We start from the raw sequence: 118577 nt of genomic DNA on the forward strand, positions 1-118577 counted from the left end.
TCTCCAGGGTCATGTGATCAAAATTTGGCCACGTGGCAAACCTTTCTCATATTTATGACGGTTGCAATGTCTCAAGGTCACGTGTCGCGACCTTCTGACCAGCGCAGTCAAACGGGGAAACCAGATTTACTTAACAAGCGTGTTACTGGCTTAACAACTGCAGCGATTCACTTAACAACATTGGCACCAAAGGTCGTAAAATGGGGCACAATTCACTTAACATAGGTTTCGCTTAGCACCATAAATTTTGGGTTCAGTCGTTGGGGGTAAATCGAGGGCTATCTGTAAACTTAACCAGCATTCGAGAGGCTGGGGGGGGGGGGGAAACGCTGAAACAAAACGTTTTATTATTTTGTTTTATGAATTATGAATTAACTGTGAGTTGTTTTTATGAGGGTTTTTTTTTGTTAATGCTTTTGCTTTGAACTTCAGGCGTGACTTTCTTCCAAGGAAGGCAGGTAAGAGATGGGAACATTTTCCCTTCTGCGCTCCCGTTTTATACAAGTGCCGCGATGTTATTTAAGAATGGATGCCGGGTCAAAATGGAGCCCTGATCTCCAGGCTTACCTCAGAGCTCCGAGTTTTCTCTCAGGGTGCAATTGGGGACCCAGGGTTGATTCCCAGCAAATAGCCCTAGATAAATGCTGCTCTCGAAAACTAGGAACCCCATTTTTTCAGAGGCCAGACAGAAAATAATGATGGGCCTCAGAGGAGATGACTCAAAATCCATTTATTTCTAAGGTTTCCAGCTGCTTCTGGGGAAACGGCAGTTTGATGGTCTCGGGCAGACGCTATCTTCGTAATCCAAAGGGCAAAAATAATAAGAGGCATCCATTTAAGATGTATCAGCAAAGGGTGAAGATTTTATAGAAGGAAGGAAAGCCGGGGGGGGGGGGGGAAGGAGGGGGTTGAAATGGGGAGAGGAGGGGAAGGAAGGACAGCAGAAAAGGATTCTAGAAGAGGGAGGGAGGGAGAAGGGAAAGAAAGGAAAGAAGGCAGGGAGGAAGGGAGAGATGGAGGAAGGGAGGAAGGAGAAGGAAGAAAATGGGAAAAAGAGTAAAAAAAGAAGGAATGAGAAAGGGAGGAAGGAAAAATTAGGGGAAAGAGGGAGGGAGGGAGGAAAATAAAAAGGCAGAAAGAAAGAAAGAAAGAAAGAAAGAAAGAAAGAAAGAGGAAGAAAATGGAGAAAAAGAAAAAGAAAAAAGGAAGGACAGAGAAAGAAGGGAAAGAGGGGAAAGAGGGAGGGAGGGAGAAAGCCAGAAAGACAAAAAGGCAAAACAACAGAAAGAAAAAGAAAGAAAGAAAGAAAGAGGAGAAAGGAGAAAGAAGAAAATTGAGAAAGAAGGAAGGAAAAAGGGAGAAAGAAAGAAAAGGGAAAAGGGAGGAAGGAAAGAAGGAAGAAAGAGAACAACAGATAAAGAAAGAAAGAAAGAAAGAAAGAAAGAAAGAAAGAAAGAAAGAAAGAAAGAAAGAAAAGGAAAGAAAGAGGGGTGGGAGAGGAGGGAGAGAGGAAGAAAAGAAAGGGAAAAAGAAGGAAGGAAGGATGAGGGAGGAAGAAAGAAAATGGAAAAAGAAGAAGGGAGGGTGAAAGGAAGCAAGAAGAGGGTGAGAAAGTAAATGGAGGAAAGCGGGAAGGAAGGAAGGAAGGAAGGAAGGAAGGAAGGAAGGAAGGAAGGAAGGAAGGAAGGACTACAAGAATGGGAGGGAGGGAGGAAATGAAAGGGAAAATAATTTTCTCCTGTAAAGATTCTAGAGACACTTAACTTAAGCAAATATTTGCATTCATTTCCCTTTTACCGTCTAAGGAAACTAACAATAAAATTTGTTTTTAGTATGCCTGGAACCTCAAAAACCCACAAGTGTCTTTGTTTTAATATGAACATTAAACCGATCCGTTTATATGCCTACCCCTCCAAAATGTCTTTCTCTTGGTCAACTTAACAGACAAAAAGAGCACAACAACACAAAAGCCCCCAAAACAATTGGAAAAACAACAAAAGATGCCGAGTGGGGAAAAACTCACCCCCACAAACCGTTTTTCCCCCCCAAGACAAACTCTGCAGCCTGAAGCCCAGATAACTTTAACCTCCAACCCCCTAATGCTTCACGTGGCTGGGACCTATGGGTCTCCAAGTCCCCAAACCCTGGAAATTAGCTTCTCGAGCCCACTCCAAGTGAACGAAACAGTGAGGGGTGTGTGTGTGTGTGTGTGTGTGTGTGTGTGTGTGTGTGTGTGTATAAAAGGATGTATGTATGTATGTATGTATGTATGTATGTATGTATGTACAATATGTACAGTACAGTGCTGGGTTTCAAAAAAGTTTAGAACCTCTTTTGTAGGTGTGGCCTGCTTTGTGGGAGTGGCTTGCTGGCCATGTGACTGGGTGGGAGTGGCTTGCCAGCCATGTGACCGGGTGGGAGTGGCTTGCCAGCCATGTGACCGGGTGGGAGTGGCTTGTTGGCCATGTGACCGGGTGGGCGTGGCCAATTTGTAAAATGTGGTGAAACTCACTTAACACCGCTCTTGCTTAGCAACCAAAATGTTGGCTCAGAAACTCTGGCATTTGAAGCACGCAAGTCTTAAAGCTGTCCATTTATAAGACCCTCGCATCCCTAACCCTTTAGGAAAAAAACCCCAGGGGTGTTCAAACTTGACAGCTTTAAGACTTGTGGACTTCAACTCCCAGAATTCCTCCTCTTGCTCTTCATCTTGATGATGTGCAGAGGGGCGGGGAGAGGGAGCTGGAACCGGTTCTAAACGGCACAGTAGATTTGTGGAACCTCTTTTATAGAAGAGGTTAGAACTGGCAGGAGCCCACCCTTGGTACAGTATGTATGTATGTATGTATGTATGTATGTATGTATGTATGTATGTATGTATGTATCAATGGTGGATTTCAAAAAATTTGGAACCTCTTCTGTAGGTGTGGCCTGCTTCATGGGAGTGGCTTGCCGGCCATGTGACTGAGTGGGAGTGGCTTGCCAGCCATGTGACCAGGTGGGAGTGGCTTGCCAGCCATGTGACCGGGTGGGAGTGGCTTGCCAGCCATGTGACCAGGTGGGAGTGGTTTGGCAGTCATGTGGCCGGATGGGAGTGGCCAAGACGATGTCACTGAATTCTTTGCCCCAGTAGATGATCTACAAAAAGAAGATATAAAAAAGGAAATTTATTATTTTGTGCACTTACTACTTAAATAAGATTAAAATAAGTACACAAAACAATAAAAGAGCTACTTACAGACGGTAAGTAGCTACTACTTACTACTTGTATTTCAAAGGGAATACAATCCATATTTAATTTTACACATGTTAACAGCTGCTGGAATTGTGTTTGCACAACAGTGGAAAAAACAAAGATATGAAAATGAATAGATATTAGAATGTGCAGGAATGAATAAATTTACAATTAAAATCAAGAAGGCTTCGAATACTTTTTCACGTGGGATTTGTTTTATCAATTGCTAACTAACAGAAACAACAATTACAAATCTAAAAGTATGAAATAAAACACCAATTATGGAAGGAAAGGTCACTAAAATGTATAAGAAAATATTATTAATACTTGATCATTATTAATGTGTAGATAACTGTGGGACATTACACACCCACAAACACAAACTATGATAGTGCCAGGAAAACACCAAAAAATAATAATTTCCCCCCAAAAGACTGCAGATGAAACCAGTTTTTTTCCCTAACCTTAAGAACAGGAAAGACAAAGCCACTGGAATAAAAACCATCAAGGCATTGCGGGAAATTATAAATTACAGTGCCAGGAAACTCACAGAACCAGCAACCACCTCACAATTACCTAAACAACCAGGTATCACACAGAAACACACAAAATCTGGCAAAGCTGCCTTGCACCAACCTGGCCTGCCCATAGAAAAGCAGCCACTTTGAGACACATAAACCATGCACCAACCTGTACACTTAAAAGCAACATATTGCATCACAAATAAAACATTTGCAAAAAGGAATAACATTTCTTGTAATAAACATTCTCTAAATAATAAATAAATAAAAATTCCCTAAAAATAATTTTTAAAAAAGATACTCTACACACAATAAATTAAAATAAAACCATTAAAAATATTCTATACATAATAAATTAAAATAAAACCATTAAAATATTCTATACACAATAAATTAAAATAAAACCATTAAAAATATTCTATACACAATAAATAAAATTTGAGATTGTGGAGATGTAATTCTGAGGCCGGTCATTGTGGAAGGTCCTGATGAGGAGTTCGTGATGACCACGAGGCAGGAGGCATATAAATTTAATAAATGAAGAAATAAATGCCCTGTGGTCTCGATGGTTTGCTTACAGATGTTTTATTGTCATTGGTGTGAGATACCTAGCTGGGTCATGAAATGTCTGCCAGAAAACCACCAAGCTCAGGGAACACCAAGGACCCCGTTGTCATCTCCCTCCTCCCCCCCCACCCCTCTTCCTCCTCTCAATATATCCCATTCTTTCTAGCACTGATGATGTTACCTAGTTTGGTAATGAAATGTCTGTAAGAAAACCACCAAGATCAGAAAGCAGCAAGGATCCCACTATCCTCCACCTCCTCTTTCTCCTCCTCTTTCTCCTTTTTGTCCTTCTATCTTTCTCCTCCTTCCCCCCCCACCTCACTCACTTCTAGCGCTAATGATATTATCTAGTTTGGTAATGAAATGTCTGTAAGAAAACCACTAAGCTCAGAAAGCAGCAAGGATCCCACTATCCTCCATCTCCTCTTTCTCCTTTTTGTCCTTCTATCTTTCTCCTCCTCCCCCCCCCCCCACCTCACTCCCTTCTAGCACTAATGATATTATCTAGTTTGGTAATGAAATGTCGGTAAGAAAACCACTAAGCTCAGAAAGCAGCAAGGATCCCACTATCCTCCATCTCCTCTTTCTCCTTTTTGTCCTTCTATCTTTCTCCTCCTCCCCCCCCCCCACCTCACTCCCTTCTAGCACTAATGATATTATCTAGTTTGGTAATGAAATGTCGGTAAGAAAACCACCAAGCTCAGAAAGCAGCAAGGATCCCACTATCCTCCACCACCTCTTTCTCCCTCCCTTTCTCCTTTTTGTCCTTCTATCTTTCTCCTCCTCCCCCCCCCCCAACCTCACTCCCTTCTAGCACTGATGATGTTACCTAGTTTGGTAATGAAATGTCTGTAAGAAAACCACTAAGCTCAGAAAGCAGCAAGGATCCCACTATCCTCCACCTCATCTTTCTCCTTTTTGTCCTATCTTTCTCCTCCTTCCCCCCCCCAACCCCACTCCCTTCTAGCATTGATGATGTTACCTAGTTTGGTAATGAAACGTCTGCAAGAAAACCACCAAGCTCAGAGAGCACCCAGGACCCCTCATTACAACCTCATTACAAACTACTGTCCATCTCCCCGTGCTCAGAAAAGGAAGCCCGGCTAAGTCCTTTGCTAGCAGGCAGGTTCTAGGATGCTTGCTGCCACCAAAGCACCTTCCCGGAGTTGCTTTTCTGAGCACGGGGAGACGGATAGTAGCTTGTGCGATGTGGCAGGCACCTAGGAGATCTTAGGAAACCGGCTGCGCTGCGTAAGCTCCCGCCACCGTCCCCACCCCGCGCCCATGCTTTCTGGCGGCCAGGCATCTTAGGCAAGTCCGGGGACCTTGCAAAGGCCTTGCGAGGTCCCTGAACCTGTCAAAGACGCCGGCCGCGCCGCGTAAGCTCCTGCCGCTGTCCCCACCCCTGCGCCCGTGCTTTCTGGCGGCCCTGTGGCCCTGCGCTATAAGCGAGCCTGGGAATCTTGCAAGGCCGCAAAAGGTCACCGGACTCGCTTATAGTGCAGGGCCGCGGCAGGCCGCTCCCACCCCGCGTTTAGTTGCAGCTTACTTACCTCCTCGGAGTCGGCAGGCAACAATAGCGATCCAAGGAGGAAAAAAGGTAAGTGGGTTTAGATAGGGTTCTTAGAGGTGGGCGGGGCAATTGGTGAGCCAGCCAATCAGTGAGCGGTGGGTGGGGCTAGGATAGTGCAGACGGGCAGGGGGAGCGAGCGATGGAGCGGCTTCCGGACGGGCAGGGGTGAGCGAGTGAGCAACAGGGCCAGGGCAGGTGTTCCAGAATTTATTTCCGGGTCCACCGGTGAAACCCCTTCTAACTGGTTCGGTAGATTTGACAGACCGGTTCTACCGAACCGGTGCGAACCGGTAGGAACCCACCTCTGGTATGTATGTACGTACGTATGTTCCAGCATAACTCTGGAGCGCCTTGAGCAATTTCAACCAAACTTGGTACACAGATGACTTACCCTCTAGAAACCAATACTTTGAGGGGTGGGATACCCCTGGTGTGTGTGTGTGTGTGTGTGTGTGTGTGTGTGTGTGTAAAATAGCTGGTTGTAAACAGGGAAGATCAGAGGGATTTGTCCAAAGATTGTTGGGGGGGAAATCTTAATTTGGGGACATTTGTGTGAAAGATTGAGTGTCTCTCTCTCTCACACACACACACACAAACACACACAGCCTGTCCGTCTCCCTGGCTTGGTTAATGCTACCTTTTCACTGGAGGTTCTCAGGTAGGTCCTGAAGCGGTTCCCATGGCAACCTGCAAACCTCAGCAACAGGTTGCTAGCTGCCATCACATGTGCCAGAGAATTAATCAGTCCCTTTGCAAAAAAAAACAAAAAAGAAGCAACCAACAGGTCAGGGCGAAGTCCGGAGGCTCCTAACGTACAACAGCTTTACTCACACATGCAACTCCCTCCCCTCTCCTACTTCGGTTGCTAATTACACACACACACACACGCATGCACAGCAGCCGCTTCCCAAGGTAGAAAAACAGCTCCCGAATAATTAAACGTTCAACCCTGACCTTTCCTCGTCCGCTGGCTCTCACCTGCCTTTCAAAAGGTCTATGTCCCCCCTCTTTGCCACAGGATCGGGCCACCTCCTCACCCTTCGACAGCCATTCGACAAACAAACGTGGCCACTACTAGCCAAAGGCCACAGTGATGCAAAAATGGAGAATTAAAAGCAAAGATAAAAACAGATCACTCATTTCTTAATTGGGGGGGGGGATTTAAAAGAGAGAGGGGGGGAGATGCTCGCCAGCATTAGGCAGAAACTTAAATCTCCCAACTGAAGAGAAATCTCGATGCACCGAATGAAGGCTCGGCACTGTGGCTCCTGCAGGCCCTTTTCCAGAGAAATAAAGTAAGGTTCTAGTCCTCAGGGTGCTGATTTAAAGGAAGGCTGGAAATTGCCTGTTCTTGTTTCGAAATTGGCTGCTCTTGTGTTGTGCTCGAGTTCAGAGGTCTCAGAATGTGGCCACTTTATGTTTTTTGGACATCGACTCCCAGAATTCCCCATGCTGGCTGGGGAATTCTGGGAGTTGAAGTCCGCCGGGCTTAAAGTTGCCAAGGTTGGAGGACCCTGCTCTAGTTGAGGTAACTTTGTTTGGGGATGACTAACCGTTCTGATTTCAATTTCACAACGAGACAAAACAGTTGGATGGGAGATCTGTGGCTCCTTGGCTAACCCACTTCTCAAATATGGCTAGTCCTTGACTTATGACCATTCACTTAGTGACTGTTCGAAGTAACAAAGGCCCTGGAAAAAAATGGGTCTAGGTTTATTGGGGTTTGGATGTTGGATTTCTTTAAGCCACTGGGAGTCACCACGAATGAATTGGGCAGCCATATAAATTTTCTCAATCAATAAGAAACAGGTGGACAGAATATTAAAGTTGGACGGGACCTTGGAGGTCTTCTAGTCCAACCCCTTGCTCAGGCAGGAGATCCTATACCAGTGATGGCGAACCTTTTTTGGCTCGAGTGCCACAAGTGGGGGGAGCGCAGGGGGGTCGAGTGCGGGCGTGCCGCACCCATAATGCAACGCGTGACCCCCCCAGTGCGCATGCATGGACAACGCACGACCCCCCCTTTTTACATGTTTTTTTTTGCCCTCCACAGGCTCCAGGGGCTTTATAGGAGCCTGGGGAGGGCGAAAAGAGCCTCCCCCGACCCCCCGGAGGCCCTCCGGAGGCTTCAGGGACTGTCCGGAGGCTTCCATGAAGCCTTTGGAGCACTTAAAACCACCCTCCGAGCAAACTGGAAGTGACTTCCGGTTTGCTCGGAGGGTCGTTTTAAGCACTCCAAAGGCATCAGGGAAGCCTCCAGACGGTCCCTAAAGCCTTCGGAACGCTTAAAACGACCCTCCGAGCAAACCGGAAGTCACTTCCGGTTTGCTCGGAGGGTGGTTTTAAGCGTTCTAATCTCTTCTTGAAAGCCTCCAGTGATAAAACACCCATGATTTCTGAAGGCAAATTGTTCTACTGATTAATTGTTCTCACTGTCAGGAAATTTCTCCTTATTTCTAGGTTGCGTCTCTCCTTGATTAGTTTCCACCCATTGCTTCTTGTCCTGCCATAAGGTGCTTTGGAGAACAGGTTGACCCCCTCCTCTCTCTGGCAACCCCTCAAATATTGGAAGATTGCCAAGATGTCATCCCTACTTCTTCTTTTCATACCCAATTCCTGCAACCATTCATTGAATGTTCTAGCTTACAGCCCCTGCCCTGATCATCTTAGTGGCTCTGCTCCGCACACTATCTAGAGTCTCAACATCTAATAAAAGACACAAACAAATACATAGATAAACTAACATCTAATAAACGCACAAATAAAGTAACATCTAATAAATACATGAATAAATAAATCTATCTTCTATCTATCCAGTGGTGAAATTCAATTTCTTTTACCGGTTGTGTGGGCGTGGGTTGGTGGGCATGGCTTGGCTTGGTGGGTATGGAAGGGGAAGGATACTGCAAAATCCCCATTGCCACCCCACTCTGGGGCCAGCCAGAGGTGATATTTGCCAGTTCTCCAAACTACTCAAAATTTCCGCTACCGGTTCTCCAGAACCTGCTGAATTTCACCATGTGTCTGTCTGTCTGTCTGTCTGTCTGTCTGTCTGTCTGTCTGTCTGTCTCTCTATTCTATTCTATTCTATTCTATTCTATTCTTTTCTTTCTTTCTTTCTATATCTGTATCTGTTTCTCTATCTCTATCTCAATCTCTATCGCTATCTCTATCTATCTATCATCTATTTATCTCTATCGCTATCTCTATCTCTATCTCTATCTCTATCTCTCTATCTCTCTATCTCTATATCTATCTATCTATCTATCTATCTATCTATCTATCTATCTATCTATCTATCTATCTATCTCTATCTCTATCGCTATCTCTATCTCTCTCTGTATCTGTATCTATATATCTATATCTATATCTATATCTATATCTATATCTATCTCTATCTCTATCTCTATCTATATCTCTATCTCTATCTCTATCTCTATCTCTATCTCTATCTCTATCTCTATCTCTATCTATATCTATATCTATATCTATATCTATATCTATATCATCTATATCTATATCTATATCTCTCTATCTCTCTATCATCTATCTATCATCTATCTATCTATCTATCTATCTATCTATCTATCTATCTATATATATATCTATATATATATATATATATATATGGCTGTGTATGTTCCAGCATAATTCTGGAACGCTTCGAGCATTTTCAACCAAACCTGGTACACAGATGATTTATTCTCTGGAGAAAAATACCGTGGGGATAAGACACCCCTAATACCCCTCGGGGGTGTGTGTGTTCTGTTAAGATGTTGTTGTGCCTTCAAATGGCTTCTACTGTACCACTGTAAAATGGCTTCTACTGTACAGTGCAGTGGAGTTGCCATGGTAACGGCTTCACAGTACTCCCCAAGGGGGCTCCCTCTGGTAAGGGGGAAAACCCAACACCAGAAATTACGTTTGGTCCTTAACAACACGTTACGTTTCCCCCCTATAAATCAATACCCGGGCAATGCTGGGTTAACAGCTAGTATCTAATAAATACATGAATAAATAAACTAATCATCGACTGTAATAAATATAAACATACATACATACATACATACATACATACATACATACATAGCTTACTAACTAACTAACTAGCAAAATAACTAGCGAAATAACAAATAATAAATAACTAGAAAGATTGCAGAGAGTAAAACCAGAGAAAGGAATGAGGTATAAACAGTTCAGCTGTAACCCTATCTTGGTCCCACCGAGGTCTTTTAGCCTGGAAGATGAAAAGGCTCACAAAACAGATAATTTGGGGCTCTTTATAAAATCCCGCATAACCTAGAAACGTTGGAGACAGAGGCCGGGGGCTCTGCCTCCCCTCGTCCCCCGCCTCTATTATTTAATCGGAGCGGTTTTTAATCCTCCCCTTGAATGATTATCGTCTACGTTAGCAGCCTCTTTCAGCTCCAAATGAGACGGATGTGGCATCGGGCTTAGACACGGAAAAGCCAAGTCAAAACAAAGAGGGGGAAAAAGAAACGGGATTGGAGAAAGGAAAGGGAAAAAAACGGAAAGATCAGCTTCTTGAAGGCTGGCATAAATATATAATGACAGGCAGTCCCTGACTTACGACCACAATTGAAGACCAACATTTCTGTTGCTAAGCAAGGCGGTTGTTTGCCGAGTTTCGCCCCACGTTACGATCGCTCTTGCCACGGTGGTTAAGGGAATCACTGCAGTGGTTCAGTGAGCAACACGGTTGTTAAGTGAGTCAGGCTTCCTTCCCCCTGGACTTTGATGGTTAGAAGGTCACAAAAGGGGCCCAAGAAGAATCCCCAAATGTTTCTATGCTCTCTTGTCAATCCTTCCTTGTACCAAGAGGTTCCTTCATGGATACAGGAAATCCTCACTGGACAGATCATTGGGTTACTTACAACCTAGATTCAAAGTTATGACGGTTGCCCTGCCTGCAGTCAACAGACTGCACTTCGGACACTCGGCAATCTGGCCTCGATTTGGTTTGTCAGACGCTCCCTAAGGAGGTTATAAATGACAATGCCCAGGACCCTGGGACGTTGTTTATAAAAGGTATATACACGGAGACCAAACCCTACTCCATTCTAGCACTGATGATGTTACTTAGTTGGGTAATGAAACATCTACAAAAAAACCACCAAGCTCAGAGGGCACCAAAGACCCCACAGTCGTCGTCTTCTTCTTCTTCTTCTTCTTCTTCTTCTTCTTCTTCTTCTTCTTCTTCTTCTTCTTCTTCTTCTTCTTCTTCCTCCTCCTCCTCCTCCTCCTCCTCCTCCTCCTCCTTCTCTTCCTCCTCCTCTTCCTCTTCCTCCTCCTTCTCTTCCTCCTCTTCCTCTTCCTTTTTACTACCTGTTTCTTTACTACCTGTTCTGTGGGCATGGCTTAGTGCGGGTGGCAGGGGAAGGATACTACAAAAACCCCATTCCCTCCCCACTCTCAAAATTCCCATTACCGGTTCTTCAGAACTTGTCAGAACTGGCTGAATAACAGCTCTACTTCTAGCACTGATGATGTTACCTAGTTGGGTCATGAAATGTCTGCAAGAAAGCCACCAAGCTCAAAGTGCACCAAGGCCCCACAATCCTCTCCCCTCTCCTCCTCTTCCTCCTCATTCTCCTCCTCTTCCTCCTCCTTCTCTTCCTCTTCCTCCTCTTCCCCCCTTCTTTTTCTTCCTCTTCCTCCTTCTTCCTCTTCTTCCTCCTCTTCTTCCTCCTCTTTTTCTCCCTCCTCTTCTTCCTCCTCTACTTTTTCTTCCTCTTCCTCCTCCTTCTCCTCCTTCTCTCCCTCCTTCTCTTCCTCCTTCTCCACCACCTCCTCTTCCACCTCTTCCCCTTCCCTTCCTTTCCCTTTTTGTCTCTCTCTCTCTCTCCTCCTCCTTTTCCTTTTTCTCCTTCGCTTCCTCCTCCTCCTCCTCTTCCTCCTCCTCCTTCTCTTCCTTTTCCTCCTCTTCCTCCTCCTCCTCTTCCCCCTCCTCCTCCTTCTCTTCCTCCTCCTCTTCCTCCTCCTCCTTCTCTTCCTCCTCCTCCTTCTCTGCTTCCCTTCCACCCCTTTCCCTTCCCTTCCTTCCCCTTTTGTCTCTCTCCTTCTCCTTCTCCTTTTCCTTTTTCTCCTTCGCTTCCTCCTCCTCCTCCTCTTCCTCCTCCTCCTTCTCTTCTTCCTCTTCTTCCTCCTCCTGTCCCTCTCCCTCCCTCTTCCTCTTCTTCCTCCTCCTCCTCCTCTCCCCAAACCCCACTCCTTTCTAGCACTGATGATGTTCCCTTGTTGGGTCATGAAACGTCTGCAAGAAAACCAGCCAGCCCAGAGAGCACCAAGGATCCCACCCTGAGAAACAAATGTTCTCTTCTATTGGCAAATCAAGAGGTTGAGAAATGGGCAGGGATGCCCACAGAAGCCCAGCTGTGGCTGCCCACCGCATGCCCCATGCCCACCCTGGGGCCTCAGAGAGCCTGGGCACCATCAGCGAGCACTCCTGCCCGGCTGTGGCCGCCTTCCGTGGTTACTATAGAGACACTAATGTGGCCATTAGCAGTGTTTACCAGGCAGAGCCGGGCGGACAGATGGTGGCCTCCACTCCACCTGAAGCTGATTTGATGTTTTCCAGCCCAGGCTGGGATTTGAGGCTTGGCGAGGATTAGAAAGGAGGGTTAAAATTTGCACGTCTGTGGTGAATCTGAAATTGGAGCTGCACCTCCAGGTTAGAGGGATTAAGTGGCCCAGTCACCGTCAAGGTCTCACATGGAGACAGGCACTGGAGAAAGCCTTCCTCCTCAGCTCCTCGCTGGCTTTGGAGTCCCTGGGGCTAGAGGAAGGAAGGCAGGAAGGAAGGACGGAAAGAAAGAAAGAAAAAAGAAAGAAAGAAAGAAAGAAGAAAGAAAGAAAGAGGAAAAGGAAAAGGAGGAAGGAAATGGAGAAAGAGAAGAAGGACAAAAAGAGAAGGGGAGGGAAGAAAGGAGAAAGAACGGACAGAAGGAAATAGAAGAAAATAGGAAAGGGAGGAAGGGAAGGAATAAGAAAGAAAGAAAGAAAGAAAGAAAGAAAGAAAGAAAGAAAGAAAGAGAGGAAGGGAGGCAGGCAAGCAGGAAGGAAGGGAGAATGGAAGGGAGAAAAGCAGAGGGAGAAATGAAAAGGAGAAGGAAGGAAAGAAGACAGCAAGCGGGGAAGGGAAAGGAAGGAAGGAAGAAAGAAAAGAAACAGAGTGAAGGAAAGAGAGAAAGAGAAAGAGAGAATAAGGGAGAGAGAAAGAGAGAAAAAAGGAGAGAAAGACAGAGAGAAAAAAGAAAAAAGTATGAGAGAAGAGAGTGAAAGAAAAAGAAAGAAAGAATGAATGAAACAGAAAGAAAGAAAAAGGAAAAAGAGGAAGGAAGGAAAGAAAGAAAAAGAAAAAGAAAAAGAAAAAAGAAGGAAGGAAGGAAAGAAAGAAAGAAAGAAAGAAAAGAAACAGAGTGAAAGAAAGAGAGAAAGAGGGAATAAGAGAGAGAGAAAGAAAAAGGAGAGAAAGGCAAAGAGAGGGAAAAAGAAAAAAGAAAGAGAATGAGAGAAGAGAGTGGAAGAAAAAGTAAGAAGAAAAAAGAAAAAGAAAAAAGAAAGTAGGAAGGAAGGAAGGAAGGAAGGAAGGAAGGACAGAAGGAAAGAGAGAGAAAGAGAGAAAGAAAGAAGAAAGAAAGAAGACAGAGAAGAAACTGTCCCCCTTTGCTTTCTAATGTCCCTCCATCTCCTTTCTGGGCAGCTCTCAGCATCACCCAAAGGCTTAAGTGACAGTGACCCCAAATAGGTGTCTCAGCCTTGTGTTCGAAGTCAAAGGGGCAGAAGGCAGAAACCGTTTCTCTTTTCCTTGGAAAGTTGACCGTTTCTTCCCAGGGCTCCCTCCGTTTCTGCTCTTTGGACCAGAAAGTTACAATGCCTCACGATAAGACTGGGCCTTTTCTCCACCTCTGGGAGACACAGATCCCTCTGCCTTGGGGTAGAAGAAGAAGAAGCTGACTCGACTAAGTGAGGCAGTTGTTAAATGAGTCACCCCCAATTTTATAACCTTTTTTGGGCCACAGTTGTTAAGCGAATCACATGATTGCCCGGCTTTTGACATCCAAAGCACCTGAAGGCAGGGCAAGAAGCAACAGGTGGAAACTTATCAAGGAGAGAAGCAACCTGGAATTAAGGAGAAACTTCCTAACAGTGAAGACAATTAACTGGTGGAACAGAAGTTGCCTCCAGAAGTTGTGAATTCTCCATCACTGGAGGTTTTTAAGAAGAGATTAGACAACCATTTGTCTGAAGTGGTGTAGGGTTTTCTGCTTGAGCAGGGGGTTGGACTAGAAGACCTCCAAGGTCCCTTCCAACTCTGTTCTTCTGTTATCCCGCTGAAGCCAAACGTTGGGCTTTGCAGATAAACTGTCATCATCTCTAACTTGTAACCCTCTGGATATGCTGACCTTCATCTTCCATCTTTCTTAAACAACTTAATGAGAGGAGCAAAATTATTACAACTGAAAGGTCATAAATGTGGCAAAATTCACTGAACAACTGTCTTGTTTAGCAACAGAATTCTTGGGCTCAATTGCGGTCATAAGCCAAGGACCAACTGCATTGGCTCTCAAACCTGCCTCCAAATCACCATCTCTGTCTTATTTCCTGGTGACGATATTGTAGGAGAAAGCACTGGCAGAGGCAAGAGAGGGCGGAGTCAAGAGAGAAATTAGCCTAGAGTCCTTATATTCCCATCAGAGGTCTAAGTTTAACCCCTCTGGAATTCTGTTAACTCTTATCCAGCACCAGTTTAGAGCTGACGGTGGACTAGATTCTTCCGTACAGGTAGTCCTCAACTTACGACTGAGCCCACAATTTCTGTTGCTAAGCGAGAGAGTTGTTAAGTGAGTTTTGCCCCATTTAACTAACATTCGCGCCACAGCGAAGTGTTCAGTGAATCATCGCAATTGTTAAGTTAGGAACATGGTGTTGTGGCCCGAAAGAACCGGCGGGATGAAAGAACTGTTGCGGCCCGCCAGTGGAGCTGGCAGCAGATTCGGAGAGTGAGGAGGTTGGGGAGGAAGATGGGCCAGTCCTGGAGTCTGGGGAAGGCTCTGATGAGGGCTCTGTGTTGGAGGCAGAGAGAGGGCCAGGCCATCTGACAGTTATCAGCTGCCTTCGGAGTCAGAGATCACTGGGGCAGAAGAACAGCTGGAGCCTGTTCCCAGTGTGCGCATGCACAGAGTTGCCAGGAGAAAGGAACAGCTAAGGAAGAAGGGTTTACTTGGGAGTAAGGCCACAGGTGGACGATGAATGGCCCCTCCCAGAGGAAATAAAAGAGGAGCAACAGGGGAATGGAGTTTGCAGGAGACAATTAGTTCATTCCTGAATTCTTGCCAAGTATGAAAGATCTCGGCCTGGCCTCTCTCCAAGCCTGATCAAGGTCAGGAATTGTGAACTATCTTGAAAGACGGTGAGAGAGAAAAGACTTGACTAGTTATTTGCGGGATTGCATCCTACCCCATACATCCCTGCGACCAATCCGCTCTCACAGAGAGGGACTCCTCCGGGTGCCGTCCGCCAAACAATGCCGGCGGGCGACGCCCAGGAGTAGGGCCTTCTCTGTGATGGGCCCGACCCTCTGGAATGACCTCCCCCCCGACATCAGAATCATCACTGATCTCCGCTCCTTCCGTAAGAAACTCAAGACCCACCTGTTCCAATTGGCTGGTCTGGCCCAATCACAATCATGATCTAATCCCTTGACTCTCCTGGCTGGTTATTTTAAATTTTGGGGTATTTTAATTTGGTTTTAATCACTAATTAATTTTTCCACAATTGTACAGTCTTGTGTTTAATTTGTATTTATGAGGTTTTGTAATTGTTGTATATAATGTTTTTTATTCTGTCTGTACACCGCCCCGAGTCCCCTTGGGGAGAGGGAGCGGTTGACAAATCCAATAAATGAAATGAATGAATGAATGGAGAGGAATTCATTGTCAATGAAATGAAAGGGGTTTATCAGGACGAGGACGAGGCTTCGTGCTTCTGGGGAAGCCTCGGTCAGAATACATCGTGGTTGAGTAAACCTGACTTCCCCATTGACTTTGCTCGTCAGAAGGATGGCAAGAGAGGATCGTGTGACACCCAGGGACCCTGCAACCGTCATAAACAGGAGCCAGTTGCTAAGCATCCAAATTTTGATCATGTAACTGGTGATGTAACAGGCGTAAGTGTGAAAAATGGCCACGAGCCACTTTTCTTTCAGTTGTTAATTCGAACGGTCACTATATATGAATGTTCATAACCCGAGGACAACAGGAAGGTATGAGCAATAAAACAGCTTACCTAGAACTTAACATGTGGCTCTGAACCTTTTGCACCTCACAAATGTCATCATGGCTCACCCTTGCAGGTGACAAAAATAGCCACAATTTGATGAGCTGATCAACTATTTCAATGTATTGCAATTGTCAACCAATGTTCCCCTCTAAATCAGCGGCTTAGACGCTGAGCTTGTCAATCAGAAAGGTCGGCAGTTCAGCGGTTCGAATCCCTAGTGCAGGGGTGTCCAAACTTGGCAACTTTAAGACTTGTGGACTTCAACTCCCAGAATTCCCCAGCCAGCTGCTGGCTGGGGAATTCTGGGAGTTGAAGTCCACAAGTCTTAAAGTTGCCAAGTTTGGACACCCCTGCCCTAGTGCCTCGTAATGGAGGGAGCTCCCGTGCCTTGTCCCAGCTTCTGCCAACCTAGCAGTTCGACAGGACGTAAAAAATGCAAGTAGAAAAATAGGAACCACCTTTGGTGGGAAGGGAACAGTGTTCCGTGCGCCTTTGGTGTTGAGTCGTGCCGGCCACATGACCATGGAGACGTCTTCAGACAGCGCTGGCTCTTTGGCTTTGAAACGGAGAGGAGCACCACCCCCTAGAGTCGGGAACGATTAGCACACATCCCTAAGCGAGGACCGGGATATTAAATTATAATATAAATATTAAAGAGTAACTATTGTTTAGTTGTCACATCAGATAAATCAACATTTTTCGTCTTTGACAACTTTAAGATATGTGGAACTTCAACTCCTTGAATTCCCCAGCCAGCATGCTTTGAGAAATGTGGCTGGGGAATTCTGGGAGTTGAAGTCCACAAATGCTGGCTGGGGAATTCTGGGAGTTGAAGTCCACACCTTTTATACAGTTGCTATGGTTGAGAAACAGAATTAAACCATAAACGTGGAATGGTTTGTCTCCAGATGTTGTGAATTCTCCATCACTGGAGGTTTTTAAGAAGAGATTGGACATTCATTTGTCCAGAATGGTGTTGGGTCTCCTGTTTGAGCAGGGGGTTGGACTAGAAGACCTCCAAGGTCCCTTCCAACTCTAGACCCAGAGGTAGGTGGAGTGATGGGTGACCAGCATGTTGGAAGGATTAAAAGGAGCACAAGGGGATTGACCTCCCTCTTTATCCCACATCCTGTAGGTGTCTGTGACCCATCCTTCAGGATCAGAGAGGGAACAGACTGAACTCTTGTTAGGATCAGCTGGGGATCAAACAGCTCTTGTCCTGTTCAGGGACAGGGCACCGCAGGTGTAAATGTCGGAGGCAGGTGGTGTCCAAAAGTGGCTTGCGAAATAAAAGCAGGCAAAATGAGTCCATTTATTGCCATTCAGTTAGCGACTGTTCAAAGAGAATAGAATAGAACGGAATGGAATAAAGTATAGAATAGAATGTAGAGTAGAAGAGAGCAGAAGAGGAGAGGAGAAGAGAAGAGAAAAGGAGAGGAGAGGACAGGACAGGAGAAGAGAAGAGAAAGTAGAGTAGAAGAGAGGAGAAGAGAAAATAGAAGAGAAGAGAGAGTAGAGTAGAAGAGAGAAAGTAGAGAAGAGAACAGAAGAGAAGAGAAAATAGAAGAGGAGTAGAATAGAGTAGAGTAAGTAGAGTAGAGTAGAAGAGAAGGTAGAGTAGAAGAGAGCAGAAGAGAACAGAAGAGAAGAGAAAGTAGAAGAGAAGAGAGAGTAGAGTAGAGTAAGTAGAGTAGAGTAGAAGAGAAGAGAAGATAGAGTAGAAGAGAGCTGAACAAAAGAAGACAAAATAGAGTAGAGTAGAGTAGAGTAGAGTAGAGTAGAGTAGAGTAGAGTAGAGTAGAGTAGAGTAGAGTAGAGTTAGACAAAGTGTGGCTGGATACACAAGGAATTTGTCTCCGGTGCATAAGCTCTCAGTGTACATAAAAAATATGTGACAAACCATGACCATAGCCGTCATAAAAATACATTCAACATGAATCATAAGATACAACACTTAGTAATAGTCATAGGTTACAATGGCTCGGAACAAATCATCGCACTTATGACCATTGCAGCATGCCCATAGTCAAAATTTGGAGACTTCACAATGGCACATACAGGTAGTCCTCGACTTACGGCCATAATTGAGCCCCAAATCTCTGTTGCTAAACAAAACAGTTGTTAAGAGAATTTGGCCCACTTTTGCGACCCTTCTTGCCCCGGCTGTTAAGGGAATCCCCACAGTTACGTTACCATTGGAAGTTACAACAGTACCAAAAAAAAGTGACTTATGACCGTTTTTCACGCTGATGATGGTTGCAGCCTCCCCGAGCTCACGGGATCAAAATTCAGACGCTTGGCAGCTGACTCATATTTATGACGGTCACATGACTCCCCTTTAGAGACCTCCTGACAAGCAAAGTCACTGGGGGAAAGCCAGATTCACTGAACGACCGTGTTAATCATGCAGATTCACTTAACAACAGGGGCAAGAAAGGTGTTGACATGTTTCACTTAGCCACAGAGGTTTTGGGTTCAATGGCGGTCGTAATGCGAGGACTACCTGCCTGCAGCAGGTGGGTTCTTTCAGAATGGCATTTGGGGAGGGGGCATAGGTAATTCCTCCGTCCAGACGTTCAGACCGTGAGATTCCATCACACAGGGGGGGGGGGTTGTCACAGTGTGGCTCCTGACCGCAACGTAACACAACTAACAATAACTAAAACATCTTTTCTAGGAAAAAGGCCCTTGGGGTTATTAGCCTCCCATCTTTTGGGATTCAAGAAGAGGAATTCGGGGGTTCTGGGGCTTTTGGAGGACCCCAGCAGAATAAGAGTCACCCTCTTCTTCCGATATTTGAGGGGCTGCCCCAAAGAAAGAGGGAGTCAAACTATTCTCCAAGGCACCCGATGGCAGAACAAGAAGCAATGGGTAGAAACTAATCAAGGAGAGAAGCAACCTGGAATTCAGGAGAAACTTCCTGACAGTGAGGACAATTAACCAGTGGAACTGCTTGCCTCCAGAAGCTGTGGGTGCCCCCAACACTGGAAGATTTTAAGAAGAGACTGTAGAACTTTTTGTCTGGGTCTCCTGCCTGAGTAGGGGGTTGGACAAGAAGACCTCCAAGGTCCCTTCCAACTCTGTTATCCTATCCTATCCCTATCCCATGCCATTCTTTTTTATTCCGTTCTATTCCATTTTACATTCTCTTCTCTTCCCTTCCTTTCACTTCCCTCTTCTCTTCCCTTCTGTCTTCCCTTTTCTCTTCTCTTCTCCTTTCCTTTCTTCTCTTCTCTTCTCCAGTACATTCTATTCTACTCTACTCTACACTACATTATATTATAATATATTCTTTGTACCTTGTTCCTTGTTCTCTTCTGTTATATTCTCTGTTCCTTGTTCTATTCCTTTTCTGTTCTATGTTGTTCTGTTCTATCCTCATTCCATATATTCTGTTCTGTTCTATTATACTCTACTCTTATAATATAATATATTCTTTGTCCCTTGTTCTTGTTCTGTTCTGTTCTTTGTACCTTGTTCTATTCCTATTCTGTTCTGTTCTATTCTATTCTATCCTTATTCCATATATTCTACTCTATTCTATTCTATTCTATTCTATTCTATTCTATTCTATTCTATCCTTATTCCATATATTCTACTCCACTCTACCATATTATATTCTTTGTTCCTTGTTCTATTCTATTCTATTCTATTCTATTCTATTCTATTCTAATCTATTCTATTCCTGTCTTTCTTGTGGGGTCTCTATTGTTACCTGATTGACAGAAGAAGGGGAGCTGGGCCCTTGATGTCAACTAATGGCAGTAGAAGGATGGAGGAAAGGCAGAGGCAACCGCTGTGAATAATGCAAAAGGTCAGGGGAGCCATTCTCTTATTTCAGCGGCCTTGAAGCCCCCACCCCACCCAAAATCTTCCCCAGACCTGTTGCTAGCTACTTTTCTCTCCAGCCCCACCCCGATGGGAGGAGACTCTTATTCTGAAAGCCAGGCTCCATCTATGATGTAATTGTCCCTTTGCCATATACCAGGGAGAGGGTGAGCAGCCGGCAGCTCATTGGACCGCAGGAAACGGGGGGGGGGAGGAGGCAAAAAGGCCCAACTCCCTCACAGTCAGCCCCCCCCCAAACCCCTCCCAGCTGCCTTTCTCATAGACTATAAAAAGAGGATCTCCCAGCTCAGGCTGCTTTCTGGAGATCCCCCTGGCAGAGGCTGACTTTTGAGGGACAGGTGAGAAAGTGGCTTTCTTTTTAATCCCAGCAGGGGGAGAGGAGGAGGCTGGAAGGAGGGAAGGAAGGACCGGAAGAAAGGAAATACAAGGAAAAGAAAGGAAGGTGTGAAAAGGGGAAGGAGGGAAGGAAAGAAGAAAGGAAATGCAAGGAAAAAGAAGTAAGGTATGGAAGGAGGAAAGAAGGAAGGAGGAACAGAGGGAGGGAAGGAAGGAAAAGGAAGGAAGGTGTGAAAGGAGGAAGGAAGGAAATACAAGGAAAAGGAAGGGAGGTGTGAAAAGGGAAAGGAGGGAGGAAAGGAAGGAAGGAAACACAAGAAAAAGGAAGGAAAGGGTGTGAAAGAGAAAAGGAAGGGGTGAATGGTGGGAGGACGAAAGGAAGGAAATACAAGGAAAAAGAAGGTATGAAAGGAGGAAAGGAGGAACAGAGGGAGGGAAGGAAGGAAATACAAGGAAAAGGAAGGTAGGTGTGAAAGGGGAAAGGGAGGGAAGAAAGGAAGGAAAGAAACAAAAAGGAAGGAAGATATGTGAAAGGGAGAAGGAAGGTATGAAAGCAGGAAGGAAGGAAAGAAATACAAGGAAAAAGAAGGAAGGGGGCAAGTGGGGAAGGAAGAAAATACAAGGAAAAAGAAGGAAGGTATTAAAAGGGGAAAGAAGGAAGGAGGAACAGAGGGAAGGAAGAAAATACAAGAAAAAGAAAGGAACGTGTGAAAGGGGAAAGGAGGGAGGGAAGGAAGGAAGGAAACAAGAAAAAGGAAGGTGTGTGAAAGGAAGAAGGAAGGTGTGAAAGGAGGAAGAAAGGAAGGGGGAAAGAAGGAAGGAAAGAAATACAAAAAAGAAGGAAGATATGAAAGGGAGAAAGAAGGAAGGAGGAACAGAGGGAAGGAAGAAAATACAAGAAAAAGAAAGGAACGTGTGAAAGGGGAAAGGAGGGAGGGAAGGAAGGAAGGAAACAAGAAAAAGGAAGGTGTGTGAAAGGAAGAAGGAAGGTGTGAAAGGAGGAAGAAAGGAAGGGGGAAAGAAGGAAGGAAAGAAATACAAAAAAGAAGGAAGATATGAAAGGGAGAAAGAAGGAAGGAGGAACAGAAGGAAGGAAGGTGTGAAAGGGAAAAGGAAGGAAGGAAGGAAGGATAATTTCTCAGCCCAATCTAAGCAGGTTCTTTAGTACAAGGCTAGGAAATAATAGGGAGATATTTGGGAGGTGTGTGCGTGTGTGAATTTGTGTTTGTGTTGCTGGTTTTTTTTTTGATAACCAGAGACCCCCAAACCCAACACCATCTGCTGATGAAGCAAAAGAAACCTGTTTCACTTGAAAGCCAGCTCTCCCCCCCCCCCAAAAAAAAAAAAAAAAAGATTGGTGGGATGGCCAGAACAACTGAACAGAATTGTTCCTTCCCAGCCAGGGAAAACAGACCTGGAGCCCCACAAGATTTCTTTTCCTTTCAGACACAAATCATGTGGCTGATTCTGGGACAAGCGGAGCTATCGTCCTAGGACTAGCCCCCTCCCCTTCCGCCCTTGCCCCCTCCTCCTGGGGCTAACCTGACCCCCTTGGCCTGTCCCACTTGGCTCCCAGAGTCCCAAGAGAAAAGCTCTGAATGAAAGGTCTTTAATGTCACGGAATTAACCTGGCTGAGGGTTTCTCGTGTCACCTTTTCGCTTTCCACCTGCCAAGAAATAGCACCAAATTGGGGGGGGGGGGTTGGGTTGCAGCTGCCCCAGGGCATTCCTGGCCCCCCCTCTACCTACCCAAAGAAATCCATTTGTCCAGGGTGCAACAAGGACTGCTATCTTGGGCAGGGGGTTGGACTTGAAGACCTCCAAGGTCCCTTCCAGCCCTGGGATGTTATGATTCTGTGCTGGGTCTTTAAAGCGAATCTCTCTCTCTCTCTCTTTCCCTCTCCCTCTCTCTCTCTCTCACATACATACTTTCTCTCTTTCACTGTCTCCACCCCTCTCTCTATTTCTCCCTTTCTCTCTCTTTTCTCTCTCCCTCTCTCTCTCTCTCACACACACACACTTTCTGTCTTTCACTTTATCCACCCCTCTCTCTATTTCTCTCTCTCTCTTTCTCCCTCTCTCTTCTCTCTCCCTTTTCCCTTCCCTCTCTCTCTCACATACACACACTTTCTCTCTTTCTCCACCCCTCTCTCTATTTCTCCCTCTCGTTTTCTTCCTCTTCCTCTTTCTCTCTCTCTTCTCTCTCTCCCTCTCTCTCTCTCTCTCTCTCACACACACACACACACACACACACTTTCTGTCTTTCACTTTATCCACCCCTCTCTCTCTTTCTTTCTCTCTCTCTCTCTTTCTCCCTCTCTTTTCTCTCTCCCTCTTCCCTTCCCTCTCTCTCTCACATACACACACTTTCTTTCTTTCGCTTTCTCCACCCCTCTCTCTATTTCTCCCTCTCGTTTTTCTCCCTCTTTCTCTTTCTCTCTCTCTTCTCTCTCTCCCTTTCCATTTTCCTTTCTCTCACATACACACACTTTCTCTCTTTCGCTTTTTCCACCATCCCTCTTTTCTCCCTCCCTTTTCTTCTCTCTCACATACACACTTTCTGTCTTTCACTTCCTCCACCCCTCTCTCTCTTTCTCCCCCCCCCTCTCTTTTAAATCTCTGTTTCATTTTTTTAAAATGAATCCATCCAGGCAGAAAAAGAAAACCTTTGTTTGGTTTGAGGAAAATTGGGCTGTTGAAGTGTCTGTGTGTACACCTCTCAGTACACACAGATGTATATACAGGTAGTCCTCAACTTACGACCACAATTGAGCCCAAAGTTTATGTTGTTCAGTGAGAAATGTGTTACAATGAGTTTTACCCCCAACTGATCCCATTTGTTCAGCAAACCACTGCGGTTTTTAAAAATTAGTTACAAGGTTGTTAAGTGAATGGCTCAGTGGCTAAGACGCTGAGCTTGTCGATCAGAAAGGTCAGCAGTTTGGCGGTTCGAATCCCTAGCGCCGCGTAACGGAGTGAGCTCCCGTTCCTTGTCCCAGCTTCTGCCAACCTAGCAGTTCGAAAGCACATAATAAAATGCGAGTAGAAAAATAGGAACCACCGTTGGTGGGAAGGTAATAGCGTTCCGTGCTCCTTCGGCATTGAGTCATGACCACGGAGACGTCTTCGGACAGCGCTGGCTCTTCGGCTTTGAAACAGAGGAGCACCGCCCCCTAGAGTTGGGAACAACTAGCACATATGTGCGAGGGAAACCTTTTACCTCTTACCTTTACCTGTTAAGTGAATCCAATTTTCCCCGTTGATTATGCTCCGTCGGAAGGTCGCAAAAGGGGAATCACCTGGCCTTGGGACGCTACAAATTGTCATAAATACGAGACAGTTGCCAAGCATCTAGATTTTGATCATGTGACCATGGGGATGCTGCAGCAGTCGTTAAGTGTGAAAAACAGTCATCGGTCACTTTTTTGTCCACTTGGAACGAAGTGTCGTGAGTTGAGGACTAACTGTATTGTAGCTATATTTGTAATTGTCTCAGAGTCAAACTTTGCTTGTGCCCAACCCTAAACTGCTCAGGTTTTAACTCGAGAGCTTTCCGGATCCTTGCCAACTGCCCATTATTTTACAAACCAGGATTAATTCAACTGAGGAAAGGAATAATCTTTCCTTCCAATCCAGTATTGTCCTATCTCCTACTCCACTTATTAGTCTTCTCTTAAAATACCACCCCCAATTCCGAGAAAGCGGAAGCTAACAGAAAACCAATACCTATATATAAAAAAATCAGAATGAAATGGCTAAAGCCACTCCCCACCCCCCCGAAGGACTAATAAAATAAATACCCAGGTAAAGGTAAAGGTTCCCCTCGCACATATGTGCTAGTCGTTCCCTGCTCTAGGGGGCACTGCTCATCTCCGTTTCAAAGCCGAAGAGCCAGCGCTGTCCAAAGACGTCTCCGTGGTCATGTGGCCGGCATGATTCAACGCCGAAGGCGCACAGAACGCTGTTCCCTTCCTACCAAAGGTGGTTCTTATTTTTCTACTTGCATTTTTTACGTGCTTTCAAACTGCTAGGTTGGCAGAAGTTGGGACAAGTAACGGGAGCTCACTCCATTACGCGGCGCTAGGGATTCGAACTGCCAAACTTTCTGATAGACAAGCTCAGCGTCTTAGCCACTGAGCCACCGCGGCCCTAAATACCCAGTTATGAGACCCAAATCGCAAGATTTAATCCTAATTTGGAAGAAACCATCAGCCTACAAAGCACCTTCTAAGTAGAAAAAAGTCCTGCTTTTCCGGCACAAAGAAGAGAGACGAAAATTATACGGTTGTGTCTTGTGCTCCTACCTAGAGAAACTTGCATAGGAATAGATACAGGTAGTCCTTGACTTATGACCACAATTGGGAGCCATTTCTGTTGCTAAGCAAGGCGGTTGTTAAATGAGTTGCGACTGATTTTACGATCTTTTTTGCAACGGTTGCTAAGCGAAGCAGTGCAGGGAACCAGGAGGTTGCTAAGTGACTCGAACCTTCTCCCCATTGACGTGGCTTGTCAGAAAGCCAGCCGAGAAAGTCACAAGTGGCCATTGTAGGATGTCATAATTCGGCAGCTGTCAGTTGCCAAGGGCCCAAATGTTGATCACGTGATGGTGGGGATACTGCAACGGTGGTAAGTGCGAGGACGGAATGGTCATCACTTGCTTTTTGCAGTGCCGTTGTAACTTTGAACGATTGCTAAATAAATGGTGATAAGTCAAGGAGTATCTATACTCATTGTTTTAAAATAATATGCAGAGTTCAGCTAGTGCTTGACTTACAACAGCTCATTTGGCGACAGTTTGAAGTTACGACGGCACCAAAAAGGGGGACGATTTCACACTTCTGACCGTTGCAGCATCCCCGTGGCCAGGTGATTTACATTAGGATGCTTGGAAACTGACTCATATTTATGACGGTTGTAGTGTGACGTGACCCCCTTTTGCGACCTTCTGGCGAGCAACGTGAATGGGGGAGCCAGACGCACTTAGCAACCGTGTTACTCATTCAACAATGGCCATGATTCGCTTAACTCAGGGGTGTCCAAACTTGGCAACTTTAAGACTTGTGGACTTCAACTCCCAGAATTCCCCAGCCAGCAGACCTGGCTGGGGAATTCTGGGAGTTGAAGTCCACAAGTCTTAAAGTTGCCAAGTTTGGACACCCCTGGCTTAACTGATGCGGCAAGAAAAGTCATCAAAATGGGGCAAAACTCACTTAAACAAATTTCTCACTCAGCGACATAAAGTCTGGGCTCAATTGTGGTCATAAGTCAAGGACTGCATATATCTGTTCCCCCTACACTGCTTGTATAGTGCCTTTCTCGACTCTTCCTCTTGGCAGGAACTTCTGTTGTAAAGTGTGGTGGGTTTTTTTTTTTTTTTTGCTGCTAAGCTAAATTAAACTAAATCTTAAATGTTGTCTTTGGAATTTAATTAACCAATTAAATGTAATCAACCACCTGAAAGAAAGGAGGGGTCATCAAAGCATTTCCCCAGACCAGAGTCCTCTCTACATAACCCCCAGGGACAGCCAAGAGCTGTTTTTATGGCCTTTAAAGTATTTTTTTTTAAATCACTTCCCACCCAAAGTGTTCCAGGAATCAGGCTAAATAAAACTATCCACCTACGTTTCAGAGTATTTACGTCTCCACTGAGCAGTGAGGGTCATAAAGGAAGTCCCCTGGCCATTGCAATGATTTGCATGGTTACTATGCAAAACTATTTGGGCTTATTGCAAAATGCAAATCTGCCAGTAACTAATCTATATATCTTAATCAGCATAGACTTTTTGGGTGCCAACGATAAGATGATTTAAGCAAAGATATTGGGTAGAAAGAATTCAGAACGTCCTAATGGGACGTTTCAGCACCCTGGACAGCAGCCAATGAGCAATCTCTATGAAGCAGAGTAATTGCCCGATCTTTTCCATGGAATACGAAGCCCATCATCCCCAGAGAAGACAAACCTCCGGCTGGGATCACCGGGGGAAGGGATTAAGGACTTTATTTCTGTGTTTTAGGAGAAGCTCCTGGCATGGTTAGGCTAGTCCCCGACAAACAAACTCTTGTTTTGTATCAAGTGTGGGTAGTCCTCAACTTATGACCACAATTGAGCTGCAACTTTCTATTGTCAAGTGAGACAGTCTTAAGTGAGTTTGGCCCTATTAGACAACCTTTCTTGCCACCGTTGTTACAGGGATTCAGTGTTACTCAGTTGTTAAGTAAATCCGGCTTGCTCCGTTGACTTTGCTTTGTCAGAATGTCACAAAAGAGGATCGCACGACTCTGGGACAGACACACTACAACCGTTGTAAGTATGAGACAGTTGCCAGATGCCTGAATTTTGATCACGTGACCACGGGGATGCTGCAACGGTCGTAAGTGCGGGAAACGATCCTAAGTCGTGTTTTTTCAGCGCCGTTGTAACTTTGAAAGGTCACTAAATGAGTGTTAGGGAGAGTACAGACTACCCATATTTTCTTTGGGGAGTAAAAATCTAAAAGCAATTTCTTGTCATCAAATTGGAACTTAGATTTGGAGGGTGAGGAATGGAAAATATTTTATTTATTGGTAAAATGTATTAGCCATCCATCTTACAATTTTGCAAAGCACTCAGTTCTTCTGAAATCTGGCGTCCCAGGTTGATATACATCCAAAAATCTTCTGCACAGCTTAGTATTTGCACAAATGTGCAGTCTGTTAAATGATAATAGTCATACAAGGAGTAGTCCTTGACTTACGACCACAATGGAGCCTGAAATTTGTCTTTGCTAAGCGAAACACTTGTTAAATGAGTTTGACCCCATTTAACAACCTTTCCTTGTTAAGCAAATCACGGCAGCTGTTAAGTTAATAACACCGTTGTTAAGTGAATCTGGATTTTCTCATTGACTTTGCTGGTCAGAAGGTCACAGGAAGCCGGGACACCGCAGCCATCATAAATGTGAGTCAGTTCCCATGCATTGGGAGTTTTGATCGTGTAACCTTGGGGATGCGGCAAAGGTCGTAACTCTGAAAAACGGTGACAAATAACTTTTTTCGGTGCTGTTGTAATTTTGAACGGTCACTAAATGAACTGTTGTAAGTCGAGGACTACCTGCAGAGGCGTTGTTTATTTCTTGGTTGTAATTGATTGATCTCGCATCTTTCGTTCCAGCTCTCCAATTGGTGTACAGGTAGTCCTCAATGTACGACCACAACTGAGCCCAAAATTTGTGTTGCTGAGTGAGACAAAGAAGTGAGTTTTGTTCTATTTTACCACATTTTTTTGCCACCGTTGTTAAGTGAACCATTGCAGTTGTTAAATTTGTACAGGTAGTAGTCCTTGCCTTACGACCACAACCGAGCCCCAAATTTCTGTTGTAAAGTCAGGCATTGGTTAAGTGAGCTTTGCCCCACTTTACGACTTTTCCTGCCATGGTTGTTAAGTGAATCACTGAACTTGATCTATAGCTATACGGTTGTTAAGCAAATCTGAATTTCCCCCTTGACTTTGCTTGCTGGAAGGTTGCAAAAGTGGAGCACATGACCTGGGGACATTGCAACCGTCATAAATACGAGTTAGTAGCCAAGCGTCTCAATTTTGATCCCATAACCATGGGGCTATTGTAATGGTTGTAAGTGTGAAAAATGCTCCTAAGTCACTTTTTTGGGGTGCCGTTGTAACTTTGAATGGTCACTAAATGAACATAATGAATGTAACTCGAGGACTACCTGTAATGTGATTGTGAGCCTTGATTTACAACTGTAATTGAACTTTAAATGTGGGCTGGGGGCTAAGCAGTCAATGCCGTCACGTGACCATGGTGGGCAGGGGCGATGTCAGCACTTCAGAGACAGGTCATAAGTCCCTTTTGGGGGGGGCAGATCTATCCTAATAAGTGACCAGTCACAAGTCAAGGACAGTCTGCAAAACCAAATTTCTTGGCTTCCTCTTGTCTGGTTGTATTGCTGCAGATCAAGAGGGAGAAACTCTTCCTGGTGTGGCCAGAGGAGAGAAAGAAATTAGGATAGGATAGGATAGGATAGGATAGGATAGGATAGGATAGGATAGGATAGGATAGGATAGGATAGGATAGGATAGGATAGGATGGGCTAAGGCTAGGGCTAGGGCTAGGGCTAGGTTTTTGGCTGGGCTAGAATAGAATAGAATAGAATAGAATAGAATAGAATAGAATAGAATAGAATAGAATAGAATAGAATAAGGAATAAGGAATAAGGAATAAGGAATAAGGAATAAGGAATGGAGTGGAATAGACTAGACTAGACTAGACTAGAATAGAATAGAATAGAATAAAGAATGTAATAGAATATTTACAGATGGTATTTAGATCCTAAAAAATTATCATGCATGTACCCAAATGTTCAACCAAAATGTTGGAGATGCAGGTGTCTAGATGCTACCTTTTTTCATGTATGGTGGACTTGCAACAAGGTTAAAGCTTTTTGGATAAAAATATGGTGGGTTATGCAGAATGTATTTAAGAAAAGAATACAATTCACTCCACAAATGTTTTTATTGGGTATAGTTAAGGATTTTACCAAAGGGGAAACAAAATTGGCCTTGTATATGGTTACAGCAGCTAGGTTGTTGATTGCGCAACATTGGAAAAAAGATTTTTTGCCAACAATTGATCAATGGATTCAGAAGGTGGCGGGGTTCGCTGAAATGGCAAAAATTTCAGCTTTCTTAAAAGCTCAGAAACAGGAGGATTACACACAGGAATGGGCAAAATGGATTGATTATATACAGAATAAATACCAGACTAGGAGTTATTATCTAGCCTTTAGGTAAGAATGTTTAGACCGATAGATGATCAGAGTAAATAGTATATGGGATGTTTGGAATTATTAGAGTGGTATACAGCGGAAGTCAGGGGGGTGGGTTTGTGCGGGAGGTGGGGGAGGGTTAGGGTGGAGGGTGGGGCAATATATATGTATGAATAAATTAGAAGATGGGACTAATGAAACATTGTTAGGCTAGGAGAAATTTATATTAAGAGTTATAGATGTTAAATTAGCTTAGAAAATGATCAATGTGTTATTATTAATTTAAGACTAATCTCTATAGTTTTTGTTGGGAGGAGAGGGGTTATGAGTAATCTATTTTAAGATGGGGGGTGGGGAGGGGGTAAAGTGTTTGGTATAATATTTGAATGTGAATTTTTGCGGGGGGGTATAGCATTTGTATGAGATTTATATTGTATGGAGGGGGGGGTGAAAAGGGGGAAAATTTGTTTGTACAAAACTCTTTTAATAAAAAAAAAAAAGAATGTAATAGAATAGAATAAGGAATAAAGAATGGAATGGAATAGAATAGAATAAAATGAATAGAATAGAATAAGGAATAAAGAATGGAATAGAATAGATAGAATAGAATAGAATAGAATAGAATAGGGAATAAAGAATAGAATGAGATGGAATAGAATAGAATAGGGAATAAAGAATAGAATGAGGTGGAATAGAATAGAATAAGGAATAAAGAATGGAATAGAATAGAATAGAATAGAATAGAATAAGGAATAAGGAATAAGGAATAAGGAATGGAGTGGAATAGACTAGACTAGACTAGAATAGAATAGAATAGAATAAAGAATAAAGAATGGAATAGAATAGAATAAAGAATAAAGAATAGAATAGAATAGAATAAGGAATAAAGAATGGAATGGAATAGAATAGAATAGAATAGAATGAATAGAATAGAATAGAATAAGGAATAAAGAATGGAATAGAATAAAATAGATAGAATAGAATAGGGAATAAAGAATAGAATGAGATGGAATAGAATAGAATAGAACAGGGAATAAAGAATGGAATAGCAAAGAATAGCATAGAATAGCATAGCATAGAATAGAATAGAATAGAATAACAGGGTTGGAAGAGGGACCTTGTAGGTCATCTAGTCCAACCCCCTGCTCAGGCAGGAACCCCTATACCAGTGATGGCTAACCTTTTTGGTGCCGAGTGCCCAAAGAGCACATGCACGCACCCTCACCCCAAAATGCAATGGGCCCCACCCCCCGCACATGCCCCCCCCCTGCATGCACCTCCCCCTCACCCAGTTTTGCTTCCAACTTGGTGCAGGAGGCCTTCCAGGCCCAAAATGGGGCGCGGGGGGACGCACGCACATAAACCCTCAAAATGCAATGAGAGCACCCCCAACACCTGCGCGGCAGAGATCCGAAGACCAGCTGGGGCGACAGCTGGCGTGCCCACAGAGAGGGCTCTGCATTCCACCTGTGTGCCATAGGTTTGCCATCACGACCCTAATACCGTTTCAGACAGATACATAAGAGAAAATGAATCAGGGCCTTTCCTACCCACCACCCACAAGGCTTAAAGTTGCCAAGGACACCCCCCCCCATTCTAAACCATCCGTAGCTGGGTTCTGGTCATAGATGAGCTGCAGCTGGATCCAAACCTCGAAGGCCATCAGATAAATCCAGGATTACCTTGTTTGCCAGATCTTTGTGTTCCCCGATTGGGCGGCCTTGCCCTTGTCCCTTTGAGGGAGATCCGTGTGACTTCTTTAATCCCCCAAAGGGCCTTGGCTATGAGACCTTGACGGAGGTATGATCTCACAACTCTTAACCCCCCCCTGCATCTCCCATCTCTTTGGTCCTTTGGTCAAGCAGAGATACAAGGTAGAAAAATGTGGATTAGACAGCGTCACCACCTGATGGATTCGCAACTGGCTGACCAACCGCACTCAATGTGGAGTCCTCAATGGAACTGCACCTACAGGGAGGGAAGTATGCAGTGGAGGACCCCAAGGCCCAGGACTCTTCAACATCTTCATCAATGATTTGGATGAGGGAATAAATGGGGAACTCATCAAATTTGCAGATAACACCAAGCTGGCAGGAATAGCCAACACTCCAGAAGACAGGCTTAACATACAGAAGGATCTTGACAAACTTGAACATTGGGCACTATCTAATAAAATGAAATTCAATGGTGAAAAGAGGAAGGTTCTACATTTAGGCAACAAAAATGGAATGCACAGGTACAGGATAGGTTAGTGATGGCAAACCTTTTCCATACTGAGTGGCCAAAGCATACAAATGTGCACACGAATGCATGTGCCCCATCCCCTGTGCATACGTGTGCAGCCCCCCATGTGCACCCCATGCATACCCGGCAGAGACCTGAAGACCAGCTGGCTGGTGGGAGGTGCGTGAGGATGGATGGATGGATGGATGGATGGATGGATGGAATAGATGATAGCTATACTGAAGAGAGAAAGAGAAATACGGTGGATAGATGGGAAAGATAGATGGATCAAAATAGAGAGAGAGAGATGATAGAGAGATAAACAGATGGATGTAGGGATGGATGGATGAAATAGAGAGATGATGATTATGATGATAGATAGATAAATAAATAGAGAGAGACATGGATAGATAGATAGGGAGGGAAGGTGGGAGAGAGAGAGATGGATGGATGGATGGATGGATGGATGGATGGATGGATGGAACATGGATGGATGGATGGACAGATGGACGGATGGACAGATGGATGATAGGTAGGTGAGTGGATGGATGGGTGGATGGATGGGTGGGTGGGTGGGTGGGTGGATGGATGGATGGAATAGATGATAGCTATACTGGAGAGAAAGAGAAATACGGTAGATAGATGCAAAAGATAGATGGATCAAAATAGAGAGAGAGAGAGAGAGATAATAGATAAATGGATGGAGGTAGAGATGGATAGATGAAATAGAGAGATGATGATTATGATGATAGATAAATAAATAGAAAGAGAGAGAGAGAGATGGATAGATAGTTAGGGAGGGAGGGAGGGTGGGAGAGAGAGAGAGAGAGATGGATGGATGGATGGATGATAGATAGGTGGATAGATGGATGGATGGATGGAATAGATGATAGCTATACTGAAGAGAGAAAGAAATACGGTGAATAAATGGAAAAGATAGATGGATCAAAATAGAGAGATAGAGAGATGATAGACAGATAAATGGATGGAGGGGTGGAGGGATGAAATAGAGATAGATGATGATGATAGATAAATAGAAAAAGATAGATAGATAGATAGATAGATAGATAGATAGATAGATAGATAGATAGATAGATGATAGATAGATAGATAGATAGATATCAAAATGGATAGATGAACGTGGGTAGATGAAGAAAGAGAGAGAGAGAGAGAGAGAGAGAGAGAGAGAGAGAGAGAGAGAGAGAGAGAGAGAGAGAGAGAAAGGACATTTTGTACTTCAACTTTTTTTTAAAAAAAACCCTCTTTTTCATATTTGGACAAAAGGCGAGGGAAGGGAGCGAGAATTCAGACTTTCAAGCTGCTTCAATGAAAGTCAGATGAATTCTTAGTGGCAAAACCCTAATTCGAGGCTTACGATGGAGTGCAGGCTCCCATTATGCCGTGATTGGCCAGGCGCATGCTTGTGCAACCAGGGAAGGAGAAAAACCTTGTTAGAGACCCCCTCCCTCGGTTGTCAGAGCCGGTCACTCAGCTGGGCGTCCTTAGAGGGTGGAAATGCCTTGTTTCCAACAGGAATGAAATTCAGGGGGAGGGCAGGGAAAGAGGGGGCACCCTTCCTTCAGCCCTGCGGCCCTTTCATCCCACGAAGCAACAAATATTCAAGAGGCAGGAGCCACTGCAGCTCATTCTCCAGTCTTTTCTGATGGTTTAGGATCCAAAACTTAGAGCTGAAGGGAACCTCAAGGGTCATCTAGTCCAACCCCTTTCCATTGCAGGGAATGAACCCCTGCCCCCAACTGCATCTAGAATAGAATAACAGAGTTGGAAGAGACCTTGGAGGTCTTCTAGTCCAACCCCCTTCAGACAAATGGTTCTCTAACATCTTCTTAAAATCTTCCACTGTTGGGGCATTCACAACTTCTGGAGGCAAATTGTTCCATTGATTGACTGTTCTAACTGTCAGGAAATTTCTCCTTAGTTCCAAGTTGCTTCTCTCCTTGATTAGTTTCCACCCATTGCTTCTTGTCCTGCCCTCAGGTACTTTGGAGAATAGCTTTGCTCCCTCTTCTTTGTGACAACCCTTGAGATATCATATCTCCCTTAGTCCTTCTTTTCATTAAACTAGACATACCCAGTTCCTGCAACCGTTCCTCATATGTTTTAGCCTCCAGTCCCCTAATCCTCTTTGTTGCTCTTCTCTGCACTCTTTCTAGAGTCTCCACATCTTTTCTACATCGTGGTGACCAAAACTGAATGCCGTATTCCAAGTGTGGCCTTACCAAGGCATTATAAAGTGGTATTAACACTTCACGTGATCTTGATTCTATCCCTCTGTTGATGCAGCCTAGAACTGTGTTGGCTTTTGGCAGCTGCTGCACACGGCTGGCTCCTATTTAAATGGTTGTCCACAAGGACTCCAAGATCCTTCTCACAGTTATTACTATTGAGCCAGGTACCACATATAGCAGTGATGGCTAAACCTTTTGCCATCACGTGCCCAAAAGCGGGAGGTCGTGCCCACACCCATGATTTTATGCGTGCGACCCCGTGCACATGCGGGCACGACCTCCGCCCTCCCCCCACTTTTGGTGTGGGATGGACCAGTTTTTCGCCCTCCCCAGGCTCCATAGGCTTTCTAGGAACCTGGGGAGGGCGAAAATGCCATCAGGGACATAAACTGTACCTATGCATTTGGGTATTTTCTTGCCTAAATGTAGAACCTTTCTTTTGTCAACCACTGAATTTCTAGTCCAACCCCCTTCCATTGGAGGAAATGAAACCTCCACCCCCACCCGCCACGTCAGTGGCCCTGCGAATAGAACTCTTGGTTGTGGGGGTGATTTTATGACTAGCTGGTTGATTTGCCTCTTTGGGCTGGGACATTGAAAAGGGATGTTGAGGACTTAGCTGTTTCTTCATGGCATTGGCTTGGTAGGTCCCTGCCCCACCAAGGGGATCCAAGAAAGGGTGCAATTCCAGTGGTAGAGGACCTCATCTGGCTGAACTTTTTTTTCCATCGGCCACCAAAACCAGGCCCAGAAACAAGAAGTGTAAACTTTCAGCTATCCGGATTTCGTTGAAACGTAAGGAAAGATGGTATCTTACGGAGAATAAGATGTACAAAATAACAGAAGAGTCTACCTGGGGAAAAAGGTGGGGGGGTTTGAGGGTTTTTGCTCTCGGGGTGTGTGTGTGGAGTTTGCACATCAGAGAGGGTTGGACTAGATGACTGCTGGAGGTCCCTTCCAATGCCAGACTTGTAGGAGTCGGCCCCTCGGTGCCCTTCCAATCAGGATTACATTGAAAGAAGAAGGCAGAAGCTTTCATTGACCGCTATTCAAGCCCATCCCTGTGGGGGGGGAAAGTGGGGGGAGAAGCAACTTTCTGTCCCCTCCGAGAGAAATATCACCACTTTTTCAGACAAAACACCCAGCAATTCTTCTTTTGCCGACGGGCTCCCTTTATTATTATTTCTTTTCAATGATTCTCGCCTCTTCTTTGTCTCCCCTGCCCCTTCGCTAAAGCCCCCGTTCTTTTCTTCTTCTCCTCCTCCTCCTCCTCCTCCACCTTCTCTCTCTCTCTGTCTTTTTTAAAATATATATAGATATCTCCTAAAAAGTCAAAAATTGTAGCCCGGAAAGGCTCAAATTGCTCTTCCACAAAAGAGACCATCAAGAGCCTGTCAATAACCTGTCAAAAGGCCAGAGGAAACCCCCACCCCGCTCCCCGGTTCCTTCCCCACCGCCTCCCACGCCAGCTTTTTGGCAAAGTGGCTTTCGCGAAGCGCCAGGGCACTTTCGTGCAATTAAGCTCCACGCGCAACCTCGCCTCTCTGCTCAAATCTTCTCTCTGTTCTTTGTCGAATGGAGGGCAGGGGGGGGCTCTCAGGGAGGGGAAGGCCAGCCTGGTGCTCCCCCCACTCTGCCCTGCCCTGCCCTGTCAGCTCAGGGATTCCGACCCTAAAGGAAGGGTAGGCAAGTGGCAAAGGTAGGTGTCCCTTCGCTGCCAGAAGCACCTGGATAAGGTGGAGGGAAGAGCGGGGCTGCCTGCCCCCCCTTTCCCCCACCTCTCTTTCATTCAGGGCGCAAGGGGGTGTCTAAGGCATGGAGCTTCTCTCCTGAATGAACCACCCCCCCTCATTCAGTTGTGCAATGTGTCTTTGTTTCCGTGTAGACATGTACAATCTCTTTGATCTCCGCGGGTCAATGACCTACCTATCGATCCGTCAATTTGTCTATCTTACTCGCGTCTTTGTTTATCTGTCTGCTGATTCATCCATACGTTGACTTAGCTATGTACTATCTACCCATTTAGCTGCTAATAGACCCATCCATCCATCTGGTCTGACCCAGCTCCCCAAACACGGCAAGCCCTCTGTCGTTAAAATGTTTTCTTTGTTAGATGCGCCAGCTGCCCCGGCAAAAGTCTCTCTCTCACACACACACAGCAGGCGAACAAGTCTGTCTGGCAGGGAGAGGAATAGTTATCTGCCACAACTATTCTTTTCCGCCCGCTGCATTTTATCCCCAGAGCTAGGGTGGAGCTTCGCTAGAAGTGGTTGCTCTTCCATCCTAAGGACCGGCCCATAGATTTCCACGGCTCTCCTCTCCTCTGCCTTCTGCGCATCAGGCACTGGACCCAGCTGTTTCTCCTCTTCCTCATCAGCCACCTCCATACCTGGGGGCTGTGGACTCTCCATCTGAGGGCTGAGGGACAGCCCAGGCTCTGCCTCTGTCTCTGACAGCTCCATTCCCTCTTCCCCCTCAGAGCTCTCAGGTTGCCTTGATGCTTACCCAGACTCCCACCCCTCCTCTGATTCAGCTGTTGAAGGGGCCAGCGGCCACCAGGCCACCACAACATCCATCCGTTCCATCCATCCATCCCTTTACCTTCCTATGCAGTTATTGACCCATCAATTTGCCTACTTCATGTTCAGCTATCAGATTCTGAAGGATGTCCTGTGAAGAAGATGTGGAGACTCTAGAAAGAGTGCAGAGAAGAGCAACAAAGAGGATTAGGGGACTGGAGACTAAAACATATGAGGAACAGTTGCAGGAACTGGGTATGTCTAGTTTAATGAAAAGAAGGACCAGGGGAGATATGATAGCAGTCTTCCAATATCTCAGAGGTTGCCACAAAGAAGAGGGAGTCAAACTATTCTCCAAGGCCTCTGAGGGTAGAACAAGAAGCAATGGGTGGAAACTAATCAAGGAGAGAAAGAACTTAGAACTGGGGAGAAACTTCCTGACAGTGAGAACAATTAATCAGTGGAACAGAAGTTGCCTCCAGAAGTTGTGAATGCTCCAATACTGGAAGTCTTTAAGAAGATGTTGGATAGCCATTTGTCTGAAACGGTATAAGGTTTCCTGCCTAGGCAGGGGGTTGGACTAAAAGACCTCTAAGGTCCCTTCCAACTCTACTATTGTATTGTATTGTATTATTGTATTGTAAGAATCAACTAACTCAGCTCAAGGGATCTGCTTCCTTGTTGGAAGGGTTCCTCTTGATGCTTAGATGCATGGATGGATGGATGGATGGATGGATGGATGGATGGATGGATGGACGGACGGACGGACGGACATCAGTTGTAGGATTTCAGAATCTCCTTCCAACCTGAATCTCATAATCCCCTTTCCTTTGTAGGAAGCAACAGCCTTACCTGGGAGCTCCAAAGGACACCCAACAGATGAAGACCTGGCCTGCTTCTGATTGGAAGACTAGTGATTTTGTTGTTGTGGTGTTGAAAAGCGACAACAAATCACAGCCTACCATCCAGCAGGGGCCCACCTCTCAGTAGTCCACATCTACTACAATGTCCTCTTCCTCCTCCTCTTCCTCCTCCTCCTCATTGTGTTTTTCCATGCCTCCACATTGCAAGGTCAAGAGGAATCACTGGGGCATGTTTAGACCAGTCCCTTCCCTTTTCCCATACCGAATGGACCGTATACAGGTAGCCCTTGACGTACGACCACAATGGGGACCAGAATTTCGGTTGCAGTTGTTAAGTGAGTCACGCCCGATTTTACAATCTTTTTTAAAATTATTATTAATAAGGAAATCACTGAAGTTGTAAAGGGAGTCATACAGTCGTTCAGCGAATCTCGCTTCCCTCTCTGACTTTGCTTATTAAAAGCCAGCTAGGAAGGTCACCAATGGCGATCCCACCGTCCAGGATTCTGCACAGTGGTGGCCAATGTTGATCATGTGGGGATGCTCCGATGGTTTTAAATTTGAGGGACATCCCTTTTTTCAGCACAGGTGTAACTTCGGGCATTCGCTAAATGAATGGTTGTTAAGTCAAGAGCTACCTGGGTCCGTGTGTCCTTTATTATACAGGAAAGTTCTTTGATTGATTCTAATTTTGATCAATTTTTTTCTAGAGTGATTTTTATATCCCTGTTTTTTATTGTATCGTAAGTTGCCTGGAGTTGCCCCAAAGAGAGATAGATAGATGATAGAGAGATAGAGATGGTAGATTGATAAATGATAGATAATGATAGAGATGAGAAAGAGAGATAGAAGATGGATGATAGACAGATAAGAGAAAGAGAGAGAGAGGGGATAGAGAGAGATGAGAAAGATGGTAGATAGATGATAGAAAGATAAGAGAGATGATAGATAATGATAGAGATGAGAAAGAGAGATAGAAGATAGATGATAGATGATAGACAGATAAGAGAGAGAGGGGGGATAGAGAGAGATGAGAAAGATGGTAGATGGTAAATAGATGATAGAAAGATAAGAGAGAGATGATAGATAGATAGATAATAGATAGATAGATAGATAGATAGATAGATAGATAGATAGATAGATAGATAGAAGATAATGAGAGAGAGAGATGGTAGATTGAGAGATTAGATATATATATATATGATGATAATAATAGATTGATAGGCAGATAAATGGATAGATATAGATAGATGATTGAGATGAGAAAGAAATAGATAGATAGATAGATAGATAGATAGATAGATAGATAGATAGGATAGGGATAGATAAGAAAGATCGTAGATAGATGATATATAGAAAGATGATAGATGATAGAAAGATAAGAGAGAGAGAGAGATGATAGGTAGGTAGGTAGGTAGGTAGGTAGGTAGGTAGGTAGGTAGGTAGGGAGAGAGAGAGAGAGAGAGAGAGAGAGAGAGAAATTCAGGAAGGTGTCCTTTAAATTTTTTATTTCTCCAAAAACTCAATCTTGACCTTTCTTTGGGTCCTTTTACTTTTTACCATCCAAACCAGTGGTGGGATACGACCAGTACGCCCCGGTATGGGCGTAACGGTGCCTGCTGGGAGCACCAGGTACCGTTCCGTTCCGGTGCTCTGGAGAGCCCATCTGCCCGCCCGCACTCCTTACCAGCATTTGAGCTGATCGGGGCTTACTCGCACGCAGTGTATGGTGCCTGCGCCACGCTCCGCCGAGCACCTGGAGTGTCGCGGAGCCATTGCGGAGCGTCGCAGGTGGTAAGTACACACCCGTGCACCCAGCCCCGTTGCACCGTACCGGTTGCAACAGGATCGGGAACCCAGCACTGATCCAAACAGTACCACTTCAAGCACAGTCTGATTGCAGAAATCCTTTTTAATACCCAATTTCATCCAGCTTCATCACTTATAAATTCTTTTTAGATCTTTTTATTAGAATATGCACTTGGGTAAGATCTGTTCGGATTTTGCTCTTCAGTTTCTCCTTTTTATGTTTTTTTATCTTTTTATCTCCTTACTAATCTCTTTCAGGTTTTCCTGTTGTTGTTTTTTCCAGGTTTGTTCTTTGGCGTTTTCCAAGAAAAAAAGCATCACTGAAGATTGGATTTCATATTGAAAAACATTTCACTCCCCTCCCCGCCCCCAAAACAATAAAATAAACTACACACCTTTCAGAATCTGTACTGACTCCGTTACCCCGTTTTCCCCGAAAATAAGACCTCTTTGGATAAAAAGCCCAATCGGGCTTTTGAGCGCATGCGCTAAAATAAGCCCTCCCCGAAAATATTTAAGCGCATGCGTAGTCCCCGCCATTTCCTGGGGGCAAGGGAGGAATATGCCCCATATGGACCTGCCATCCATGCAGAACGGCTTCGCGGAGGCCGTTCCCGCAAACCCTAGCTCCACGCCGCTTCTCTTAGTGGCGGCCGCAAAAAGAGCACCAGGCCCAGCGACGGTAGGGCTGGCAAGAGTGTGGCAGAAACAGAGTTAAAACGTCCGGCCCTCCCTGGATCAGCTGATCTGCGGGCTGCAGGCCAACTTTGGGGGGGGCTCCTGCACCTCAAAAATAATAAGACCTCCCCGAAAATAAGGCCAAGTGCTTTTTGGGGGGGGGGTGTCAAAAGAAAATAAGACCCTGTCTTATTTCGGGGAAACAGTACTGTGGCACCAAATGTAACCTTTGGTCCTAATGGAAACAACACAGCTGGCCGTCCACCTACCACAAAGATACAGATAGTCCTTGACTTACGACGAGCAAACATTCAAAGTTACAGCAGACCTCCCCAAGGTAGTTACAACAGAGATTCGAAGTTATGACAGCCTTACACACACACACACACACACACACGAGAGAGAGAGAGAGAGACTCTTGTGTTTTGGGGGGCTCAGCAACCTGCTTGCATTTATGGCCCCCTTTGTGCCGTCCCAAGTTTACACGATCACAAATGACAACCTCTTGTGTCAAGTTGTGACCTCTTGGCCAAATACCCATTGCAAGCAGTGTATTCCCTTAACAACCGCAGTGTTGCCTTTACAGCTGTCCCGTTCACTTAATAAGTCGTAAAATCGTAAAACATTCAGCGTTACAACAGACCTCCCCAAGGTTACTTACAACACAGATATGACGTTATGACAGACAGACAGACTGACAGACAGACACAGACGCACACACGCAATTGTATTTTGGGGGCGGCTCAGCCTGCATTTGTGGCCCCCTTTCTGCCATCCCAAGTTCATACAATCATGATTGACAACCAGTGTTTGATTGTGACCTCCTCTTTTCAGGGAAACAGGGTAGTATTTTCCCAGTCCGGACTTCAGAATAAATTTAAAACAGATATGATCCTTTCTGATCCGTGGCAATCTTTTGGATACGTGAATGAATGAGGCTATTTTTTTAAAAATTAATCAGCCTGCAGGAAATAAAGCATGACGTCTGCGAGTGATAAGATGAAATAAACCACAGTTTTGTCAACTTTGCTAATGTTTTTCTGTTTGTTTGTTTGTTTGTTTGTTTGTTTGTTTGTTTGGATTTATATGCCGCCCTTCTCCAAAAGGACTCAGGGCGGCATACAACATTAAAAAAATATACATCCCAAAAGTTAAAAAAAAATTAAATCCATATCCAAAAACAAACCAAATTAAAAGACAATACATTTAAAATAAGTTAAAATTAACATATTAAAATAGTTATTTCAGTTCAGCTGCATCATCAGATCCTAAACGAAACTTCGGTTGCATGACTTAAGCCAAGACTTTAAACTACAATTGCATTCCGAAATCCTAACCCGATCCTTGGTTGTGTGAATGAAGCCCCGTTTTAAAATAGCCGCTTCAAATACAGGTAGTCCTCGACTTACGACCACAACGGAGCCCAAAGTGCCTGTTGTGGAGTGAGAACAGTTGCTAAAAGCGAGTTTTACACCCACCCCCCATTTTACTGCCTTTCTGGCCACAGTCGTTAAGTGAATAACTGCGGTCGTTCAGTGAATCTGGCTTCCCCGTTGACTTTGCTGGTCATAAGGACGCAAAGGCGGATCGAGTGACGCTGCAACCATCATATATACAGGTCAGTTGCCAAAAGGGGATGCTGACATGGTTGTAAGTGTGAAAAACGGTCACAAAATGAACTGTCGTAAGTTGAGGACTACCTATAGAATATCAGATATGGTATGCAACGTCTCCGTATGGGCAGGCTGGTAGTAGACAATGGGAGATGTAACCCATCTGGAAGTGGGGAGGGTCGGGGGCAACGGGGAGGGCGAGAGATTCAATGAACTAAAAACCACAAACTCCCATTAATTTAATTTAGGGATTCCATTTATTTGCAGTATTTCTGTCTTCTCTTTCAGAGAAATGTTGCCAAGGTGATAGATTGCAGAAAAATAAAGGAAAAACAGAGGGAGGAAAAACACGCCATCAAAAGCAATAACAAAACCGCATTTTATTTTTTTAAAAAAACAACAACAACTACTACTACTACTAACTGATTGGAAAGGTCAATCTAAAGAGCAGAGTAGATGAGAAACGTCTGGCATTAAAAGAGGTTCCTTCGAATTCTTCTTTTAACCACGGTTTCTCTGAATTTTGTTTCTTTTTATTAGGCGGCCTTCTCCCAAACTGGCGTCCGAGGGACGGGTTTGGGACTTCATCATCCTTTCAAACAGGGACTACAACACCCATCATCCTTAGTCAGGCTGGCAAAGAACGAGGGAGGTTGGAATCCCAAAGCTTCTGTCAGGCAACGGCTGGGAAGCAGCTCACAGGAGACAGTTCTACTTTGAAGAAATGTTTAAAGTAATTTAGTTTGGGGTATATTTGGGTATATATATGTGGGACACGGTGGCTCAGTGGCTAAGACGCTGAGCTTTTCGATCAGAAAGGTCGGCAGTTTGGCGGCTCGAATCCCTAGCACCACTATACAGAGTGAGCTCCCGTTACTTGTCCCTGCTTCTGCCAACCTAGCAGTTCAAAAGCATGTAAAAATGCAAGTAGAAAAATAGGAACCACCTTTGGTGGGAAGGTAACAGCGCTCTGTGCGCCTTCGGTGTTGAGTCATGCTGGTCACATGATCACGGAGACGTCTCCGGACAGCGCTGGCTCTTCGGCTTTGAAACAGAGATGAGCACCGCCCCCTAGAGTCAGGACGGCTAGCACATAGGTGCGAGGGGAACACCTTTACCTTTATATATAATTCAGTGGCCAAGGCTCAAATCGTCAATTTCCCATCATCCAAAGGGAGGGAGGGAGTGAAAAGCCAGATCTTTGTTCTCCACATACACAGTTGGTACCTGTGAAAGGGATCTTGGAGTCCTAGTGGACAACCATTTAAATATGAGCCAGCCGTGTGCAGCAGCTGCCAAAAAAGCCAACACAGTTCTAGGCTGCATCAACAGAGGGAGAGAATCAAGATCACGTGAAGTATTAATACCACTTTATAAGGCCTTGGTAAGGCCACACTTGGAATACGGCATTCAGTTTTGGTCGCCATGATGTAGAAAAGATGTGGAGACTCTGGAAAGAGTGCAGAGAAGAGCAACAAAGAGGATTAGGGGAATGGAGACTAAAACATATGAAGAATGGTTGCAGGAACTGGGTAGGTCTAGTTTAATAGAAAGAAGGACTAGGGGAGACATGATAGCAATCTTCCAATATCTCAGGGGTTGCCACAAAGAAGAGGGAGTCAAACTATTCTCCAAGGCACCTGAGGGTAGAACAAGAAGCAATGGGTGAAAACTAATCAAGGAGAGAAGCAACTTGGAACTGAGGAGAAATTTCCTGACAGTTAGAACAATTAATCAGTGGAACATCTTGCCTCCAGAAGTTGTGAATGCCCCAACACTGGAAGTCTTTAAGAAGACGTTGGATAGCCATTTGTCTGAAATGGTATAGGGTTTCCTGCCTAGGCAGGGGGTTGGACTAGAAGACCTCCAAGGTCCCTTTCAACTCTGCTATTGTATTGTATAGTATAGTTATTAAGTGAGTCACACAAATTGTTAAGCAAATCTGGCTTCCCTCCCCCCTCCCATTGACTTTGCTCGTCAGAAGGTTGTAAAAGGGGATTGCGTGACCCCGGCGGGAGGCTGCGACCGTCATAATTATGAACCAGTTGCCGAGCATCCGAATTTTGATTCACGTGTGCATGGGGAGGCTACAACGGTTGTGTGAAAAAACTTTCACAAATGGCTTTTTTCCCCCCAGTGCTGTTGTAACTTCAAGCGGTCACTAAATGAATGGTTGTAAGTCGAGGAGAACCTGTGTCTGGATGGTCTCCATCAGACTGTGAAGCCGTGAAGCCGGAACAAACTGGCTTAAGACCAGAAATACTAACGTGGCCATTAAATTGTTTGCTCAAAATGTTTTCTCTGCTCATCACGCCATCCGTCTGTTCTGCCTCACGCTAATTTCTATTTGCACATGCAGATGTGGGCTTTCCTAATTACACATCATCTGTAGTCACAACAACCTAATTAACATGTCAACGAGGGACCGGGCAACCATACTTTCCTACACTGGGCCCCCGGAATCATGGTTAAATACTGAGTTGTTGTTTATTGTGTGCTGTGTTGTTAAAAAAAAAAGTTGCAACAACAACAACGCTGTGGACAAATCCCTTAACTCCTATATTGCTGTGCCTAGATTAAGGAGGTGGTGTGAATTGTGCCATCCTTTCCCCCCATAAGTCAAAAGTCCTTGTGCCCAATTAAGCTGGGACTTTGTTGAGATGTTTTTCCTCCTGATCCTTCAACCAAATGTTTAAAGATGAGAACTCTTAAGGATGCCAGTTCTCCACGTGGTATCTCCCCAATATCTGGATCCCAAATCTGGCTAACAAGAAAAAGTGGAACACCACAAAACAGCATCGCTTGAACTAAGACAATCCAAAGGTGTTAAAACGGTGTTTCACAACCCTAGCTGGTTTAAGATGGGTAGACTGCAATTCCAGGCATTGCTCAGCCACCATGCTTGAAGATGGGTGGACTTCAATCCCCAGAATTGTCCAACAAGCACAATTTAAGATGAGTGGACTTCGACTCCCAGAAATCTCCGACCAGTATGCTTGAAGATCAATGGACTTCAATTCTCAGAATTCCCTAGACATCGTTTGTTTATTTATTTAAGATTTGTTTGTCGTGCATCTCGTCTTTGAACGTGCTTGAAGATGGGTGGACTGAAACTTCCAGAATTACCCAATCAGCATGCTTGAAATCGATGGACTTCAATTCCCAGAATTCCCTAGACAGCATTTATTTATTTATTTATTTATGATTTGTGTGTCGTGCATCTCATCTTCTAATATGCTCCCAGAATTCCCCAACCAGCATGCTTTAAGACGGATGGACTTCAATTCCCAGAATTCCCTAGACATCATTTATTTATTTACTTACTTATTTACTTACTTACTTAAGATTTGTGTGTTGCGTATCTCATATTCGAACATGCTTGAAGATGGGTGGACTGCAATTCCCAGAATTCCCCCAACCAGCATGCTTTAAGATGGATAGACTTCAATTCCCAGAATTCCCTAGACATCGTTTATTTATTTACTTACTTACTTAAGATTTGTGTGTTGCATATCTCGTCTTTGAACATGCTTTAAGATGGATGGACTTCAATTCCCAGAATTCCCCCAACCAACAGCTTAGCTAGAGACAGGTCTATCCACAGGACAGCCTCAAAAGGGTCACGATGGAGACCTTAGGGCAGTGATGGTGAACCTTTTCGGCACCAATGATCTTTTTTTTGGCTCTTTTTTGGCTGTTTCCCAGCGCTCCAGCGCCCGTAAAGGCCGGCTGGCCAATGCGCCAGAAAGCAGAAGAGCAGCTGGCAACAACGTGCATGCCTAGAGAGGGCTCTCCGTGCCACCTCTGGCATGCTTGCCATAGGTTCGCCATCACAGCCTTAGGGGGATATAAATTTCTTCTTTAAAAACTCCAGTAATGGTATATCCACAATTTCTGAAGGCATCCCATTTCTCTAATTGTTCTGTCAAGAAATTTCTCATTTCTAGGTTGGATCTGTCTGATAAGTTTCCATCTCACAGTTACTTCTAAGATGGAATGGAATAATATGGGATAATAGGAATCTTAATATATGTAACTGACTTTATAATGGAGCATGTTAAGAGTTCTGTAAGAGGAAACTTTAGTGAACAGGATAAGGGTTTGCAAGAGGAAGCTTAATAAAAAAGAAATCACACATAGCCAAACCGCAGACTTGAAGACAGGAAACTTAGGCAGGAAACGTAGTCATAAGATGTCAAAAGTATGTATAATAGTGATTGCAAAAGAATCCTTTGGGATTCAGTCGTTGCTTCTTTGTGTAGCGACTGAATCTTGCGCAATAAACCTTTTCTGTTTGATCCTGGAATTCCGTGTCAGTTCCTATATTCCATAATACTTCCAGTTGAGCTACTGAAGCTCTGCAACAGCCGCTCAAAACTGCCTGGAAAGACACACCCTTGTCTTTGCCGTTTTGACTTTTTTGACCTTTTGTGGCCCTCTCTTGTGTGGAGGCCTAGCCCCGTCGCACGGAGGAGCCCTCCCCCCCCAGCCCCCACCCCACCCAGTTCCCATCCTGTGCCAATAAATCCTTAGATTATGGCTTAAAATTGTTCTCCAACGATTGCTTTAAGCACCACCGCCGAAGTCCATTTGCGACGGAGAATTGGGTAGTTATTCAGAATAGCCGGGAAATTGCAGCCTTCTTTGTTGGCAGCAGACAATGGCTGGCATTTGATGGAAAAAAAGATTAGGCCTCTTGCCACGTTTGAGAGAAGGTCATGTCAAAAGGGGGTAATTTCCAATTTTTAGCATCCAATTCTCTCTTTTCTTCTCTTTCTTTCCCATTAGATCTTAATCGATGCCCTCTCTCGGTCTCCACACAGAGACGGTATTTTCCATATTATATACATTTCGAACCCTTTGAGGTTTGATGCGCGCAGACAACCCCCCCCCCTCTTCTTCCCCCCAAAAACACAATGTGCAGCAGTGTTTTCCAACGGTCGCCATTTTCAGAGGCGTGGACTTCAACTCCCAGAATTCCCCCAGTCGCTCTCATGGGAGCAAATGAACTGTACTGAATTAAGGCAGTTATTCATTTCTGTCTGTCAGAGAAATGTGAATTCTGGGAGTGGAAGCCCGCGTATCTTAATGTGGCTGGGGATGAAAAACATTTCCAGGGGAATTCTGGGAGTTGAGGTCCATATATTCTGTCATTGCTGAGGCTGAGAAGCACTGGCGAGGTAATTCTGGAAGGTCAACCCCCCTCCCTTTAAGGCATGCTGGCTGGGGAGTTCTGGGAGTTGAAGTCCACCCCCCTTAAAGCATGCTGGCTGGGCAGTTCTGAGAGTCACACCCATCTTAAAGCATTCCGGCTAGGGAACTCTGGGAGTTGCACTCATCCTAAAGCAGGGGTGTCCAAACTTGGGAACTTTAAGACTTGTGGACTTCAACTCCCAGAATTCCCCAGCCAGACTTGTGGACTTCAACTCCCAGAATTCCCCAGCCAGCCATGCTGGCTGGGGAATTCTGGGAGTTGAAGTCCACAAGTCTTAAAGTTCCCAAGTTTGGACACCCCTGTCCTAAAGGATGCTGGCTGGGAAGTTCTGGGAGTTGAAGTCCACCCATCTTAAAGCATACTGGCTGGGAAATTCTGGGAGTTGAAGTCCACCCATCTTAAAGCATCTGGCTGGGGAATTCTGGGAGTTGAAGTTCATCCCTCTTAAAGCATGCTGGCTGGGAAATTCTGGGAGTGGAAGTCGAGCCATCTCGAAGCATTCTGGTTGGGTAATTCTGGGAGTCACACCCCTCTTAAAGCATGCTGGCTGGGGAATTCTGGGAGTTGCACTCATCTTAAAGCATGCTGGCTGGGGAGTTCTGGGAGTTGAAGTCCACCCATCTTAAAGCATACTGGCTGGGGAATTCTGGGAGTCAAAGTCCACCCCTCCCAAAGCAATGCCGGCTGGGGAATTCTGGGAGTGGAAGTCCACCCATCTTAAAGCAATGCCGGCTGGGCAATTCTGGGAGTTGAAGTCCCCATCCTAAAGCATGCCGGTGAGGAATTCTGGGAGTGGAAGTCCACCCATTTGAAATCATGCTGACTGTGGAATTCTGGGAGTCGAAATCCACTCATCTTAACCTTGCTAACCTGGAGAATGGCTACCTGCACGGAGGGCCAGCTTGCTTCTTCCTCTTTCTGAAAAAGAAGGACTAGGGGAGACATGATAGCAGTCTTCCAATATCTCAGGGGTTGCCACAAAGAAGAGGGAGTCAAACCATTCTCCAAGGCACCTGAGGGTAGAACAAGAAGCAATGGGTGGAAACTAATCAAGGAGAGAAGCAACTTAGAACTGAGGAGAAACTTCCTGACAGTGAGAACAATTAATCAGTGGAACAGAAGTTGTGAATGCCCCAACACTGGAAGTCTTTAAGAAGATGTTGGATAGCTATTTGTCTGAAACGATATAGGGTTTCCTGCCTGAGGAGGGGTTTGGACTAGAAGACCTCCAAGGTCCCTTCCAACTCTACTATTGTATTGTATTGTATTGAAGGCACATCTGGGAGTGTGTGGGGGGGGGGGCACTCCCACAGCCTCACCCCAAAGGCACAAGTGCGGGTCCTGAGTGGCCTGGAGAGGGGTGGGAAGCTGAGGGGAAGGAGAAAAAGGCCCATGAGTCATCCCAGGAATTAAATGGATGCAGTTCTTATTAATGGGCACTTGAGATAAAAGTAGGCCTGCATCCCTCAATGCCATGGCAACGTGGCAGGGACCAGTCGACCTTCCTTCCCAGGTTGTCTGTACTGAAAGTCCTCCATCACATCCCTTGATACCCACTTTGGAATCTAGGCACCGGCCACCCCCGCCAGTTGTGACATCTGGGTTTCTCGGATTCCCACACCCATCATGCCCAGCAGCCCCGTGCTCGAGAGGCACACCACCTCCTGCTCATCCTCTCCCCCGTCTCCGGGTCTCTTTTGATCCGTATCGAGAAAATGGATCTCTTCAATCACGGTTCGCGTGACTGACTTCGTGGAGGGATAAAAAGCAGATGGAATTCGTGATGTATCTCCCAAATAAACAGGAAGAATAAACCGTCAACATGTGCCGATATAATGTTTTTATTGAAAAACACGTGTATGGCCTCCACCCTCATTGCCAAACACCAGGCAGCTTACAATTGAAAATAAAATAATGTATACATCTACACCCGATGTACTTCAATCAATCAGAATAGAGCTCGAAGGGACACTGGAGGTCTTCTAGTCCAGCCCCCTCTTCTTAAAAGCCTCCAGTGATGGAGCACCCACAACTTCTGGACACAAGTTGTTCCACTGGTTAATTGTCCTCACTGTTAGGAAGTTCCTCCTTAATTCCAAATTGTTTCTCTCCTTGATTAGTTTCCATCCATTGTTTCTTGTCCTGCCCTCAGGTGCTTTGGAAAATAGTTTGACTCCCTCTTTTTTGTGGCTGCTCCTCGTATAGTGGAAGACTGCTATCATGTCACCCCTAGTCCTTTTCTCTAGATAAAGTTCCCCTCGCACATATGTGTGCTAGTCGTTCCCAACTCTAGGGGGCGGTGCTCATCTCCGTTTCAAAGCCAAAGAGCCAGTGCTGCCTGAAGACGTCTCCGTGGTCATGTGGCTGGCATGACTCAACGCTAAAGGCGCACGGAACGCTGCTCCCTTCCCACCAAAGGTGGTTCCTGTTTTGGTACTTGCATTTTTATGTGCTTTCAAACTGCTAGGTTGGCAGAAGCTGGGACAAGTCACGGGAGCTTACTCCGTTACGCGGCGCTAGGGGTTCGAACTGCCAAACTGCTAACATTTCTGATCGACAAGTCTTAGCCACTGAGTCACCGCATCCCGACTTTTCTCTAGATTGGACATGCCCAATTCCTGCAACCATTTTTCCTATGTTTTTTTTTTTTGTCTCCAGCCCTTTAATCATTTTAGCTTCTCTTCTTTTCTCACACTTTTTCAAAAAGAATAAAAGCAATAATCTCCCAAATAGGAAAAAATTGAATATTTTATGCATCATCAAGTTAGTCTTGACAGTTAGCGACCATGTAAATAGATATTAGGGATTCAGGATTTTATTTTAATATACTATTTTATTTTATTCTATTTTATTTTATTTCTTATGCTGCCCACTCTTCCCTCCCTCCCTCTGTCTATGTACTGGTAGTCCTTGACTTACGACCACAAATGAGCACAAAATTTCTGTTGTTAGGCGAGACATTTGTTAAGTGACTTTTGCCCCATTTTACGATTTTTCTTGCCACCGTTGTTTAAGTGAATCATTGCAGTTGTTAAGTTAGAAACATGGGTGTTAAGTGAATCTGACTTCGGCATTGACTCTGCTTGTCAGAAGGTCACAAAAGGGGATCACCTCACCCTGGGACATTGCAACCTTCATAGCATCAGAATTTTGATTGTGGGTCCATGGGAATTCTGCAACGGTATTAAGTGTGAAAATAGTCAGAAGTCATATTTTTCAGTACTGTTGTAACTTTGAATGGTCACTAAACAAACTATTGTAATTTGAGGACTTGTAAATATTCCAACCCCAGTCTTGGTTAGTTTCTAGAAGCGGAGCAAGTCTAGGCTGTAAATAATGGGATGGCCACTAGAGGGCAGGGAAAGGTTGGAAATTTGGACATGTTTCTGCTGCCCTCTAGCAGTCAGCCAGGGAATTGCAACCAATGGTCAGTATATCTGTTTTCATTTGTGCCGCTCTAAAAATCTTATTTTGGGTAGAAAATTCATACGTACAGTACTATTGCATGGTCTACAATCATTAAGTTATTAGCCTGGGGGTGACACACAGTCTTTAAATTAGAAATATTTTATTTTAAATTAGAAAGTAAGTACAGGTAATCTCTTACTTACAGCACTTCACTTAGTGACTATTCAAAGTTACACAACTGAAAAAAAGTTACTTATGACCGTTTTCACACTTATGACGGTTGCAGCAACCCCATGGTCACGTGATTTACAGTCGGGTGCTTGACAACTGATTCACGTTTATGACGGTTGTGAATCAGGGTCCCAGGGTCACGTGATCCTCTTTTGCGACCTTCTGACCAGCGAAGTCCATGGGGAAGTCAGATTCACTTAACAACCCTCTTACTAACTTAACAACTGCAGTAATTCACTTAACACCTGTGGCAAGAAAAGTCGTAAAATAGGGCAAGACTCACTTAACAAATTTCTCGCTTAATAACATAATTTTTGGGCTCCTAAGTTGAGGACTACCTGTACGTTTTTTTTTCTTTACGTATACTGAGAGCGTCTGCACCAAAGACAAATTCCTTTTGTGTCCAATCACACTTGGCCAATAAAGAATTCTATTCTATTCTATTCCTATTCTATTCTGTTCCACTCATTTTTTTCTTTTTTTCTTTTTTCTATTCTATTCCATTCCATTTTTTTTCTTTTTTCTATTCTATTCTATTCCACTCATTTTTTCTTTCTTCTTTTTAATTCTATTCTATTCTATTCTTCTTTTTATTCTATTCCACTCATTTTTTTCTTTTTCTTTCTTCTTTTCTTCTTTTTTCCATTCTATTCTGTTCCACTCGTTTTTTTCTTTTTTTCTTTTTTCTATTCTATTCCATTCCATTTTTTTTCTTTTTTCTATTCTATTCTATTCCACTCATTTTTTCTTTCTTCTTTTTAATTCTATTCTATTCTATTCTTCTTTTTATTCTATTCCACTCATTTTTTTCTTTTTCTTTCTTCTTTTCTTCTTTTTTCCATTCTATTCTGTTCCACTCGTTTTTTCGTTTTTCTATTTTATTCCACTCATTTTTTTATTTTTTTATTTTATTTTTTCTATTCTATTCTATTCTACATCCACCAGAACACTTAAGTAAACAAACTCCATTTCCCAGAAGCCACCACACCTACTCCGACGCGCTCTCTCTCCGTCGCTCGTTCCCACACGCCTCTTTTCCCCTTTCTGGGAAAGGGAGTTTCCTTCCTAGGGTGAAACCCAGCCGCGTCTAGGCAAAGTTATCGCTTCTTTGAACTACCCTTCCCGAAAGCCCTCGCAGCAACCCTCACACTTTCGCCTTCCCTCGCGCGCCCGCCGGCTCCCTTCTCCCTGCGCTTCTTGGGAAATGTAGTGACGAGCGGGACTGCCGTCTTCGAACGCGGGCCGGCGCGCGCCCCCGTCCAGACTACCAATCCCGGCGTGCCTTGGCCCGGCGGGAAGGTCCGCCATTTTGTTTTCGCCTCAAGAGGGCTCAAGATGGCGGCGCCGGTATCTGAGGCGACGAGCGGCCTGTCAGCGCGGGCCGCCCCGCGGTGGCCTTGATAGTCGCGGCGGCGGCGGCGCCATGGACCTGCGCCTGGCCGTGTACAACGCGGCCCGGGAGGGGAAGCTGAAGCTGCTGCAGAAGCTGCTGGGCGGCCGCGGCCGGGAGGAGCGTCAGCGTCTGGCGGCGGGCCCGGGTGGCGCGGAAGGCCCGCCGTTGCTGATCGCTTCCCGCCACGGTCACCGCGAGGTGGTGGAGTACCTGGTGGACCACTGCGGCGCGCGGGTGGGCGCGGGCGGGTCGGTGCGCTTCGACGGGGAGACCATCGAAGGGGCCCCGCCGCTGTGGGCCGCCGCCGCCGCCGGGCACCTGCCGGTGGTGCGGAGCCTGCTGGAGCGCGGCGCCTGCGTCAACCAGACCACGCTGACCAACTCGACGCCGCTGCGGGCGGCCTGCTTCGACGGGCACCTGGCCGTGGTGCGCTACCTGGTGGGCGAGTGCGGCGCCGACCTGGAGGTGGCCAACCGGCACGGCCACACCTGCCTGATGATCGCCTGCTACAAGGGCCACGCCGACATAGCCCGCTACCTGCTGGAGAGGGGCGCCCAGGTCAACCGTCGCAGCCTGAAGGGCAACACGGCCCTGCACGACTGCGCCGAGTCTGGCAGCCTGGAGATCCTTCGCCTGCTGTTGGCTCGCCGGGCAGAGATGGAGCGGGATGGCTATGCCATGACCCCGCTGCTGGCCGCCAGCGTCACCGGGCATGCCAACATTGTGGAGTTCCTCATCCGGGGGGCGCTGGAGGAACCCCAAAGCCGAGACGCCGAGGAGGAGGAGGAAGAGACAGAGGATCAGCAAGGAGAGGAGGAAGAGGAGGTGGAGGATGAGACCGGCGGATCCCACGTCTACTGCACCCGAGAGGCCGCGGTGGAGGCGCTGGAGCTGCTGGGCGCCACCATGGTGGACAAGAAGCGCGACCTGCTAGGTGCCCTGAAGCACTGGCGCCGGGCAATGGAGCTGCGTCTCCGAGGGGGTGAGGGTCTCTCCAAACCGGAGCCTCGGCAGCGGGTGCTGGCTTACGACTACGCCCAAGAAGCGAGCAGCATGGAGGAGCTTGAATCGCTCATCACGGATCCAGATGAGATGAGGATGCAGGCCTTGTTGATCCGAGAACGTATCCTGGGACCGTCTCACCCGGATACCTCGTATTATATCCGCTACCGGGGGGCTGTCTATGCCGATTCGGGCAACTTTGAGCGATGCATTAACCTGTGGAAGTACGCCCTCGAGATGCAGCAGGGCAACCTGGAGCCTTTGAGCCCCATGACGGCCAGCAGCTTCCTCTCTTTTGCCGAGCTCTTCTCGTACGTTCTGCAGGACCACTCGAAGGGCGCCTTAGGGACTCAGCTGGGTTTCTCTGACCTCATGGTGGTTCTGAGCAAAGGGGTCCGCGAGGTTGAGAGGGCCCTCCAGCACCGGAAGGACCCGGTGGCGGATGCTTCCCAGTTCACCAAAGCCTTGGCCATCATCCTCCACTTGGTCTTTTTGCTGGAGAAAGTGGAGTGCTCTCCCGAGCAGGAGCACCAGAAGCGCCAAACCATCTACCGCTTGCTGAAGTGTCACCCGCGAGGCAAGAACGGCTTCACCCCTTTGCACATGGCGGTGGACAAGGACACGACAACGGTGGGCCGCTACCCAGTGGGGAAATTCCCTTCTCTCCACGTGGTGAATCTCCTGCTGGAGTGCGGTGCCGACCCGGACAGTCGGGATTACGACAACAACACCCCGCTGCACATAGCTGCACGGAACAATTGCCCCCTCATCATGAGCGCCCTCATGGAGGCCGGAGCTCACATGGATGCGACCAACGCTTTCAAACAGACGGCCTACGAGCTCCTTGACGAGAAGCAGCTCACCAAGGCCATGATGCAGCCTTTTAATTACATCACCTTACAGTGCCTTGCCGCCCGAGCTCTGGATAAGCACAAGATCCCTTATAAGGGTTTCATCCCCGAAGAGTTGGAAGCCTTCATTGAGCTGCATTAGCCAAGAAGGACTCTACTCTCTACCGGTCTCTTCCTAGACCCATTGCGGCCGGCAGGGAGAGGACTTGGATTCACGGTCTTCCTGGGGTCTGGATTTTAAAAGCTTTAGTTTGCACTTGGCCAGCTTACGTGGTCTTTGTCTTCCTTCTGTCCAGCCCCTGACATGGAGAAGGCATCTTTTGCCCAAACGCAAAAGTGGCCTCGCTGTTTGGGATCTACTTAAGTAGATGACAGGCTCTACTGCAGGGGTATCCAACCTTGGCCACTTTATGACTTGTGGACTTCAACTGTCAGAATTCTGTGGACGTCAACTCCCAGAATTCACAAATCATAAAATGGCCAAGGTTGGAGACCCCTCCTCTACTACTGCAGTACTTCTCAACTTCGGCCACTTTAAGATGGGTGGACTTCAACTCCCAGAATTCTGAGAGTTGAGCTCCACTCATTTTAAAGTGGCCCAAGGTGGATAAACGCTGCCTTACTCCCTCTACGGGTCTGTCCCTAATCTGTCTTTGAAAGCCCCCCTCAAATTATTCTCCCTGCCCTTCCAGGCAAAGCCAAGGAGTTGAATTTGGTCCACTTCTCATTTTACATTAATTTACTCCCCTTTTGGGACACTGCAAAAAAATAAAATAACATTGGCTAGATTCAGTTTGCTGGAGCTTTGCCAGGGCCCCCCAAGACAACCTCCGGGGCTGACCTGTTGCTGCAAAGTTCCTCCAATCTTTTCTCAGCCCTGCCCCATCCTCTTTGTGTTCCTGTGAGGCAATAGGGGGCTGCCGGATCTGATTTTGTGACCACAGTGGCCACGTGCAAGATAGAGGAATGTTTTTTGCATGGCCTTTTAGCGTGCACGTTAGTTGAGCTTTTAAAGTTCTTCCATGTTGCAGCCTTCCTTTTCGAAGACGCAAGAATGGACTAAGGCAAACCCACCAAGTCTTAACAATGTTCAGCCTTGTAACTTAAGGGGGGGGGGGGGGAGGAACAGTCTTCATTTTGAGCAGTAGGCTATTTGCTTCTTTGCATGGTTGATCCAAGCTGGATGCAGTGAGGTTTGAGTTTCTTTTTGTTGAATTCCCCCTGGATTTCAGTTCTTGCTTCCACCGGCTCGTAACATCAGCTCGGATTTTGCGGGCTGTTTTCAAAGCTGGTGGCAATCATTGTATTTTTATTTGGCTGCTGGCTTTTCTCGTCAGCGGAGTGAACCCTGCACTGTAGGCAGACCAGGCTGTAAAAGGTTCCCCAGATTGTGCAATCTGATCAAGCCATTTATTTTTCCTCTCCAGAAAAAGAGAAACAGCGTGTTTTTGACCCAATCACTAGCCAAAAAAAACCCTCTGTTCATTTACATCAGAGGTCTCCAAACTTGACCACTTTAAGACTGGTGCACTTCAACTCCCATAATTCCTCAAGCCACTATGCTGGTTGAGGAATTCTGGGAGTTGAAGTCCACCACTCTTAAAGCGGTCAAGTTTGGAGACCCTCGATTTGTGTCTTTCTGGCTGGGATGCCCCCAGTTTTCCTGGAAAGGCTTAAGAACAGAAGGCGATTGAGTTCATCGTCCAAAATTATCTCTTTGCGGCCTCTGTAAAGGTGAAGGGACAGATGCTTTTTAAAATCTCCCAGAAGCCAAAGAAAATGTGCTGAAAACCTATTTTTGCACTGTGGGCCTGCCCAGGTTTACTTCCCATAAAGATTTCCCATTAGTTTACTCCCACTAAAAATTGTGCCTAATAACCCACCAAATCAAGCAGAGGCAAGTTAAATGCTTACACTGTGGCTTCCCAGTTTCTTCACATGTCCTCGCCTTCCTTAACCCTTCAGGCTGGGCAGGAAATGTATTCATCCCTGCAAGAAATGGGTTGCAACTTTTAATTCTTAGTATTAGTCGCTTCGGCCCCTTAAACTCGACTATCAAGCAATGATTTATTTATTTTTAATTATGTAAAGGGCAGAAATGGATGTGGAAGGATAGATGAATAGCTCACAAATCCACACCCTCACTCAGAGTTGATTCTTTTTGGTGTGTCCTGTGAATTCTTCTTCTATGCAGGCTGCGTAGTTGGGGTTGAGAGGCTGCATTAGGCGAGAGGAAACTAGTGGCAAGGTGGGTGAGTGGACAGATGGACGGACAGACAGGTAAACATGACTTGGCGGGATTGAGAAGGCCTGATGTTTGCGTTGGGATCTTGAAGGACCTTTCTTGTCCCTACTCTCAGGTTCTACCTCGCTTACCGACCTCAGTGTTACGGCGGTTGTAAGGTGGCCAAGGCTGTTGATGGTTGCATGACTTCTGGACCATCTTAACTCTTCATAGCAGCAGGACAGGTGAAGGTCAGAGGAGGCTGAAGTAAAGGATGCCAACAGGTGGCTGTCATCATCTTTGGTGCTTGCTTATGTCCAGATACTTTTTTTTTCAGATCAAACAAACCCATCCTGGGTATCAGAAACCATTTCGAAGAGCGTTTCTCAACTTCAGGAACTTTTAAGAAGGGTGGGCTTCCACATGGCTGGCTGAGAAATTCCAGGAGTTGAATCCCACCCTTTTTAAAAAAATTCCTGAAGTTGAGACACACAGCTTCAGGGGTCTTCCTTCAAAAAGACTCGGTTAAACGGTCTACCAGCTGCATGTAGGCTTGATGACTGCCTCACCAAAGAGAGAAATTGATCAGACCAGAAAGTTTCAGAATGTAGAGTCCATCCCCGTCCCACCCCCCCAAGTTAAATCTTGAAGCAGATCTGATCATCATCCCCTCTGGACCTTAGTTGGAGGCATCATTTGGAGCATAGCTGGCTGGGGAATTCTGGGAGTTGAAGTCCACAGGACTTAAAGTCGCCAAGTTTGAGAAACACTGTTTTAAGAGATCAAATTTGAATCCATCTCTAATTTTGTTCTGCTTTGAAGCAGAAGGGAGGGGGGGGGGAACAGTATCAGCTGATGCCTGAGGGTGGTAAAAGATGTTTTTTTTTTCTCTTGGACATCAAAGGAGCAAACCACCCCAAAGGTTTTGGATTCCTGGTTTGGGCAGGGTGGGGCAGCAAATGGTCAATATTTGGTGTTTGTGTGGGGATGCGTTTGGAGACTAGAGAGGTGACTTTGGAGAATCATTTCTTCATCTTCACACAGCCCAGGGATAACAAGAAGCAGAGTCTTAAATTGCCTTGCATAGTATTTCAGCCTCTGCAGCTTTAAGATGATTGTGCTGGCTGGGGAATTCTGGGAGTTGAAGTCCAATCATCTTAAAGCTGCAGAGGTTGAGAAACAGCTGCTTTAGGGACTCAAGAGAACTACAGAAATCTCAGGGTATTTTTTTTTCCCTCCGTGAATTTTGCAGCTTTGGGTTCTTGCAGTTTTTAAAAGCAAACAGAATATTAGCAAGTTAAAGCAAAGGAAATTTCAGGCTGCCGTTTTGTTTTTGGAGGGGGTTTGTTGCAAAGAGTGGAGTTGATTTGGCAATCCTGGCAGAGAAAGAAATGCACAAACCGAGTGTGCTACACTTGAGAGCCAACCTTCCTAACTTGAAGTCAATAAAGTTATACCGACAGTGAAAAATCAAGAAGAAAATGTCATGCTGCTAAAAAAAATACACAATTGTGTCTCAGACTCTTCTGTTAGTCTTCATACGGGCGTGTGGCTAGAGGTGTTTGCTTTAATATACAGGTGGTCCTCAACTTACAACAGTTTTGCCTCTGGAATTATGGTCACAAGTCATGCTGGTGTTCACTTGATTTTCCAGCCTCTTTTAGGACGGTTGTTAAGGGAATGCAAAAAGGGCAGTCGTTAAACAAATCCATTGTTCACAATGGGTGTTTTCACCCCAAAGTTTTGCAAATTGTGGGTGTGTGATTGCAGGACACTAAATGCCAGCCAGTTGCCAAGCACCCAAGATGTGATCATGTGATTTTGGGAGGGGCCATGGGAATTCCAAATCTGGTTTGTCAGTAACTGGGGAAGTCCGTTGAAACTACGAGCAGTCATCAGTTGAGGACTACCTGTATGTGGTGACATTTTGGATCCTGAGTTAAGACACCTGCATTTCTTCAGAGTCTGGCATTTATTTTGGGGGGGACGGGGACGGACGAATTACAAATGGAAGAATCTGGTAGCAGGATCCAATTCTATTGGGCTACCTCATGTCGTAGTGCCCCATCTAATCCACTGATGATATTAGCTACTTTGGTAATGAAATGCCTGCAAGAAAACAACTCAGTTCAGAGCACCCAGGACCCCACATTCAACCTTGAATTACCAATACCCGACATTCCTTTCTGGCACTGATGAGGTTACCCAGCTGGGTCATGAAACGCATGCAAGAAAACAACGCAGCTCAGAGAGCACTAAGGAATCCGCAGTGAACTTCTCCCCATGCAAGAATCTGGGTTTCTGCTGAGCACCTGGTAGCTCAGATGCTGCCTAAAACCGGGATATTCTGTTTACCAGGCAGGACAAATTTAATATGAACTGCTCCTTAAATGTAACTTTACAAGGAAAAGAACGAGTCCCTCATTCTGCTAATCCCCATTTACGCATTGATTCGTATCTTACTGGTATTGTTTAGCACTGGTAAAACTGGTGTAAAGTTTTAGCTGGGGAATTCTGGGAGTTGAAGTCCACAAGTCTTACCAAGCTTGGATGCTCCTGCTTTAGATGCTCCCCTGAATATAACATATCTAGTAGAAGCAATGATCCTCTGCCAGTTTGTGGGGTGGGGGCAGAAAAGGCGAGATGCCCGTTGTGGCATTGCAGTTTAAGCCCCACATTTTTATAAATAGCTGAAGACGAGCGGAAGAGAGGAAAAACAACCCCCACTCAACCCAGCCCCAGAGCTCTTTTCCAAAGAAGGGAAACCCATATTTCCTTGCAGTGCCAAAAAAAAAATCCCTAATTTTTGATGATAAATACACAACTTTGCCCCTGAGTGGATGTATTAAAACACAGTGTGTCATCTTCTTTAATGCCACTTCTCTGGACTTTCTCTGGGAACTGGACCGTGTCCTTCCTTTTCCTCAGATCTGATGAAATGCAGAAAGAAGGGAGGAATTGGGACTGGGGTCTTAGCATTATAGCAGCTCCTGGCTTTTCCAGGGACAGTCAAGTGAAAATAGAGGTAGTGTTGAGGTACACACCCATGTTCCTGACACACACCCTTCTCTCTCCCCATCTCCCTGCTTCCCTCCACCTGAGCAACGTGATGTATGGATTTCATATTTTAACTTTCATATTTCAACTTCAGATTCTTATTTTACCAGTAGCATTTACCACTGGTAAAACGTCCGAAGTTTTAGAGAGGGGCGTCCAACCTTGGCAACTTTTAAGACCTATGGACTTCAACTCCCAGAATTGGCTGGGGAATTCTGGGAGTTGAAATCCACATTTTCGCTATCTTGGAAGCTAAAAAAAGCTCTCGATTGCTACGCCCTGTCTTAAGCCATGGCTTAAACCTGGCTATATGGAGTAAGCCACAATTCAGTTCAGACACACCAAGCTCTAAGATCCCTTATGCCAGGGGTGTCCAAACTTGGGAACTTTAAGACTTGTGGACTTCAACTCCCAGAATTCCCCAGCCAGCCTCTCCTTTTGAAGTCTTGGCTGGGCTGCAAAATGGCATTCCACTCTCCCTTTTCTAAAGAGCATGGAAGGATCCCAAAACTCCTGTCTCCCAAATTGCAAAATTAAACATATAGGCAGTCCTCTTCATAGGACCACAACTGAGGTATTTCCCTTCCTAAGCAAGACAGTTGTGAGGTGAGTTTTGCCCCCTTTTTACCACAGTTTTACCACCTTGCTTGCCACAGTTGTTAAGTTCCTGCAATTGTTAAGCGAGCAGCATGGTTGTTAAGTGAATCTGATTTCCCCATTGGCCTTGCGTCTTGGAAGGTCGCAAAAGGGGATTGCACGACCCCGGGGACACCGCAACCGTCATAAATAGGAACCGCAGTGAGCAAGAGTCTGAATTTTAATCACACGACCACAGGCGTATTGCAACAATCGTAAATGTGAAAAATGGTCCCTTTTTCCCTTGTAACTTTGAACAAAACAAAGGGTTCTAAGTCGCTCACTACCTCTAATGCATTCTGTCCTTTACGAGTCCCTGTGGGGGGTTTGCAAAGAGGAGATGGTCACCCATGTAGCTTGGGTGGACTTCAGGTCCCTCTGTGCTGTTCCATTCAAGGTCCTAGTTCTTGTTGGTCCTTACATCTTCCTTCGCACAACGTTGCAAGTCAAAGTGGCCCCTTCTGTTGTGGCCCGCCAGCAGAGCTGGCAGCAGATTCGGACAGTGAGGAGGTTGGAGCCAGTCCTGGAGACTGGGGAAGGCTCTGATGAGGGCTCTGTGTCGGAGGCAGAGAGGGGTCCAGAGCCGTATGCCAGTTATCAGCTGCCTTCAGAGTCAGACATCAGTGAAGCAGAAGAACAGCTGGAGCCTGTTCCCAGTATGCGCATGCGCAGAGTTGCCAGACGAAGGGAACAGCTAAAGAACAGGGGTCGACTTGGGAGTAAGGCCACAGGTGGATGGTGAATTGCCCCTCCCAGAGGAAATAAAAGAGGAGCGAAAGGGGAGGGGAGTTTGCAGGAGACAATTAGTTCACTTAATTGGTTTGTGACTCTGGGGGACTCCTTGCCAGGTTTTGCAGATATCGGCCTGGCAGCTCTCCAAGCCAGATAAGGTCTGTGACTGTAAATCCTCCCTTGAAAGACTTTGCTGGATGTGAATGAGCAGAATTCACGTGAAATTAATAAAAGGATTTTTTGTCGGGACAAGGATTTTGCTTCATGCTCTCGGGAAGCCTCGGTCAAAACACCTTCCCTCGACAAGATCACTAAGTTTAAGTTTTATTAGATTTATAGACCGCCCCATCTCTCCCCGAAGGGACTCGGGGCGGTGTACAGACATCTCAATAAAAAACCATATACAAAATTAAATACCCTTAAATTCCCGTAAAATCAAATTAAACAATAGGCTGTACAAAGTGATAAAAATTAAAAACAACCTAAAAACTCACCCCTAAAAATTTAAAATACAGACTTGAGGGACTAAACTGGGATTAGGCCAGGCCAGCTAAATTGAACAGGTGGGTTAATGCTTCTGATTAGGAAATTTTAAGACATTTTTCTCCTGTCTTCTTTCATCCATCTCGTTTCCATTCTTTGGGGTTGTCCTCCTTTTCCGCCACCGGTGCCCTCTCAACGGTCTCATCGGCCGTGCCAACCATTGGGTTGCTTCTTTCCACCTGCATGTTGCTATAGTTACCGATCTGAACCATCTGGGCATTCTGGATGATGAGCTGGGGGGCTGGCATTGTGTTGGGAGAACCCACCGAGGACAGGAACGGATGGGAGAAGGAAGCCTGGTCCAGCCCCAGTTTCACGAAGGACGTGGCAGGAGGAGGAAAGACTTGAGGCTCATTGCCTGCTTGGGCTTGCATTCTTGACATCTCCCCCACCAGTGGTTGAACTGTTGACTGAAATTTGAGGAGAGCGAGACGTTGCTCTAGCCTTAAGTTTTCTTGTTCCCGTTCTCGCTCCTCCTCTCTTTCCTGGATCTGCCTCAGGAGGTCCCAGGTGGCCTTTTTCTCCCGGATCACCTTTGGAGTGAAGGTCTTCTTCACCCTCTTCTCAAACACGGGAGAGTTTTCACACAAGGGCACCAGGGAAGCGAGCATGAAGGGCATTTCCATGGAATTTACTGAATGTTCCTCAGGCACAAACGGAATGACTGAGTTCCTCTTGCAACAGCGGGTGAGGGAGTCCATCAAAGCCGTGTCGCGTTGATAGTCACACAGGCGGCCCCTGAAGTTCCTGGTCAGGAGCACGAGCGTGAAGGCCGAGTGGTCCAGGGCGTTCTGGAAACAGTTGAGCTGGCCACGCCCAGGGACGAGGAAATCTTCATTGAAGGTGGCCCCGTTGGAGACACCCAAGGCCTCCAAGCGTTCCTTCACCCGGCAAGCCACCAGCTCGTCTTCTGCAGCATGCAGGACCACAAAGGTGTAGAACTGCCTTTCATCGTCGGGTGGGACCACCGAAGAAGAAGGTTCTGAGCTACAAGAGGGGAGACCTGAAGTAGAAGACGACAAAGAAGAAGACAGCAGAGGTCCAAAACTCGTGATTGGCGCTGGAGCAGAGGAACGGGGCGTACCATTTCCTGCAGAAGGTGCTGAACCCGGCTTCTGCAGAGACGGGGCCTGAAAAGTCTGCGTCAGATCTCCTGATAGTGCTGGTTTTGGGGGGGGTGGACCCTGGGCAGATGCCGCGGGGGACTCTGTGATTTTGGAGTCAGGCGGTAAACCGGGACCTCTGGAATTTGATAGAGAAGGTTTTCTTGAATTGGCAGAGCAGCTGTTGGCCAATGATAGAGATCTGGTCTTTTCTCCTTTGCCGGTTGTTGGTAGAGGCAAGGAGCCTCCTGTCTTGGGAGGGCTGTCGGAGGTTATTGAACTCTCGCTGATCTTAAGGTCGCTGATGTAGAAGATGGGGCTACCTGTAGAACGTAAAGACTGAGGCTTATCGGGAGGAGAAGAGCTGTCAATTGACCCCGGACTGCTGCTCCTGGCCGGAGTCAACTCACATCGACCTGAGGCCAAAGCTCCGATATTTTCCCTGGGCACCGTTGAGATGAACTGCAGACCACACTTCTCCATAGCTTCATCCAGAAGACCTTTGAGTTGGGCTCCTTCAAGGTGGCTTGCTTTAAAAGCTCGGACAGCTTCTCTGTAGGCTTCGTCTCGGGCCAGCGGGTCACAGAGCTTCTCATCAACCAAGAGTGAGTAGATCTCTGCCACGGATTGGGCCACCATGGCATGGTCCTTCTGGAGTGGCTCCGGGGTTGTCCTCGTTGCTCCCCCCGTGCCCCAGAGGCTTTGGGAGAGGTGGAGGGCCACCATGTCGTCCCTGAAGCTGTCGAGATGCACCCTTGCTTCATCGTCTCTCCCCAAGGACCACAGGATCATGACGTGCAGGAGATGGCAGCTTTTCTGGTCTTGGTGCAGGCAGCTCAGCTTGTGCTTGTATTGAATCAGCCTCTCTGCTGGGATCCCTTCTAGGATCTGGAGGATCCCTTCAAAGCCTCCATCTGCCTGGGAAGCCCCAGCCATCCTGGGCAAAGCCGGGCCCAAATTGAAGGGCATGTCGTGGGTGGCCCCAGCAGAGGAAGGGCACAGCTCCCCAAACCTCATCAAAGGTGGGAGACAACCAGGGAGCCTTCAATGTCTGACGTCTTCTAGGGAAAAATATTTGAAATGTTGTGGAATAAGCGAGCATCGGAATTTTGGCCAAACTTGTAGGCTGGGAAAAAAAGAAAGAAAGAAAGAAGAGAATGAAATCGAACTGTTTGGGAAGCCTGGATGAATGAAATGAAATGAATGAAAAATAAACAGATAAATGCATATATATATGTACCCTGTTTCCCTGAAAATAAGACCTCTCCAGCTACCGTATTTTTCAGACTATAAGTTGCACCATGATTTTGAAGAGGTAATTTTTTTTAAAAAAAGTTTTTGCACTCTGCAAGCATCTCAAACCCTCTGCACGCCTCGTTTTTTTGCAAAAGAAAAAAAAAGGTGGCATGCAGAGATTTGGGAGACTCTTAGAGTGCATCTGGGGACTGGGGGGGGCAGAAATGAGCAAAAACGGCCCTCCCCAGCCCCCAGGAGCACCCTGGAAACCTCCCAAGCCCTCTGCACGTCCATTTTTGCAAAAGGGGCGGGGTTTCGGGAGGCCATAAATGCTGTATTCAGTGTATAAGACACAATCAGATTTTCACCCACTTTTTTGAGGGAAACAGGTGTGTCTTATACTCTGAAAAATCGGGCTTTTGAGCGCAACACAGCAGCAGCCGTGAGGTGACCACGCTTGCCGCTTCCTGCACCTCAAAAATAATAAGACCTCCCCCAAAATAAGCCCATGTGCTTATGGGGGGGGGGTCAAAAAGGGTAACATAGATACCGTATTTTTTGGACTATAAGACACACCAGAGTATAAGACGCACCATGATTTTGAAGAGGTAATTTTTTTAAAAAAAGTTTTTGCACTGCACGCCTCCCAAGCTCTCTGCACACCTCGTTTTTTCCACACAAAAAATGGGGGGGTATGCAGAGCTTTGGGAGACTTGTAGTGTGCTCCTGGGGGCTGGGGGGGGGAAACGAGCAAAAAATGGGCCGTTCTTCGCAAAAATGGGCCGTTTTGGGGGGGTGGGGGGGAAAGGACATGCAGAACTTTGGGAGGCTCTTAGGGTGCTCCTGGGGGCTGGGGGGGGGCAAAAATGAGCAAAAACGGTCCTCCTCAGTCCCCAGGAGCACTCTGGAAGCCTCCCAAACCCCCTGCACGGCCATTTTTGCAAAGGGGGCGGGGTTTCGGGAGGCCATAAATGCTGTATTCAGTGTATAAGACACACCCAGATTTTCACCCACTTTTTTGAGGGAAACAGGTATGTCTTATACTCTGAAAAATACGGTAATAAGCCCAATCGAGCTTTTGAGCACAACACAGCAGCAGCCATGAGGTGACCACGCTCGTCGCCTCCTGCACCTCAAAAATATTAAGACCTCCCTGAAAATAAGGCCAAGCGCTTATTTCGGGGGTCAAAAGAATTTAAGGCCCTGTCTTATTTTTGGGAAAACACAGTACATACGTAGGTACATACACATACCAACATAAATAATTCTGCTTCATTGGAGATACTTAAGGAAGGGGCAGATCTGATACAGGGAGTTCTCGACTTACTACAGTTTCGTTTAGTGACCGAAGTTACTCCGAGGCTGAAAAAAGTGACGACCGCTGCAGCATCCCCAGGATCACATGATCAACATTCAGATGCTTGACAACCGGTTCATACATACGGCCGTTGTTGTGTCCAAAGTCACGTCATCTCCTTTTTGCGACCAGCAAAGCTAACGGGGAAGCCGGATTCGGCTGAATGAAAGCAACTACCGTATTTTTCGGAGTATAAGAAGTAAAAGCTTTTGGAGAGGAAAACAAAAGAAATCTGCCTCCGTCTCCCAGCCATTTGCCTCCTTGCAGCCAACAGCAAACAGTACAGACGATGTACATTGTTTATGATGTTACATTTCAGATTATACTTGTACAGATGCTGTTCAAATGGATGTGGCTTTCTGGAAGTATGGTTATTGTCTGCTATTTAAAAGGAGATACAATAGCACTCTTCAGATCAAGCATTTTTTTAAAAAAGCTTCATTTTGTTAAGCTGTCTAGAACAATAATAAAGCAGTCTTTAAAAAAGTAAGTCTAATAATTTGAACATTCTATAGGCATATTGACTTACCTCCTTGCAGCAAACAGTAAACAGCCTGATTAGCACAAGAAAAAAAATCTGCCTCCCAGCAATTTGCCTCCTGGAGCAAACAGCAAGTTTCACTTTCAATTTCAGCATGATGGGCTGGTTCAGGATGCAGGGATTGCCATAGACCAGCGATGGCGAGCCTTTTTTTGGCTCGTGTGCCATATGTGGGGGGAGCGCAGGGGGGTCGTGTGCGGGCGTGCTGCACCCATAATGCAATGTGCGACACAGTGTGCATGTGTGCACTACATGCGCAGCCCCCCCCCCATTTTTTACATGCTTTTTTTGCCCTCCCCAAGCTCCAGAGGCTTTATAGGAGCCTGGGGAGGGCGAAAACGGCCTTCCCCGCCCCCCCCGGAAGCCCTTCGGAGCCTTCAGGGACCTTTAGGACGCTTCCCTGAAGCCTCCGGAGCAGTCAAAATGACGCTCCGAGCAAACTGGAAGTCCGTTCTTGAACTTCCGGTTTGCCCGTAGGGCCATTTTTTTGCACTCCGGAGGCTTCAGGGAAGCTCATTAAGCCTCCGGAGGGGGCAGGGGAGGCTCTTTTTGCCCTCCCCAGGCTCCTATAAAGGCTCTGGAGCCTGGGGAGGGCGAAAAATGGCTTTAAAAAAGGGTGAACTCAGCTGGCCAGTGCATGTATGCGCGCTGGCCAGCTGACAGGGCAGCGCCTTGCGTGCCCTGACAAATGGCTCCACGTGCCACCTGTGGCATGCGTGCCACAGGTTCGCCATCACTGCCATAGCCTATTGCTGCCTCTGCAAGTCCCATTTTCCCCATTTGCTGCAAGGAGGTAAACTGCTGGGAGGCAGAGGCCAAAGGGTGGGGGATGGTGGGTGAGTGGGGCTACACTCAGTGCATAAGACTCACCCAAATTTTCACTCTCTTTTAGAGGTCCTTCTTAATACTCCGAAAAATACAGTACTTGCAACCCTAATGCCAGGCTCCATTCGGGTTCTACGTCAATTACTCCCAGTATGCTACCCCCCTGGGGGAGAGGAAGTACCTCACCTGGACCAAAATCAATTCCCCAATTGTTAATATCACTTTATAAGGGCTTGGTAATGCCACACTTGGAATCCGGCATTCAGTTTTGGTCGCCACGATGTGAAAAAGATGTGGAGATTCTAGAAAGAGTGCAGAGAAGAGCAACAAAGAGGATTAGGGGACTGGAGGCTAAAACATAGGAAGAACGGTTGCAGGAACTGGGTATGTTTAGCTTAAGAGAAAGAAGGACTAGGGGAGACATGATAGCAGTCTTCCAATATCTCAGGGGTTGCCACAAAGAAGAAGGAGTCAAACTATTCTCCAAGGCACCTGAGGGCAGAACAAGAAGCAATGGGTGGAAACTAATCAAGGAAGGAAAGGGAAAGAAGAAAGGGAAAGGAGAGGAAGAAATGGAGGGGAGGTAAGAGTAGAAGAGAGGATAGGGAAGGAGTGGGGAAGAGGAAGAGGAAGTAGAGAATGGAAAGGAGAGGAGGAAAGAAGAAATAGAAGGAAAGAAGAAGGGAGGGAAGGAGAAAAGAAGAAGGAAGGAGGAGGAGGGTTGTTATAAAATAAGATGGACGGAAGGGATGGAAGAAAAGCAACCTCGATTATATTTTTATAATATAATAGTATAATATTATGTTTTAGGAGGAGGAAAAGCTGTTATAAATGTTAAAAGATAAAACATATTATTAATGAGAGTTATGAGATTGTATATTTGTGAATGTATGTATGAGAAATAAAAATAAAAAAAACTTTTTCAAAAAAAAAATAGTTAAGGAGAAAAGCAACTTAGAACTGAGGAGAAATTTCCCGACAGTGAGAACCATTAATCAATGGAACAACTTGCCACCAGAAGTTGGAAATGCTCCAACACTGGAAGTTTTTAAGAAGATGTTGGGCAACCATTTGTCTGAAGTGGTGTAGGGTTTCCTGCCCAAGCAGGGGGTTGGACTGGAAGACCTCCAAGGTCCCTTCCAACTCTGTTATTCTATATTCTACAATCCTGGAGGGAGAAGGAAAGATTCAAACGTGGCGGCAAAACTTGCCATGAATCTCCGTCCTTTCCTAGCCAGCTCACCCGGTGCCTTTGTGGCCGGAAGAAAATTCTTCAAACACGGTGAGGCAAGATAAGACAAGTTGGGTTCATTCTTTCATCGCTAAGCTTGAAAATTCCCAACCTGGTTTGTCTTGTTTTTTAAGGGTTCTGGAAAGAACAGAAGACATCAATATGCCAGGATCTTCTCAAGATTTTGGGTGCAGCCCTCAACCACCTCCAAAGAGTTGTAACCGAGTCATAAATCGCCCTGCACCAGAAGAGGAAAATTACTAAGTGCATAGCTGGATAGAAAGTGTAGATGCCAGTCTATTGAGCTCAGGTTATTTTCGTGGGTGATAGTATAGAGAATGTAGACATTTCCTGGTGGTCTCCTATCCCCATATTGCAGGCAGTCTTCTACTTATAATCACAACTGAGCCCAAAATTTCCCTCGCAAAGCTAAACAGTGGATAAGTGAGTTTTGCCCCGTTTCACGACCTTTCGCCACCGTGATTAAGCAAATCGTTGCCGTTGTTCACTTAGTAACGTGGTTGTTAAGCGAATCCCCATTGATTTTGCTTGTCAGAAGGTGATCAGGATAACGCAATGATCATAAATATGGGCCGGTTGCCAAGTGGCCAAATTTTGATCATGTGACTATGGAGTTGCTGCAACAGACGTTAGTCTGAAACACGGTCACAAGTCAGTTTTCAGAGCCGTTGTAACTTTAAATAGTTGCTAAATGGACTGTTGTAAATTGAGGACAATCCCTATTTTGATCTGGCTTAGTTTATTGAACCTTAAACAAATTCAAATCAAATTAAATAGAATTTTCACCCTGGCGTCATCTTACAGGTAGTCCTCGACTTACGACCACAATTGAATCCAAAATTTATGTTAAGCGAGTCATTTGTAAAATGCATTTTGCCCCATTTTGCGACTTTTCTTGCCACAGTTGTTAAGTGAATCCCGTGTTTTTTAAATTATTGACGTGGTTGTTAAGTGACGCCGGCTTCCCCGTTGACTTTGTTTGTCAGGCGGTCGCAAAAGGGAACCCTGGGACACTGCAGCCGTCGTAAAAAGGAACCAGTTTCCAAACATCCGAATTGTGATCACACGATCATGGAGATGCTGCAAAGGTCGTAACTGTGAAACACGGTCACAAGTCATATTTTTCAGCGCCGTTGTAACTTCGAACGGTCATTAAACAAACTGTTGTAAGTCAAGGACTACATATATTAGTTATGGAAAGCGGCCCCTTGACATGACACGCAACAGCAAATGGGGGCCAGCGGTAGAGAAAAAACTCCCACCCTCTTTAAGCAAAAGAGAAGGAAAGTCAAGGCCGGCTGGATGTGGGGAACATGGGTACATGTCTTGCGTGTTTCATGGCAACATTGTGCGAGTGCTTCGCCTTTGGCTACTTCCCTCATCTTATATAGCACACCTAGATGTTCAGAGTGGTCTCCTTTCCCAAGTACCAATAGCGGTGCCCTTGCTTCTATGGAGGAACATTAAATTCTGTAATTGTTGTTAGAAATGTTGTATAGCAGGAGTGTGAAACACAAGGTCCGTGGCTGCTTACAGCCCATGATGTGGTTGGATCCGGCCCACAGGACCATCCTGGAAAATGTATGGGGTCGGTCCACATGGCTTTGGCCTGGTCTATCCAATGTGAAGATGAAACATCGGGCCAGCAGTTTGGGGAGCGGCTTCAAGCTGGCCATGCCCACCCAGTCAGCCACAATCAGTACGTGGTGTTAAGCTGGCCATGCCCACCCAGTCAGCCACAATCAGTACGTGGTGTTAAGCTGGCCATGCCCACCCAGTCAGCCACAACCAGTGAGTGGTGTTAAGCTGGCCACGCCCACCCAGTCAGCCACAACCAGTGAGTGGTGTTAAGCTGGCCACGCCCACCCAGTCAGCCACAACCAGTGAGTGGTGTTAAGCTGGCCATGCCCACCCAGTCAGCCACAATCAGTACGTGGTGTTAAGCTGGCCACGCCCACCCAGTCAGCCACAACCAGTGAGTGGTGTTAAGCTGGCCACGCCCACCCAGTCAGCCACAACCAGTGAGTGGTGTTAAGCTGGCCACGCCCACCCAGTCGGCCACACCCACCGAGGTCAATCACGCTCCTGAGATGGCCCTCAATGAAATTGAGTTTGACACCCCTGTTCTATAGGGAACCATATATTAACTGACCCAAGTCTCCACAAAGTTCCTGATTTACAATCTCCGGGATCCTTTAAGCTGACACAAACACACAAATTACTTGCATGCTTATTGTTGCCTGTGCAGAGCTGTTAGGAGAGGAGAACAACTGAGGACAAGGAGTCGACTCGGGATACTGAATGGCCCCTCCCTGGCTGGGGAATAAATAGAAGGAATGGGGAGTGGTGGTCATAGGAGACAACAGTTCGTATTTCTGAAGATTTTGCTCATTGTGTTTTATGCCACAAAAACTGCTTGCCAGAACTTAATTTACAGCCTTTGGGCTGGGAGCTCACAGGAACTGATAAGGTCTGTACTACAGTTAACTCTTTGAAGGACTATTTCCTGGACTTTTCAATGTGTGAATGCCTTTAATTCACAGGAGATAAATGAAGGGGGGGGGGGTCGGTACAAGAAGTCTCTCTCTTGTTTCTGCTGGGTCAAACCACTTATTTCAAATTTGTAAACGCACACAAGCAAACACACAAACCTCAATCAATACGGTATAAACATAATCATAACCCCATTCGAACAAAGAGTCTCAATCCATATCCCTGAATTTAATCAACCCCTTCTCTCTAGGGTCCACACGTACACACACACACACCGCGCCCCTCGAGTATCACTCTGGAATCAGCACGTACACAATTGCGACACACCCAGGACAAGCTCCCTTATAAAACGCTCTCTCTGTACCGTATTTTCTCTGCAACTGCTTCCATAGGCAAAATCGCTTTGCCTTCGGGAATCAATCGTTCTCCTTCGCTCACATCTGCCTGGATTTCATTTTTATTTTCATTCTTATGCCACCCCAGTTCGAATTGGAACACAGAATTGTTCTCCTGACACTTCCCTGCCAGACCAATCCACAATCGAATGCCACCTCAAATGCTACCCTGTTTCCCCGAAAATAAGCCCACCCCAGTAAATTAGCCCAATCAGGATTTTGAGCACATGCAGTAAAATAAGCTGTCCCCCCCAAAATAAGCCCTCCCCGAATATATTTAAACACATGTGCAGCCGGTCCCCGCCATTTCCTGGGGGGAGGGGGGAACTTGCCCCACGCGCCCTGCATGCACCTGCCATCCATGTGGAACGACCTCGCGGAGGCCGCTCCCGCAAACTCTAGCTCCCGCACCCCTTCTCTAAGTGGCGGCCGCAAAAAGACGGTATGGCTGGCAAGAGTGTGCCAGAAACAGAGACAGAACTTCAGGACCTCTCTGGATCAGCTGATCCGCGGGCCGAGGTTGAGGGGCCTCCTGCACCTCAAAAATAATAAGACCTCCCCTAAAATAAGGCCAAGCGCTTATTTTTTTGGAGGGGGGGAGAAAATATGACCCTGTCTTACTTTCGGGGAAACGTGGCACTGTGGCACCGAATGCAACCTTTGGGTCCTAATGGAAACAACACAACTAGCTGCCGACCTACCACAAAGATACAGATAGTCCTCGACTTATGACGAGCCATTTAGCAAACATTCAAAGTTACAGCCGACCTCCCCGAGGTTACTTACAACACAGATTTGAAGTTATGACAGCCCTACACACACACACACACAAATGTCAACCTCTTGTGTCAAGTTGTGACCTCTTGGCCAAATACCCATTGCAAACAAAGTATTCCCTTAACAACTGCAGTGCTGGTTTTACAGTTGTCCCGTTCACTTAATAAGTTTGTAAAAATTGGGCTCGGCCGTACGGTGAGCTGCTTAGCAAAGGCACGACTTACGACCGTCATTCCAGACTCAACGACGGTCGTAAGTCGAGGGCTGCCTGAAAATATCTCCATTAGGCTTTTAAAGAATTATTTCCTTCTCTCCCCTCCCACAGCACCAAGTGTTTCTAAAGTCCCCCCCCCAAAAAAAGTCCATTTTGCCCAATTCTGTTTTCATAACTCCCGAATTGTTCCTTGAATCCCTAAATGTGAAACTTCCTACAAAGATTGCAAAAGATAGCACCACCCTCCCTAAAGAGAAAGATTCCATAGTTTTCTGCAACGGTTGTTCAATTTCCCTACAGGCCTTTTGGAGGAAAAGAGAAAAAACCCAGTTTGAGTGGTTTCATAGCTTCTCAAACAGTTTTAAATCGTAGTTTTCCTTACAGGACGGGCATCGTGGGAAGCGTTGCGTTAGTCCAGGGTTACCCCAAAATGAGAAGCATGGTAATGAAGGATCTGATGATGGAAGGTATGTCCAGATGAGTCTCTGGGGATCAGAGGAAGGGCCACATGTGAAGATAGGACCCAGGTATATGGATGGAATGGACATGAGAGCAAGGAATATGAATGCTGATAAAACATTTTCTCTCGTCTTCATTTCTTTGCCTTGACAATTAAGAGCTTTGCTCCTTTCCTCTCTTTCTCACGGAGGGGGGAGTGGGGGTGGGTGGGGGGCTTGCTGCTTCAAAAGTTTTAAACTGCTTTTACTTTTCTCCGTGGAAGGAAGGGGGATCGCAGGGAAGCAAGGTCCTTATATCTTGGTAGTAAAATAAAAGTATAATTCCTTATCACACCTTGCGTCTGGTTTCTTATCAGCTTTGATACCAAGCCAAGAGCCCAGTTTTGGGGACGACATTAGCTCCTTTCCCTATTGGCCCCATTTTACTCAAAAGTTAAAGCCTTTATCGGATGCGTGGAATAACTCAATAAAACAGTTTTGTTTATGCTTTTTTTAAAAATAAAAATTAAAGCCCGGAGCAGGAACGTTGAAGTTATTATAGATGTTGATGGCAGCAAGATCACTTTATGCACAAAAATGGAAGGGAGTTTTTATCCCTACGCTAGATTCGTGGCTGACAAAGTGGGTGGAATTAGCAGAGATGGCTAAATTGATTGCTTTGATCGAAGTGGGGAAAAATACAATTATTTTTGTTTCACACTTGGAAACCATTTCTAGACTTTGTGCTTGAGGTGGAGGAAAAAATGAAACTTTGGTTTTGGGTTTTACCGATTAGGCAGGTTTGTTATAGAAATGGGTTATGGTTTATATTATTATTTAAAAGTAAAAAGTTGAGGTTGGGTATTATTAACTTATTCTACTGTACAAAAAGGGGCTTGGAAGTCAGTTCCTTTTCTTTTCTTTCTTTCTTTCTTTCTTTCTTTCTTTCTTTCTTTCTTTCTTTCTTTCTTTCCTTTCTCCTACATTTTTTCCTTCCCTTTTCCTTCCCTTATTTTTCCTTCCCTTTTTCTTTTTCTTTTTGCATTTGATATTGTAAGTGAATAAATAAAAGGGAGAATAAATTAAAGCCGAGAGCCAATTTGGGGCAGGGGTGAAGGCACCATGCCAGAAAGTGGGAGGTGGTGAGTTCTAATCCTGCCCTAGGCACAAAGCCAGCTGGCTGATCTCGAGCCGGTCGCCTTTTCTCGGCCTTAAGAAGGAAGCAATAACTTGAGGATTTGGGCGGTCTCGAAACATGAAATACCAATAGAATAAGTACATAGAGATAGCCCTTGACTTTCAGCAGTTCATTTAGTGGCGCCGGCACTGAAAAAAGTGCATTTTTCACACTTACGACCGTTGCAGCTTCCCTGGGTTCACCTGATTTACATTCAGATGCTTGACAACTGCTTCACATTTATGACGGCTGCTTTATCCAGGGATCACGCAATCCCCCTTTTGCGCCCTTCTAAGAAGGGGGAAGCCAGATTTCCTTAACCACCGTGTGACTACTTTTAACGACCGACGTGATTCCCTTGTCGGACGGGTGAAGAAAAGTTGCAGAAGGGGGCAAAACTCACTGAACCAATGTCTCACTTAAGCAACATCCATTCGGGGCTCTGCTGCGGTTGTAAATTGAGGACTGCCCGTAAACGACTTCTGAAAAAAACCTTCGCAAGAGGTAAATTGCAGAAGGACTGGGATTGGAAGGAAGAAAAATGAAATAATGCTATTCACTCCCATCAGCAGCTCAGGGAAGGGTCTACCAGCCATGAGACACCCCCACCCCCCCAAAAAGGGACTTCCAGCCCCCTTTATAATTTCCCCCCCCTCCAGTTGGAAAACCTGGGATAAAACTTCTTTCCATGCAGCCCCTGGGGAGGAAATCTGCTCCCCCCCCAGCTGATTTTGCAAAGAGGGTGGGGGTCTCTGGTGAGGGGCAGCCCGGGGAGACTCACCTGGGGCTGCGGCCGCCTTATAAGGCCTGAGCTGGGTCTGTCTGGTGAGCAGGAGGCGGAAATCGTCTTATCACTCCAAAAGTTCTTCGCTCCCCTCCGCCTCTCTCTGCCTCTCTCTCTCTCTCTCTCTCTCTCTCTGCCCCTCTCTGCCCCCCCCCCTCTCTCTCTGCCTCTCTCTCTCTCTCTCCTTCCTGCCAGCCGGGTAGAAAAAAAGTCAGCCCGAAATAGGAAGTTGAGTCTTGCACAGAAAGAGGGCTGGAGTTTGCTTTTTTTTTCTTTCTTTCTATTTCCTTGATTGGCTTCGGAAGTGGATCCTTACACACACACACCCCAACACATACACAAGCACAAAGCCCCTCCTACACACACACAAACACCCACCGTTGGGCAAATAATGGAAACACACACAAACGCACAGACACACAACCTCTTTGAGCAAACAGTAGAAACTCTCTCTCTCTCTCTCTCTCTCTCTCTCTCTCTCTCTCTCTCTCACACACACACACACACACACACACACACACACACACACAAATACATACACTTTGGGCAAATAGTAGAAACTCTCCTACACAGACACACAAACACACACTGTTAGATATTAGCATACATCGTAGTAAGTCTCCCCTCTGGTCCGCTGCTACAGCGGGAAACAGGTATCGTTCTGATTGGTCGAGGGGCGTACCCGATCCCTATAAAAGGGGAACCCTCCGACCACAGAGCAAGCTGGATCATTACTACTACTAATAAAGAGCTGTTAAGTCACTACGTGTCCGCAGTCTGTCTCTCGTTGCCCAGATCTAACATTGGCGACGAAGGTGGGATCGAGAGGCAGAGAGGACGAAGAACGCTACCTCCAGAATCTCCGGATTTGATCCAGCCCAGGAATTCGGCAGAAATTCCGGCAGCCATCTCAGATCACCGCAGCGCGGCAAATTCAAACAGAGAAAATGGCGATGCATGCTCCCCCCGCTCCTTTCGACCCAGCAAACGACGAATGGGAAGCCTTCATGATTCGCTTCGAGTGTTTCCTCGAAGCGAACGAATACACGGGGATCACCGACGCAAGGAAGAAAAACATCTTCCTCGGCTACTGTGGAAAGGAAGTCTTCAATACGGCCAGAGACCTCACCGCGCCTACTCCAATACAGGCAGTATCGTGGACGGCGTTGCAACAGGCCCTGCAAACTCATTACGCGCCAAAACCTTCCCGCCATGTCTGCCGCAAGGAATTCAACATGAGGAACCAGAAGGCGGGAGAATCCATCAATCAATACGTTGCAGCCCTACGAAAGGCAGCAACTCACTGCGAGTACAGGGATCTGGACGAGCACATTTTAGCGCAGCTCATCTGTGGGTTAAGAGACATTTCTCTACAAAAGAAGCTGTTGGCAAACCCGAATTTAACCCTACAGATAGCGCTGAATGAAGCAAGAGCGTCAGAGTCAGCAGAGAACTCATCGGTGACCATACAACGAGGGGCCAACGTAAACCAGCCAGCACCGAGGCAAACCAGAGTATACTACGAGGACACAAGCCCCGACTACGAGAATCCCGAGTTCGAGGACAGTCACATGATGCGGAGCAGTCACATGAGGCCTGGGGGGAGACCCGGATCCCGCTTGCCGCCCTGCGCAAGTTGCGGAGGGAATCACCCCAGCTCTACTTGTAGGTTCAGGAACGTTGTTTGTTCGCACTGCAACAAACTTGGGCACATCGCACGAGTGTGCCGGAGCAGAGTCCCTGCCCCATGGCAGCCGCCTATGTACCGCCAACAGAAGCCCAACCCAGGGGCCTGGCGAAATCAGAAAGGGCGCCCAGAGAGAAATCCACAAGTGTATACCCAGAGAGAAAATTCCCAAAGAGCTGAGCGAGCGTATCCCCAGAGAGATTACTCACAAGGAGCTGAGCGAACGTATCCCCAGAGAGAATACACACAAAGAGCTGAAAGAGCGTTCTATCAAGACGCTCAACGAGAGTATTTTCAGGATGTAGACGATGAGATAGAGTTGACCCAGAGAGAGGAGTTGCGAACGTATCTCACCACAATACATCAGGTCCGCCCTAAGCGACCAAAAAGGCTGAGAGTCACAGTCCTCTTGGAGGGCTCACCCTGCGAGCTAGAAGTTGACACTGGATCAACCCTGACGATTATTTCATGGGCATCCATGAAACAGGCTATCCCTAGCCTCAGAAAGAGCCAACTACGCACTCCAGACGTCCTGCTACGAGACTACCAGGGGAACCAAGTCCCCATCGTGGGCCAAGGCACATTCCAAATCCGATTCAAGGACATCGAAGCCCAGCTGCCCGTGATCATCGCCAGCGCGCCATTGCAGAACCTTCTGGGGCTCGATTGGTTTGAAGCCCTGGGGTTAGAAGTCACCGGAATCAACGCCGTGAGAAACAGCAGCGCTGAACAGATTTTTAAGGAGTTCGAGGATGTGTTCAGCCCCGGTCTGGGTAAGTATGTGGGTAAACCAATATCATTCAATTTAGACCCCAAGGTGGCGCCAATCCGACTTAAGCCGAGACGAGTGCCTTTTGCACTCCGCCCAAAAATAGATAAGGAAATAGATAAGTTAGTGGAGCAAGGAATCCTTGAGCCGGTAGATCACGCGCGCTGGGAAACACCCATCGTAACCCCAGTCAAGCCAGACGGATCAGTCCGCATCTGCGCGGACTATAAATGCACAATTAATGTCGCGCTACAACAGAGCGCATATCCTGTGCCTGTAGTACAGCACTTATTGCACTCGTTGGGACCAGGAAAGGTATTTGCTAAGTTAGACATGGCACAAGCTTACCAGCAACTGCCAGTGGATAGCGCCACAGCGGAGGCCCAGACTATAGTGACGCATAGAGGAGCATTCAAATGCAACCGGCTACAATTCGGTGTGAGTATTGCCCCAGGATTGTTCCAGAGCGTCATGGAACGACTTTTGCAAGGGATACCGGGAGTCATCCCCTATTTTGACGACATCTTGGTGTCCGCTGCAAACGAGGAGCAATTAAATAAAAGAGTCAGAACTGTTTTGGCCAGAATCAGAGAAAAGGGTCTCCGCCTCAAAAAGGGAAAATGCCAAATTAACGTGCCTAGCGTAGAATTCCTGGGTTATAGAATCGATGGTCAGGGAATACACCCCACTTCAAAGAAAATTAAGGCGATCCAGGACGCCCCCACACCACGAAATCAGACCGAGTTGCAGGCCTTCCTCGGATTACTTAATTTCTACAGCGTTTTTCTGAGGCAGAAGGCGACCGTTGCTGAGCCACTACACCGTCTACTCCAGAGGAACGCACCATGGAAATGGGGACGAGCCGAAGCTGCAGCTTTTGCCGGGGTAAAGCGCCTGCTCACCACTGACTCACTGCTCGTCCAATACAGCCAGACCCTACCGCTGGTATTGACCTGCGACGCATCACCCTTCGGAGTTGGAGCAGTCCTCAGCCACAGGATGCCCGACGGAAAAGAAGCACCCATCGCCTTCTACTCCAGAACTCTTTCATCGGCCGAAAGGAATTACAGCCAAATGGACCGGGAAGCGCTGGCTGCTGTAGCTGGAGTAAAGCGTTTCCACGAATACCTCTACGGCCACGATTTTGAACTAATTACAGATCACAAACCGTTGTTGGGACTTTTGGCGGGAAACCGCCCCACCCCGATCTCCCTTTCTCCACGCATGACCAGGTGGACTGTTTTCCTGGCTGCGTATTCATACAAATTGATTCATCGACCGGGCTCCACTCTAGGACACGCAGACGCACTCAGCCGTTGCCCATTACCTGACATTCTGCCAGACCCCACTCCAGAAGTACCGGTATTACTCATTGACTGTTTGGACTCGGGACCGGGACCGGTTTCGTCATACGACGTTGCAAGATTCTCCTCGAAAGACAATGTAATAAAACAAGTTCAAACTTGGGTTTGGAGGGGGTGGCCAAAAGGAAATGTGGGCCCGGAATTCAAAATGTTTTGGTCAAAACGGGACGAACTCTCAGTGTTACAAGGTTGTTTATTGTGGGGGGATCGAGTTGTTATTCCATATGTTTTACGTAGAAATGTATTAGAGGCTTTACATGTGGGTCATCCGGGGATTGTTAGAATGAAGGCGTTAGCAAGAAGTTACGTTTGGTGGCCAAACATGGACAAAGAAATAGAAGAGTGGGTGGCCACTTGCGACCCATGCCAGGAATCGAGACCAGCACCCCCGGAAGCGCCCGCAACAGAATGGGAGAAACCTAAAGCACCCTGGTCGCGAATACACATCGATTTCGCAGGGCCATTCCAAGGTCAGACTTTCCTTATAGTTGTGGATGCATACTCTAAATGGCTAGATGTAGTCCTAATGACTTCAACCACGGCAGAGGCAGTCATTAAGGTTCTACGGCGACTTTTCGCCACTCATGGCCTGCCCGACCTCCTAGTCTCCGATAACGGGCCCCAATTCACGGCCATGCATTTCGAAACGTTTTTAGCAGGTCAGGGAATTCGGCATGCCCTCATCGCGCCATTCCATCCGGCATCAAACGGACAGGCAGAGAGAATGGTGCGATTCGCAAAAGAGGCCCTCGCTAGGATGGGTCCAGGTGATTGGCAAACACGCATTGACCATTACCTCCTAATTCAGCATATCACCCCAAGCGCAACAACGGGTAGGAGTCCTGCTGAACTACTCATGGGCCGCCGTCTACGGTCTCACCTGGACCGTCTTCACCCAAATTACTCTGCCACAGCTCCCCCAGACTCCACAAGTAAAATTCGGTCTTTCAGCGTAGGGGATTCAGTATACGCCCACAACTATGCAGGGGGAACATTGTGGATGCCGGCAAAGGTCATTGGCATCACGGGTCCACGATCGTATTTGCTAGAACTAGAAGATGGGCGGAACTGGAAAAGGCACATCGATCAACTTCGGGGTCGCCTCGCACACTCAGACCTTCGAAACGAAGACGAGAGTTCCCTGCCTACAGAAAGTCAACCTCGCGAGAGCCCCAGCATAGAAAACTACGACACCTGCGAACCAAGCTTGGAACAAGAAAACACGCACGAAGCAGAGCAAACCCCAGACAACGCAACCGAGCAGACTCCAGAACGCCCTAGCAACGAAGGCACAAAAACCACTGAACGTGAAACAGGAAAAACACCCGATCCTGCAACCACTTCTAACCAACCCGAACTACGACGCTCCTCCCGAGCAAGACAAACACCCACATACCTAAAGGACTATGTTACCTACCGCAACGTTCCATCTAGGAGGGGAGGGGTGTTAGATATTAGCATACATCGTAGTAAGTCTCCCCTCTGGTCCTCTGCTACAGCGGGAAACAGGTATCGTTCTGATTGGTCGAGGGGCGTACCCGATCCCTATAAAAGGGGAACCCTCCGACCACAGAGCAAGCTGGATCATTACTACTACTAATAAAGAGCTGTTAAGTCACTACGTGTCCGCAGTCTGTCTCTCGTTGCCCAGATCTAACACACACTGTTGGGCAAATAATGGAAACACACACAAACGCACAAACACACAACCTCTTTGAGCAAACAGTAGAAACTCTCTCTCTCTCTCTCTCTCTCTCTCTCTCTCACACACACACACACACACACACACACACACACACACACACACTTTGGGCAAATAGTAGAAACTCTCTTACCCACAGAGAGACCCTTTGGGCAAATAATAGAAACTCACCTGTTGGGTCATTTCCCAGCAGGGGAGAAGGGAGGGAAGGAGCGATGGGCCTGGCAGAGATAATTGAACTTTGAATTCAGGGGAAGGACATTTAACAATTTGGGTTGATCCTTGGAAATTCGTTCTGGACTTTGTGCTCAAAACAAGGGTAAATAAAACAAAATGTTGACGTTGGGTTTGCACCGGCGTGTTGTGATGGAAAGGGCCTGTCCTTTTACAGAAAAGTAAAAAGTGAAGGTTGTAACTTTATTCTGGATTTTACGACACTGAAAAATGTAGAACAATGCTTTATTTCAATTTTCCCTTTAGTTCACCCCTCTGCCCCCCTCCTTTCCCCCAACTTTCCTATTGCCTTTATTTTCATTTGTATTTTATATTCGGATAGAAAAGAAAAGGAAGACAGAAAGAAGAAAGGAAAGGAAAGAAAGAAAGAATGAAAGAAGTGAAAGAAAGGAAGGAAGGAAAGGAAAGAAAGAAAAGAAAGGAAGGAAAGAAAGAAAGGAAAGAAAGAGGAAAGAATGAATGAATGAAAGTAAGGGAAGGAAAGAAAGGAAAGGAAGAAGGAAAGGAAGGAGAAAGAAAGAAAAACAAAAGAAAGAAGGAGTGAAAGAAAAGGAAGGAAGGAAGGAAGGAAGGAAGGAAGGAAGGAAGGAAGAAAGAAAGAAAGAAAGAAAGAAAGAAAGAAAGAAAGAAAGAAAGAAAGAAAGAAAGAAAGAAACTCACCAGTTTGCTAGGCTGCAGTTCTGTGGAAAATGATAGTTTGCAAATAAGGGCCAGTCGGACCTCTGTGGACAATTTCAGGACCCAGCAGGCGTCAAAGGCTGGGGACTTCTTATAAAGAGGCTGAATCTGAACATCTGGCGCCCGGACTATTTGCTGGGGTGGGAGTGCACAGGGAGGATGGGATGGTGTTCAGAGGTGGAATTCAAAAATGTTTACTACCGGTTCTGTGGGCGTGGCTTGGTGGGTGTGGCATGGCTTGGTGGGCGTGGCAGGGGAAGGATCCTGCAAAATCCCCCTTCCTTCCCCAACCCAATAACCTGCTTTCCAGCTCCCTTCTCCTGTTCAGGGAAGCTCTCAGATTCGGGTTAATGTCAGGGTTCCAAATAGCATCCAAAATTAAATCAGAGTCCGAGGCAAAGTCTAGCTCAAAGTTCCAATTTGTTAAGAGAGCCGTGTTGGCACATCTGGGAAAACCCGAATCTGAAAGCTTCCGGTTTTTCCCACTCAGTTGAAAGTTCAAGATCTTGCCCCCACACCCACAAGTCCACCCCATGGTCCAATCTCCCACTGCCACGCTGGCAGCTTCCACCCATCCCGGTCAGATGCAGAGGTGCAGAGACAAAGGATGACCTTGGCTTACTAAAAAGAATATTGTTATGGCTACACATCATCTAACTCCATCCAATCCCCCCTCCCATTTTCCCACAATAGAAGATGCATAGTAAAATAATAGAAAGTGTGGCGGGCCAAAGATCCAAAGGAAAAGATGGCTGCAGGCCTGACAAGAAGATCAGCTGGGAGGCCGCAGGGGCGTGGCCAGCCTATTTGCCGGTTCTCCGAACTGCTCAAAATTTCCGCTACCGGTTCTCCAGAACCTGTCAGAACTGGTTGAATTACCACTTCTGGTGTTGTTGTTTAGCCCTCTGTGTTGTGGGGATGCTTCCCGTGGACGTCGGGAGGGTGAGTACAGCCATGCCATCAAATAGAAAAGAATATCTGTGGCTCAGGGTTGAACTGTGGGGTCCTTGGTGCTTGGAGACTGTCTTGCAAACGATTCACAACCCAACTAGGTAACATCCTCAGTAGTAGAAGGAAGGGATGGAGGATGAGGAGGACTGTTGGTCCCTCTCTGAGCCTGGTTGTTTTCTTGCACATATTTTATTACACAGCTAGGTAGCATCCTTGGTGCTAGAAGGGAATTGGGTTTGTGGAGAGGAGACTGGGAGGAGGAGGTTTTCTTAAGGGATGTTTCATCACCCAACTAGGTAACATCTTCAGTGCCAGAAGGGAGTGGAGTTGGCTTTCATTTATATACTACTGGTTTGCCCTGTCAGCGTTGGTGAGAGTGTTCTTGATTGTTTTGAGGATATTGTTTTGAGTTTGTTTGTCTGGTGTTAATCCCTGCTTATCTGAGTATTGATTGCTGACAAGAAGCAATCTGTTTCTGCTTCCTCTTTTAGCTATCCCTCCATCCACTCCCTCATCCATCTCTCCCTCCCTCCCTCCCTTCCCCTACCCATCCCACTCTCCCTCCGTGCATCCACTCATCCACCCATTCCTCCACCTATTCATTCATCCCTCCACCTTTCCATCCATCCATCCACCCACTCATCCCTCCATCCATCAATAGACCCTTCCTCTAATCTGGTGCTTTCAGATACACTTCCGCACCAGTCCATGCCATCTTGAGAACTGACATCTAAATCCAAGCCCCCCCACCATCTCCTCTCTACCCTATTAAATGACAGGTTTTAATTCACCCTCCAACCCACCCACCCCAACTCCCCTACCGCGAAAGATGATGGGAATGGGCAAACACGTTTTTAAATTTTATTTTCCTACAGCGTGGACACCAAAGAAGGACCCCCCTGGAAGATGCTCAAAGCTTAGCGTCATGGAAATTCAGCTGGATGCATTTTTAACTCCCCACCCCCACCCCCAGTTAAATAACGTCACCATTTCTTCCACCTGCCTTCAAATATCATCTTCAAGTCCATCTTCGCCGTTAAGCTTTTAAACTGCCCATCCCTACACCTATTTACAAGCTCGTCTCTGCAGTAATGAGGACTAGACACTTGGCTATACGAGGAAATTTAATTCCTTTCCGAGACGTCGATTCCTTCCTTGCAACTGGGTGTTACGCCTACTGCCTGATTAGATTATCACATGCTTCAAGAGAAATGGGGAAAAAAAGACAATTGTTTTTCTCTCTGGCATATAAGTCTACCGTGTTTCCCCGAAAATAAGACCTGGTCTTATTTTCTTTTGATCCTCCCCCCCACTGAAAAAAGTGCTTGGCCTTATTTTCGGGGAGGTCTTATTATTTTTGAGGTGCAGGAGGGGGAGGAGAGCGTGGTCACCTCAAGGCTGCTGCTGTGTTGCAATATTTTGGGGGAGGGCTTATTTTAGCTCAAAAGCCCGATTGGGCTTATTATCTGGGGAGGTCTTATTTTTGGGAAACACGGTAAATAAATAACAGCTAACTCATCTCTTCTCCCCTACTCTGATTCCTTACCCCCTTTTTTTTTTGGTTGCGCTTCTGAATTAAAGCAGAAATTTAAGAAAGGATCCTTTGGAAATTAACAAAACGGATCCCCACACTTTATGGGGGGGGAGGGAGATAGGTCCCTTTGGAGCGAAGGAAAAATGGATCCAATCAGATCTCTCTCTCAGCAAGCTTTGAACTTTCCTGTTTGTTCTCTTTCCACAGAGCTTGGAATTCCCCTCTTGGACATTGAGTCTCCTTCATCTGCCTTTTTGGGAGGAGGCCTCCAGTACAGCATCCTTGGGGAGGGGGCATTGTGGTTGGGGAATCCCTTCCCTCCAGGAAGAAGGGCTGCAAAACGTTTAGGGCAAATTTGCCGGGATGTCCAGGTGGTCCCAGGGATGTCCGCAAGGTGTAGTCAAAGAACAGGGTGGACCCAACGAGGCCATCAAAGCTCTGTTGTGGTTGCCACCTTGGGACTTTTGACCATGCCTTGTGGATACCCCTGGAGACCTCCTCCTGGCACGGAGGTCTTTCTCTCTCCTTTCTCCTAGTTCTTCTCTTGGGGGGGGCCCTGGGAGGCCGCTAGCAGCTCCTTCAAGGCCCCCACTGCCTCCGTGGACTCTCTTGGGTCTACCTCGGTTGTGTTCTCCATTCTTTTCATCTTCTTGACTACAACCTTCTCCGACGGGGATGCCCTGACGTCTTTGCCCATCTCCTTCGGATGCCCTGTCCTGCTCTCCTCCCGGGAGGTTCCCGACCCTCCTTCCTTGGGTCGGAAGGGCCCCACGATCCAGTTCAGAGGGGTGATCTGGACGAGGTGTTCCGCTAACTTATGGAGAACGTCCCGGGCTTGGGAGATCATCTCCTGGCTCTGGGTGAGGAAGACGGAGGGCAGGTCCTGGAAGGACTCGGCGGAAGAGAAGGAGCGGTGAAGGTGGTGGAAGTTACTCTGAGTTTGGTCCACTCTTTCCCGGAGGCTCCTGGGCAGCACTTCAACGGTGGACATCAGCCAGGTGTACGCAGGGCTGAGATCTTGGATGAGGGATCTTAACATGGCCAAAGTCGCCGACTCGACCTGCAGAGGACAAATTGTGCATCACAACAGGACTGTGTATGATGCGTGCTTTGGGATTGCGACTTGTAAATAAGCCAGTGCTTTCCCCCCCCCAAAGATGGCCTCTTGAAGATGGGTAGACTTCAATTCCCAGAATTCCCCAGCTAGTATGGTTTAAGATGGGTGGACTTCAATTCCCAGAATTCCTCAGCTAGTATGGTTTAAGATGGGTGGACTTCAATTCCCAGAATTCCCCAGCTAGTATGGTTTAAGATGGGCGGACTTCAATTCCCAGAATTCCCCAGCTAGTATGGTTTAAGATGGGTGGACTTCAATTCCCAGAATTCCTCAGCTAGTATGGTTTAAGATGGGGGGACTTCAATTCCCAGAATTCCCCAGCTAGTATGGTTTAAGATGGGCGGACTTCAATTCCCAGAATTCCCCAGCTAGTATGGTTTAAGATGGGCGGACTTCAATTCCCAGAATTCCCCAGCTAGTATGGTTTAAGATGGGCGGACTTCAATTCCCAGAATTCCCCAGCTAGTATGGTTTAAGATGGGTGGACTTCAATTCCCAGAATTCTGGGAGTTGAAGTCCATCTCTTAAAGGGGCCAAGGTTAAAAAAAACTGCAAGGAACATGCAATAAACATAACTGGTCATAACAGAATAACAGAGTTGGAAGGGACCTTGGAGGTCTTCTAGTCCAACCCCCTGCTATGTTGAGGACGACCTGTTGCATAGACTACCTGTTGTGGGGAGTTTTCTGTCTCTCTTCTTTCCCGATCCTCTTCTGACTGAATATGGGTCCATTTGAGCAAAATTTGGTTCAGTTTCTGTTGTGCTTCCTGGAATTGACTCCCCGCGCTGTCTTTCAAATGTTCCACCTGCCAGAGAAGCAGAAATCAAAACAATTTAAGAAAACAATGCAGTAATAATCAGCTGGTAACCCAATGCAGGCAGCCCTCAACTTACGACCGTAATTGAACCTGCAATTTTTATTGTAAATAGTGATGGTCATTATAAATCACACATCGTCACACAACACATTCCAAAATCCCAAATGATTTGGGGATTTTGGGGATGCTGCAATGGTTGTAAGTGTGAAATATGATCATAAGTCTTTTTTTTTTGTCAGTGCCATTGTAACTTTGAACGGTCACTAAACAAACCAATGACAGTTGAGAGCTACCTTTACCTTGGAATAGAACAGAATAAAATAACAGAATTGGAAGGGACCTTGGAGGTCTTCTAGTCCAACCCTCTGCTAAGGCAGAAGACCCTATACTAGGGGTGTCAAATTGGATTTCTTCTAGGGCCAGATCAGCATTGTACCGTATTTTTCAGAGTATAAGATGCACCAAGATTTTGAAGAGGCAATTTTTTTAAAAAAGTTTTTGCACACTGCAGACCTCTCACACTCTCTGCATGCCTCGTTTTTAATGAAAAACGGGGCAGGGAGAGAGTTTGGGAGGTTTGCAAAGTGCTCCTGGAGGCTGAGGGGGCAAAAAGGAGCTAAAAATGGCCTGTTTTTTGCTCGTTTGTGACCTCCCCAGCCCTCAGGAGCACTCTATAAGCCTCCTAAAGGCTATGCACAGCCATTTTGGTGAAGGGGGCGGGGTTTCGGGAGGCCAAAAATGCTGTATTCAGTGTATAAGATGCACCCAGATTTTCACCCTCTTTTTTAGGGGGGGAAAGGTGCGTCTTATACTCCGAAAAATATGGTAGTTCTCCGCAGGCCAGCTGGGGCGGGTGCCAGGGGGAAAACAACAATTGCCTCCTGCAGTACCCTGCTGGCCAAGACGTGGCATAGAGGGTGTACACGCAGCCCCCCTGCACCTCCTTTTGGCCCTCCATGGCCTCCTACAGCACTCTGCTGGCTAAAAAGGGCGACATGGCCTGTTTTTCAGCCCTTTTTTTTTGGCTCATTTTTTGGCCCGTTTCCGGCCTGTTTCTGGCCCATTTTCCCACCTGTTTCCCGCCTGTTTTCAGCCGGCAGAATGCTGCAAAAGGCCATGGAGGGTGAAAATGAGGGGCAGGTGTAGCTCATGTGGCCCATTTTAGCCGCCAGAGGCACCGTGGGCCAATCCTTTGATATTTCCAGGCCAGCCCCATGGGCTCCCTTTAAGCAGCCGGTGGGCCTTGAGTTTGACACCCCTGCCCTATGCTATTCCCCAAAAGTGGCTGCCCAGTCTCTTCTTAAAAAGCTCCAGTGATGGAGCACCCACAACTTTCTTGAGGCAAGTTGTTCCACTGGTGAATTGTCCTCACTGTCAGGAAATTTCTCCTTAGTTCTAAGTTGCTTCTCTCCTTGATTAGTTTCCACCCATTGCTTCTTGTTCTACCCTCAGGTGCCTTGGAGAATAGTTTGACTCCCTCTTCTTTGTGGCAACCCCTGAGATATTGGAAGACTCCTATCACGTCTCCCCTAGTCCTTCTTTCTCTTAAACTAGACATACCCAGTTCCTGCAACTGTTCTTCATATGTTTTAGTCTCCAGTCCCCTAATCATCTTAGTTGCTCTTCTCTGCACTCTCTCTAGAGTCTCGACATCTTTTCTACATCGTGGTGACCAAAACTGAATGCTGTCAGGCCTGCAGCCATCTTTTATTTTGATCTTTGGCCTTCCACACTTTCTATTATTCTACTATGTCTTTTTCTATGGTGGGGAAATGGGAGGGGGGGATTGTATGGACTTGGGTGATATGTAGCCATAACAAAATTCTTTTTTAGTAAGCCAAGGTCATCCTTTGTCTCTGCACCTCTGCACCTGACCGGGATGGGTGGAAGCTGCCAGCGTGGCAGTGGGAGATTGGACCATGGGATGGACTTGTGGGTGTGGGGGCAAGATCTTGAACTTTCAACTGGGTGGGAAAACCGGGGGGCCTTCAGATTCAGGTTTTCCCAGATGAGCCAACATGGCTCAATAAACTGGAACTTTGAGGGATGCTTTGCCTTGGACTCTGATTTAATTTTGGACACTATTTGGAACCCTGACAAATGCCGTATTCCAAGTGTGGCCTTACCAAGGCATTATAAAGTGGTATTAACACTTCACGTGATCTTGATTCCATCCCTCTGTTGATGCAGCCTAGAACTGTGTTGGCTTTTTTTTATTACAATAATACAATAGTAGAGTTGGAAGGGACCTTGGAGGTCTTCTAGTCCAACCCCCTGCCAAGGCAGGAAACCCTATACCGTTCCAGACAAATAGCTATCCAACATCTTCTTAAAGACTTCCAGTCCTGGGGCATTCACAACTTCTGGAGGCAACTTCTGTTCCACTGGTTAATTGTTCTCACTGTCAGGAAGTTTCTCCTCAGTTCTAAGTTGCTTCTCTCCTTGATTAGTTTCCACCCATTGCTTCTTGTTCTACCCTCAGGTGCCTTGGAGAATAGTTTGACTCCCTCTTCTTTGTGGCAACCCCTGAGATATTGGAAGACTGCTATCATGTCTCCCCTAGTCCTTCTTTCTCTTAAGCTAAACATACCCAGTTCCTGCAACTGTTCTTCATATGCTTTAGCCTCCAATCCCCTAATCCTCTTTGTTGCTCTTCTCTGCACTCTTTCTAGAGTCTCCACATCTTTTCTACATCGTGGTGACCAAAACTGAATGCTGTCAGGCCTGCAGCCATCTTTTATTTTGATCTTTGGCCTTCCACACTTTCTATTATTCTACTATGTCTTTTTCTATGGTGGGGAAATGGGAGGGGGGGATTGTATGGACTTGGGTGATATGTAGCCATAACAAAATTCTTTTTTAGTAAGCCAAGGTCATCCTTTGTCTCTGCACCTCTGCACCTGACCGGGATGGGTGGAAGCTGCCAGCGTGGCAGTGGGAGATTGGACCATGGGATGGACTTGTGGGTGTGGGGGCAAGATCTTGAACTTTCAACTGGGTGGGAAAACCGGGGGGCCTTCAGATTCAGGTTTTCCCAGATGAGCCAACATGGCTCAATAAACTGGAACTTTGAGGGATGCTTTGCCTTGGACTCTGATTTAATTTTGGACACTATTTGGAACCCTGACAAATGCCGTATTCCAAGTGTGGCCTTACCAAGGCATTATAAAGTGGTATTAACACTTCACGTGATCTTGATTCCATCCCTCTGTTGATGCAGCCTAGAACTGTGTTGGCTTTTTTTTATTACAATAATACAATAGTAGAGTTGGAAGGGACCTTGGAGGTCTTCTAGTCCAACCCCCTGCCAAGGCAGGAAACCCTATACCGTTCCAGACAAATAGCTATCCAACATCTTCTTAAAGACTTCCAGTCCTGGGGCATTCACAACTTCTGGAGGCAACTTCTGTTCCACTGGTTAATTGTTCTCACTGTCAGGAAGTTTCTCCTCAGTTCTAAGTTGCTTCTCTCCTTGATTAGTTTCCACCCATTGCTTCTTGTTCTACCCTCAGGTGCCTTGGAGAATAGTTTGACTCCCTCTTCTTTGTGGCAACCCCTGAGATATTGGAAGACTGCTATCATGTCTCCCCTAGTCCTTCTTTCTCTTAAGCTAAACATACCCAGTTCCTGCAACTGTTCTTCATATGCTTTAGCCTCCAATCCCCTAATCCTCTTTGTTGCTCTTCTCTGCACTCTTTCTAGAGTCTCCACATCTTTTCTACATCGTGGTGACCAAAACTGAATGCTGTCAGGCCTGCAGCCATCTTTTATTTTGATCTTTGGCCTTCCACACTTTCTATTATTCTACTATGTCTTTTTCTATGGTGGGGAAATGGGAGGGGGGGATTGTATGGACTTGGGTGATATGTAGCCATAACAAAATTCTTTTTTAGTAAGCCAAGGTCATCCTTTGTCTCTGCACCTCTGCACCTGACCGGGATGGGTGGAAGCTGCCAGCGTGGCAGTGGGAGATTGGACCATGGGATGGACTTGTGGGTGTGGGGGCAAGATCTTGAACTTTCAACTGGGTGGGAAAACCGGGGGGCCTTCAGATTCAGGTTTTCCCAGATGAGCCAACATGGCTCAATAAACTGGAACTTTGAGGGATGCTTTGCCTTGGACTCTGATTTAATTTTGGACGCTATTTGGAACCCTGACAAATGCCGTATTCCAAGTGTGGCCTTACCAAGGCATTATAAAGTGGTATTAACACTTCACGTGATCTTGATTCCATCCCTCTGTTGATGCAGCCTAGAACTGTGTTGGCTTTTTTTTATTACAATAATACAATAGTAGAGTTGGAAGGGACCTTGGAGGTCTTCTAGTCCAACCCCCTGCCAAGGCAGGAAACCCTATACCGTTCCAGACAAATAGCTATCCAACATCTTCTTAAAGACTTCCAGTCCTGGGGCATTCACAACTTCTGGAGGCAACTTCTGTTCCACTGGTTAATTGTTCTCACTGTCAGGAAGTTTCTCCTCAGTTCTAAGTTGCTTCTCTCCTTGATTAGTTTCCACCCATTGCTTCTTGTTCTACCCTCAGGTGCCTTGGAGAATAGCTTGACTCCCTCTTCTTTGTGGCAACCCCTGAGATATTGGAACACTGCTATTATGTCTCCCCTAGTCCTTCTTTCTCTTAAGCTAAACATACCCAGTTCCTGCAACCGTTCTTCATATGTGGTATTATCAATACAATAGTAGAGTTGGAAGGGACCTTGGAGGTCTTCTAGTCCAACCCCCTGCTTAGGCAGGAAACCCTTTACCATTTCAGACAGATGGCTATCCAACATCTTCTTAAAGACTTCCAGTGTTGGGGCATTCACAACTTCTGGAGGCAACTTCTGTTCCACTGATTAATTGTTCTAACTGTCAGGAAGTTTCTCCTCAGTTCTAAGTTGCTTCTCTCCTTGATTAGTTTCCACCCATTGCTTCTTGTTCTGTCCTCAGGTGCCTTATTGTTCTGCATCCTGGCTGTTTTGAACCCAGGGGCCGGCTTACCAGGTTTATCACATGCTGGAGCTGGCCGAGCAAGTCCTGAGTGTTTTCCTTAACCACATGAAGCCGATTCAGGGAATGCCGGTAGACCCGGGAACGCATTTTGCTGGAGAGGGAGCCCAGGCGGACGAAATAGCTCTGCTCTCTCCGCTGCTCGTCCATGGAGGCCGGGCTGACGCCCTGGACCTGGTGGGCCAGCTGGGCTGCAGGGAGGACAAAGCGGGTGTCAAGAGGCCCCCTCCGATCCCAGGAAGGATGAGTCCCCATGGATGGATTCAAAAACAGCGTCCCCCAATTCACCCCAGCCGTTTTGTTCTCATGTTTCCTCTTGCTTGCTTATCTAATGAGTGGCCTACAGATGAGATGGGTGACCTACAAGACAGGGAGGGAGGGAAGCAAGGAAGGAAGGAAGCAAGGAAGCAAGGAAAATAAGAAGAAAGGAAGGAAAATAAGAAGGAAAGAAGGAAGGAAAAAATAAAGGAAGGAAAAATGAGAAAAAGAGAGAAAGAAAGAACGAAAGAAAGATGAAAAGAAAGGAAGAAAGGAAATAAAAATAAGGAAGGAAAGAAGTAAGGAAAAATGAAAAGGGGAGGAAGGAAAGAGGAAAGGTACGGAAGGAATAAAGGAAGGAAAAATTAAAAAGGAAGGAAGGAAAATAAGGAAGGAAGGAAGGAAAAAATAAAGGAAGGAAAAATGAGAAAAAGAGTGAGAGAAAGAAAGAACGAAAGAAAGATTAAAAGAAAGGAAGAAAGGAAATAAAAATAAGGAAGGAAAGAAGTAAGGAAAAATGAAAAAGGAAGGAAGGAAAGAGGAAAGGTAAGGAAGGAATAAAGGAAGGAAAAATTAAAAAGGAAGGAGGGAAGGAGGGAAGTAAAAAGGGAAGGAAAGAAAGGAAAAGGAAAGGAAGTAAGGAAAAATGGAAAAAGGAAGGAAAAAGGAAAGGAAGGAAAAAGGAAAAAGGAAGGAAGGAAGGAAGGAAAAAGGAAAGGGGGAGAAGGAAGGAAAAAATAAAGAAGGAAGGAAAAATGAGAAAAGGAAAAGAAAGAGAAAGAAGGAAAGAAAGAAAGGAAGGAAGGAAGAAAATAAAAATAAGGAAAGAAAGAAGGAAGGAAAAATGAAAAAGGAAGGAAGGAAAGAAAGAAAAAAGAAAGGAAGGAAGGAAAAATGAAAAAAAGGAAGGAAGGAAAAGGGAAGGAAGGAGAAAGGAAAGGAAGGAAGGCAGGCAGATTTTTGGAGAATTGACTTCAGAAGCTGATTGGGTGCCCCTAATCCAGTTTCTTACTGACTGATTGATTGCCACAAGTTGACTTACAACTTGAGAAACACAGTGTCTGTATGCGTGTGTGTATCTGCTCTTACCAAGTTCTTCCTCCGACATGGGAAGGTAATAATCCACCATCTCTTCCGTCCTATCCAACATGGTGTCCACTCCACTGGCCACGGCTTGCCTGAACAAAGTGGCCATCTCCACGCCTTCCTGGAGAGCCCCAGAGCTCTGCACTTGACGGGCGGCCTTGACCGTGTTGGACACCACCGACCGAGTAAGGTCAACGCCATCGTTGATGGCCTCCTTGCCCAGGTTGACCACGTCAGCTGCCCGGTGAGTCACGAGACCCTTGGCTTCATTGGCGGCGTTCCGGGCCGTGTTGACGGTGGAGTTCACCACGGATTTGGTCAAGGTGATGCTGTCCTGGACAATGTTCTTGGTAAGGTCAACCGCTTTGGTCACTCTCTGGGTCACGCGGCCCTTGGCTTCACCAGCGGCATGGACGGTGGACGACACCACTGTCTTGGTCAAGGTGACACCATCTTCGAAGACCTAGAAGGAGGAAGAAAGGGATCAAAGGCCGAGCGAGAATAAATTTGGGTGGACATTCAATCGCAAGGAAGGTTTCTCGTCAAAGTCCAAGATGGAACTCTCTCTAAGACAGGGGTGTCCAAACTTGAGAACTTTAAGACTTGTGGACTTCAACTCCCAGAATTCCCCAGCCAGCCATGGGAATTGAAGTCCACAAGTCTTAAAGTTCTCAAGTTTGGACACCCCTGCTCTAAGACCTTCAAATCCCAAAGTTTGGGGACTTTGTGTTGGAGACAGCAAGGATGGCCGGTCATCTAAGACAACCTGCAAATTGTCTTCATTTAATGACCCCATAATCCCTTGCGGGATGGATTCTGGCCAACTGAATGGAGCTGAGTATTTACTGGCCAGATGCCCTTCCTGTCGCCAATGTGGAGTTTTGTTCGGCAGATATATTCTCATTGCGCCCAGAGAGAGAGAAATATCCTGTCTCTACCTAGGATCGAACTCACAGCCCCCTGATTGTGAAGCGAGAGCTCCACCTCTAGGCCACCGTACCACTCTAAGTCGACAACCTGCAAATGAACTCATAATATTTGTGCAAGAACCAGAAAATTGTGGAGTGGGAAACTCCGAGTAAAGTCAGAAAATAACCCTGGAAAGCAACTTGTAATATATACTCGTTCTTGAGTTACGACCAATCACTTAGCTACTGTTTGAAGTTATGACCTGCCTGTAAAAAGGAAGTTTCAACCCAGTTCTGAAGTTCCGACAGTCACATCCTTCCCTTAAGTAGTCCTCAACCTATGGCCATATTGCAGCTGCTTGTCATGACGGTCGTAAAACAGATCGGTTGAGTGACACATATAGCTGTTTGACCGTGGTTACACCCCATTTTCAGGCAAAACCTCACCCATAGCAAGCCACGGGTTTGCCTAATGACCTTAACATTCATTTAACAACTGCCATGTTCATTTAATGACTGCCTCAAAAAAGTCATAAAATCGGGGGGAAGGGGGGAAGAAATCACGTGACCAACCTGCTTTACGACTGTCATGGCTTACGACTGTCATGAGCTGGCTGCATTACAGTTGTAAGTAGAGGAATAACTGCATTTCCAAAAACATGATAGGTCCTTGAAGTTCTCTAAACTTGGTGGTTTTCCTGCAGACGTCTCATTACCATGCTAGGTTACGACATCAGTGTATGTAGGAGTGACGTTTGCAGGTAGTTTTTTTTTTCCCTATCATGATAGGTTTATAGATATTATAATATATTACAAGTTCTTGATAGATAGGAACCTGGCCAGCCCTGGGATGGATTCCCTTCCTTGCTTTTTTATCGGATTCAATTTCCTGTTTACCTGGATGTTAATTGCTGGGAGAAATTGTGCTTGGCACTATTTCTTTCCTCCTTCGTCTTTTAATTCTACCTTTTTAAAAAAACAATCTCTGGAACAATGGGAGCTCAGAGGTCATCAAGTCCAACCCTCTACAGTTTGCACAGATTCACTGTATGACGAAAAGCACCAGTGACGAGGAAGGGACCACTCACTGATTGAGAGCTCAAGAAGTTCCCGTGAATATCTAATCGAAATCCACATTCTTGAATTGTCCTCCTGTTTATCTACTCCTATCCTCTGGAGCAAATGAGAACTGCAGGAAATTGATTTAGTGACCGTTCAAAGTTACCACGGCACTGGAAAAAGGGACTTATGACCGTGTTTCACATTTATGACGGTTTCAGCATTTCCATGGTCATGTGATTTACATTTGGATTCTTGACACCTGACTCAAGTTTATGACGGTTGCAGCATCCCGGGGTGTGTGTGTGTGTGTGTGTGTGTGTGGTGTGATCCCCTTTTGCGACCTTCTGACAAGCCAAGCCAATGGGGAATCCAGATTCACTTAACAACCGTGTGACTAATTTAACCACTGAAAGCGATCCACTTAACAGCTGTGGCGAGAAAAGTCGTAAAAGAGGGCAAAGCTTACTTAGCAAATGTCTCACTTAGCAACATACATTTTGGGCTCAATTTTGGTCGTAGGTTGAGGATTACCTGTAGCTTCAATCGTCTAGAACAGGGGTGAGGAACGATGGCTCTTTTGCGACTTGTGGATTTCAACTCCCAGAATTCCAGAACCAACATGGCTGCCTCAGGAATTCTGGGAGTTGAAGTCCCCCAGTCTTAAAGGGGCCATTGCTTCCCACCTCTGCTCTAGAGCAGGGGCCTCCACCCTCCAGCAAACCTCCAAGCTTTGCTGACTGAGGAATTCTGGGAGTTGAAGTCCACAAGTCTTAAAGCTGCCAAGGTTGGAGGCCTCTGCTCTTCTAGAGCAGTGTTACTCAATTTGAAGAAACTTTTTAAGAGGTGTGGACTTCAACTCCCAGAATTCCCCAGCCACCAAGGTGTGTTTTGCTAATTTATCTTACCTGGTAAGTTGGTTGTTGAAGAATTGGCAGCTTTTTCTCTAGTCTGTCCAGTCCTTTGCAAGCATATTCATTCACGGTTGCAACTAGGAAAGAGGGGGGGAAAGTTTTTACATTTTTGGCTTTAAGTCAAACTAGCTTCGCGTTATGTTTCAAAGCTGAAACGCTGGTATTCTTTCAGATTAAAAGGAAAACCGCATTCCCTAATATATTGCGATTTATTTAAAATTTATTTAGGTCTTTCATTTTTGATTCCTGTGCAAAGAGCTAAAAGGATTCCTATTTAATACAATACAATGCAATACAATACAATACAATACAATACAATACAATACAATACAATAGTAGAGTTGGAAGGGACCTTGGAGGTCTTCTAGTCCAACCCCCTGCCTAGGCAGGAAACCCTTTGGCTGAAAACATCCTCTTTTTATCAAAGAAAAGTGGGATTGGGTTTATTTATTTTTTTAAAAGCAGAGACATCACCCTGTGTTAGTCAAGGCTTTGGTTTTCCCAGTTGCAATGGATGGCTGTGAAGGTTGGACCATAAGGAAGGCTGAGTGCCAAAGAATGGAGGCCTTTGAACTCTGGTGCTGGAGAAGACTCTTGCACTGAGTCCCTTGGACTGCAAGGCCATCCAACCAGTCAGTCCTAGAGGAGATCAACCCTGACTGCTCTTTAGAAGGCCAGATCCTAAAGATGAAACTCAGACACTTTGGCCATCTAATGAGAAGGAAGGATTCCTTGAGAAGAGCCTCATGCTGGGAACGATGGAGGGCAAAAGAAGAAGAAGGGGACGGCAGAGAATGAGGTGGATGGATGGAATCACAGAAGCATTCGGTGTGAGCTTAAAGGGACTCCGGCAGTGGTGAAATTCAATTTCTTTTACTACTGGTTCTGTGGGCGTGGCATGGTGGGTGTGGCAGGGGAAGGATACTGCAAAATCCCCATTCCCTCCACATCATCTGGGACTCGGGAGGCAGAGAATAGATGGGGGCAGGGCCAGCCAGAGGTGGTATTTACCGGTTCTCCGAACTATTCAGAATTTCTGCTACTGGTTCTCCAGAACCTGTCAGAATCTGCTGAATTTCACCCCTGGACTCCGGGAAATGGTAGAGGACAGGAAAGTCTGGAGGAACGTTGTCAGTCGCAATGGGCCGGACACAACTTCGCAACTAACAACCACGTTTTTAAAAAAAACAGTAATTAAAGGGAGAAAAAACATGAGACGTGAGTTCTAAATGAGTTCAGATTTCTTTAAAAGGCTGTTCTTTTAGCCGTTTGCAAACAAGGCTTTCCGTTGAAAAGTTTTCGCAGGATATTTTACAGAATCGCATAGAGCGAGGACTTCCGCGCTTTGCTCCGGAGAGCAAAAAGTTCTGCTCACTTGTTCGGTCACGAAGGAGTGTGGGGTGGGGGTGAGGGGGATTGCAGGAGGTCATAACCCCCCCCCCCCGTGGATTAAACTGCCAAGCTGGAGAAAGAGGGAAAGATGAGAACGCCCGATGCATTCTCTTCGAAAGAAGGAGAAAGAAGCCTGGTGGATGAGGCAAAACAGGGGTTTGCCAAGAAACGTTTGCGCCATGAGGACTAGAAACTTGACGGCAGCCAAGGGACGCTTGGAACTGGACCGCTCGACCTTCTAAAGGTGCTGAAAACACCCAACTGGACTGTACACCGCCCCAAGTCCCTTTCAGGAGAGGGGGCGGTCTATAAGCGCTAATAAATTGAATTGAAATTATGGAGGCGCGATCGTTGGACTTACTCTGTGGTTCAAGATGGGGCAGGAGAGGTTGGGCCCCGCCACGGGCACTGCCCACGGCCACGGCAGCCACCATTTCCACAATGTTGCAGGCGGTGTTGACGCAGGGGTAGGTCATCTTGGCATACTGGTACACGGAGGAACAGACTTCGTACGCGGAGCTGATCAAGGGTAGGCTGGTGACCCTGGACACGATGTTCTGGAGGAAAGCAAGAAAGTGGATCTCAGCTGGATTCCGTGGCCAAAGAGATCTGTGGCTTCCAGGATAGATTGCACGGACTACAACTCCCATCATTGCCCTCAGCATTGCCCTTTGTGGCTGGGGCGGATGGAAGGTCACCATCTGGGGATCTTCCCCCCCCTCCTCTTGCTATATGGGTAGTCCTCAACTTACAACGACTCGGTTTAGCGACCGTTCAAAGTTACAAGTGACTTATGGCCAGTCCTCACACTTACAACAATCTCCGTATCCTCCTGGTCATGGGATTAAAATTTAGCGCTTGCCACTGGCCTGGGTTGACGACAGTCACAGCCTCCCTGGGTCACGTGATCGGCATTTGCGACCATCCCATCCGCCGAGCAAAGTCGACGGGGAAGCTGGATTTGCTTAATGACTGTGTGCTCACTTAACAACTGCAGTGATATCCTTAACAACCCCAGCAGAAGGGACGTAGCCTCAGGCGCCACCCGCTTAACGATCGCCTGGCTTAGCCGTGGCAATTCTGCTTCCAACCGCTGTTGTAAGTCGAGGACTAGCTGTACCAAGCGGCGATGCAACTGGCATGAACTTAATCAGTTGTGGTTAAAATGTGGGCTTCACAAATTGTGGGTCCTTGATAGGCTTTTGTGAAAGACCAAGGACCAAAATAATGTTCATTTAGAGTTTAGTTTTTCAATGGAAAAGCCATCCAAACATTATTATTTGCTTAACTTTAGGTGAAGCATTAACCTTCCATTGTGAAATTCCGCTCGTAATTTTTTACGTTTTAAAAGTGCCTTTAAAATAAATTGCTTGAGTGGTGCGGTGGCCTAGAGGTGGAGCTCTCGCCTCTCCAACAGGAGGCTGTGAGTTCGATCCCAGGTAGAGGTAGGAATATTTCTCTCTCTGAGTACGACAAGAATATATCTGCTGAATATAACTCCGCATTGGCGACAGGATGGGCATCCGGCCAGTAAATACTCAGCTTCATTCAGTTGCCCCGTCTCCATCCAGCAAGGGATAATGGCAGTGACGGTGATCCTTTTTTGCCTCAGGTGCCCACCCCCATAATTTAATGCTCCCCCCCGCACTGTGTCTCCTGTGCATGCATGCGCGACAAACACCCCCCGCTGCTCCGTGCATGGGCGCAAGGCTTTCTTGGAACCTGGGGAGGGCGAAAACGCCCCCCCTGCCCCCAAGAGGCCCTCCAGAACCAGAAAAGGCCTGTTTTCCAACTTCCGGTGGGCCCGGTAGGTCCATTTTTTGCCCTCCCCAGGATCCAGAGGCTTTCTAGGAGCCTGGGGAGGGTGAAAAACGGCCTAACATGCAAACTGGAAGTTCAGAAAAGGACTTCCGGTTTGCACGTTGGGCCGTTTTTCGCCCTCCGGAAGGCGAAAAACAGCTGAAAATCAAGGCCAAAAATGCAGCTAACAGGGCAACACCTTACGTGCCCTCAGAAATGGCTCCGCATGCCATCCTGAGATTATCGGGTCATTAAAAGATGATGATTTAAAATAAATAGCTTATTTTTTTCTTCTGAGCATAAGTGGAAGGGGCAACATTTGAGACATTTATTGATGAGATATCCAACTAACCTTAACATATAGTCCTCAACTTATGGCCATGATCCAGCCCAAAATGTCTGTTGTTAAGCGAGGCCTCATTTTACCAACTTCCTTGCCACCATTGTTCAGTGAATCCCTGCAGTTGTTCAGTTAGTGACACGGTTGTTAAGTGAATCGGGTCCCCCCACGGTTTTTTTAATCAGAAGGTCGCAAAAGAAGATCACGGGTCCCCAGACCCTGCAACTGTCATAAATACGAGTCAGTTGCCCAGCATCTGAATTTTGATTATATGACCATGGGGATACTGCAACCGTCGTAAGTGTGAAAAGCTATTATGTCCCTGTTTTTAGTGCTGCTGTAACTTCGCACGGTCCCTAAATGAACTGCCATAAGTCCAGGACTACCTGTAGAGGGATAACCTAAATAAATTATGGATAAAACTGGGTATGACTTACTTGGCAATTGTCAGAGTATGAATATTCATAGACTGGAATAGGCATGGCAACAGGCCAGCCAATGGGGGCTGTTTGGAAACTGAAACAGTATTTGCTGGAGACAGCTAGGAGCCTGGGTGTGGCTTAGTTCTGTACTAAAGCTCTGAGTCTGTGCTGAGCTCTGAACTAGTCTGCTGCTCTGAATTGAAACTGTTCTCTGGGTTCCTACTGTAGTCGTAAATCGAGGACTACCTGTATTGAGTTTCTTTGCGAGTTCTGCCAAACATAGTCTCTTGTGAATAGCTTGGGATTCCTGATCCCATCCTCCTCTGCTAGAAAACAAGGATCATGATGACAAAGAATGCTTCCAACCTAGCCGGAGTCACCAAGTAGGAGGAGGAGTAGCTGGAGTCTATAAACGTGCACCGAGCCACCAGTGGACTCCGCAAATGCAACCGTATTCCTGGAAACCATCATTTTCTGAAAGAAGAGTTCGGAAACTAACCTCAGTCTTGGTAGCATTCTGGTTCTCCCCCTCAGTCGCCATGAGGAACTCTGGTTGAACTGCAAGAGAACACAATCCATAGTTTACCACCAATCCATCCATCCATCCATCCATCCATCCATCCATCCATCCATCCATCCACGTACAGTCCTTAACTGTCTTATCTATCCACCAATCCATTGATCCATCATCTTTCTTCCTCCTTCGTTTCATGCAACTATGCATCCATCCCTTCATCCATCCATCCATCCTTCCTTCCTTTCATCCATCCATCCATCCATCCATCCATCTATCCTTCCATCCATCCATCCATCCATCCTCCCATCCATCCACCCACCCACCCACCCACCCACCCACCCACCCACCCACCCACCCACCCATCTATCTATCTATCTATCTATCTATCTATCTATCTATCTATCTATCTATCCACTTATAGTCCTTAACTGTCTTATCTATCCACTGATCCATTGATCCATCATCTTTCTTCCTCCTTCCTTTCATGCAACTATGCATCCAACCCTTCATCCATCCGTCCTTCCTTCCTTTCATCCATTTATCCTTCCTCCCTCCCTTCCATCCATCCATCCATCCTACCTTCCTTCCTTCCATCCATCCATCCATCTATCTATTTATCCACTTATAGTACCAATCTTATCGATCCATCAACCCATTGATCCATCATCCTTCCTTCCCTCCTTTTCTCCCTCCCTCCCTCCATCGTTCCCTCCTTTCCTTCCTCCATCAGTCCTTCCATCCTTCTCTCCCTCGCCCCATTCTTCCCTCTGTCCTTCTTTCCTTCCTTCCATCCATCCATCCATCCATCCATCCATCCATCTATTTATCCACTTATAGTACCAATCTTATCGATCCATCAACCCATTGATCCATCATTCTTCCCTCCCTCCTTCCATCCTTTTCTTCCTCCCTCCCTCCATCATTCCCTCCTTTCCTTCCTCCATCAGTCCTTCCATCCTTCTCTCCCTCGCCCCATTCTTCCCTCTGTCCTTCCTTCTTTCCTTCCTTCCTTCCTTCCTTCCTTCCTTCCTTCCTTCCTTCCTTCCTTCCTTAGCCACGGTGGCACAGTGGTTAGAGTGCAGTACTGCAGGCTACTTCTGCTGACTGCCGATTGCATGAAATTTGGCAGTTCAAATCCCACCAGGCTCAAGGTTGACTCAGCCTTCCATCCTTCCAAGGTGGGTAAAATGAGGACTCAGATTGTTGGGGGCAAGAGGCTGACTTTGTAAACCGCTTAGAGAGGGCTGTAAAGCACTATGAAGCGGTATATAAGTCTAAATGCTATTGCTATTGTTTCCTTCCTTCCCTCTGACCATGCACCTATGCATTCATGCATCCACCAATCCATCCACTTACAATACCTATCTGATTGATCCATCAACCAATTGATCCATCATCCTTCCCTCCCTCCCTTCCTCCATTTGTCTTTCCATTCTTCTCTCCCTCCCTTGTTCCTTCCCTCCCTCCTTCCTTCTGTCCATCAATCCATCAATCTATCTACCCTTCCTTCCCTCCCTCCCTTTGTCCATACATGCATGAATGCATGCATCCATCCGTCGATATGGCATAAGAAAGTAAATTACAATACAATAGCAGAGTTGGAAGGGACCTTGGAGGTCTTCTAGTCCAACCCCCTGCCTAGGCAGGAAACCCTATACCGTTTCAGACAAATGCCTATCCAACATCTTCTTAAAGACTTCCTATGTTGGGGCATTCACAACTTCTGAAGGCAACTTCTGTTCCACTGATTAATTGTTCTAACTGCCAGGAAATTACTCCTTAGTTCTAAGTTGCTTCTCTCCTTGATTAGTTTCCACCCATTGCTTCTTGTTCTACCCTCAGGTGCCCTGGAGAATAGTTTGACTCCCTCTTCTTTGTGGCATTAATAGGGTTGGTGGCACAGTCAGCCCAATGTTTCGATTTGACATCTTTGTCCACCTCCAGAGTCCTCCTCAGGTACCAGGGAATAGACAGATGTGGACGTTGGAGCAAGTTAAAGATATCATCGCAGAATGTCAGCTGTTCTGAGTCAAGCTGCCTTCTGCAATTGACTGATGGGAATTTGCCAATGCCGATGATTTTTATTTGATGCTCCAGATGTTTTGGGATCGCACACAAGGCGCCTATGATTATTAGTCCTATCTTTGATTTCTTTTTTCTACAGTCTCTATTTCTATTTGCAGGTCTTTTATTTTGTGATCTTCTCCAGTTCTTTCTCTTCTCTTCTGCTGTTTTCAGTTATTGCTACATCCGCTATCTGGATTTTTTCCATCTTTCTTATCAACAGTTCTTACGTTTGGAGTGTTACCTAGCAGATGCGAGTCTATTTGGATTCTAAAATCCCAGAAGACTTTAATATAAGATTGCCATATTCTGTTTAGTAATTTAATAATATTTTAATAATATTAAGTAACAATACGTTGGAGGCATTCATACTAAATTTAAGAAATCTTTACTGTACAACAAAGATTGAGACAGTCTGCGGTAATTTTTTCCTAAATGTTATATTTAAAGGAGAGGTAAAGGTTCCCCTCGCACATATGTGCTAGTCGTTCCCGACTCTAGGGGGCAGTGCTCATCTCCATTTCAAAGCCGAAGAGCCAGCTCTGTCCAAAGATGTCTCTGTGGTCATGTGGCTGGCATGACTAAACGCCGAAGTTGCACGGAACGCTGTTGCCTTCCCACCAAAGGTGGTTCTTATTTTTCTACTTGCAGTTTTTAATGTGCTTTCGAACTGCTAGGTTGGCTGAAGCCAGGACAAGTAATGGGAGCTCACTCCGTCTTGTGGCACTAGGGATTCAAACCGCTGAACTGCTGACCTTTCTGATTGACAGGTCTTGGCCACTGAGCCACCGCGTCCTACAACAATACGTTAGAGACTTTAATACTAAATTTAAGAGAAAAATCTTTACTGTTTAACAAAGAACTTGCAGCATTTTTTCCCCTAAATGTTATATTTAGCTCTGGATGAAAAAGCTAAATAATCTTATGTTCATTAACCCTGACATTTTACATCCCAATTAGTGCTAGTAAAATGTTTTTTAAAAAAATCTGCAATGACTCTCGATTATCTAAACATGAAAAGGTTAATCAGCATCACTCAATATTGTACAAATACCACTGTGCTGAAATAATCTAAATGTATTATGCATGGTTCACAACAATATAATTTAAAAAAGGAAAGGAAACTGGACAGTGGGCAGGAAACAAATGAGTAGATGGAATGGCATCTTCCCCCAAAGGGGCAAAGTGGATTGGCTGGCATAAAACACTCGACAGAAATATTTCACTAGGTTTGTGCATGCTGTAAACCAGGCATGTCCAAAGTGCGGCCCGGGGGCCAAATGTGGCCCTTTTTCAAATTTCAAGCGGCCCCCAGCCTCTTCTCCCCACTGGAGTTATTTGTTTAGTCTTTCATAAAATACCGTATTTTTCGAAGTATAAAGATACATCTTTTTCCCCTCAAAAAAGAGGCTAAAAATCTGGGTGCATCTTATACACTGAATACAGCATTTTCTGCCTCCCAAAACTCTGCCTCCTTCACCAAAATGGCTGTGCATAGCCTTTAGGAGGCTTTCAGAGTGCTCCTGGGGCTGTGGAGGGCATAAATGAGCAAAAAACGGGCCATTTTTTGCTCAACTTTGCCCCCCCCTAGCCCCCAGGAGCACTCTAGAAGCCTCTTAAAGGCTATTCATGCCCTTTTAAAAAAAGGCCCATTTTCGTGGGAGAGTGCAAAAACTTTTTTTTTAATTTGCCTCTTCAAAATCTTGGTGCGTCTTATACTCCGAAAAATACGGTAGTTAATTCGCATTTAATGTTAAGGGTTCAAAGAATGTCAGGCTGAATGATCGGCCCCACACATTTTCACCTCACCAAATCTGGCCCTCCTTGCAAAAAGTTTAGACACCCCTGCTGTAAACCATGGTTCGCTGAAATTCAGAGCTAGTGGGGCATGTTTTCAGAAAAATCTATAAAACCAAAAGCCTTCTTGTGCTCTGGAGAATAATTTGACCCCTTCTTCTTTGTGGCAGCCCCTCAAATACTGGACTGCTGCTATCATGTCACCCCAACTTCTCTTCATTAGACTAGATATACCCAATTCCCGCAATTGTCCTTCATATGTTTTAGGTTTGTAGGACACCAACGGCTGATGAACTGCTTCAGGATGTGACCGGGGATAATCCTCAAGCATGTGGGAAGGTGTGGACATGCACGGGAATAGATCAGACCAGCTCTCAATCCATTCCAGATTTCCAAAGAGGCGATGATGCCCAGCCCAGAAGACTTGATCTTCAGATACCACAGGTTGAGAAGGCAGAGTAAGGATTGCAATCTGTAGGAGCCCAACCCAACTAACAGCCGCAGTGTGCCTTTCACCAACACAGTCAGCATTGGGTTGTGTGCAGATTCAATCAAAATAGAACTGGAAGGACAATCTTAGCAGTATATATTAAAAGAGATAAACAAAAGCTATGGTGGGATATTGATCTGATTTATAGGATTAATTCAGCATACGCTAGAACACACAACGTGCCAAGGGAAATACATGTTAAATATCTTAGAAAGACTACAAGAGATGAGGTCTTAGGAGCTCAAAGGGTGGGACCACTAAAATATAAAGACAAAGAAATAGCCATTCTTAAACAGATTCCAAAGAAAGTAAGAGATAAGAGGAAGAAATATTCCTCTTTAGCAAAGAAATTATATAATAAAGGAATCTGGTTCAGGTGGTTATTGCCAGAAGGAATGCTGATTTTCTGGGAGGGCAATAGAATTAGAATCAACACAGTTGTGGAGGCGGAGGCCTTCATTAAAAAAAACATAGTGCCCTCCTAGATGAAACAGGGGACAGTACACAAGATATGAAAGAGGGAGGGGCCACGTGGCTCTGCCAGCAGACAGGGGGGAGGATGCAACATTCAGAAGACTCAGGTCACAAAAATGAGTTGAAACATTATTGCAATTGTTGTTATAATGTAATTTTGGAAGTGATACAAAAGATGATTGAATATATTGATGATTGAATGTAAAATCAAAAGCTGCCAATGTTTATTCAAATTGTGATGTTTTTTGTTCTTCTTTTTTGTAAAAGTTGTGAGATTTGAGGGGATTTCTACCTCCCGCAGGATGTAGCTATCAAAATTTTCTATACCTATTTACCCTTTTCCTTAAAACATTTGTAAAAACCAATAAAAATATAGAGCTGGAAGGGACCTGGGAGGTCTTCTAGTCCAACCCTCTGCTCCAGCAGGAGACCCAATACCCCAAGGTGCTTTTTTTTCCCAAGATGCAACTGGGCTTTCTGTTTTTTCTTGGAAGACGTTTCGCTTCTCCTCCAAGAAGCTTCTTCAGCTCTGATTGGATGGTGGAGACATGGAAGGATTTATTCTCCTTGCAGACAAAGCTGGTCATTTGCATCCTTTGAGAGGGTCGTTGAGGCCACTTGGAGAACCATCAACAGAGTGGGGAGAGAGGTGACATCTATCTCCAGTCTACCACAACAGTCCTTTCAACAGTTCCAAGAAGACTCCACACTAGTAATGGCTAACCTTTTTGTTGTCACATGCCAAAAGCGACAAGCTCCCACGTTGTACCTGCGCCCATAGTGCAATGTGCGCGTGACACACACCCCGTATGTGCATGTGTGACCCCTGTGCACTCCCTCGTGCATGCATGCACAACACCCTCCCCTGCACTCTGTTTTGGGCCTAGTAGGACTCTCTGCAGCCTCCTTGGACCAAAAATGGGCCAGGGTGGGGGCACCACACATCTGCGGATTCCCCCCACCCAGCTCCACAGTGCATGCAAGTGCACCTCCCGACAGCCATCTGATTTTCGGGTCTCTGCTGTGCACGCTCAGTCGAGCTGAGCTAGGGCGACAACTCTCATGCTCACAGTGAGGACTCTATGTGCCACCTTTGGCACATGTGCCACAGGTTCCCCATCACAGATCCACACCCATTTTCATCACTCAGGTGGCCCTGAGGATACAGACAAACCTCCAAGTGGCCTCAAGGACTCTCTAAAAAGAATGCAAACAACCGGCTGTCTGCAAGGAGGACAAATCCTTCCGTTCCCCACCATCCAGTCAGTGCTGAAGAAGCTTCTTGGATGAGAAGGCAACTGGACTTTCTTTGTTTTTCTTTGAAGACGTTTCGCTTCTCATCCAAGAGCTTCAATTCTGACTGAATGATGAGGAATGGAAGGAGTTACGCTCCTTTGCAGACCACTGGCCATTTGCATTCTTTTAACAAGTCATTGAGGCCACCTGTCAACATTGAACAGCCCCCTCTCAACAGAGAAGGAGGGATACCACATCATCTATCTCCAGTCTACAACACAGTCCTTTCAGCAGTTCCAAGAAGGCTCCCCACCCATTTGCACCACTCAGGTGACCCTGGGGACACAGAGAAACTTCCAGGTGGCCTCAACGACCCTCTCAAAGGATGCAAATGACCAGCTGTCTGCAAGGAATATAAATCCTTCCGTTCTCCACCATCCAGTCAGAGCTAAGAAGCTTCTTGGATGAGAAGCGAAACCTCTTCAAATAAAAAACAAGAAAGTCCAGTTGCCTCCTGAAAAAAAAGCATCTTTGGGACAAGGATCTTCTTAAAAACCTCCAGGGATGAAACCCCCAAGATCGCACGTAATCACTCAAAAAGATTACACACTCAAACATTCAATGCATGTTATTGCCTGTTCAAGACCCTGACATTGACTGCGGGGAGGGAGGGAGGGAGGGAGGGAGGAGGGACAACGTGACCTGTTGACCAATTGTTTCTGCTCCATGTCCCAATGCAGCAACCATCCAATCGATTTTCATCCCAGAGAATGAATCAAAGTTGGAGCCAGTCCATGGGAACGTTCTCCCATGAGAAAGTCTTTCCCCCCCTCATCTTCAACTGCAGCCAGGTAGAATATTTTCTTAGTAATGAAGTTGCTATCAAGTCCAGGACGCGAGAGACCAACAATACAGGAGAGCTGCAAACTTTTGCAACTGGGGGTGTTGGCGTGTCAAATGCATTCGTTGGGCCTCCTGGACTGCAACGACCTTGGCTCTGATCTAGCAACATTTCCTTAGAAAAGTCTACCGCTGGGCTAGCGATGTGGCACTTCTATGCCTAGGGATAGTCTACCTTGGATGATTAATTGTTGGAGATCAATAACTCAGGAAGGTCATGGTCTGGCTTCCAGCGTCTTTGAGGGGTGTCACCAAGGCACCTGGTTAGCTAAGAAGAAGTCCAGGAGAGATCATGGGTCACGCTGAAAATGTGAAGTACGCAGGGCGAGCCTGACTGAATTATAATCCTCCATGTGTAGGCGCAATCTACCCTCAGTGACTACGTGCTGGGGGTAAGCAACCTCAAGAATGCTTCCGCCTCGCCACTCAGCTGGATTTGCAGACCAGGTGTACTGTTTGGGCGTGAGAAGAATGCTTTGAACCCAGAACCAAAGAGAAGATGTTGTTCTCATCTGGCAAGTAATCTGGAATTTGTTGAGAAGGAACCCGTTTTTCCAAATGTCCGCCCACGATTTTCGTCACGTTGGGCAACACCACAACACCAGCACGCAAGGTTGCCCTTGGTCTTCTTTGTGACACCCTCTCTTGCACCATTCCTTCCACTGTCCTCTTAGCCAAGAGAGAGAGAAGAAGGAATGATGTCTTCAGAAGAAGACTTATCCATGCCTGGCTGAGAAGTGATATGGGTTGTGTTCTAACAGAGGCTTCCCAAGAGCATGAAGCAGACTCCTGGTCCTGACAAAAAACCCTTTTATTCATTGACTGTGAATTCTGCTCCTTCACATCCAGCAAAATCTTTCAAGGGAGGATTTACGGTCACAGACCTTCTCTGGCTTGGAGAGCTGCCAGGCCGATCTCTGCAGAACTTGGCAAGGAGTCTCGGAGAGTCAGGAACCAATTAAGCGAACTAATTGCCTCCTGCAAACTCCACTCCCCTTTCGCTCCTCTTTTATTTCATCTGGGAGGGGCCATTCATCATCCACCTGTGGCCTTACTCCCAAGTCGACCCGTTCTTTAGCTGTTCCCTTCGTCTGGCAACTCTGCACATGCGCACACTGGGAACAGGCTCCAGCTGTTCTTCTGCCCCACTGATGTCTGACTCCGAAGGCAGCTGATAACTGGCATACGGCTCTGGCCCCCTCTCTGCCTCCGACACAGAGCCCTCATCAGAGCCTTTCCCAGACTCCAGGACTGGCCCATCTTCCTCCCCAACCTCCTCACTCTCCGAATCTGCTGCCAGCTCCGCTGGGCACTGACGGGGCACAACACATCCATGGTCATCTTAGCCAAGAGAGAGAGAAGAAGGGAAGATGTCTTCAGAAGAAGACGTCTCCAAGGCTGGCTGAGAGGTGATGTGGGTTGGAGGAAATACCCAACGATCTTTGTTATGGTTTTTAAGGTCCATATTTTCCCCAAATCCATGGTGGTACGTACTCCTGTATTTCCAAGAAGAAGCAGGAAACTTTACAGATCCCATGTTATGCCACAGTGCTGTCCCAAAGGTAGACTTTGGTAAGAAAATCTTGCTAGACCGGAGCCAAGATCTTGGTCGTCTAAATGCATTAGACACCCCAACACCCCAGTTGCAAACGTTTGCAGCTGTGTCCTGTATTGTTGGTCAGCTGAGTCACTTTCTGGAAAAGCCCGTTGCATCATTTGTCAACCGAGTCTTAATAAACGTGAAAAATGCTAGCAAACCGTAATACCGTTTGTCTTTTGGGCTCAGGGGTAGTCAATTGTGGTTAAGGACTAACCGTACCTTGTTCGCTAACATATTCCACGGTTGCTCCACCTTTTGCAAAGTTAAGATGTATCAGTGGTGGGTTTCAAATTGTTTTAGAACCTATTCTGTGGGAGTGGCCTATTTTGTGGGTGTGGCTTGGCAGTCATGTGACCGGGTGGGTGTGGCCAACCTGACACCACTCATGCACACCCAGTCACATGACACCCCCCCCCCAAGCCATGTGGCAAACTTTTTGGGGACTCCTATGAAGGGTGGGGGGAGGAAGAGAGGGGAAAACTTGCCAAAAATAGACAATTGCAGGATTAAGGGCCGAAATTAGGGAGATCTGAGAAGGCAGGTCAGAGAGGAATCCAGTAGAAAGCTATCACACGCTGGGGAAAGAACTTTGGGGGGTCGGAGGAGAAAAGACAGAGAGGAATCCAGTAGAAAGCTATCACACGCTGGACCTCTCCATGCTTCTCCGTTCCCCACCTCCACTCCCAGGTATGGGACTTGACACCGAATTCGGCTAGGATAGTGCGGAGGGGCCGGGGGGTGGAGCAAGCGACAGGGCGGGGGCAGACGTTCCGGAAGTTACTTCCGGGTCCACCCCCTCTCACCGGATTGGTAAATTTCACCATCCGGTTCTCCCGAGCCGGTGCAAACCGGCAGAAACGCACCACTGAGATGTATGGACTTCCAATCCCAGAATTCCCTAGCTATTCCTATCTTCAAATGGCTAAGATGGAGAAAATGAGGGTTATACGTATATCCCTTCTGTAATATATATACTGTCTCAACATAAACATAATATAACATAGGACCTAACACTGTGACGGTGAACCTATGGCCTCTCTGCAGGCATGCAAGCTGTGGCCCCTGCTCAGCTCCACCGCGCATGCGCATGCCAGTTTTGGGGCCTCTGCTGTACATGCACAGGGAGCATGTGGGAGAAATGCACTCATGTGCAGGGGGTGGGGGGGCCATGTGGGGGGCATGTGCTCATGCGAGGGGGTTGCGCATGCATGCATGGGGTCAGGTCACATGCAGGGACATTGCATGGACATGCGCAGGGGTGGTGGGAGCACAGGGGCTTGCCCCCGCATGCGTGGGGGGTGGGGCATACGCAAGGGCTCATGCGTACATGTGAGTGGGGGGCATGCCCCCCCCTGCACATTGCAGTATGGGTGCGCATGCTTTCGGCACGCAGCAACAAAAAGGTTAGCCATCACTGCCCTAACATAGATTATAGTATATTATGGGTTTATATTGATACATCAAAAAAGCCGCAGTGTTTAAATCCTTTTTACTTGATTTCCCTTCTTAATTTAGTGGCATTTATCTTAATCCTTTATTCCATTATTTAAATTAAATCTCATTCTGACTTGGTGATTTAATTTAGAGTTCTCCAACTAATGTATCAGCGTACAGTACATCGAAACCCTCATCACCGTTGATGGCACCCGTGGCTCGACAGTAACAGAATAACAGAGTTGGAAGGGACCTTGGAGGTCTTCTAGTCCAACCCCCTTGCTGAAGGAGGAATCCCTACACCATTTCAGACAAAAGTAGCCATCAGATTAAACACTCCACATCACCACTGAAACTATATTTTAAACAGTCTTCACGTTATAAGTCTTCATATTTCTACTTCTTCTTATTTAATTTTAATTAAAATTCCTTGCATGTAGCCTTCCAATTCTTGGCAACGGACTTATATTTATGACCGTTCGATGGTCCCGGAGTCCCGTGATCCCATTTTGCGACCTTCTCACAAGCAAAGTCGATGGGGAACCCAGATTCACTTAATAACCGTGTGACTAACTTAACAACCGTAGTGATTCCCTTAACAACGGTGGCAAGAAAAGTCATAAAACGGGGCAAAACTCACTTAACGTTTAGCAGCGTCGATTTTTTGCTCAATTGTGGTCGTAAGTCGAGGACTATCTGTAATATGTAAAAAAGTTCAGATTTGAAGGTCTAATGGCCATACACATACACATTCACACCCACACACCTGGGTAATGACCTTAGTGCATTTTTGACCTCACTTACGCCTGCTTGCAGTGCCCCATGGTTTAGGGTGCTTTTGCCCAAAACCGGCGTTTACTTCCAGTTCCTGGAAAGAAAATTGCCCAATAGGGAACAATAGTTTCACTTTATGACTGTGGTGTTTACTTAACGACTGCCGCTTTAGGATTGTCCCGGCGTAGGACTGAAATTGTGGGCTCAATTACGGTCGACAGCTACGTCCTGAATTGATTTCTCTCCACTGCGCAAGGATGCTACAACTAAATGGAAAATGCACAGGTGCGCATACGTCCTGGGCGGCCCACAGTCTGAGGCAGGCCCCCCCCAAATACCTCGACTCATCCATCCCCTCATAACGTTCCAGATGGTTTACAGATAGTTCTCAACTTACGACCACAACTGAGCCCAACATTTCTGTTGCTAAGTGAGACAGTTGTTAAGTGAATTTTGCCCCGTTTTACAACCTTCCTTGGCAAACCTGTTAAGTGAATCATTGTACTTGTTAGGTTAGTAGAAGAGAACCTGGCCTCCCTACTGACTTTGCTTGTCAGAAGGTCGCAAAAGGGCATCACGTGACCCCCTGACTCCGTTTCCAAGGGTCTGGGTTTTGATCACATGACCTAGCGGGAATGCTGCAAGGGTCCTCAGGGTGAAAAGCGGCCATAAGTCACTTTTCAGCGCTGTTTTAACTTTAAATGGTCACTAAATGAAGTGTTGTTAAGTCGAGGACTACTTGTATTGACCCCTCCAAACATTTGTTACATGAAAACTATTTTAAACAATCCTTTAACTAATAGCACTACCAAGAATAACATTGATCCCTTGGATACTATCAATCCTCGGTGGTTATGACAGATAAATATAGATATAGATATAGATATAGATATAGATACAGATACAGATACAGATACAGATACAGATACAGATAGATAGATAGATAGATAGATAGATAGATAGATAGATAGATAGATAGACAGATAGACAGACAGACAGACAGACAGACAGACAGACAGACAGACATGGATGATAGATGATAGGAGAGAGAAAGACATGGATGATAGATGATATATGAGAAAGAGAGACAGAGACAAACAGACAGACAGAGAGAGAGACAGACATGGATGATACGAGAGAGACAGACAGAGACAGACATGGATGATAGATGATAGGAGAGAGAGAGACATGGATTAGATGATATATGAGAAAGAGAGAGAGACAAACAGACAGACAGAGAGACAGACGTGGATGATACGAGAGAGAGATGATATGTGAGAAAGAGAGACAGAGACAAACAAACAGAGACAGAGAGACAGACGTTTATGATAGATGATACAAGAGAGAGAGTGTGAAAGAAAGAAAGACAGACAGACAGACAGACAGACAGACATGGATGATAGATGATAGGAGAGAGAGAGACATGGATGATAGATGATATACGAGAAAGAGAGACAGAGAGACAGAGACAAACAGACAGACAGACAGAGAGACAGACATGGATGATACGAGAGAGAGAGAGAGAGAGAGAGACAGACATGGATGATAGATGATACAAGAGAGAGTGAAAGAGAGAGAGAGGGACAGACAGACATGGATGATAGATGATAGGAGAGAGGGAGACATGGATGATGATATATGAGAAAGAGAGACAGAGACAAACAAACAGTCAGAGAGAGAGACATGAATGATACGAGAGAGAGAGAGAGAGAGAGAGAGAGAGAGAGAGAGACAGAGACAGAGACAGAGACAGAGACAGAGACAGAATGGATGATAGATGATACAAGAGAGAGAGTGAAAGAGGGAGAGAGAGAGAGAGATTATAGGACCCAAAAAAGATCTTGACAAACTTGAGCAATGGGCCCTACCCAACAAAATGAATTTAAATGTGGAGAAAAGCGAAGTTTTATATTTAGGCAAGAAAAATGAAAGGTACAAGGACAGATTAGGCAATACCTGGCTTAAGACCAGTCCCTGTGAGAAGGACCTGTGAGAAGTCCTAGTGGTTGATCACATGAATATGAGCCAGCCGTGTGCAGCAGCCGCCAAAAAAGCTCATGCAACAGAGACAGAGAGTCAAGATCATGTGAAGTATTAGTACCGCATTATAAAACCGTAATAAGGCCACAGCTGGAATAATTGCATTCAGTTTTGATCACCATGTTACAAAAAAAAAGATGTTGAGGCTTTGGAAAAAGTTCCAAGAAGAGCAACTAAGAAGACTAAAGGTCTGGGGACAAAAAACATGAAGAACGGCTGCAGGATTTGGGTTGGGCCGGTCTAGAGAAAAGAAGAAGAAGAAAGAGAAGAAGAAGAAAAGAAGAGGGGAAATGGGAACACAGTAGTTCAGTATTTGAGGGGTTGCCCCAAAGAAGAGGGGGGTTCAAATTATTCTCCAAAGCACCAGAAGGCAAGTCAAGAAACGATGGATGGAAACTAATCAAGGAGAGAAGCAACCTGGAATTAAGGAGAAACATCCTAACAGTGAGGACAATTAACCAGTGGAACAGCTTGCCACCAGAAATCCTGGGCACTACATCACTGGATGTTTTTAAGAAGAGTCTAGACCCGGGGTGGCGAACCTGTGGCACGGAGAGCCATTTGTCAGGGCATGCGAGGCGAATGTGCGCACTGGCCAGCTGAGTTCAGCCTTTTTTAAAGCCATTTTTCGCCCTCCCCGGGCTCCAGAGGCTTTATAGGAGCCTGGGGAGGGCAAAAAGTGCCCCCCCTCCCCAGGCCCTCCGGAGGCTTCATGAGCTTCCTTGAAGCCTCTGGAGCGCAAAAAAACGGCCCTATGAGCAAACCGGAAGGTCAGTAACAGACTTTCAGTTTGCTCGTAGGGCCGGTTTTAGTCCTCCGGAGGCTTCAGGGAAGCCTCCTGAAGGTCCCTGAAACCTCCAGAGGGCCTCGGTGGGGTGGGGGAGGTGGGGGGGTGGGGAGGCTGTTTTTACCCACCCCAGGCTCCTATAAAGCCTCTGGAGCCTGGGGAGAGCGAAAAAAGCATGCAAAAAATGGGGGGGGGGGGACTGCTTCTCATGCAGGCATGCACACTGGAGGGGTGTCGCGTGTTGCATTATGGGTGTGGCACGCCCGTGCACGACCCCCACTGCGCTCCCCCCCTCTTATGGCATGCGAGCCAAAAAAGGTTCACCATCGCTGGTCTAGACAGTCATCTGTATAGGTTCTCCTGCTTGAGCAGGGGGCTGGACTAGAAGACCTCTGAGGTCCCTTCCAGCTATTCTATTCTATTCTATTCTATTCTAGGTAGGTAGGTAGGTAGGTAGGTAGATAGATAGATAGATAGATAGATAGATAGATAGATAGATAGATAGATAGATAGATAGACAGATAGATATAGACAGACAGATAGATAGATATAGAAGACCTCTGAGGTCCCTTCCAGCTATTCTATTCTATTCTACCTATTCTAGGTAGGTAGGTAGGTAGGTAGGTAGATAGATAGATAGATAGATAGATAGATAGATAGATAGATAGATAGATAGATATAGACAGACAGACAGACAGAGATGGACGGACGGACGATAGACGGATGTGTGAGAGATAGACAGACAGAGTTTTGATATATCAATATATCAAATTTTGATCAATATGCAGTATTTCTATACCTGTAGTTCTCGATTTATAACACCACCGGGACCAGAATTTCCATGACTAACCAAGGCGGATGTTAAGTGAATTGCGCCTGGTTTTACAAGCTTTTTCACCATGCTGTTAAGCGAATCACAGCAAATGTTAAGTGAGTCATGCAGTCGTTAAGCAACTCTCACTTCCCCCATATTGACTTCGCTTGTCGGACGCGGGCTGGGAAGATCACAAATGATCGCGGGATGCTGCACCCCTCATGAATGCATGCCGCTTGCTAAGCGCCCAAATTTTGATCCCATGACCTGGGATCAAATGCTATGACAGTTGTAAGTTTGAGCATTGTTTTTAAATCACTTTTTTTTCAGTGCTGTTGTAGCTTTGAACAGTAACTAAACGAAGGGTTGTAAGTCAAGGACTGCCTGTAATCCCATCCACCTTTGGAGGTCAACGTTGACACTTTGGAGAACTCTACTCTAAAGAACATAGGGACGCAGTGGCTCAATAGCTAAGATGCTGAGCTTGTCGATCAGAAAGGTCGGCGGTTTGAATCCCTAGCACCGCATAATGGAGTGAGCTCCCGTTACTTGTCCCAGCTTCTGCCAATCTAGCAGTTCGAAAGCATGTAAAAAATGCAAGTAGAAAAAGAGGAACCACCTTTGGTGGGAAGGTAACAGCATTCCATACACCTTCAGCATTTAGTCATGCCAGCCACATGACCACGGAGACGTCTTCAGGCAGCGCTGGCTCTTCGGCTTTGAAACAGAGATGAGCAGTGCCCCCTAGAGTCAGGAACGACTAGCACATATGTGCGAGGGGAACCTTTACCTTTGCTCTAAAGAAAGGAGGAGATCAAAGCCGAAGAGGTACCTTTCTGAAGTCTTTAAAATGTAGATTTTGTAAATTTAAAAAAGGAGAAAAAACAGACTTTCCTACGGAATCCTTGATCTGAGTCCAAGCATCATAAGCTCCCTTACTCAAAATGCCGTTTAACCCACTTCTCGGGTTCAATAATTCTAGCATCCTAGTAGAAGCCAAGATGACTTAGATGAGGGAATAGAAGGGGAACCCACCAAATTTGCAGATGATACTAAGCTGGCAGGAATACCTAACACCCTAGAACTGTGGTGGAGAACCTGTGGCATGTGGAGCCATAATTTGTCAGAATGCCAGCCCTCGGCAGCCCTCAGCTGATTTTCAGCCTTCCGGAGTGCCTGGGGAGGCTGTTTTCACCCTCCCCGGGCTTCAGGAAAGCCTCCGGAACCTACGGAGGGCAAAAATTCCCCCCTGCATGCAGGAGTCGCTGGCACATGTGCAGGTGGGGGTGGGCACACAGTTTTAGCACACCTTTAGAAAAAGGTTGAGGACCTGGGTATGTTTAGCTTAAGAGAAAGAAGGACTAGGGGAGACATGATAGCAGTCTTCCAATATCTCAGGGGTTGCCACAAAGAAGAGGGAGTCAAGCTATTCTCCAAGGCACCTGAGGGCAGAACAAGAAGCAATGGGTGGAAACTAATCAAGGAGAGAAGCAACTTAGAACTGAGGAGAAACTTCCTGACAGTTAGAACAATTAATCAGTGGAACAGAAGTTGCCTCCAGAAGTTGTGAATGCCCCAACACTGGAAGTCTTTAAGAAGATGTTGGATAGCCATCTGTCTGAAATGGTAAAGGGTTTCCTGCCTAAGCAGGGGGTTGGACTAGAAGACCTCCAAGGTCCCTTCCAACTCTACTATTGTATTAATAATACCACATATGAAGAACGGTTGCAGGAACTGGGTATGTTTAGCTTAAGAGAAAGAAGGACTAGGGGAGACATAATAGCAGTGTTCCAATATCTCAGGGGTTGCCACAAAGAAGAGGGAGTCAAGCTATTCTCCAAGGCACCTGAGGGTAGAACAAGAAGCAATGGGTGGAAACTAATCAAGGAGAGAAGCAACTTAGAACTGAGGAGAAACTTCCTGACAGTGAGAACAATTAACCAGTGGAACAGAAGTTGCCTCCAGAAGTTGTGAATGCCCCAGCACTGGAAGTCTTTAAGAAGATGTTGGATAGCTATTTGTCTGAAACGGTATAGGGTTTCCTGCCTAAGCAGGGGGTTGGACTAGAAGACCTCCAAGGTCCCTTCCAACTCTGGTATTGTATTGTAATATGAGGCAGCCATGTGTGGAGGCAGCCAAAAAAGCCAATGCATTCCTAAATTGCATTAACAGAGGGATACAATCAAGATCAAGGGAGGTACTAATACCACTCTATAAAGCCTTAGTAAGACCATACCTAGAGTACTGCATCCAGTTTTGATCACCACACTATAAAAAAGATGTTGAGCCTCTAGAAAAAGTGCAGAGAAGAGCAACCAGGATGATTACGGGTCTAAAACATACTATGAACAGTTACAGGAACTGGCTAGTCTAGTGAAGAGAGGGACCAGGGGAGACAGGATAACATCTTCCAATATTTGAGGGACTGTCACAGAGAGGAGGGGAGGTCAACCTGTTTTCCAAGGCACCTGAAGGCCAGAAAAGGAATAACGGATGGAAACTGATCAAGGAGAGATTCAACCTAGAAATAAGGAGAAATTTTTTGACAGTGGGAACAATCAACCCATGGAACAGAAGTTGCCTTTGGAAGTTGTGGGAGCTTCATCCCTGGAGGCTTTCAAGAAGCGACTGAACTGCCATCTGTCAGAAATGGTGTAGGGTCTCCTGCTTGGGCAAGGGGTTGGACTAGATGACCTGCAAGATCCCTTTCAACTCTGTAAGATGTGGAGATCTTCAATCTTGGTCTAGAGGCCCCTTTCAAGCTTCCCTTTTCTACATATGGTGCATCTATCTTATTGAATCAAATTCAAAGCTTAAAAGTTGTTGAAAGCATTGCAAACACACAGGAACAACCCAGCCAGCATAACAACACACTCCGTCGTATTAAATTACCTGGATCTTGTTACAGGATGGATGGTCTCTCCAGGTGGTTTATGGACAGGTTCCTGATACAAGTGTGTCCCCGTTTACACAGGGGAGGTTTTAAGCCTACGAGGAGTAGGCGAGCCAGGCCAAGGAGTTACCTTGGCTTGGCCAATGAGGGATCGGTGCAGGGGTGGAGAGGGTGAAAACACAGGTAGAGCAACTTGACAGGTAAAGCCTACACCAAGATGTTGGAGATCTTTTGGAAGTAGGTCAAAGGGAACCTTGTCCTGTTAGGGATCAGTGAGGAGATCCTGTGTCCTTAACTTCAGCAACCTGAAGACCTGTGGACTTCAACTCCCAGAATTCCCCAGCCAGCTATGCTGAGTTGAAGTGCATTCTGGGAGTTGACGTCCATTCGCCTTCAAGCAGTAGAAAAGCACAGCTCTGGATTAAACATGCAAGCTTGCATAGAATACAGGCATTCCCGACTTACGGCCACCCAAAATTTACGTGGCTAAAGGGGGACATTTGTTAAGTGAGGTTTGCCCCATATGACGACCTGTCTTGCCACGTTTGTTAAGTGAATCACTGCGGTTGTTATTGTTCTGACCCAGGCTTCCTTAAAAAGCATGAAGCGGAGTCTTGGTTCCAGCAAAACTCTTTTATTTACATGGCTGTGAATTCCTTCCATTCACAGTCAGCAAGGCTTAGCAAACAGTCTTTCAGAGGAATATTTATCCACACGAACCTTATCTCGCTTGGAGAGCTGCCAGATAACTAGCTTCCAAACACAGGGCAAGGCAACACTTGGCACAGAGTCTCTTACATGGGGAGCTCTCTACATGGGGCTTCCCTTGGGACACGCCCGAAGACTACAGCTAGTCCAGAACGCAGCCGCGCGGGCCATCATGGGGAGTACTAGGTACTCCCACGTAACACCTCTCCTGCACGAGCTGCACTGGCTGCCTGTGGTTTTTCGGGTGCGTTTCAAGGTGTTGATTACCATCTTTAAAGCGCTCCATGGCACAGGACCTAGCTATCTGCGGGATCGCATCCTGCCGCACACATCCCTGCGACCAATCCGCTCTCACAGGGAGGGACTTCTCCTGGTGTCGTCCACCAGGCAATGCCAACGGGCGGCGCCTAGGAGTAGAGCCTTCTCTGTGATGGGCCCAACCCTCTGGAATGACCTCCCCCCCGACATTAGAACCACCACCGACTTCCGCTCCTTCCGACAAAAACTAAAGACTCACCTGTTTCGATTAGCTGGCCTGGCACACCCATAGCTTTTACCTCCTGGCAGATACATTTTAATTGAAATTTCTGGGGAACCATTTTAAATTTAATTCTGTGGGGTATTTTAGGGGTCTTTTAAAGATTGTATTTTATATACTTTACTTGAATGTACAGTTCTTTTAACCTCCTCCATCTAAGCATTTAATTATTTATGTATTTAAATATCTAAGTATTGATTTATCTATGTATTCTTTTTATGTATTGACTGTACACCGCCCCGAGTCCCTTTTGGGAGAGGGGGCGGTCTATAAATATGAATAAAAGTAAAGTAAAGTAAAGTCTTATAGTCACAAAGAGAACTTTCCTCTCTTGAAAGGACCGAAGGAACAAATTGTTTCCTGCAAAAGCCCCCTCCCCATTCACTCCTCTTTTGTTTCTTGTGGGAGGGGCCAATCACCTCCAAGGTGTGGCTTTACTTCTAAGTCGACCCTGCTTTCTTTGCTGTTCCTTTCTTCTGGCAGCCCTGCGCATGCGCACACTGGGAACAGGCTCCAGCTGTTCCTCTGCCTCACTGCTGTCTAGCTCCATCTCTACCTCCGACACAGAGCCTTCGTCTGAGCTTTCCTAAGCCCCCAGGACTGGCCCATGTTCCTCCCCAACCTCCTCACTCTCCGATTCTGCTGGTCGCCACGGGCCACTAGAGTTACATTTAGTTACACAGTTGTGAAGGGGATCTGGCTTCCCCGTTGACTTTACTCATCGGACGTTCGTGAAAGGGATGGCATGACCCCGGGACCCTGCAACGGTCATAAATACGAGTCAGTTGCTGAGTGTCTGAATTTTCATTGCGTGGCCACGGGGATGCAGCAATGGGCATAGGTGTGAAAAATGGTCCTAAGTGTCTCTCTTTTCAGCACTGTTGTAACTTTGAACTGTTTACTAAATGAACTGTTGTAAGTTGAGGACTACCCGTAGTTCTCAATTTACTATAGTTTGTTTAGTGACCGAACCAAAGTATATCTTGGTTCAAGGAACTTCTTGATACCGCAAGGACACAGTGCAATCCGAGGAACAGGCCGTTCTCGGCTTACAATGATTTGTTTTGCGACCGTTTGAAGTCGCAACAGCAGTGAAAAAAAGGGACTTACAGCCGTTTTTCACACTTACGACCATTGCAGCATCGCCACAGTCACGTGATCGAAATTTCACCGCTCGGCGACTGACTCGTGTTTATGACGGTTGCAGTGTCCTGGTGTCATGTGACCATCTGATTAAAAATGTCACTGGGGAAGGCCGATTCACTTAACAACCAGGTTACTAATTGAACAATCACGTGGCTATTTTAACCACTGCAATGATTGACTTAACGAATGTGGCGGGAAAAGTCATAACAGGGGGGCAAAAGTCACTTAACGAATGTCTCATGTTAGCAACATAAATTCTGGACTCCATTGTCATCGCAAGTTGAGGACTACCATTTAGGGCAGGGGTGTCCAAACTTGGGAACTTTAAGACTTGTGGACTTCAACTCCCAGAATTCCCCAGCCAGCCATGCTGGCTGGGGAATTCTGGGAATTGAAGTCCACAAGTCTTAAAGTTCCCAAGTTTGGACACCCCTGACTTAGGGATAGTTAGAGGATCCCCCCCCCCCCAAAATGGATCCCCTCAAATGGAAATGTACTTATGACGTGGATGTGAAGTTTTGTTGTTCGAACTCCCCCATGTGATCATAGTTCGGTCAGTTGGCAACTGGTCATTGTCCAGACATTTTAACCCCAAAATGAAGTTTACAGTTAGTCCTCGTCTTATGACCGCAAAATTTCTGTTGCTAAGTGAGACACTTGTTAAGCGAAGTGTGCCCCGTTTTACAAGCTTTCCTGCCCCTGCTGTTAAGTGAATCGCTGCGCGCATGGTCGTTCAGTGAATCTGGCATTCCCCATGGACTTGGCTTGTCGGAAATTCGCAAAATGCAACCGTGAGACACGGCAACCGTCATAAATGGGAATCAGTTGCCAAGAGGCTGAATATTGAACCGGGGACCACAGGGATGCTGCAATGGTTGTAAGTGCGAAAAATGGTCCTAAGTCACTTCGTTGCATTTAGTGATCGTGGCAAACGGTCGCTAAAAAAATGGCTGTAAGTTGAGGTCTACCTGTACCTCCTCCTTCCATCAGAAATGTTGCATAGCAAACAACGGCTTCGCGTAATGACCGCAGATTCGCTTCCTGAATGGAGTGATTCGCTTAACGACCACTCCAAAACAAGGTGATAAGATCAGATTGATTGCATTATGAGCTGCGGTGGTTAGAGTGCAGTACTGTAGGCTACTTCTGCTGCCTGCTGACTGACTGCAGTTCAGCAGTTCAAATCCCACCAGGCTCAAGGTTGACTCAGCCTTCCATCCTTCCGATGGGTAGGTAAAACGAGAACCCAGATTCTCAGGGGCAAGAGGCTGACTCTGTCAACCGCTTAGAGAGGGCTGTAAAAGCACTATAAAGCAGTATATAAGTCTAAGTGCTGTTGCTA

At 46.3% G+C, this 118577-nt stretch overlaps 3 protein-coding genes and 1 long non-coding RNA gene across 5 annotated transcripts; 2 read left to right on the forward strand and 2 right to left on the reverse strand.

Moving 5' to 3' along the window:
- The first annotated feature begins 51235 nt into the window (after positions 1-51235).
- FEM1A (fem-1 homolog A) lies at positions 51236-53460 on the forward strand. The gene has a single exon (XM_081941358.1). It carries the CDS (start codon positions 51378-51380, stop codon positions 53340-53342), a length of 1965 nt encoding a protein of 654 aa, XP_081797484.1. The 5' UTR covers positions 51236-51377; the 3' UTR covers positions 53343-53460.
- A 955-nt stretch (positions 53461-54415) lies between these two features.
- On the reverse strand, positions 54416-73136 carry TICAM1 (TIR domain containing adaptor molecule 1). Of its 2 annotated transcripts, none has more exons than XR_014174365.1 (3): positions 72981-73136; positions 56193-58354; positions 54416-56135 (listed from the first exon to the last, which is right to left on the reverse strand). XR_014174365.1 is itself a non-coding variant. In XM_081941323.1 (3 exons), the coding sequence occupies exon 2, from the start codon at positions 62510-62512 to the stop codon at positions 60467-60469; it is 2046 nt and encodes a 681-aa protein (XP_081797449.1). In that variant the 5' UTR covers positions 62513-62621; positions 66698-67377; the 3' UTR covers positions 60028-60161; positions 60419-60466. The 2 variants fall into 2 exon arrangements, 1 of the variants encoding a protein (XP_081797449.1); XM_081941323.1 differs by lacking the exons at positions 54416-56135; positions 56193-58354; positions 72981-73136 and adding exons at positions 60028-60161; positions 60419-62621; positions 66698-67377.
- On the forward strand, positions 58707-60497 carry LOC309386387. The gene is made up of 3 exons (XR_014174406.1): positions 58707-58852; positions 58911-60132; positions 60395-60497. It is a non-coding gene; the product is annotated as an uncharacterized lncRNA (long non-coding RNA).
- An 8085-nt stretch (positions 73137-81221) lies between the features above and the next one.
- On the reverse strand, positions 81222-114907 carry LOC309386251 (perilipin-3-like). The gene is made up of 8 exons (XM_081941403.1): positions 114843-114907; positions 97523-97581; positions 94823-95018; positions 93064-93146; positions 90192-90651; positions 88836-89035; positions 83689-83826; positions 81222-82962 (listed from the first exon to the last, which is right to left on the reverse strand). The coding sequence occupies exons 2-8, from the start codon at positions 97562-97564 to the stop codon at positions 82435-82437; spliced, it is 1647 nt and encodes a 548-aa protein (XP_081797529.1). The 5' UTR covers positions 97565-97581; positions 114843-114907; the 3' UTR covers positions 81222-82434.
- Positions 114908-118577: the final 3670 nt, after the last annotated feature.

Source organism: Natrix helvetica (assembly GCF_964273705.1).
Source record: "Natrix helvetica genome assembly, chromosome: 1".
In the NCBI taxonomy this organism is placed as follows: Eukaryota; Metazoa; Chordata; class Lepidosauria; order Squamata; family Natricidae; genus Natrix; species Natrix helvetica.

Coding starts and splice junctions, on each gene's coding strand:
- FEM1A (XM_081941358.1), top strand. CDS start 51,378: ATGGACCTGCGCCTGGCCGTGTACAACGCGGCCCGGGAGGGGAAGCTG.
- TICAM1 (XM_081941323.1), bottom strand. CDS start 62,512: ATGAGGTTTGGGGAGCTGTGCCCTTCCTCTGCTGGGGCCACCCACGAC.
- LOC309386251 (XM_081941403.1), bottom strand. CDS start 97,564: ATGGCGACTGAGGGGGAGAACCAGAATGCTACCAAGACTGAG. Junction 90,652..93,063: donor TTCAACAACCAACTTACCAG/GTAAGATAAATT, acceptor TCCTCCTTCTAG/GTCTTCGAAGATGGTGTCAC. Junction 89,036..90,191: donor CATGTCGGAGGAAGAACTTG/GTAAGAGCAGAT, acceptor TCCTCCCTGCAG/CCCAGCTGGCCCACCAGGTC.